The sequence below is a fragment of the Dermacentor andersoni genome, chromosome 10 (assembly GCF_023375885.2).
Source record: "Dermacentor andersoni chromosome 10, qqDerAnde1_hic_scaffold, whole genome shotgun sequence".
NCBI classification, from domain to species: Eukaryota; Metazoa; Arthropoda; class Arachnida; order Ixodida; family Ixodidae; genus Dermacentor; species Dermacentor andersoni.
In genome coordinates, this window is record NC_092823.1 from 111,982,914 (window position 1) to 112,126,234 (window position 143,321).

General features: G+C 45.5%; 7 protein-coding genes and 2 long non-coding RNA genes across 11 annotated transcripts; 8 read left to right on the plus strand and 1 right to left on the minus strand.

Annotated features, from left to right (window-relative positions):
- Positions 1-5,627: 5,627 nt before the first annotated feature.
- On the plus strand, positions 5,628-13,317 carry LOC126543637 (uncharacterized). The gene is made up of 3 exons (XM_055077811.2): positions 5,628-5,788; positions 9,034-10,157; positions 13,157-13,317. The coding sequence occupies exons 1-2, from the start codon at positions 5,704-5,706 to the stop codon at positions 10,122-10,124; spliced, it is 1,176 nt and encodes a 391-aa protein (XP_054933786.1). The 5' UTR covers positions 5,628-5,703; the 3' UTR covers positions 10,125-10,157; positions 13,157-13,317.
- Positions 13,318-20,832: 7,515 nt separating this feature from the next.
- On the plus strand, positions 20,833-47,008 carry LOC126544692 (uncharacterized). 2 transcript variants are annotated; one of them, XM_055077812.2, is made up of 13 exons: positions 20,833-20,988; positions 22,756-22,863; positions 26,472-26,588; positions 28,484-28,639; positions 29,443-29,523; positions 30,188-30,271; positions 30,503-30,622; positions 32,904-33,194; positions 34,399-34,494; positions 37,686-37,796; positions 38,348-38,491; positions 43,896-44,217; positions 46,453-47,008. In XM_055077812.2, exons 1-13 carry the CDS (start codon positions 20,898-20,900, stop codon positions 46,916-46,918), a joined length of 2,187 nt encoding a protein of 728 aa, XP_054933787.1. In that variant the 5' UTR covers positions 20,833-20,897; the 3' UTR covers positions 46,919-47,008. The 2 variants fall into 2 exon arrangements, with proteins under 2 accessions (XP_054933787.1, XP_050048102.2); XM_050192145.3 differs by having other exon boundaries at positions 20,834-20,988; positions 22,756-22,911.
- A 6,615-nt stretch (positions 47,009-53,623) lies between these two features.
- Positions 53,624-63,413, plus strand: LOC140213590 (zonadhesin-like). The gene is made up of 3 exons (XM_072284826.1): positions 53,624-54,144; positions 57,030-57,345; positions 61,854-63,413. The coding sequence occupies exons 1-3, from the start codon at positions 54,048-54,050 to the stop codon at positions 63,100-63,102; spliced, it is 1,662 nt and encodes a 553-aa protein (XP_072140927.1). The 5' UTR covers positions 53,624-54,047; the 3' UTR covers positions 63,103-63,413.
- Positions 63,414-71,386: 7,973 nt separating this feature from the next.
- On the plus strand, positions 71,387-86,916 carry LOC126544701 (zonadhesin-like). Its single transcript, XM_050192148.3, has 3 exons — positions 71,387-71,588; positions 79,153-79,465; positions 82,549-86,916. Exons 1-3 carry the CDS (start codon positions 71,495-71,497, stop codon positions 86,729-86,731), a joined length of 4,590 nt encoding a protein of 1,529 aa, XP_050048105.3. The 5' UTR covers positions 71,387-71,494; the 3' UTR covers positions 86,732-86,916.
- A 6,926-nt stretch (positions 86,917-93,842) lies between these two features.
- Positions 93,843-97,960, plus strand: LOC126544717 (serine protease inhibitor swm-1-like). The gene is made up of 3 exons (XM_050192177.3): positions 93,843-94,012; positions 95,728-96,043; positions 97,696-97,960. The coding sequence occupies exons 1-3, from the start codon at positions 93,949-93,951 to the stop codon at positions 97,937-97,939; spliced, it is 624 nt and encodes a 207-aa protein (XP_050048134.1). The 5' UTR covers positions 93,843-93,948; the 3' UTR covers positions 97,940-97,960.
- Positions 97,961-104,846: 6,886 nt separating this feature from the next.
- LOC126544718 (serine protease inhibitor swm-1-like) lies at positions 104,847-112,630 on the plus strand. Its single transcript, XM_050192178.3, has 3 exons — positions 104,847-105,017; positions 109,901-110,216; positions 112,262-112,630. The coding sequence occupies exons 1-3, from the start codon at positions 104,954-104,956 to the stop codon at positions 112,500-112,502; spliced, it is 621 nt and encodes a 206-aa protein (XP_050048135.1). The 5' UTR covers positions 104,847-104,953; the 3' UTR covers positions 112,503-112,630.
- Positions 112,631-116,989: 4,359 nt separating this feature from the next.
- LOC129387947 (uncharacterized) lies at positions 116,990-133,612 on the minus strand. The gene is made up of 2 exons (XR_008615092.1): positions 131,433-133,612; positions 116,990-117,849 (listed from the first exon to the last, which is right to left on the minus strand). It is a non-coding gene; the product is annotated as an uncharacterized lncRNA (long non-coding RNA).
- On the plus strand, positions 123,113-128,714 carry LOC126544716 (mucin-5B-like). The gene is made up of 3 exons (XM_050192176.3): positions 123,113-123,286; positions 125,689-126,004; positions 127,735-128,714. Exons 1-3 carry the CDS (start codon positions 123,214-123,216, stop codon positions 127,973-127,975), a joined length of 630 nt encoding a protein of 209 aa, XP_050048133.1. The 5' UTR covers positions 123,113-123,213; the 3' UTR covers positions 127,976-128,714.
- A 1,752-nt stretch (positions 133,613-135,364) lies between the features above and the next one.
- On the plus strand, positions 135,365-141,128 carry LOC140213726 (uncharacterized). 2 transcript variants are annotated; one of them, XR_011890634.1, is made up of 3 exons: positions 135,365-135,552; positions 138,658-138,973; positions 140,864-141,128. It is a non-coding gene; the product is annotated as an uncharacterized lncRNA (long non-coding RNA). The 2 variants fall into 2 exon arrangements; XR_011890633.1 differs by having other exon boundaries at positions 135,376-135,552; positions 138,661-138,973.
- Positions 141,129-143,321: the final 2,193 nt, after the last annotated feature.

The following is a 143,321-nucleotide window of genomic DNA, read 5'->3' on the forward strand; positions in this document are numbered from 1 at the left end:
TTTCCCGTCAATGGGATGGCATTTTGATGAAAATTGTTATGTGCACGAGGTCCAAGTGGCATGCTTAAGGGTAACAGCTTTCAAAGGGACATGAAAATAGTGCATTATGGACAAAATACAAGAAGAAAGTAAACAATAAAGCCAATATAAATACACAGTTTTAGAAGTAGCGCACCCAATGTTAATGCACGCTCACCGCCTTCTCAAGGAGTGATTCACAAGACATAAAAGGAATGTTTTTGTGCTGTCTATCGACAGTATCGCTTATTCTGCGTTCTTATTACACTAAATCGCTTAAGTTAGCCGTTTCCAAAACTTCCTAGCAGTATACCGCTGTTACTCACCACACCTGCGCATTCCAGTGCGGAAAAAAATCGTAATATTTTTAAGCAATGAAGACTGCTAGTTCACTGAAGGAACGCCAGCGCATCGTTTCAGTGAAACGAGGTGAGGAAAAACATGCGGAACACTCAAAACTTTGACTTGAGATCAAATCGGCAGCATATGAAAGACGTCATGGCCGGAGTGAAAGTCAACCAGCGCGTGCCTCAAGGACGCACACCCGAACACGAAATGCTTAGCGGTGAAAAGGAAATGTTTCCATGCAACCAGTACTAATCACGGCTCCATAAAAGAAACCAACCCTTGTTTCTCAGGAAGAAAGCTTTGCAGTCGTAGAAGAGCTCGTCCTGCAAGGTCAGGTAATCGAACACGGGAGCAATGCATTTCCAGAAAGGCCACATTACGTGTTTGGGTGCTATGTTTGAGTAAACGACAATATTTCTGGCAAATAATTTTCGCTTACGCGGAGCTTATACGGCAACGTTCTGTGGTGCATAGTGGGTGGCGCAATATACGAAGTTGTGGAAGGCAATGTAATGCGAAATATCGCTCCACAGACACAATCACCAAATATAGGATGAAAACACTGGTCATTTTGAAGACAAGTACTTAGAAGGAAATTACAAACACGTCCACAAGAGGACGTTCGCACAATTGATTTAGAGAGAGAGAAGTGGTTGTTGTAGGGAAAGGAGAAAAGGCTGGCCCTATCTTCTGCAGCACTTGCGGGAGCACGGCTCAGTGCCAGCAGGGGCTCGGATATGGGAGTGAAGGAGATAGAAGGAGGGAGAAAGGTAGAGAGTCACCATGGCAGCAGCGGAACAGCCCGGCCTGGAAGGCCCAGTGGCTTCGACCGGAGGAGTGGACTGGTGATTGACCATAGGAGGTGGCCCAGCAAAAGCGAAGTTTAGGCGGATCAGGAGGCCCAAGGTGGTGCATAGCCGTTAGGCGATTCGTATTTGAAGAAATTTCCTAGAGTCTCGCCGAGAGCCCCGACGAGTCGAGGTACTCGATGACACTTAGGAAGGCTGGTAGCTGATTACCACTGGGGAAGAGGATGTCTTCCTGTCGTGAACATGGGAGCCCCAGGCGGGAGAACTCCTGCAGAAGTCGGCCCCGGTGCTGCAGGTGAGCAGGGCAGGCCAACAGAAGGTGCTCCAGAGTCTCTGGGTCACCGCAGGAGGCACAGGCTGGCGAGGTGGCTTTCTCAAGCCGGTGCCGGCGGGCTGCCGTCCAGTAGCAGCCAACCCGCAGTCGGAGAAGCAACGAGGTATCCCTTCGTGAGAGGCCGTGCTGTGGAAGAGGCCGTGGAGACCGTCCCAGGGATACCCGTTTATCCGGATGGCAGGCGATGATGTGCCGGCGCAGCCTGTGTCTTGTGAAATCCGCGGCCGTTACAGCAGGGCTGAGGGGGACGCTTGGGTGGTGGGCGCTTTTTGCGAGAGTGTCTGCCTCTTCATTGCCCGGGATCCCTACGTGCGCCGGTAGCCAGTGCAGGGATAGTGAGCATCCTGCATCCTGAAGGGCCGCCAGTCTTGAGGAGAGCAGTGCAACCCCAAGGCTAGCCTTGTCAGGGCTCTGAATTTAGACATTCAAATTATCGTATACATGTTTTCGCCGTTTCGCAAATTCCCCCTGCCGCAAAATCAATGAACCATTCTCCCTCTACATAATCACGATAACACTTGAAGGCCGAAAATAATATCACCCGCAATGAACATGAAATGTGTTCAAAAAGTTTTCATCAATCACAATACTCATAGACAAGTTCTTGCTGCGCTCTGGAAAGTACTGGTTGAGGCGTATTTCCAGAAGAGTAGAATGGAAAAATGTACCCTGCTTGGTACATTCATATTGTACAAAATATGCAATAAGAATAGATACATACATCTGTAATAGCGCAGTGTGGGAACACAGATATTTAAGGTGTATATAAATTTATGTATATAGTGTAAACAACCAGTCAGGTCAGAAAGAGATGAGCAATATCACGTTGTAGCCGCTTTGTTACTTCTATAGTGGATGCGTAAAACAACAATTAGTGTAAACATGAAGGTTCACTTGTAAGCTCCCACAAAACCGTCCGCGCTTTAATGATTTTCCTGCGGACCTTAGAACATGCTGATGAACACTCAAGTGCACATACTGTGAGCGTAAACTTTCTCTTCTTTTTTCTTCAACCTTTTCCCTAGCAAAGTTTAGCCTTCCTTCTGGTTATATTCCTTCTGGTTATATTCTCTGACTTGCTTGGTTTCGCTCTCTCTCTATCTCTCGTTGACTGACTATCGATTTACTAAACTCTGGAAATCGAAAAGCTGCGCCTCTTTTGCAAGGCATCACGCATCAAATTGATAACTTGTAGACCTTTACTTGTAAGCTAGCTGTTGGGTGCGTACATGGTATCTTGTGGTTTTAGGGAATATCTTGTCAAGACTGTGAGACACGAACCAATTCCTTCATGATACCGGTCTGACAAGTCGGTTTCTCTGTCGGAGACTTTAGGCGGCTCGAGCCACAACTTGGCGGAACATGAATGTGCTTCAATACTGTGTAGTCCTAAAGTAGCGTGAACTTGGTATCATAGTTCTAAGTTTATATTTAAAAGAAAGCAGGTGCATTGAGGAAACGCAAACATAGGTATCATATTTGCCTTTCAGTACCGTTTACAAGAAGAAAAAAGAAATGCTCGCGAAATAAGTTTGATGGTTGGCTTCCAAGTATCATGTAGGATGTTTTTTTCTAGCGGTACCAATGTTCTAAAGCTTTTCTGTAGCAGATGATCCAGTTCTAATCCTTGAGCTACATTGCTTGATGAGGTGGTCATTGCTTCTTGGAGAAATCAAAACCTTTAATTGAATTGTCAGCACAATTACACTCAGTATTTTCTAAAAGTCTTACTTTTTGGCCCATATTTCAAACTACGAATTGTAGCTAGGGAGTATGCAGGGCATATCGACATGGAATGAATTCTGAGGATCGCACCAATTTCGAGATATGCGTCGTTAAAGTTGCGGTAAAAACGAAGTGTTGTTCGATTACCTTAAGAAAACGCTGTTTAAAACACTGAAGTCCAACAGTATCTGAAACGTCAACGCATTTCGTCGGACCTTTTGATATCTCGAAAGTGGTGTAGTTTTGTGAATTTGTTCCAAGTGGATGCACCTTGCGAAACCACCGGCTACAACTCGCAAACTTAATAATATACTGTAAAGTAAAAAATAAAAGGTGAAAAACTGCAGCTAAAGGGGGCAGCAAAACAAGAAAGCCAGGCATATGGGGTAGAGCCGTGTATGTGACCACGCTTGTGTAAATAGAAAAGCTGTCACGCACGGTCTTGCAAATAAGAACTTTGAGAAATTGTAGTCTACTTGTACAGCAGCGGTTATGGTAAAAAAAGTGGACACAAACCACATAATTTTAAGAGTTTTTAAAGAGAACAAAAAAAAACATGTTTTTGTTAAATGCAGTTATATTTCCGTGTTTTCCGTCGTTCCAGAAAGCATGTAGTGAATTCGTAAATGAGCTGAAACACCAAGACAGCGCAAACGCCAGGCTACGGGTAAATATTAGATAGATGACTCTTTATAATTACAACGTCGATAATTCGGAACTATGCCCATCAAACACAAGTGGTGCGGCCAGTAAGCGACACAAAATTCATCGACTGGTAGTAGCGTCGTCTTGAGATTCACGAAGGTCATGTGGTTTCCCGTGCGCACAGTTTAGGGTAGCCGAACAGGTGCCGCCAAATTAACCTCCCCGGCTAACCAAGAAACAGGCGGTGGCCTGCCGCATCCTGCAGACAAACATGTATCCTAACCGGGTGGCCTACAGCAGATTATATCCAGGGTAATGAAATCATAAATGTAAATTATGTAAGCGTAGGGATACATATTACGAGCATGCCACATATTCTATGGGCATGCTGGAAGGTGGCTCCTTGTGAGGGCCGTAAAATTTGAAACCGGCAGCAGAGGGGGACCTTTCCACTCAGCTCAGGCCAGCGAGACCAGGTCTGGGCCGTCCAGCTAGTCGAGGCAGCCGCTGAGACCCAGGGGATCTCAGCCATCTGCTAGGTGGAGGGAAACTGCGTCTGCCTCCGTGATTCCTGGCATCACTACAATTTGACTCTCGCTCTCTCTATCCACCTAAGATCAGGTATATTGAAAACTTGCAGTCTTTTACTTGTAAGTTCTTGCTGTAAACATGGCCTAAAGTTTTTCAGTAATAAACAAAACGTCAGCCTAGACTATAAGTGGTGCTATACTTTTCGCCCAAATAAAACAATCCTCAATAAACGAGAACACAGCTACATCTCCATTAAAAGCCTACCTCATTCAAAATGTGCTAACTACTGGAATGAACATAACTGAGCTTACATATTATTTTCTGTAGTTAAAAATTTTTTACGGGTGGATATTTGACAGGCACTGAAACAATTTTTGGACTTCTTTTTAACCGGCGCAAGAACTCTTATGCCAGCGATTCTAGTGACTTTTTCATGTAGCCCCATATAAATTTGGATAAACTGCAAGAAACTGCAAAAAATGCAAGAAAAAAGAAACAAAGGCGCTGGCCTTCATCACCTGAAATTTCTTGTATTTTCTAAAGTCGCATCGCGTCCGACATCGCCCCCCCCCCTCCCCCCCCCGAACTTAAGCCCGTTTGGCTTAATGAAAACACCACAAGGTTTTCGGCAACATCACAATATTTTCCTGCAATCTGCCGTCAAGACGTTTTATTCGATAAGCAAATGGGGGCTCTTTCACAAAACGGTGCACAGAAGGAGCTGGTAAAGCCTTTGTCTTCATATTGATGCTGACGGCAACAATGGAGCACCTGCTGAACTGCTCATAACAATAGAATTGAAACGAGGCTTTGAAAAAACAATAAAGAGATTGATCACTATGCAGGTTTTGTACGTGTCAACATCGAACCCACGCTTCGGCAAGCGGACGCTGTTCTGCCAACAAGGCTGCACAGATAAAGAAAATATTCGTTTTGTGGCAACTGCAGCTCTCCACTGGAGGGTCCGATGACATTGCTACAGTTGTTAGTGTAGATTGTTACCATTTCCCCCGAGGATTCTTCATACTAACGACGAGGAAAAATAGCGTGACGTTGGCGCATACTCAGGTACCGTTGCTGACGTCCTCCGAATTCTCATCCATTATATTCTCCCTCACAACGACAATAGCCCGACACACTGCCTTCGTCCGACCCTGACTTGCTTTAGCCCATTGTTGAGGAGTCCGTCATCGCGATTTTGTGGCATTCGCGTGACAGGCTCGATGTAGACCTTGGAACGACTAGTGGTTCTCATTCGTCTTTGAGAAACAGCAGGACCGTGCTGATCATGGAATGAAGGCGCCAGGCAGGAGGATGAGGAGAACTGTTGATTTGAAGGTTCTCCTGGTGCTAGCGGCTCTGGCCGAGTTGAGTCATGGTAAGCTCAGCCCTGAACATGCTACCCGTGCCTGCCTATAGGAATTAGCATCTTGTAGCAGATAGGCATTGCGCTCAACCATGAGGTTCTCAAGTTGCGTGTGCATGGGGTCCGAGAAAGTGTGTACCACAAAGTGCAAGTTCAGTGGGGTCCTTAATGTTCAAGGTCAAAATTCTCGTGCACCATCAGATTAATATATAACACAAAACTCAAACCACTATGCTTAAAGCATCAAATGGAGTTTGGAGTGACAAATGAGTTACTATAGTTTATCAAGCAAAACACAAATTATTGATTTTTTATGTCAATGTAGTATTTGTGATGTAAATTTATCAGTTAATTTTTGTAGGTATTGCGTTACAAATAAATTTTACGCCCACTGCGGCAAGGCAGTGCCTATGGCGTTGAGCTGCTCAGCACCAGGTTGCGGGATTGAATCCCAGTAATGGCAACCGCATTTCATACGGGCTGAAATGCAATAACACTCGCGTGCATAGATATAGGCTCACTTTAAAGAAACACAGGTGGCCAAAGTTATTTAGGAGTGCCTCACTACGGCATGCCTCAAAATTATGTACCGCTTCTTGCACGTGAAACTACCCAATTTCTATAATAACCGTTCCAAATAATTTTACAAGCACTGAAAAGTAAATTTACCACATAGAAGATATACGTTGAGAAATATTAGGCATACTCTGAAAACAAGAACATAAAATAGCGGTTAATTCGTTAGTTGCTAAGTCCTACCTTCATTATTTCAGTTACGCCGTGCGTCATGATATAAATGAGCGGACGTTGCACGTCTTCATATAAGCACTTTAATGAACCATAAACATAAGACTGGAAACGTGGAGGTTCCGACGCAGCACGTGCCCAGTGCCTTAATCTACACCGGAAGTACTATACAAATTCATTGACGAATTTCGATTTCTTCGATGAATTATTTTTTGAAGCCCATGACACCGGAGTCTGATATGTTCTGTTTTATCAATGCTGCTCAATCGCGTGCTGCACAATTAATCCTGCCTAAAACGGTATGCTCCATGCGAAAAAAAAAACGTGTTAAAATGGGAAATCCCGCTTGTTTTCTTCCTCATCAGCCTATCGTTATGGCCGCTGCATTGCAAACTCCTCTCCTAGTGATCTCCAGTCCCCCGTGTCTAGAGCTATCTGGCTTTAAGTTGTGTATCTAAGTTTCCTACGTTCTTTGCATCAGCTAATTGTCAGCCGTCCTAGACTGCGATTCCGCTTTCCTAGGTACCCTTTCTCTAACTCAAATAGCCCACGGGCCCTACGCCTTACACCGGCTGCCCAGCACATTTCTCCGTTTAATGCCAACTGGCATATAGGCTACCACCGTTTGTTCTCTGATTCACGTCGTATTTTTCCCTCATGAAGACTGCACCTAACATTTTTCGTTTAATCAATTGTTTCGCGGTCTTTAGCTTCTCAGGTTTCTTTGTTAACCTCCAAGATTCTTCCCAATACGTTAGTACCGGGTAGAATGCAATGAGTGTACACTTTCCTTTTGAAAGGTTGCGGTAGGCTGCCACCCGTAATTTGGTAATAGCCGCCGTGTGCGCTCCAACCTATTTTTATTCTTCTGCAAATATCCTTCTCATGATCAGTGTCCCGTGTTAGTGATTGAGCCAGATAAACGTACTATTGCACCGACTATGCAGGCGCACTGTCAATGGAAAATTTAGGTCTTTCACGGCCATTATAAATCACGTTTCCATTCAGAACAATAACCTTCAACCCTATTCGATCCCTCCCTTGGCTAAATTCATCAATAATTTGTTGCAATCCGTCCTCATCGTTGCTGAATAGGTTAACATCACCTGGAAATCATTGCTTGCGAGTATATTTGCCGTTGATTATGACTCGTACTTCTTACCGGCCGAGTAGTTAGAATGCTTCTTCTAAGCATGCAGTTCTCTCTCTCTCCCCTGATCATGCTGTGAATAGCATTAGAGGAATTGTGTCTCTTGTCCTGAGGGATTTCCCGCTTTTCATACAGAAGCCCATATAAGCATGCGCGACCCCTATATTGCTGGGTTTTGTAACATGTGCTTTCATTTTATTAGCAACATTACGTCAGGCATGACCCGATAGACATCAGGAGCGGCGAAGAAAAGTGTTGTTGTTCGTCAAGTTGGTTGACATTTGGAAGAACCATCGTAACCACATTAGCAGATGAACACAAAGTGCTGTACCATCTTCTATATTGTTTTGCCTAATTTGCGCGGCCATGCTTCATCTCGTTGCGCTAATTTTATTACAACCCAACCCCATCTACTCCGTGGCTCGAGTGAACAAAGGGACCGGATAATTTTGGCCTGTATGTGGTTGGAGATGGCGGATACTCTGATTTAAGGATATATTCTACAAATTCGGAGGTTTTATATGCAGAGACGAGAACACTGGTGTTGCAGCATCGCGTTCAGACATTGAAATTAGTGCGGAGCAACGTATTAAGGAAAAGCTGCCGCAGCTTTAGAATATCATATTCCTAGAAGCACTTTTCAACAATTTTGGCAGCACGTAACTCCTTACTGCAGCAGCCGGCAGAGAAGTCGCTCATAAATTGTCTTACACCGAAGCACGAATTCAGTCCCCAGCTATTCTAAACATTCTCCCTTTAAATTTATAAAGTGGTAATCTTGTTTCGGCCACGGAGGCTATTTAAAAAAAAAACACTGCAGAGATGTGTCTTATATTTTCTGACGAGGTGACCATTTCATCTATATCATGCCATTATGTTCTGAATGATTTCCACTGTAAATGCCATTTTCAATTCATGACAAAAAAGTAAAAAAAAAAAGATGATACGCAAGGAGCCCTTTCTGTGAGTATCAAATTACCATGTATATAAAAAAGGCATTCTTTAGAAAAATGCCCGTTTGGTTCTACAAGCATACTGGACAAAAAAAGAACATTGGGAAATTTCACACGTGGTTCGCAAGGTGTAAACATTCAGCTGTTGTGGGGTGATTTGCAGAACAAAAAGAAATGCATGAGAATCGAATGACGGCTCAGGGACCTATACTCGGCATTGATGCACATGGTCACATTAGTACGAGAGGTTGTTGCAATGCACGATTGTTTCAGCCACTGGACAATCGAGTCTTTCCCCACCAGAGCAACAAGCTAAGGGCGAGGCCATGATCGTTGATGCTAGCTCTTAATTAAACAGGTAATTGTATAGCAGAGTGTCGTCCCTCTCGCTTATTCCAATTTTGCAGGGGCACAGAGCACCAGCAGCTACGGGACGCCGGATGGATCCCTCACCATGGCACGGTTGCGTCGATCTGTGTCTGAGCAGCCAGCTGTCCTCCACAACCGAGTAAAAAGAGAGGCGAGAAAAATTAGAGGCGAAAATGGACCTTGGGGATTTCATAAACTTTACATAGGAGACGAAGAAGGTGACGAAGAAGAGGATGAAGAAGAAGCCCCAGTGAAGAAACAGGCGACTACGACGACGACCACTACTACAACAACTGCTAAGCCTACTCGTCGCCGTGGGCGTGACAGCGATGAGGAAGAAGAGGAGGAACGACCGAGGAAGCGTTCGAAGAAGCGTTCGAAGAAGCGCGAACCCACCAGTAGTGAAGAAAGCACTGAACGCCGCAGTAGTAGACGCCGGGGATCACGGCGCCGTGATGAATCAGAAGAGGATTCATCGGAACGAAGAAGACGCAGGAAGAAGAAACAGCAGAAAGAGAGCGAGGAAGAGAGCTCCAACAAACGTGGCTCTCAAGCGGGTCGTCCTAACGGAGGTGCGCCGGCGGGAAAAACTTTTAATCCCAAGAGCACACCCGGAATGAGCGTGACCGGCTTTCATCCTTTGAATATCGGCGCCGAGGAGGGTGAAGAGGACGAAGAGGAAGAAGAGGCTCCGAAAAAACGCGGCAGCGGAGGCGGTGGCCGTAAGAGAGAGGATGAGGGCTCTGAAGAGGGTGGCCGGCGAAAACGTCCCGCTCGCAGAAGAAACGAGTCGGAGGAAGAAGAAAGCGGAGAAAAGAGAAGACGCCGCAAGAAAGGCGGCAGGGGTTCCTCAGAGGAAGAACAGGAAGGCGCTAAAAGGAAAAAGACTCGTGGCGGAGGCGGTGGTGCCGGGGGAGCAGGTGGTGGTGGAGGCAAAGGTGGAGGCGGCGGAAGCGGCGGCGGAGGTGGTGGCGGAGGTGGAGGTAGAGCAGTCCCCAAGGGTGGGGGTGGTGGTGGCCCCCCTGCAGGCGCAGGTGGTATCAAAGGTTATGGCAGAGGTTTTGGTCGTGCCACGGCTTCCGCAGAGAACGATGACAAGGAAGATGAGGACGGCGACATGGGCTTCTAAGCTAGAACAGCACAGAAACACAATGGAAAGGAGGTGACGTCTGCGGTCATCTAATTTGTCCTGGCCTTGTTTATTGCCAAGTTTTTCATTCAAGTGATGCTAAGTGAACACAAAATTAGGAATGTCATAAACGCCTCTAAAATCCCACCATGTAATTCGTCAGAACGTGATTTACGTATGGTTCATTTGGCCGCATGAAAGATAGTAATTAGGTGGATACAATATAGAGATAAAGATATTATGGACTAGAATCACGCATTCAGGTAAATGCCATGGGCCACCAAATCAAGATTACAGTGTTAGACTTAGATGAATAAGGCAGCAACGCAAAGAAAAAAAAACGAGTTATAACACTTGTAAGAATCATGCCTGCAAATACATCCGCGCAAAATACGTGGTGATATAGTAAGAAACAAAGTGCAGCACGATAGGCACGAAGAAACACAGATAAATATGTGCATTTGAGGAGAAAGACTTAGAGCACATTTATATAAATATAGCGATAATGGTAACCTTATAGATAGTTCATAAAGCACATAGCAGTGAATGGCGCAGTTTCGAAACCATAATAATTACACACGTGTGACAATATATTGCTCTCAGATGAATAAATGAGGGCTGTGAGTGCGAGCACATAGCTTTATTCACTGGCTATGGTGTTAGGCTGCTGAGCACGAGGTCGCGGGATCGAATCCCAGCCACGGCGGCCGCATTTCGTTGGGGGTGAAATGCCAAAACACCCGTGTACTTTGGTTTAGGTGCACGCTAAAGAACCCCAGGTGGTCGAAATTTCCGGAGTCCTCCACTACGGCGTGCCTCATAATCAGAAAGTGGTTTTGGCACGTAAAACCCCATAATTTAAAATTTCAGCTTTATTCATTTGTAAAAAAAAAGAAACGTGCAGTATGAATGACTCCAAACGATACAAAAATAATGTACTTTTGAAATGACTTCTGGATGGGCAAAATGCAGCATTCATGGAGCAAGCGGGGAACTCTAAAAGAGCGTGAGCTGCATGTCATAATTTGACTATCCTGCCTCTAGTTGTGCTTTTGGTTCTGTATAAGTGAGGGAAAATAAGTTGGCATTTTTTATAGGAGCACAGGGATCGTGTGGGCGCGATGTCGCGGTGGCACGTATTGCACGATGATTTCTTCGATTCAAATTCTGAATATTATAGTTTGCTGGTTTACACCTGTAAACGTTTGAAGGTTTGTTGCCTGTACTATCTCTTGTTTATTTCAAACGAAATTTAATGAGAAACTGCTACTTAGCTTTACTTCTGTGCCAAGATCTGGAGTGGTGAAGGACGATGAAATTATGGGCGTGGCGCATTTGTGTGAATCGGCTCATTAAAAATTCTTAACATGGTTCTTTTCTTCAAAGCTTTGGGCACTGCAGCGCTTGTTCCACAACTTTTATTCGTCGAATAACCAAATTAAGCCTAACAAATCGAACATTTTCGAATGATCCTAAATACTCGGGTCTAGGTGCAAATATCAGTTGCCAATATTACTGTTGCGGAAGCACTATTAGCTTGATTGATTTGATGTCAATGCTTTTTTTTCTCGCTATTGCTATAACGTGCAAATTATGGTGATTTATTCAACAATACAACGCGTTTTAATAGGCAGCACATAGCATCGTTTCGATTATTTCGTGCGTTTTTCAAGCAGCCTTGGCAAAATTCGCTTTAACGTGATCTGGACTGCTCACACAAATATCTGTTTATTAATAATAGAACATCAAAAATGTTAATATGCGTGCTAGTTACACGGGCAGTGTAATGTACCAGTTAACTGAATTAGAATGCTGAATCTAGAATCTAGTTGCACGTCCTCATGCCACTATAACTTGCTGTGGAACTCGGTTCTCTGGGAAAGTCTAAATTTAATTTTTTTGAAAATTTTTATTCGTTTTGCCCTCAAAGGCCCACGGTGATTCCAGACGGGAGTGATGAAACAGACAGCCTAACAGTGAAAGACTGCTAATAAAGCAAACAACATAACATACGATAACTGATATTCGTACTTGTTTGGTAGTGTATAATAATAGTATAGCTATTACACGACAAAAAAATTAATTTTGTCTTCAGTTTAATAAAATAACAAAGGCTGCAAGTCTTTATTAGGTATAACTGTTGCGCCAGTTCATGGCACAGACGTTAGTCGGATGAAGCAGAAGGTGGGCGTGAAGGTTATGTAAACGTCATTTAAGGTATAATAACACAGTTTCTTTTATACAGTAAGACAAACCGTAAAAGACGCAAGGTTAGGTTTCGCGATAGCAAATTTGCTTTGATGTCAGACACGGCACATTGAAACTCAACAAATTAGACAAACCCATGATCCCTTTTAAAAATATGGCAAGGTAACCTCTAGTAAACTTTAAAACATATGCATTACTGGTAAAATAGAAAAATGTATTTGTTCTAGCTATGACCTTAGCTAATGATCCAGAACTTTGTTGCATGATGTAGAAGACCAGTGATGCATACTCAAACGTTTTGTATGCAATAAGGTAGGTTTCTTCATTTAGCAAGATAAGCCTTAATTATGAAGGGAACTGACAAATTGGCGTATATGCCAGATATGTCCATAGAACATGGTAAACATAGTCTCAATGCATCACAATAAAATGACAGACTAGGTGTTAGTAAACAGGCATTTATACCTAAGACAAAAATGTGATTGCTTCTTGTAAGTTCCCACAGAAGCATTCTACCTAATTTTATTGCATTTTCTTCTGACTAACCTCCCTCAAACATTTTCGTCAAGAATTACATGCTACCTTCACCCCATAATGCTTCGCAGCTTGCTCCCTCTTTTTCCAGTGTAGGGTAGCAAACCGGATGCTCTTTTCGTTGACCTCCCTGCCTTTCCTATCGGTGCTTCTTTCTCTCTCTCTCTCCCTCTTTTTCCCTCATTGTATTGTTCTCGAATGCCCTGGTTTAAAATTTTACAGCAGACCTGAATTGAAAAAGGACCACAGATAAACTTCCTTATTCTCTCTTTTTTCCTATCTTATTACAGAGGAAGAGCAACATTACTACAAGCTATGGTGTTCCACCTATTCACAAGCTTCCCACACCACTTGATCGATCCCTCGAGTTACGCAGTTAACAATAAGATTTGGTTAAGCTCTTACGGACGTATGCAATGCCTTATGTCAATAAAGAGCGAAATCCATCGAATACCCTGAGTGGATTCTCTTTCAGATAGTGCGTCGCATTGTGCACCACGCACGGAGCTTATCGGTGCATACAAACGAACGACAATCATGGTCCAATAAGCCTACTTCAGGAGGAACGATCCATGCGATCGTCACAACCAAAGCCTTGATCAACATAAAGCTGGACCAGTAGCCGGACTTAGATATTTCTCGCTGTCGTATTTACTACGACAACCTTTAGCATTGGCGGTGATTTTTGGCCACTTTTTTATTTGCATTATTCCTTCGCATGCTAGTTTCATTATTATATATATTATTACTGAATCATTAAAGAACCAGTTATCATCCATGCTGTTCGTGACGCTACTGCACAAGATGATGTTTCCTGGATTTAGGATAACGGCTTTGAACTGGGCCTTGAGTGGTTTGGGGTTGATGGGAATCGAGTGCGATTAAGAGATGCGGCCTTAAAATTCATTACAAATTCTCGCATCTTTAAGGTGCCTTTGAGACTTATGCCTTAGTCAATCGAACAGCAATCCGTCCCTTATGATCACGCCCTTCGGTATGACGTCACGTCATTAGCAGACCGCCAAAGTTGCATACGTAGACAATATCGTCAGCTACAACGTCAAAATTACGACAGGGCAGGCTTGAGCAGTGAGAAAGGTCCACCGCAGTGTCGTGAGCCTTGTGACGATGTCCTTAGGTGTCGTTCACAGGGTTTTGCCCCAGCCTTACAGACCTTACCTCGGAACAAAGAACTATAAGGGGAATATAATCAGCACTGTCGCGTTTCAGAACGACGGGCATCCATGAATGACATATTTTCTAGAGATTTTGACAAAGTTCACGCAAACTAAGTCATGGAGCTAGGTAATCTTTGTGCTAATATTGTCGCGCCCCTACTGAACTTTCCATTTTATTATTAAGATCGTTGGACCAATGGTAGGCATGACACGCCAGCATTGCTCCTCTGGGCGTGATTACCACGATATTTATCAATTACCGAACTTCTATTGAAGCACGAACGCTCACCACACAACGGTGTTTCAGCGAAACTTGTGATTACATTCGTTCGGTGACCTACTTTTTTAGTAGGGAAAGTTTAAGAGAAATTCTATTCTACTGAAAAGGTGAAGTGCTGTTCGTTTTTTCTACCGGACGAACCTGTCGAGAAAATAAATTTTTGATAAAGCATCTGGGGACACTCGCATTGTCTCACACAAACACTCGTTCAAATGCAGAGGCACACCACCTGCATTGCAAGCCGTTCCACGAGTACTTGCTTATGCGCGTGAATAAAAATAATCTTTGAAAACTGCAACGGACAACTGCGCTGACATACATGACATGAAAGCAATGACAGAAGATCCATCACTTTTATTTTTATTCATTGCATTAGGGAATAATATGTAGTCACGTGTGTACATTTCTTGCATAATCAATTTCACCATATGGAATCCGAAAATTTTTTTGAATGACAAGACAACCCTACTGAACAACAAACACGTACTCGCCGTAACACGTATACCCAATTACATCGTAATACATATGAAAAAAAAAAGGTTTTGATGCAGGAATCTATGTTTCTTATCGGATTATTGTATATATGGGTTAGGGAGTGTATGGTTTTTTTATAGGGAAGTGCTGTTGCAAAAAGCACTGCACATCTGAATAGTCTTTTAGGCGGGACACGAGAGTTACAAAATCTGTTTAGGAACGAGGAAAGTTTCTTTTCGGAGGTCAGCCTGTAGACAGAGTAACACGTGACCTTCTCTCAGTCTTCTTATCGCAAAACATCAGGGTTCTATGCAGAGATCTCAGTTACCCTAGACGTACCCTCCTTAACTCTTTACGGCTCTGCACCGCGAAGCTTTAATTTTTTGTAACGGCAACAAGTATGTTTGTATCTGATCAAGTGCTTGCAACCTCTTTTCTTGTCCTAGGCTTAATGTTCTTGCGGCATAGAAGAGAGACGGCGGAGGAGATTAAAAAAAATATAATGTTTTATTCATCACCACAACCTACGTGCAAGTGATTCAGGCGTACTACATTAATTAGTGCAATATGCCACATGTACTGGAGTAATGCTTGCGAGTTGTTACGCGGAAAGTCGATGCGAAATATGGAGAGGAGGGTGAGGATTACTTGGGTCATATTTTTGGCAGAGCATTCTAGGTGGTAAATAGACAAATGAAAATGCAGTGGCTGCAAATAAGGGTTATTAGGCATATGGTTTACACAAGCAGCAAATGCAAAAGTCATTTATTTACAGGCACTAGCTCAAAAGCCTTCTAGGTCCTATGATTATCCAGTATATACCGTTGCGCCTAACTATGAGCAAATACCACTCCGACCACACCAAATTCCCTAGTCGCACCCAACATTAAGCGGAAAGTTTAGCTCGGGTCCAACTCTGATGCCGCCTATTCAGATGCATGTAAAAGGCCGAGACGCATTTTTGTACGATAACCACTTGGCAGATTTTAATAAAATTTGTTGCATTTTAAAGATAAAGTTAAAATTCTAGTGACTATTCAAAGCAGAATTTCTATATAAGGCATAAATTTTTAATGTTAAGTGAAACATTGTTTTGTTTGTGAAAAATGGAAGCACGAAGTTCAGAATCTGGTAGCTCCGCGCCAAGAATATATATCGTAGTTCATCAATCTGCATCGGTTACAGCATCCAATGCGGATAAATTTTATATCCCAATTTATATCTGATGTGAACATGTTCGACTATATACAAGGGATTTCCAAAAGTAATACTCACATATTACAGGCGTAAGTGAGAACCATCTATAATAGTCAATTTTATCTGGTTTCGATCTACTGATAAATGCGATTGACAGAATTTTGATGTGTTTTTATTGTTGAATTTTAATGTTGTTAAGTTCACATTCTTGCTTCTTCTATAAATATTGGATTTTCAATAACTTTATTATGCAATTGGTGGTCTAAATAAAAATATTCGCTAACAGTCACCAGATATTACCTTTTTCATTTAAGTGCAGTAAATTTGGCACTAAAGCGTCACGTAAATCAGAGAACTCCCCACGATCTTATGGAGGACACAAACTTGTACACTGTCAAGTCTAATCCGCCTGCACCATTACAAAGGACGACCAGAGACTCACCCTGAGGGCCCCCAGTGGAAAGGCTACCCGGACCGACACCACATACTATAGGTATGTCATACCCCACCCCTACTCTCCCACCTTTCTCTAGCCTCAATTTCCCCGTGTTCTGGACAAGCTCATCCTCACAAGGCATAGCACGAACAGCGGTACCTGGAGGAGGACGTCCAGAAGTGCCTGGAAATGTTCACCAGCGGAGGCCTGGACTGTCGCCCTAACCTAACGACTCCTCTTTATATCAATAAAGTTTTCCTTCATTCATAACCCTATCTGTCACTGAACGCGACTCTGGTTCAACCTATTCAGCAATTGTCAACAGTGACGACGCTATAGAGACATCATTAAGTCGCGCAAAAACATGTCCGTATCACCAATGTAGCCAGCTTTCAGCTCGAAAAGAGTCACGTAGCTTCCACATCGCCCCGTGGCGAAGAGGCGTGTAGAAAAATCAATGTATGCCTTAGTTACCCACATGCAACCCACGAACTTTCGTGAAATGGCAGAAGCCTCTACCTTTGAGTTTCTTCTTGAATTGAATCGAGGCTGAGTGTGCTGACAGTGTGCATGACTTTCAACAGGTGGCCCCCGAGTCCTATCCACTGTCATGCTCATCGGTAAGAACAAGCGAACGACAGTCAACGAAGCAATTTTGGAGGTTGCGATAATTGCTGGAGGATAAAGCATTCCAAAATTTTTATGGTCAATGTAGTAGGCGTGAGCATTATGCGAGTAGTTAAGGTAAATCATTATGTTGCAAAGAAACAAGAAAATCTGGCTCGCAATAATACTAAGGCTTGCAAAACTTTTGGGTGTTTTTGCTCTAAGGGATTTGGCAGCAAGACGAATGATCAACAGGCACATTACGAACTGTCGTCTCTGCAGACGCGCCTTGCCATATGTAATTTTTCAAGTACGCAAAAACATTTGACTCAAATAAAATTTCAGGCTATATATCATCCGTACACCTAATTCTTCTGTGCGAGAGTATTATACGGTATTATTGCTCTGCTTAGGGAGCTACTACGTGAATTACTTGTGCCTAAAATGAACTTATTACACGCTCAGAAATAAATTAAATAAAAAATGTGGCTAATTGGAACACCTAATGAGGGCCATACTTATATTTATATGGAGGGGGATTCCTTCTTTCGTGCATAACTTTCGTTCATAACTTGTACATATTCGTTTTTCAGATTTCACCACACGCACAGTCGTCTATACCGAAACTAGTGATGAATTTCTCTGCGTTGATTGCGCTCTCTGAGTTCACGGGTCATCTTGGCAATTTTTTCCCGCTGTTCAGTGCTTTCAATATTGAAGTATGAGCGATTGTCATAAAGGACCTGGCAACTTCTATGCAAAATTTCTTTTTCACATTTGATTTAAGCAATACAGCAGCACAATCTTTGCGAACAAGTTTATTCAGCAAATGCTAATACAGAACATTTTGTTAAGTTTTTAATCACTTCATTCAGGTATATGTATTTGCAGAGAACCTCTCAAGACAGCTCGTTTTGTCTGACCCTTATAGAGCTCACGTGTTCCGATATCTTCTTCGTCAAAGTGACTATCAGTTATGGACCCGCCGTAGCTGCTTAGTGGCTATGGCGTTGGGCCGCTAAGCAAGAAGTCGCGGGATCGAATCCCGGCCACGGCGGCCGCATTTCGATGCGCGCGAAATGCGAAAACACCTGTGTGTTTCATTTAGGTGCACGTGAAAGGAACCGAGGTGGTCCAAATTTTCGGAGTCTCCCACTACGGCGTGCCCCATAATCAGATCGCGGTTATGGCACGTAAAACCCCATAATATATCTACAACCAGCTATTCAGGTTAGCCTTCAGTGGCGCTAGCCTACACACAATGACCAGCCCTGCATGTGACGTAGGTGATATTGCGCTGGGTGCACTTGCAAGACTGGGACTAAGTGAGGGAAACAAACGTACATGCGAGAGGGTTTTAGCAGCTGAATTTTATTTGAAATTCCATGTGATCATAAATACATCGTCTTACAGCCACATGGCGGACATTTTATGGCCGAGTTTCAAAAGAAAATAATTTTTTTCATCAGCACTGATGGTGTACTGACACACTTGGAAGCTTCGCTGATTATAGCAAACTGCTTCTATAATTTCTCGAGAACTTCTGTTCCTGTTAATTGGAGCTGGCTATGATGCAGTCTAAAGAAAAGCAGGTAGAAACCTTCATCATTGCAATGTGTACTTTGCACTTTCAACTGATTACAATACCTACGATTGCTCCACGTTTCTCTATTTTTCACAGTGCTCCGTAATCAGCCCCCACAAACATAAACGAACGCGAGAAACTATAGAGGCAAGAGCCATATTCAGTGAAGGTTCCAAGTGCACTTTCACATTCGCTATATCCTTCCGAGCCTCTACCAAAAAATGTTTGCCACCAAATAAGTTTTTTTTCTAATTTTCATTTCTGTGGATTTTTTAGTGAATTTGCACAAACACTAGAATTATGTTAAAGGTAACGAATATCAGCGCTCAACAACCCAATGCATTTATGGGATATTTTGGCTGCACCGAAACATCAAAAAAGATTTCAAATAACTAGAAAGCACCCATCGCAAGTAAAATAAGATGTACTCATACTTTATGCAAATTAATGGAGTGATTCAAATGGAAACTAGTGCAGCCGTAACAACTAAGCAGAATGTCACACTTAAGTAAAATAAAAAGCCCTAAGGAAACAATTATTAGATCGTTGCGTGTAAAAGCGCATTGCCTCGTGAAGCAACAATGCAAGCGATTATTGGAAGGTTTTACTTGAGTACTTCTCACAAGGAGCAGAAAGGATAGATCGCATGGCTCTGATATACAGTCGACTGTAGTTCATCCGACCCTTGCGGTATCGTTAGGCTTGGTCGAATTATTCAAAAAGACGAATTAACGAACGGCGCCAAAATGAACTAATTAAAATAAAATTTAATTCTGCTTGATGATGTGTGTCATCGTCAAACGAACACAACCATAAAGTATGAGAATACTCATAGACCTACATGTCGTCGTCAGACCTTGACACACAGACCGGAGGACTTTCGTTGGCGCTGACAAAATCCTCAAAGGAGACATCGCCCAAAGCACAGCGAATGTTGTCATCATCAATGTAGGACAGGCTCCGTCGTCACCACCACACCTTGGGGGGAGACGTAGCGACATTTGCTAAATTTCGTTTTCAAGGTTTCAGTAGACGGTGCACGCATGCAGAGGATGCCGGCGGACTTCGTATTCCGGCTAAATGAGTTAGCTTTCCACGCCAATGTGTGGTTCCTCGCCGGGACGTTCTATCGTGTTCAGATTAAGAGATGAGTTCCGTTAACCGAGATCAAACTACAGCAGTACAATAAGGTCACCTTTGATTTTTGTACATATTATTACCAGCGGGAATTCTATGCGTGCCATTTTATTCTTTAAGCAATTGCTACGTTTTCATATTTTTATGCAATGGTGAATTCCAGGGGAAATGTACGTGGCACTCGTAGGCTAAAATTATTTGTAAGAGAAAATTTCAGCCAATCCTGATGCTGGGCCCATTATTAGTGAAGGCAACTGGCCAGTGGCAAAGATCACTTATGAAAAAAAGTTTTTGGAATAGGGCCCCAGTTTTAAATAATTTTATTGCGTGAGAAGCGTTCTCAATACAAAACATAAACTACGGTTCTAATTAGACAACATACGCCAAAACCAGTGTGGCTAATACTAAGTGAAAATAACTTTCAAATATCCACGCTGACAACTGATGCAGTTTTGATTGACATTATGAAATCGTGTACCATAGGTGTGCGCCTATTCCCCACAGATAGCGAAGATACGTTGGCGAGGTAATTGTTTCGCAGGTGGTTTTCATCGACCTGCCGGAAGTATAGAACTGTGATTTTCAGAAAAATGTGACATAGATTGCTCAGTTAGTCGAAACATGCAACTATCAAAGTGGTAATGGGATAGCTATAAATACAAGTTCCTTTGAAGGAACTGTCACCAAAACACGCAGACTCTCACTATCGAAGAAAGAGCTGATTTTAAGATTGTCGGCGGCTTTTTGTTAGTCAAATTTCCTGTGAGATACACATAAAGACAGCGCAACGTCGGCCCAACGTACACAACGCATAGGTTACTCTTATACAGCTGGTGCTCAACAGCCATTCGAATCTGAAAGTTTCGCCACCAAAAAACAGGCACTGCGCCTTGCGTATTGAGCAGAATCATCAAAGATGCAGGTATGTGTTTTCTTAGTCGGAAGGAGTCCATTTCTTTGCTGCGGCTCGTTTTGATGATGACAATAGGGAGCGAAGACATGGTTGACCTTGGCTGGCTCTAGACATTGTGAAGGGAGTGCTCAGGCCTGCCCTTCATGCGTCAACACACAGCGTTCTGCACAAAGGAGTTCCTGCCAGGCCTGCTACAGAGGATCCGCTGCCGTTGCATGAGGCTTCATGATGCAACTAGCCCTGGACGAAATGATAAAATCCTCAGCTCTGTTCGCTTTTGTGTTTTTGACGATATCTTTGACAAGACATTGTTATGGTAAGTGCCGCATGTTCGTGCGAATTCGGTTTCACGCCTACAGCTAAAGTACCAACGTGTCGCGGCGGGCTGCATATATTCAGAAACCACTGCGCAAGGCAGAATCCTCGAAATCAATTTTTTTTTGTTCGCGCGCATGTTTATATTTAGGTTTTTGCCCAAAGCCAGTATTCTGATGAAGGTGTACATGTAATGCGCTTAAGAAATCGGTTTTCTCTCCAGAAATATTCAGCAACCATTGAGAAATGCTACATGAGGGTATCAAGGTAAGTTATAATGAACGCGGTTCATGATTTTATTAAATTTGATGGGAAATCTGCAACAAATACCAATTAGAGAGGTCGTCTAAATTAAGCACGCTGTAAAACTGGGTCTATATTTATTTTGGTTATTTAGCCACACCCGCTGATGGAGAAAATCATCCAATTTCACCAAGGTCAACTGTTCTTCTTGCGACTTGGCAACAAAGCATAAGATAATGCTTTTTTGCTGAAATTTTATGAGGGTGCATTGAAATTTCTGCCAGGAAGATAGGACCTATTATTGAAAGGTAATTTTTATATCTTAAGTAAAAAAAGAAAGTCAATTGTACGTGCTAGTTCTACGAAACTCGTTATTCAAAACAATTGCTATGTAGGCAATTATTAACAAGTCCTCTGATCGTACCGCGAGAAGTACAGCAATTTGAGTAACTCATAAGTAATATAAAGTCCTTAAGACCCAAAGTGACGGATTGATGCGAAATGACGCCTTTCTTTTTTCAACGACTCTTAGCAGCTTCAGATTTTCAATGATCAATTCAGACATATGTTATCTCAAAGCTTACATGGTGTGTGTTGCGAGAAACGGGACTTCTCTCTTCATTGCTATCATGCCAACGAGCTGCACTGTTTCTCACGTAGAAAGACAGCTGAATGTTTCAGAACCTCATATTAGCTATAGGTGTGAATTCGTTACGCTATTGTTGTTCCAAGCGCTGCCACGCGAAGTCAAGCACACACGCAGCAGCTAAGCCTAACTGTGGGCTAGGGGAGCAGCGGCTTACAAACCACGAATTTCGATCAATTTACAAAAAACAAAAAAAAAACAATATAGCTGCCAATGAGTGCGCTTCTGCTTGGTCCTTGTGATGTCGAAGAGCTAGTGATAAAATGCTAAGAATATTTATTAGAATTTCTTGGGCACAACATGTAGTGTATAAATTTTACGTGACATGGCTGTGGGCTCGTATGTGGATGACAAAGTGGCACCGCGTTTGCCGGCACAGGAGGAGTGGAAAAGAATCTTTCACGATGGCGTCTGAATCAAGCTTATTATACCTTTACAAGCTATGGACAACCGACACACTAACACACACACATACATACAGAAAAAATAAGGCCCACAAGCAAAAGTGTACTGCACTGCGCCACGCTTTACAAGCCATCAGTAATCAAAATTAGGCTACCCAAAGTGTTTTATCAAAGCTCAAAGATTTCACTACAAGTGCGAACGCTGCGGTAGGTTAAAGGTTGTGGGTATTGAAGCTAACTTAAAGCTCTTAATGTTCGCGAAGCCTGGTTTTCTCAATATGTTTGGGGGTTTCAAACCAAATGATCTATGTGCGATTCAATACAGCAACACATCTATTTGAGCACTGAAACAACTCAGAATCGAAATACCTAAACAAATACAACCAAAAAGTTACATATGTACGTGCAGAAACATACGATCACACGATATATCTGCTCCTCAATTTGGTTTGTTTACTTCTTTCCTTCGGCGCAGTTGCGAGCGGAGAAATAGAGATTCTTGGCTTCGGTGTTAGACCTGTGAACGAACCGATGGGTGGACCAGGACCCATGTCTGGTGTCATGAATGAACCCATGACCAGAGGTAGGGAATTTTCTGAGTTGAACGGTGAAAGCTCCTCTGGGGATTCTGGTAAGTAACATTTAAAAAAAATTATTCGCACGTGGGACTCTTAAGTTTTAAGTAGTTTATGCAAATTGTTTCAGCCCGCTGGAACCAAATCGTTTAGCACCTAGTGATAGAGAGACGTGATAGCCTAAACAAGATGGTGATAGGTTTTCTCTCATGTGACTTTAACGCTAATTTGCATAGTACAAGAAATTGCTATAATCGTTAGCATTCTTGTAAATCTTGAATTCTTTATAATTCTTTTAAGGAAAAATACTATTCCTACAATGCTAGACATTTACCTCTGTTCATACGGTTAGTCTTGAAATGCATGAGACTGCCGTGGGTACTTCATTCCGCTTCCTGATTCAACAACGCCTGCGAATTAAAAAAAAAAGAAAGATGGTATGCGCTGCCCTTTTATGCAGGTACGGTTTACCGAGTGTGCACTAAAGTAGTTATAGTGAAGTTTCATTTCGTGAACGCGGTTTACGCGCAAGCGTATGGACGCCTCGAACATGCACAGCGGACAGCATGGCGCCAAAGCTGAAACGGAAATGGCGCCAAAGTGGTCGCGGACGCTACATTGATCTCGACTGTGCGGTGCCTGGCGTGCCACAGAGTAAGCGCAAGTGCTACAGATGCAAAGAAAAGACCCCGCGAAAATGCATAGCGAGCACCGCGGCGTCGAAGCACAAACGGAAAGGGCGCGAATGCGGCGACGCTATTCTCCCCCTCCTGGTGCATTCCTCCTCCGGCGTTCCCTTCCCTGGCGGCTTCAAACATAATCTCGCCGATTTCACAGATGGGCCACCTACCCTCACCCGTAAAAAACGTACAGCAGAAGCCATCCGAGATTATTTTTCGAGTGAATGCTAAGTATTTCTCCTCTGCGCATGGCGCAAAGCCCGAACGAACTCACGTCCTCGCGGGGAAACGCTCACTCGAGGACCGCCACATTAGCGTGGGCCGCGACACCCTAAGATTTACGACTGGAACCACAGGCGGTGACAGATACTACGTACCGTAGAAAATTCGTTTTCGACAAAGTGCTCTTTTGCGCATTTACGTCCCGCATGTGGTTGTCCTCCAATCGGTGGCGCTTGGTCTCGGTGGTCTGTTCAGCTGCCGTTCGCTTGGCGTAGGGCTGTTCGTCAAACTCGCCTCGCTGCTGCTGCTCGCGCACATGGTCACGTGTATCTCACCAGCTCGTCGCTCTGCCTCCTTCCTCGCCGCTTCGGTACGCATCGTATAACTCTGTAGTCTCTGCAGAGCCTTCGCGCTCTTATGTTGATCTTCTTCTGATCTTCCGCTTCATACTTTTGAGGGACCATTGTTGTATCTGCAAGTACTGGCCTACGCGCAACATAGCGCTGCTAGCGCAGCCGAGCCACGTCTATTTTTGGCGAGCCCACCCACACCGGCGAGGGGAGAAGGATGCGCCAAGCGGGTAGACGTGTGCGAGCGGGCGCGTGGGAGAGCGCGCGCATCGGCGACACACTCGGTGACCTTGGACGGCCTAGAGTTTGACCTTGGCTCCAACTAGGCAAAAAAGAAAATGCTTCGCATTTAATGAAACAAGGAAAGCCGCAGGGAGTAAAAAAGCGCTGTTTTTTCTCTCTCTACTAGACGTATATTTGCTTTAGTTCTTGAGCTCAGTAAATTCCGCCCAAACGCGCCTTCACCATCTAAAGAAAGCTTCTAAGCTCTTATGCAGGCTGCCGCAGTACGGATATATTTAGGATATGCATGCTGCCAAATGGGTGATAGCTTAGGAACAAAATGATTCTCCTTTCAGTTGTCACGCTGATGTGTATTTAATTTCATAAATATTAGAAAGTTTTCTTAAGAGATAGTTTGATAGCCCGCAGCGGCTAACAGCCACGTAGGTGTTGCATTTGCGCCAGTGCAACCCCTATACCAAGAGTCGCGATTCACGCAACTATCCGCACTGATAGGCTATCTCGCAATATCTTGTAAGGGTACGAACGCAGTACCGCTGTGGCGCCTCACCGCCTGTCGCTTGGCGCTCTGTGGTTGCCGTTTGCGACAGCTTTTCCCGCAAAGGCGCCTGGTTATTGTGCCGCCAGGCGAATAAGCCCGAGTCCAACTTTCAGCGCTGACGCTCAAACAGAGCACCAATGAGCGCATTGCTCAGGCGTCGTCATTGCAGCACACTCGAAGAGAGTCGGGGAGTGAGGGTGCTTTGATGTTCTCTTCACCCGCTGCTTTTTTTGGCCGGAGAGGATATTGAGGGAGCCGAGCCACCCCGGGGAGAGCAGTTGATGACAAAAGAGCTCGGACAGCACGTGCGCGAGTGGACTCTACTCCTGCCACGTGCCACGGCAAAATCTAGAATAAAGAGTTTTAGCGTGTGCAGTATTCCGGTAAACGCATGCGAACTGGGCGTTTTACCGGATGAGCGGAGGTGCACTCGTCAACTACCTAGGCGCACGGGGCAGCCACCTGGCGGCGCAGAGATCAACCAGACAAACAGAGGTGACATTGCAGTAACGAAGTGTTTATTACTTTGCTGCTGGTGCAAATTTTCCGCAGCAACATTATTACGCGGCTGTCGAAAATTTACACTCGCGGCAAAGTAGAATGTACTTGATTACAGCAATATTAGCGATGTGTTTGTCTGGTTGAGGTATGTGCCACCAGGTGGCTGCACCAAGCAGGCCCATTCACGTTTGCCCCTCCGCCCATCCGGTAAAATCGCCAGTTTCTTTGCGTTTAACGGAATACTGGACACGAGAAATATCTCTAATGTTGTAGCCAGCGCGACGCAGCTGGCCGCTTGACGGTGCTGACGCGTGTCAAACCAATGTGGCAAGCTTACCGCTAGTGTGTTACACGCTTAAAAGAGTGTACTAAGATTCTGCCCCCGCACTTGCCCTAAACCGAACTTTCAAATAAACAACTGAGTGCACCGCTAAAATTCCTTTGCTGCACAGCGATGCCAATTACAAAACAGTTCGTATCATTCACTTTTCCTTGATATTTGGGTTACGAATATAACTTTATTATGTCCGCGCCGGGTCCTCGACGACAGAAAGTCTCAAAGCGGAAGAGCCAGGATACGTGTGCGTAATGTTTGCACAGTTTGCCAAAAGCCTGTTTTGCAACGTAGCCAGAATGCATGCTGCACAATAATTACGCAACGTGTGTCGGGAAAAAAATCGGTTGCAATCCTACAATTTAAGTTACATAAAGATGTGTCAATTTGGGAATTGCAAAAGCCTTCATAGCCGAAAAAACGCAATGGGGCTGGAAGGGCCACTATCTAAAATGAGAATCTTCCCGCTACGTCCCGTAGACCATATTGTTGTTCTGTTCACAGGTTACGCTGTGCGCGAAACGGTAACACAGTACAAGCGCTACTTTTTGCCAAGCTGATTTCACAACATGATGCTCCTGATGACGTCCGTGTATAGTTCATACATGCTCATAAGTAATGGTCGGGCGTCAGTTTTTTTTAAGCACTTGGTTCTACCTGCTCGATGTCTCTAAGCTTTTATGAAACACACATGTTTTACTGAACTTCTTTTCTTCTACTGAACTATTTTCGCCTTTGCTTCCAGAATTTCGAATGTCCAGCAGTGGCGGTGGTGATACCAGAATTATGGGATTCCGAAGAGTGGGCCCACTCCTCAACGGTGGTGGTCCTCCAGGCAACATGGGAAGCGGCAACGTTGGAGGTTTGAAATCACTACAGGCTTAATTTCAAAGTTCTAAATTCTAATGTCTAAGTTCGTGGAAGCACGTCCCGATTCAAATAACAATCAATGTTTTTGCAATGCGCAGTTCACTAAAGCTAGAAAAATTTGCGCCATTCAACAAAGTTGAAAGTAGACGTCTCAAGTGGTGTATCAGCGTCTTATAACACAATGACCACGATTTTTTTGCAACAGCGACACTCAAGGCTTAATCTAGGCTTTGGGGCAACGTGACTACCTGCCGGGTAATCAGAACTGGGACAACAAGAACAATGACTACTTTCAACGCGGAGACGCGCTAGAACTGCGTTGAATTCGGTTTTATCGAGACACGGAGTCCGTTTGCATGCAGAAAGATGGAGAACTGAAGCGGACGCAGTCAGTAGGCCTGGTGGTGGAACCCCGGGCAGCATTCTGCTTTCCGCTGCTGGCGCGAGCGTCTCGCTAACGCATCTTCCTTGTGCTCTAGCGTTCTTGCGTAAAAGCTGTGTTTGTGGACCGCTACGAGAACGAAGGAACAGGAAATGTCAAGCTAACGTTATCTGTGGGCGCCAACTGAAACCGATGGTTTCCCATCGGCCTCATTTTTTTAGCAGTGATGGTGCAGTGCCTGGAAAGCCACCAGCGGCACTCTTCGTCTAGTTGCAGTGTTGTGTTTCTTTGTTTCTTTGTAGTGTGCACAAAGTGAATTTTGCCCCAAGTAATCTTTGGTACGTCTCATGCATTTCAGTACTATTTAGTTGAGGTTTTTACGAGACTATCAAATTGGGGCTCCACCGAAACTGATGCGCAGACACCGGGGAAGGCCTCATCAGATTGCCAAGCTGTGGGCGACTGAGAGAGTATCAGGTATTACTCGAAGTGATCAGTAGGAAACATGTTGTGAGACACCCGGTGTCTGGTGGACTTCTGCACAGCAGCAGCTGCCTGGCGAGCTGAGTGGCGCGAACTTGTGGAACCCGCCGTGTTTCTTGCGACGATGGCTTGTGCAAAAGAAGGTTTGATCGCATCAAAGCAAGGAAAATGGCAGAATATCTTTTGAAGGCCTTCGCAGTTTTCATGCGCGTATTTCAATTGAACAAACTTAAAAAATGAATGAAGCACGTTACTAATGAAGTAGTGATGGGAAGCGCGTTCTCGCACAACTGAATATCAAAACCGTGCTCTGACAAATTTCGTGGCAAAATATAGCTTTAGAGATGTAACTTAAGACGGCGCTTTATCTTGTGTTTATATTAAGGGTTTTTTGTTAGTTGGCTAAGGGCGTCACTTTAGGATCACGTTTATATACGGCTTCCAGCGCTGCTGCTCTGGTTTGTAAAATCTATGCATACAAGAGGAAATTCGTGACGAGAAAGTAGCGCTACAGTACTTAAGAACTGCTACAGCAAAGCGTTTTGTGGCATCAGGAAGATGCATATCTATAGGATGTTCATACAAGATCAACTTCCAACTGCAAGCGAGTACATTGGCGCACATTTTTATTGTTTTCTTTATGTCACACAGCTGTTGCAAAATATATATGGATTAGCACGTTACTATATTGCGAGAGTACTATGTGACCTTTCTGTTTAAGACATACCAAGACAGAGAGAAAGCGCAACACAAAATGAGAGGGCAACGACGTTCAGCAAGCCACAACCAGGTCTTAACCACCAGGATTTTAGGTCAATAAACGCCTCTCGTGGATGGAACTATGTATTCTTTTCAACCATTAAAATTGTAGAAAGTGCAGTGTACTCCAATTGGTGAATACGCGATAGAAAATTTGTATGCACAGGTTAGAGCTACCAGGCACAGAATAAGGGGCACATCAGTGGATATTGCCTTCTCCCTGCTATTGAACGAACATGTTGCTGCTGCGTATGGTATTGCAGGCAGGTTGACCTCCAACAATCTCAACGATGGTGGAGGCGGAGGCGAAGGCGGAGGCGAAGGCGGAGGCGGAAATGATGGAGATCGAAATGCGTTACCTAGCCTCGGCCTAGGCCCGGGTGGTTCTCCGTTGGGCTTGGGCAACGTCAACTTTGAAGGTTGGTAGCTGTTACTATATGGATTAGGATGCTGCTATAATCGTTTCGATCAAGGAGCAGCATGCAAAAATGACTACACGGCCAGTGATGCATGAAATTAGGAAATTTGCAGCCGGAGAATAGAGCAGGCTGACTTCATTAGGTATATTTGCATGCAATACAATAAAAGAGTTCGAAGACAGACGCAAAAGTCAGGGAAGAGGTTCGCACTATCAGCTGCTGCATTTGAGGAAGCAATACAAACATAGTTGAATGTCTGCACATGTACGAAAACACGCCCTTTTGATGACCCTCCAGGGGTCATCAAAAATAGAAAAGGAAGCTCATCTGCTTTTGGATCAGTACTAAGGACTTTGTCAATTTGCCTTACAGGCAAGTTATTTTTCCTTAAGTTGACAGATTGCGATTGCGTCAGTGGCACATCTGTCAGTATGAAGAACGGCGAAAGGTGCTTGCTGAAAGGTTAAATTGAAAAGGTACTTTGACAAGGACCATCTGAATTTCTTTTTAATCACCCCTCATTTTGTGTATTTTTGCACTTGTGCCACACTGAGCTGTCGCTTTAATTTTATCTCAAGTGGCTCACGAGTTGGTAGACACTTGTGGTATTGGTGCCCGTGTTACTTTTTGCCCTCTTTTATTGGTTCGATACAGCAAACAAGCTCCCCCAGTATCCAGTTTCTTCGAGTGATATTTGTACATTGGTGGACAAGTTCTCTGTCGTGTTATGGAGCAAAGACGGTGGTCCCACTGTGATCCTCTACGAGGCTTCATGATCTACAGCAAAGTCAATGCTTGTGCAGGTGGGGGTGACGGAGGTGGTTTCAGTGGCCTTGGCCTAGGCTCGGGTGGTTCATTTGGATCTGGTGGTCGCGGTTTTGAAGGTTGGTGTCGATCTCATTCATGTATTAGGAGCTTGCTACATTTTATTTTCACATATATGACAACATAGAAATTGCAGTGCGTAAGCGGGTACGAATATAAATTTAGAAAATTTGAAGCATCAGCCCACTCAGCGTGACTGAGTGGGCTGATGTAAAATACAGATCATTCTACATGTCTTAGAGAGGCCTTTGAAGTGCAATGGAGTGATTATGCTGCTGTTGCTTATGATTCGACTCTCGCTACGTCCAACAGCCTGTACAGCACAGCTGGTGTAGGCGGAGACCAGGCCGGCTTGTCGCCTAGCCTTGGCATAGGCTCTAACGTCTGAGCATTGGGATCAGGTGGGGTTGGTTTTGAAGGTTGGTGGCTGCCGTACGCATAAACTAGGGCGTTGCTATGACATACGTTTATTGAGTAACATCGTGACAAATGAAATGTGCGCCAATGAGTGAATATGTGAAGGAAATTTGCAATCACAAGCAGCCAGATGACATATGAGAGGGATAACTCTCCATCTGTAGCTCATAAATATTTTTGTGGAAGAACAAAATTTTGCCGCTTTAAAGCATGAAGGAAGCCTCTTGACGTCCAACAAGATCAATTAACAACAACATAGTCATAATTACAACATAATCAACACGATCACTGATGCCTCTTGTGCAGGTGGAAACGGTGGAGGTCCATCATCTAATCTCGGTGCGGGCTTTGGTGGCTCATCCTTCGGGTCAGGCGGAGGTAATTTTGAAGGTTGGTAGCTATAATACTTATGAAACAGGACGTTGCCATGAGTTGTCTTCGATCACGTAAAAGCATAGATATAGGGCGTGCCTGTAGGTGCAAAAATAGATTACGAAATTTGCAGTAAATTTTCACCAAATTCATATCTCAAACAACGCAAAATATGCTTAATTGTAGATCTCTGGGAGAGGTCTTAATCCTGTCGTCTACATAAACATTTCACTTGCGCTGATTTTGTAGGCTCCCTGGAGTCTAGCAACATCAACCGTGAACCAGGTAGAGGCGGTGGAGGTGCGTCGCCGAACTTTGGCGCAGGCTTTGGTGGCTCATCGTTCGGCTCAAGCGGCGGAAACTTTGAAGGTTGGTAGCGGTCCAATTTATGGATTATCGAATTGTTCTCAGCGATCAGTAGGTTAAAAGCGCTGATGCTTTTGAAACGCGGTAATGCATGAGTGCAACCTCCTGCCACCTTATGCAGCGGCAAATTTTGGTGAGAAGCTCGCTGTGACATGAGCGGGCCAAGTGAGGTGCACTTTCTTTATCCGAGTAAGTTGCACATCTCACTCCTTATTCGAATCAACCAGATTTAATCAGGCATAGGGCGACGCGTGAGTCCTGGTTTGAGGGAACCCACGTAATTCGACTCAATGTCAGTGGGGCGCCGAATGAGAGCAGATGTGTCGAAGCGGGCATAAGTAGACGAGACGCCGATAATTCGGAGCTAATCTTGCCCAACTTGTGTACGTAAAAGTGGGGTAAGTTGCAACAGGAGCCAATAAACCTGATTGATTCAACGTGAACAAGAGGTTGGTACCCGTTTGATCAAATTTTACAGACGCAAGGTGCTCGCTTCTAGTCTGGACATGTTGGCTATGCATTGAATTCGTTCGAATACCATTATACAGCAGCTAAGTATCATTGAAACGGTATAAAGCATTTAAAAAAACATGGCAGAGTGGGCCCTCTATAGCGCTGCCCTCTAAACTCACGCGCATGAACACAGAAGCATCTATATGCTGCACCTGAAAGAAGCCAATGGTTTCACACTATTAGATGTACATTTACCGATACATGTCTAGCGGCTACAATTACTGTGCGCTGCTCATTCTGAATCACTGTAAGCTGTGATACAACGAATACAAGTGAAGTGAGCACCCTCAGTGAGTCGGAACGTTCTACTCTGTCCACCCCAGTGAGTCTGAGCCCCTGATTGCGTGAGCCTGAACCACTGATTTTGTGAATTTGAGTGAAATCAAAATAGTAGGGTTTAGTCATCGCGCGAGCTAAATGAGAATGCATGTGTTCAATTTTCGTGAGACTGTTTTTGAGTGAGAACGGCGGCACCTCATTTTTGGCGCGTCTGAGTAAGCAAGGCTGTGCATGTTTTTGTCAGTCCGGGTAAGCCTTAAGTTCAATATACATGTTCTGATTGAGCATGAGCGAGTCTTATTTATTTTGCTGACCTTGGCTTGTTTTGACTATATCCGTTGCATTGACGCTACCATAATTGTTTTTATTTACGCACACAAACATTAAGCCTAATTTAAAGAAGCCCTCTTAGAGCAAATTTCAAACATATAGTGAAAGGCTTCATACACTCAGACACCTTCTTACACTTACTTTTGTGGCTACTATTACAACTATAACTGGCATAGTCTTCCTTTGTGCTGTTTTCAAAATGACGAATGCAAACTTGCCAGTCAGTTCCTGCTTCATTATCTTATCAAAGTGTTTACTATGGTGAGCACTTCATTGCAGTTATCTCGATGTCTTGATCAAGACCGTATGTTACGCTCGAAAGGCATATTACGTTGGAGTGAGACACGAAGCTAATAAATTCTAATAATTTCTGCATTTATCGCACAATCGTTGTTCATATTGATACATTACGACTGGTTATATTAAGCAAGTAGGACGCACAAAACAACAATTCGTATCATGTTTAATAAGTATCTGCTGGTTATGGCGTGAATAGATGCGTCGAAGACTAAGCTCGTTAAATGATAATAGTTTAATGAAAAAAGTTAAATGGCAATAAAAAGACTTAGCTCTGAAACACTCACTTGAAAGCGTGAATTCTAGGCATTTTATAATTATCAGTAGCCCAGCTCCAATAAGATCTCCTGCGAAACGTCTTTCGTGACACAGGTGATGCCAGAAATGCCTTTCAACATTTTGTTTTTCAACTACTATAATTTACAGGCGGCTATCTCATAAAAATTACGGACTACAGATTATACGACTGTTGCGAACATACATAGGTGCTGCTAGAAGTGCTCGCGAAGTATACCGGCATGAGTGACACAAACCTACGAATGTGAGAAGTGTTCCCATTGTTGCTAGGGTTCCCATATGTGTGACCGACTATATGCCATGTGAAATTATTTTGTCGTCGTCAAATATGGTGCCACATTGCACGAAACGATTGCGGCGCAAACTTGATAGGCATTTTAACGTTCGTCACATCATTGAAACATGACAATTGTTGTTGCAACAATGTCGGGGTGCTGCAGCGTGATAGCGAGGAAGAAGTGAGATGGGCACATCTGCTGCTTATTCTCATTTTTTTTCTGAAATTGAGCCAAAAGATTTTACATTTAGGTGTCAAACCCATCTATCTACACTCAAAATAACTTTACAGGATATGGCGGATTATCAAGGGGCCCACAAGGAGGTCCAGGGGGTGACGTCGAAGGGGAAGGGCCACCTTCGAATGCACAACCCTCGGGTGGATTCAGCAGAGCTGGTGGCAACTTTGGCGGTGGCGGTTTTGGCGGTGGTGGAGGTGGCTTCAGCGGAACCACTTCAGATCGCGATTATGGTGGTTATGGCGGTGCCACCATGCCGTCGCGGGCACCACCATCGCAAAGAACGCGAGAACCACAGCCAGAAACGTCAAGAGGCAGCAGCGAAGAAAACTCGGAAGAGGCAGGTGAGAATTCTGTTGAGAAAGTGACTGCAAACTTCACGTTACATACTTCAGTGTGTTATAGAATCCGCAATGGGTGTATGCCAATATTATCGCAGGGAAGCATTAAGCTTCATTATCGGCAGAAACCTGCGGCCGTTCAATTTGAAAAATGGCAGGAAAGGGAACTAATCGTCATCAGTGCCAATCAACACCTATTTGATGTTGATCTGGGTGACACTCAAAGCGCATCTGTTTTTAAAAGTAAGAGAGAAGTGAAGAGCAAACAAAATTGCTTATGCTGAAATGCTAACTCATGATAATGTTCATGATCTTGATGAGAAGATTCAACTATCTGATTAGATTGACAGATGATTCTTTCAGCATCAGTTAGCGAAGTAGTAGAATGCAGTTTGGAATACAGAAAAATGTGTACACATGAGCATGTGCATTCGCTGTAATCATGCACTAATATTTTTTAGATTGTTGGCATGCGAATGCTGGTAACTTAATGTCAAATTCCTTTTATCCTGCTGCGTACTTTCCAGGTACGCTCGGCTAACTTGCATAAGACAAAGTGCGAACGTAGCAGTAGACCAGCCAGCCCTAGATTGTGCATAGAAAATATTGCATACAGTCGCCCCTTTTCAAGACCACTTCATAGTGTTCATCATGCGTGCAGTGACATGGCTAAGATTAAGCTCCGGAAATTCAGGCTTCGCTTTTATTTTGATCTTTAGACGAGAATAGCCTCGAGAGGTCTCAGTAATAATTGATGGTAACTATGAAATATTCACTGACATTCAGACGCGCATTTTAGAATAATAAGTAGAATAGTGTTTCCTAGTAAAATTTGTGTACTTCACACCATATAGCTGTCACCACTATACAGCCTCCACTCCTTCTGGTGGCGTAAAAGAAAAAAATGAACAAAAGACAGCTTTTGTTGAGGTGTTGTGGCCGATGATCTAACTGACATCTTTTGAGTCGGCTGTAAACAGTGTGATGAAGGACATCAGTGAGCCACGACGATTGAAAGGCCTGTCAGCTTGACGTTCTGCGATGTTATTTAGAATGATTGTTAATTCTGCAGTAGAACGCTTCAAAGTATTATCCACGTGTCCACCGCCATCAGACTTGAACACCGCTCAAGAATATGTGCATAGTTTATCGAGCTCTTGTTCACGGCCATTTTATGTATTAGATAACTAGCACTTGCTCATAACAGGTCAGGGCGGACGAGGTGGAGGAGGTGGAGGAGATAGTGGAGGTGCCTCGACATCCCGGAGGAGAACCTCGCTCACGGACTTGATCGACATGAACGGTAAGCAAACTTGTCTGTGCCTGACGTTTCTCAAATGATCGACTCGTACCTTTGCTCTTATAATACCTACGTCGTTTTGTGAAGTCAATTTCAGTGACATCTTTCACATCTGGGTTACGCATTAGGATCTCGGTGAAATGAAGTTGGCTGGCCTCTCCCAAGCTAACCCACACTCACTCTCGCTATTCAGAATTTGCTGAGGCTCGAACCTGACTTGAAATTTGCGGATACCGACGTAGGAATTACTTCATTAACCTGTGTGTATTTGTGTGGCAAGAATAGTAACCTCATTCAGCTCGCTACTACCAAAACTCACTGGATGCCTTTACTACAATTCTATGTCGACGAATGCATAGCTGCTTTCCATATGCGCTCTAAGAAGTTTACAACCTTCAAGCATGTGTTGTCCTCGAACGATAATCATCATCGGTCTTGCTGGCGTTTCCTTTCCGGAAATATCTACGCTTGCTACTTTCCTGTCAAGAATTATACATCACCCTGACAACGCGCATGGCGGTTGTTACCTCGAAGTTACGGGCGCGCACGGCTAAAGAAAGGAGAGGCACGAACAATTGATGAAGATTATTGTTTGAGGACAAGATAAGGCGTCAAGAAAGCAAACGTGATTACAGTGTGCGTGAAAGAGCGACAACTCCAATGCGCTCTTTTGCTTAGCCTGAAAGCCGTTCATACGTTTCAAGACAGGTTTTTGCATCCCGCCTGTTCAGCTTTCATTTTTTCTGGCTGCGGAGTACCAATTCCAGAGTTTGAATGATTCCGGAATCATTCCACACTTTGAAACCTGCCGAATGGAATGGGAGTGTAATGGTGGTGCCAGTCGAGCCACTGGAATGGAACCACGTGATTACAGTGTGCGTGAAAGAGCGACAACTCCAATGCGCTCTTTTGCTTAGCCTGAAAGCCGTTCATACGTTTCAAGACAGGTTTTTGCATCCCGCCTGTTCAGCTTTCATTTTTTCTGGCTGCGGAGTACCAATTCCAGAGTTTGAATGATTCCGGAATCATTCCACACTTTGAAACCTGCCGAATGGAATGGGAGTGTAATGGTGGTGCCAGTCGAGCCACTGGAATGGGCGTGCAATGAGACTCAGAAATAACGGAGTGAAGATGGAATTAAATGTGCACATAGGGCCGGAGGGCTAAACATTTAGCGCGAAGGCAGGGGCTTCCTTCTTGGTTTGAGCAGCAGAAACAAAAAGACCTATTACGAAGGCCAGGAAGACGGAGACGGAGCCTGCCTTCGCAATGAGTGCTTTTTTTTCATGCTGCTCCTCTGAATAATGGAATATCAACTAGCCCGAAAAAGCATTTTTCAGTAGGTCCTCTTTGCTCACCTAATACTTGTTTGGGGTGCCTGAGATCTGCTATTCACGTGTATAATTCCTTAATAAAAGCGACGATTTGGTTACATCGAAATGCCATAGCGAGTCGGAAAAGGTATCAAAATGTAGGTATCAATAAGACAAAATCCAACATGTAGTCTCACAATTGCTAAAATTAAAGGCCGATGCATAATTAACACCCCATATAGTCTAAAATAACCGGATTATACATTGATTTGGCTATATCTGGGATCATCCCACCTTACCTGTTGGTCAAAAAATAAACATAAAGGCACGTCAACCGAAGTCGGCACGAAGGAATAGAATGTCGACGTATGTACAGTCGACCACAAAAATTTACGGAACACGGGATCTCACAAAAAGGTGAATATTCTCGCAGGGTTACAACGCAGCATGGAATTCGCTTTTCCAGCCTCTACTAGTACTTGCGAACAATGTTGCGACATACGCTTTTACTGGCTACAGTTACACGCTGTTAGGATATTCAACGTTTACTGAGAGTCCGTCGTCCGTAAACCTTGGTGGTCGACTGCACATTTGCGTGAAAAAAAGCGAATGACATAACTTGACAAGAATGAAAGAAGTAGAGGGTGTTGAAGAAGCGTAAGGTCGGGCAATAAAATGATGAAAATATTGTCAAATACATTGCAAATCTGGAGCATTAAAATGTTTGGAACGCCCCCTCTCTCCTCACCCCCTCCTCCGATTTCAGTACTCATAGATACATATAAAATGTAGGTCGACCTTATCTTCTTTAGCATCGACTTCGGTCGATACGCATTTGTTCGGTACGCGTAACTACATAACCGCTACGTTTGTTAATAACCCTACACTCCGGTATCTTCGACTATTTATCTACAGGAAAGACAGCCTATGCCGCGGTAATAGAAATAAAGCAGTATTCTGCAGACGCTACACTTCCGAAGACCACGAACTTTTTTTTTCATTTCGAGGCAGAGGCAAATTTATTGACAGGAACTTTTAGTGGACAAGAATGATTTGAATTAGCAAGGTCTTGCTGGGTTCATGATACATGTACGGAGGTAAAAAGAATGTTAGGAAATAGTTGATGGTGATTTGGAGCACGCCATGTCTTTTTTTTTTCGCATACAATTTAGTATTGAGAACGCGTGAGAACAGGTGGCCACGAAGGCTTCCGTGAAAAACATGACGCCAATTAGAATATGTCTCTAATTATGGAACAAAATATATCTTATCGCAACATCTAATTATGCATTTCGCTTTTCAAAGTAGTGCATACGCGAAAAAAAGTAGCACGTCTCCTTGTTTGTAACGTTGCTAAATATTCAAAAATATGCTTCTGCAGTGAGGCCGGGGAGCGCAAGCATCAACAAATACAGAGATCGCGTTTCATTCACTGTAATTGCAGGATTGGATTGGACCAGCTGAGCCACTTGAAGAGTGGGAATCGTCCAACTTTCACCGTTGTGAGTTAAAAGCAATGAAACTAACCGTTATTTACAAGCTCCGGAGTAGAGTTGGAATGTAACGGTAGACCCACTCCGCAACTCTGTTGCCCACAGATGTGCAGTGTGCAGGCGGCTATGTTAAATGGTAATGCCTGCCACGCAGTGAGTTGTCGTGTTTCTGTTGTTGTTGTTGTTGTTGTTTTTCCCTTGGGCCACCATAGGTGCAATCGCAACACCAGGTAAATATACATACCGATGGCCCGAAATTGACACTAGTTTATTGTCATGACAGGATACTACTCATAATTGGCAGCCCGAATATTTTCAGATAAACTAGACTCCCTTGTGTGCTTTGATTTTATCATTTTCTCACACCCGCCATAACCTATCATCGCAGCCCTACGTGGTCTTCTTGGAGGTGGTCGCGGCACAGCCGGCATGGCGGGAACCGGATTGAGCCTGTTACAAGGAACCAGAACCGGCAGACGCGTTGGACGCTTCGGAAGACGTGAGTCGCATACGCTAGTCAGCAGAGTGAAGGAAGACTAATTCCACTAACGTAACAAGTTAAGCAAGCAAATTGGGCAGAAACAACCTTCAATGATCTTCAAAGTAAGGGATTAGCCTGGCGCTTCTTAAAAACCTTAAATTGTTTTTCACGCTATGCCTGCAGCATATATTGCAACTGGTTGCATAGAGGTGCTTCGCAGTAACCTCGACAAGAAGCAGCGAATGTTCTCGAACGTAACGTTCATGTAGATAGTCCTCGCATACAGTCCAATTTATGTCAAATTTAACATTACTTAAGAAAAATAAAATTGGTGATGCATCCCGCAGCAGTACGCTTTCCAAGATTCCAAAGATTCGGGAAAATGGGGTGAAACAATATTTTCAGCACTCAAAATAATTGTTGCATTAACGGGATGTGATATGATCTTGCCTAACCGGCCACCTCTGGCGCGGGGCGCAACAGGATCCAAGCGTGTGATCATCATTCATTGTGGTTTGTGGCATGCCGATAAATATTGCTTCTTCAATATGTATTCTGTTCTTTCATAGGCCTGACAATACGTCTAGCTCGAAATAGGGACTCCTTGGAAAGAAGACTAGGGCGCCGCAGTGAGAGAAAACGGCGGTCTGTTCCGGTCAATTTGAAGTTGCCTGCAACCGTGCTTTCCAAAAGTATCATGGATGATGTTCCAGGTATGTAGGCACATGTAGGCCTTCTGCGGCAGTATTTCTATTGTATTTGCGATCACGGCTTCAGTAGGTGCGAAAGTGTCTGCGCCAAATTTTTACCGTAAAACTCAGGTTAGTTTAGGCGTTCGTCGTTTTCAGAAAGTCAAATCTACTGATCAATGCCCGGTGGTGTTTGCAGGCCGTGGCACATTCACAAATTCTGGCTTGATGCTTATCTCGGATGCCGTTAGTTGAAGTCGCCACAGCCTCCTTTTCAGTCCGTTTAGGCAATCACGTTGCAAAATAGTAGCAACTTGTAAATAATTTGAAATAGATCGTTCTCGTGACATTTCTTGACACGTGCTTTGTATGAACGCTGTGATGTTTGCAACAATTGAAGCTACACAGAGCCTAGGACAAGGAGAATGTGTTTCTTAGTTTATTACATACTTTAGTTACATGTATTGGGGGATATAGTTTATTGTGGTGGTCTCTCAAACTTTTTCTCCATTTCGTTTTTCTTTTTCTTTTTTTGTGTTTTCACATTTTACACTAACTGCATTGGGGTTCTGTTCTGGCTTGTGAGCCCCCGTTCCTTGTGTGATATTTTACGACAAATCCGAGAACATGAATAACAAGACTTTCTAAGAGCCCTTTGGTGCGTTGGCAACGTCTTAAAAAGTATGGAACAGCTTTATGGGTATCTTTGAGGTAATTAAGTGAAATGAAATAGAATAGAAATCACCTATAAGGGCATTTGTAATGTCGACATCGTGATAATACCTACTGAACAGCCTAATAATACCAACTTTGGATTCGTTTACAGTCTCTGAAATATGATAAATATCAATCTTTGGGTATGCATTGTCCGCGCAGGCCCGATTGGATTAGGCTACAATACTATAAAAAAGAAAAACGAAGAGCGATAGGCATGGTTGGCATCGGTTGAGAGTTTATTAAGGGTCAACGAGCGTGGTTACTTACTTGTGCAGAAAATACTGGATGTAAACACCATGCAGATGATAAAAGCTACCGGTAATGTCAAAGCACGGAACACGGTGTAGTATTCGCGACTGATAAGGTAATGATCTAGCCATTCAATTAACAACCCACCAAATAACGTGCAATCGGCGTCAAAAGCTTGCGGGCCACGACATTTGTGAAGACGTGAAATACACGATCGATTGCTAACCATAGCGCGAAAAACAGTGCAACCTTATGCACTTTTGCTATAGGCTGTATTTCTTTTACAGCTGCATCATTTTTTTTTATTACGTGGTTGTTAGCACAATTCCAACTACCGAGCTAAATTACTTGACGAGGCGGCCACAACTCTCAGAGAAATCAGAATGCTTAAATAAATATATAGCATAATTACACTACTTACCTTTTCAGATGATCATATTACGGCATATTTTTCATTCTACAACTTGTAGCTGGTGAGTATGCAAGGCATAGTGACTTGAAACATATTCAGAAGATGGCATTGATTCCGAGACTCCCTCCGTCAAACTTGTGGACCATATAAATGTTTATTCCACTTCATATTGTAACAAAACGTTGCCTTAATCATTTAAGCGCGAAAGTAACTGGAATGGCAATGCATAATGTCCGACACCTTGAAAATACTATAACGAAAGTGATGGAGTCTGCAGAATACTTTCCAAGTTCATAAGCCTCGTGAACATACTGCCTACAATTTGTCAGTAGAAATATGTGCCCCTACCAGTTAAATATTAAAAACATCTATACAGTTATGCGTAATTAGGTCAAACGGCGCAATTCTGATAATTACTCAAATAGGAAGTTTGATTTCTCGTAGAAGTAATGGCCACCTCATCGCGTAATTTAGCTGAAGGGTTAGAATTGTGATATATTCCATTGGACTTTCTTTTTAAATTTGGTGTCGGTAAAAGAAGCACCTAGTATACTAGATCGTGAGTCCGAGTACCAGGCTATGTGTCCAGACTACCGCAATAAGCTTTTGAGGCCGGCTGTACTTTACAAAGGCGATGACGTAGATGCAGTGTATAGAAACATTCCTTCTGAACACTAATTAGTGTGTCACTCAATGTTCTCTATGACTGCACGACTTGTCCATGGTTTTGTTTTAGCAGTCCTAAAATCTTTTTTTTTTACTTTTGCTCCGTGACATCTGGACATGCATTGTTGCTGCTTTAATGATATGTTAGATACATTTGAAATTGCTTTATATTTTTAGCAAATGTTCTGCCTTTCTTGTTATTTCCACCTGTGATTTCGGGATTGCAAGCCCTAACAATGGCCAAACTTTTCGTACTTTACATTTATTGAAGGATAAGAAATCACAGAGAACTGAAGAAAGAAAAGCAGGGAGCGTTACAAGTGCCAGGTCCGGTTGGCTACCAAGGGTGTCTACCAAGTTGACATTTCCCATTTCCCTGAGTTTTCCAGGTTTTGCCTGAGCAACTTTGCAAGTTTGCCTGAAGAAGCTAGAACTTTGTTTTATGTCAAGACAGGCTAACGGCATGTTGCCCGATGCTGTCACTCTCTAGTAAGCATGTTGAAAAAAAAATGACTTAATCTAAGTTGAATAGCAAGGAGTAATATCTATTTTATTTAAAAAGAAAACAGAAGGATGGTATTAGTAAAATGCAGAGCGAAAAAAATGGTAAAACCCATCCCAAATTCAGTCAAACATATTCAGATACGCATGAAAAGGAGATCCATAGATAAGTAAATATTTTTGAATATGAGCTATTTCTATCAACTGATAGCAAGCCCATCGGTAGGAGGCCTGAACTTTGTCACAACTAAGATTCTCTCTCAGCAGCTCGGAAGTCAACCTCAACTGTCCTGACATACTCTCAGCCTGTACACAACAATCTCAGTGTTGGGTTTCACTGCTTTAAAGAGTTTATGTTGGTTTGCATAAGGGACACCTGAATCTCAGCGTCAGCCAATACTGTTTTTTGAGCTCAAGCTCCTTGAAAGAGGCGGCGGCACGCTTCCTTTCCCGGTAATTCCTCAGTGCGTGGATCCTTTCTGTTCTCATCTTCTTTCTGCCACGCGTTCACCCCATGGATCATTTGAAGCATCCTCTAGGTCAGTTGTAAAGTCAACGTCCGATTTTTCGGATTCCCTGGGGGCCGAAAAACATCCGAAAAATCGGGCAGTCCACAAAAATAAATGCATGTCTTTAACTGCCCTTAAGGACTAAAATTGCCCCAGGCACGTCGGATAAAGCTCTTAAGGCCTGCCAGCACACCTATTAGGCATATCGGTGCTTGTACTTTGACCGGGGACGGGGGTGCACGCGTGTATAATTAAGGAATACATAGTGTGTCCCGTGAGAATTGCCCCTTTCCACGCTTGTTATGCTTCACTGCGTAACACTGCTGTATAGAGGCTAAGCTAACTTTTGGAGACTGGCATTACGCAACGCGTTGTGCTCTGCGAGCTTCGAAGCCAATCACGAGGGTTACAAATGCGGAGTCAGTGCCAATGCTGACAGAGGCGAATTCTTTCAATGAAAAACACAGCACCGCCCGGCAAGAAGCTTAATAGCGAACGTAGAAGCAGCTAGGCCTAACGTTTCCGTGGTGGTGGCTACGGCTGCCAGCGGATCTGCGTGCGAGAGTGCTGGTTCGGGGCGGCGAGATAATCAACATGGCGGCGGAGGTGGCTTTGATTAATGCCATTTCAGACCTGCAGCCCGGCCATATACATTGACTATGTGGAATACTGTGGTAGTGCCGCAAAACCATGCGAATTATCGGGCATGTCCGAAAAATCGGGCGTCTGGAAAATCGGTCGTTAAGTACTCTGGCGATACCTCGTGCCGATGACATGGCGTCAATGACGATTCGTTGCGATTCCTCTGTTACTGGAGCCAGCATTAACACGGATTTTGTTCCCTTTCAATAAAGTTACAGCTAATTTTCCCTGATAGAAGCCCAAATTCCCTGAGTTCTTCCTGAGTATTTCCAGACTATTCAAATTTCCCTGAGAATTCCCGGTTTTCCCGGTTAGTAGACACCTTTTTACGCTATGTTCAGGGACGGGGGAAAGAAAGATAAGAAAGAGAACACAGGGTCGTACACGTCGAGACAAGCGTACACTGGCACAGTCACTGTCAGTCGTGGACTTAAGCTTGCCTTGCCAAGGTCCCAACAACATTTTCTTCACAAACTGGTCAGGCGCGGAAACGCATAACTGACGTTAAAACGAAGGTCACCAAACAAGCAAACACGAAAACAAAAAGATAAGAAAAAGAAAAACACCCATGAAGCCACGGGGCGTCCAAGTTTTCATGCGCATTTTTTTAACAGCAATTACGTCTCACAGCAGGTAACAACAAGGCTAACAAGTTCTTCGGGTCTGGCGCTGCTGAGCATGGTGTCACGAGTTTGATCCCCGCTGCGATGCAGCCGCATTTCGATGGGCGTGGTATGAAAACAGGCCAGTGAATCAAGCTTGCCATGGACGTTAAAGATTCCGAGGTGGTCAAAAGTAAAACCGAACATTCAACTAGGGCGTGCTTCATAACCCATTGTACAGTTACGGAACACTACGCCCCATAATTCAATTTTTGGATAATTATCTGTCGCTTAGGCGGCTGAGCCTATGAGATGGAAAATCTAGCTGAGAAGCGAACGAAGAGCAGCGGCATAGAATGGGGCCTATAGCTTTATCAGCGCAAACCGTTGAGGCCACTCCGATGCTTTGGTGAGCGGTTGTTGGGGGAGAACCACGCAGCAAGTTCAACTTACGATTTCGTGGTCGCCTGCAGACGGGGATATATTGCAGGAAAACGAAGAACCCTTTACTCAGATTAATATGCAACTGAATTAAGTTTACGTTGTGTGAGCTAATTCCTTACCATATAATAGTGTCTATCATTACCCTTAGATTACCTCCCACGGCTTCAAAGCCTAGTTACTAAAGCGAAGCTGCATTTGCGTACTTTACCGGGTTTGGAGTCGCTGCCTGGCTGCTTGGTCAGCCACTATGTCGTCGGATATATTTCTGAATATAAATGCAAAGGTTATAAGAAAGCACCCGCGGATTGGCTTGTATAACCCTTCTATGCTAGAGAAATATGCCCACCGCTGGTCTGCGTAAGCAATGATGTGAGCCAGCAAACATCTGTAAAGAATACCCACCTCTTGATGAAATGATGAAATATAATTCGCCGCTTCATTAAGTCACTTCATTTTCTTTGTTTATCCACTGAGTATGTGGTACTGGCTGTGCGCCCGTCCTTCGACAATCCTCCAGAATGAACATGTCTCACCGATTCCTGCATCAATTTCCTCAAAGCAAACCGAATCAGTCTTCGTATAGCACCAGATAGGCCTTATTGCTCACCAAAGCTTATGTTCACATTTATTCGGAGGTGTGGTTCGGATCCGCATAATTTCTTCTTTTTGGCATTTTTCTCCAACAGATCACTTGAAGACGGTGCACTGCGGTCATCACGAAGTGCCCAACCGTGGACACGACAGGGACCGCTTCTGTCATCCGGAGGCCACTTGGAGGACAGTACTTCGCATGCGCCCAGATTGTGTCTGCGCGCCAGGATACGTACGCAACTCATGGGGCGACTGCATAAGCTACGACCAGTGCTACCACTGCATCGACAAGCACCACCTCAACATGGACTACAACTTGTGCGAATCGCAGTGCCCTCTCGTGTGCAACAAGCCCATAAACACGAACTGCCCGGACACGTGCTACCAGGAGTGCGCCTGCAGACCGGGCTACATTAGGTACGCTCGTTGATATGCACGCTTTGATCTTTTTCGCAGCGATAATGCCGCCGTATACGCTAATCGACCGCGTCCACCCTAACACTTAGGCTTCTGCGTATTTCTGCGTCCTTATCAACGCACCTACTTATATTATTTTGTCTGACAATACCCTCAGTATTTACGCAGCTTAAAAAGTAGTGATAGAACGAAAAATATATCACGGGTAGCGTTACGAGACATGAAAACTGCGGTGAGGATTCCAGAGAGAACGGGTAGCTCACGTTCTTGTTGTAGAAATGGAGCTGGGCAGGGCCATGCAATCAATAGGACAGAACACTGTTGGTCTAATAGAATAACACAGTGAGTGTCATGAAAAAGCAAATTTACTTCATGACGCCATAGAGGTGATGTGATCCAATTGGAAATTTCGCTGGCCTAGTATGGGGGCGGCTGCCGCATTACAGAAGTATTTGGAGACCGCTCAGATCGTATATATATATATATATATATATACACGATGGCACTTTGCTCTTCTTTGTATGTTTATATCGACTGCAGCACAAAAGCCTATGCCAGCATTCGCTAAATACTGTAAAGCGGCCGCTGTCCCCATACCGTATATGTAGATTGCTCTTCCAAACCCTCGCTGAGTAGCTGCAACCCTCTAAAGAATCACCTTATTTAAATATGGCGTTTCCACTCATGATTAAGAGTTTGTATCTAGAAAAAGAGCGTGGGTACCTTTTCGCAGAACATTTGTCAATGACGTTAATGTTTCTGAATACATTACAGACTCTAAGGTCTGTCAACGTGGCCACTACATCTGAAATCTGCTCGTTGTTTTGCAATATCGAAAACGAAGAACACTTCGCAGAACGACAATGTTGTCTAATTCATTGTTCCTTACTTAACATTTGTTACGAAGGTATTCTTTCCCACCAATACAGAGAAAAAAAGAAAACGGCCGTACCAAAGCCCCACCATGTTACGGCGCGGATGCATTCCGGCGTAACGTGCTCCTCAGGAGTAGTGCGCCGGCGACAAGTGGACACCCTGCACATTAGCGCCACAACGCAGCCAGCGTGACCAACGGTGCCTTGGCGCCGGTGGCGCGGGATTAGAACACCTCATATGTCACTCGATAGACAAAAGTGCATTGCGGGCTAGCTGGGCCTGCCGGAAGCAGGAGAGCCGGGTAACATTGCAAAACACGGACAACAGTTCGGGGGGCGGGGGGGGGGGGGGGGGGGTGAGCATGCGTTCCACTCGCACGTTGTTTGCGCCCGCGCCTGACTTAAACGCGCTCGACCGCCACACACCTCCTTGAATGCGCGTCAGTGACAGCCGATCGCCGCGCGGCTGTGGGCCATGCAATCGACGCACCGAATTACACAGAGGATGAATTCGGCGGCCGCTGCGTGGGACACCGGAAACGTCGGAAGATATTTGCGCCGCAATCGCTATCAGTGTATAGTATAAAAGACGCGAGGCAAGTTTTAATATGGCCTTGAATATTTTAACGTTAATTAGGACACGCATTCTTATATTTTATGTGTAAATGGTAGGTCAATAATAATTATACCACGAGAACTTCGATGTTCTCAACATGTATATCTAGGCCTAAATTCGGCGCCAGTCGTAGTGACACTTACGTGAGCAAAAAGCAAGTAACTGCAAGGCCAGCTGTCACGTTATAGCATGCATAACATGAAACCTGGCTCGAAAACTGAGTTTGGAATGACCCCATAAAGTGTAATAACCTCGATGCTATCTGCATATCAAACGAAAAATCACCAAAACGTTTAAGCCTGCTTGGTTGACTGCTACCATTGCTCTACCCCGTAATGGTCAAACACAGTTCCACGTCAAACAAGATTTAGAACAACATGCTCACCATTATTTCTGGCCATGGAAAGTAGACTTGTCAAAAAACAATGCAATGATGTTTTAGTTAGAGCATCAGAAGTACGGTAATGATTATTTAGTAATTGTTTTACTGAACAATGTAGTATTGAAAGTTCAATCCAGCGTATCAAAAGCGCAATTAGAGGGTATGCGTTAAGTTTTTCGGGCTTAAATCTGAAATTTCAGGTATGAAACTAAGCCCACTATTTAAAATACTTCAGGCCTTGTAGCCGACGTATACGGCTCTTGCTATCTACAAAATCGGAAAAAAGGGCATCCCTTTCGAGTGGCTGTGACTCAAGTGTACGGTTGACACTTTTCTTCGTGTTTTCGTGTCAATGCTCGCAGGGTGCATCCCAACGGCGGCCCTTGCGTCAGCATCAAGAAATGCCTGCCGGGGTGTTCCGGACACAACCAGCACTTCACTCTCTGCGTCTCACCATGTGCCGCGACCTGCGCGAACCCGTTACCAACGCAGTGTCCCAAGTTCTGCGCCGGCGAAGGATGCGTCTGCAAGCCCGGCTACGTCATCTTGCAGCACGAACCACTCGTGTGCGTTCGGCCGGAAGAATGCCCAGGATTCCGAAACAGGTGCCACGGAGAGAACCAAGTGTACACCCCATGCAGGCCCCGTTGTCCGGAGACTTGTTGGGACAGACAGCCTCGGGTGTGCACGGCCGGTTGTGCTGGCACCGGTTGCGCCTGCAAGCCGGGATTTGTTATCCAGAATGCCAGTCCGCTTGTCTGCGTCCACCGCGCACAGTGCACCGCGTTTAACCACACTTCCCATTTGGTGCACACCAAGACGCCGTAAGCGTGACTTCCTGCTGTGGTGCGATGGCGATTTCACAAAGGCCTAGGTTTCGTTGCAATGAAAAGACGCAAGTAAACGAATTTCTTCGGCCTACTGTGTTCGAAGCCTCAATACCTGTCCTATTTTGGAGCAATAGGTTGAAGCCCGTCAACCCTCCGAGCAGGTTTCCGTTGACAATGCAAATATCCAAAAATATTTGCGAAATGCTTTTGTGTATGAATGAGGAAATCGCGTATGCTGAAGGCTCATGCGTCCGGAAGAATAAAGGTCTATATAAACTGCCGAATGTCACGCGATCCCATTTTAAGCAGCTTCTTTGATGGATTCTTCTTCTGTCGTCACGTTTAGTGCAACTTTGGCGTGAAACACCTACCAAAAAAAGGATCTGCCCCTGCCAAACTAGGGGTTCTTGAAAATGCTACTAAAAAGCTTTCTAAGAATAAACCATACACTTTTAGGAACGAATATGTCGCACTTCCACAAGTATACCATGTTTACCTTGTACGATTAATTGCTTGCCAAAACACGTGTTCATATGTTCGAAAGTGCACTCAAAATATACTAGCTTTTATTGTCTTTCGAATTGTGACATGGTCAGCCGCCACACTACTGCACGATACCACCAAGCCCAATTCGTAATTTCTGAGTTTCAATGTTAAACGCTGAAACGGTGCGGTAATGGAAGCAAACGAAACCACAATAAGAGAGAAAGGTCGTTTAAATATGTAGTTGAATTCGCTCAGCATGCTCATAAAATACGCGGGTGCAAGTAAAACGGTTCATAGTTTCGCCACCGCTGGGAGGTGGTACTCACCAGCAACGAGCTGGCCGACCAGCTTTAGGCTATCCGGAAAGCCGAACGTGCCACCCACACCCAAGGACTTCGAGCCGTCAGCTGAGGCACCACAACAGCCATCATCATCGACGGAGGGTGGCATGGGACAGGGGCCAATCCTCTTTTCCCCCGTCCCAACCTGAAGGAAAAGTGCCGGACCCGCTTTCAATAGTCTTTCCCATAAGTAGACTTTTTTATCTTAGTGCCATTGAGATCAGATCCAGATGGCAACACACATCCTATCACATCTCTGTGTTTGGTAGTCCACTCGACTACACTGTGCTATTCGCTCAGATATCAACATTTCACTGGCTCAGCAAGTGTCGACTTTCCGATTGAAGAAGACGTGCGCATTACCTTGAGTGTGCGGGCATAGACGAAATCGTATGGGCGTGGCAAGCGGTGTCCTTGCGATGCAAGTCGGCGAGACACATTTGCCTTCTCAAGTACAAAAAAACGCAATTATCGCAAAATGCTTTCATGGTGCCACATATTCAGACACCTACCTCAATGAATATGGCGCTCAGCGGCCAGGGCACTATAACACACAACTATTCCACTCTATTCTATTCCATTTATGTTATTAGCACTCCGTGATTGGTTGAAAATTTTTGGCCTACGCCCACTTTGTCTGACACCCACGACGCTCAAAGTATCGTGGCGTTAAAATGTTTTCTGGCCACCCACACTTTGCCTGTTCTTCACATGACGTCATGAAATCGCCAAAACCTCTTAACGTTGAAGGGAGGTGTTTGCACTAAAGACACACTATTATGCAAAACTAAACTGCATTTTTTTAATAGCCGGAGACTGTCCCCGCTCCAAAAAGAATAAGTGACGGTTACCCGCTATCTCCGGTGCTGGAAGACTCCAGGGAAAATGTTTTTTTTTTTTTTTGCTTATATGAAAAGTATTGCTTCCCAGTACAACATTGTTAATCGTTTTCGGCACGCAGACAAAATCGCTCTGCCAGCTCTTCTTCAGTGAAAATTCGTCTTGGCGGTATTTCTAATGCCCCACTGAACGCCGCCCCGATCGTTGACGAGCCACCGCAAGCTATGCAAGGGGAAGTGGCCCAATCGGAGACCTTCGCACAACACCCTTCTCCCGGTTATCTGCTATCAGCACGCTAGGTCTCACAACTTAAAACGCTCTCCCCCTCTGCAGACTCCTGCCCTCTGGTCAGCCAAATGGATAATGAAAACCTGTCCCGTAGGCAATGCTATTTGCATGTCAACCAAACAATAGTCGTCTTCTTTAAACGAAGGAGATCATTTGATTCGGCTGTTCAAGCAACGTTGGAGGTCACCGCCTGTGCTTGCGTAAGCGGTTACATATTTTTTCGTCAGGTGAGTGGAACAAAATCAGAATTAAATAGACTTACCTTATAAGGCCCCTGATCCCGTGCTGCACTGTCAGCATTCCATGTGGCCGAAACGGAATCACCCTGGGGTCCTGAGATTTGGGTGCAAGAAAAAGAAATCCACGTGGTCAAAACTAACTTAGGTTTCTAATCGTTTCTAATCGTTTCCTAGAGGCATATAAAATTTCGTGTTGAGCTCTTTCCATTGGCAAAACCACTAAACTGTCCATCTGACATTTTAATGTTTGGAGGATTTAAGAACAGTGCTCACACAAAGAGTTTAACAGGAACATGAGGAATTGAAGTTACCAGAAGTGATCGGAAACACAAGCCTAAGTCTGGGTTTGAAGCTAAGGTTTCCTTGTTTAACATACTTATGAGCCACAGGTGTTCATAGAAGAATGTTGACGAATGGTGCCTTGCAAGATATGACTATTATGTCCACAGTCGTTTCCTAAGCAGAACGGCAATTCTGCTATATCTATTATTTTATTTATTCTATTTATGTTCTTTCGTACTTTATTTCCAAACCTTTCAAGCTCAATGTGGCATCGAATAGGTTCTTAAAGCCCCTTTTACATATATGACGCCACATTCTAAAAGAACCTGTATTTTCTGCAGCGCAAGCGGAGTGCCACGCGGTCAGAGATCTCTCGAATTCAGCTGTCACGACTTCCCATGTTAAAAAAAAAAAAACACCAGTAGAGTCAATATGGCTAGCTTGAAGAATAACTGGCTAATCTGGTGCGCGAATCTCAGTTCTGTGTTGAGAATGGTTGATTTTCTCTCGACATGTCTGAGGAGGCACCACGCACTGGTCAACTGCGATTTTGTGAGGAATGTATAATGAATAATATATGCCTGCATTCAAGCATTCCTCCCAGCTTCAGTAAAGCAATTATGTGCGTGCTTTTGATGAACCATCAGCCACGGAATGTTTAGAACTTGACGCTACATATTTAGTGACAAAAACACATTGTTGTGTCTGCGGAAACACTGTGACCTATAATATACCATTATTTACAACTTACCCTGAAGCTTCGCAATGTTTACGGCAACGACAGAACAAGCAGCCTAGCAATTATGAAACTTTTGATCCCTCGCAAGTAAAATGGGAGGGACTCTTAAATTTGCCGTGGAATCGCCTCTTGCTTATCACCAGGCAAGAGTATCCGAGACCTAAAATTGCCCAAGTGCGCATGCTACGCATCACTCGTCATTCATTGGATCGATATTACTCACAGAACGCTGACCCTTCCCGATCTTCAGCTCTGCAAAGCCCATTCCGTAACTATCAAATAAAGGATAAAGCGAGGAACCCACTCATTTTTGTGGCCTAATTTTCTTGTGGTCCCTAGGGGCCGTTGTCGTCGACTCTGGTGTGATAAATGACAGCGTTGTAGTGTCCTCTAGCTGGTGCGAGCTGCCTGTATTCATACATTTCAGTCATGGGCATGCGTTGGTCACCCATATGTGAACATGCGTTCGACACCTACGTGGACGGGCCAATGAGAAAATTTATCATGAGTCAGCGCTACGAAGACCTTGCATTTTTATAAGCATTAGCATAGGCTGGCCCATTTTGCTTGATTACCATGACAGGGTGATTTATTAGGTCGTCAAAGCACCCGTCGACTAGCGGTTATTACACAATTCCACGTAGTCAGACACAACACCCAGAATAGAGTTTGAAGGTGTTTTTCATCACAATACAGGGCTTAGTTTCTTGGAAATGCCAGAAAACTAGAAATGAAGTGACAGACGTAATGATAGAAACCGGGTAAGACAGTTTTGCAGTAGAAGGAGGTCTCCAAGTCTCGGCTGTGCCACTAATTAAGTAGTTAGGGCATTTGACGTGGCAAAACAACAATCTGATTATGACGCACGCGGTAGTGGGGGACTCCATAATAATTTGGACCTCCTGGGGACTTTGAACGTGCACCTGAATCCAAGTACACGGGTGGCGCTAACCAGAAAAAACGAGCTCAAGTATTTCCTGGTGTGAGCCTTAGAGGAGACAAAATAACGAAGAATTGTACAATAGAGCAACAGCCTTAAAAAGTTCACCGACAATTACGATACATCCTAATGGGAAATATGAGCGCAGCTCTATAGGCGTTTGTACTTCGCCATATATTGGCTGGCGTAGACAATGTCTCGTGCGTCACGTTGCAAACGGAACGAAGTGTGACGTGACTGCCTCAATAATCGGGGGATCGCGAGAAGCAGCACATGTCGTCATGAGGTGACGTGTGAGCGTGATTCACAAGTTCCGCCCCAGACAGACATCCGCTCATGGAGCGTTTTGTTCCCATGTATTGTATCGGTGGCGTCATCGTTGAGCAGACGACGCGCGCTACTTTGTCGCCATGTCGTAGCTAGCGTCACCGCAGAGTCTGTCTTGGGAGGCACTACGCTTTTCTTCTCACGTTTTCGCCAAAACTCCTCCTCCGCTTTCCTCCTCACACTCTCTTAGCTATCGCTATCTTTCATCCTCGGCTGCGCTACACATTCGCTCTTTCATGCTTTTCTGTGCTTTTTCGTTCGGCTACGAGGGACGCCGATGTTCGCCGTAGGAACGGGCGCCCAAGGGCTGCGCCCTAAAATATACCAAATCAACAAACCCGGTTTATGTGGCCATTGCAAGTACGACATAGAAAGTAAGTTTCTCTATCGTTTCTTACAACAGTAAGCTCAACCAGCTGGTGCCCTTGCATTACTTAAAACAGCAATCAGAACAAGAAACATGGAGAGAAGACACAAGTATGCCAAGGCGTAGGAAGTGCAGATCTCTAAACCTTGCAAAGGCAAAAAAAATTGTTAGCGCAATCTGTGGGTGGGGGCACGACAAACTATACTCTTGCACCCTTTAACGAAGCAACCGCCTGGTGGCGAGGCATGTCAATGCGCATGTACGTCAGTTAGTAGTAGTGAGCGTGCCGTTGTGCCCAGTCCCAGCCATCATGCTGTCGGAAGAGCAATCAGCGCAGAATATTACGCAAGAACACCAGCATCTGTTTCAGCTGTTGTCACGTGCAACCATTCGCCACATGCTTCATCGGCTGAAACAGACACCTTTCTCCAAGTGAACAATCGCGGGTTGCAGGTGACAAAGTCTGAAACCGACACCGCTCTTCTAGAGTAATATTTTGCATTCATCGCGATCCGGACAGTCGACTGGTGAGAAGTCAGCGCAATGTCACGCACACTTACACGAAAGGACGCGCCTGCCCAGTGCCATGTCTCGGCACCAGGCGCTTGCTTCGTTAGATGGCTAAAGAATGCTGTCATGCACGCGCTCGCAGATCGTAGAATCTTTCGTGTCCGCGTGCACTCACGTCTTCATCTAGTAAGGATTTAGCTTGAGGCACGCAAATTTTAATTTACAGGGGATAATCGAAGGATGACCTAAGCACGTACCGACAGAATCATTGATTTAAAATGGCAAAAAGGGGTCACCTATTTTTTTCCACTATCTGAATACAGCCTAGACTACATATGGTAAAAAAAAGCTGAATTTTTATATTGATAGGGTTCACTTGCTGCACCCGTCCACAGCCGCGCAGAAAGACGGACCAGAGTCCTGAATTCGAACAAGAGGGTTTACTAGGGCAACTAGAGTGCCGCGCCGCCGGTCTGACAACAACCGCTGAGGGGTGCAGGCCTCGCCTTTTTTACGCGGATGTATGTCTCCGTGCGCATGCAACCATGACGCGCGCCGTAGAGGAAACTACAGGATAATTTTGGTCACCTGGGCTATCTTAATGTGCACCGAAAGGAAGTCACAAGAGCGTTCCCGCATTTCACCCCGATCGAAATGCGGCCGCTGTTGCCTGGGTTTGACCATTCACCCTCAGACTTAGCAGCACAACGTCAAAGGAACCATGTCACCACGGCGGGCAGCATATGTCGAAGGGATGGAGATTCCTTCGCCAAAATAGGCATGCATAGTTTCTCTTTTGTTTTGTTTTTCTCGTGTTTGCTTTCTTCTTTTCCAAGAACAGGAAAATTCCGTAGACATCAATTTCCGGTCTCCTCATAGTCAAGTAATTTCTCTGAATCATGATATATTGACAATGCTGAAAGGCGTGAAAGTTCGCCATTTAGACGTCTAACGATACGCCCACATTCTTTATTGTGCGCGCGACAACGTTTTATACTGATGTTTTCTTTCCCAGTTCTCGAACTCACGGCTTACAAACCATGGTAGGACTGTCTTCACCGAAACGATGGCATTGCTGCGACTTGCAGCGACTGTGCGCCAACAAAGAAATGACTGACAGCTACATCAGTTCCTAGGCCACCCCAGGGGCACTTGAAAGACTCCGGACAGGCGCTCAAGACAAAATAGGTATTTCGCAATGGATTTCTTTCTTTCTCCATAACTTGCAGGACAAATATATGGTTCAAACAACGTCTGCCCTTGAAACACATGCCGAGCAGAGCCTTGTCACTTGAAGATTCACTAGGCGCAAGCGCGAAAGAAAACAGGAGTTTCAACCTTCTTTTTTTCTTTATTGCTGTTGCTGTGTAGCCATTTTAGGCCAACGTAGAGATGTTTCACGTACCACATAGACGCATAAGGGCGCATTGAGGAGAAGAAAGCAGGCGGTACATGACGGTTCATGCAGACGTACTAGACGTTCACAGCTGCATCCAGACGGTGTCTATTGTTCGTCTCTCTTCGCTGTTCTTCCTACAGAGTCACATGGGTCAACCGCATGAATGGTCCGATTCTTCCAAACCGGCCTTCTACGCGTGAGTGACTCGTGGGTATTGTCCGATTAGCTTGTGCAGTATCCACGTCAAGCCTAACCGAACGCGGCTTCGTGCAAAAGAGGAGAAAGATGTCTTGTTGAACGACAATAGCATGAACGGATTCAACGTTCTGTGCTTGATATTACCAATGACTGCCTGTCCCTTTTTTTGAAATGAAGCTTGTGGCACAGCGAACGTTTTTTAGAGCGTCAAACAGAGCGGCACTAATTTTGTTTGTCGGCGTTGTCACTTCAAATGCAAAACTTACAGGTAGGTGAAGTAATCAAGGTGTTGATATATTGTTTTTTTTTTGAGCCTTTAGGAATTACGAATTTAAACAAATGAAAATAAAACCATGCGGTTAAATTACAGACCTAATGAGGCAAAGCGCTGAGCAGGACCTGTGGGCTAATTGCCCTGGTTGCCCGCTTCAAGAACGTTTCTCTGCGCAGTTTTAGGGCACGTCGAGTAATCGAGACAGTGGAGCGTTTTACCGCGCCCTCTGTCAGTGTCCCTCCAAGTGAGCAGAACTGCTTTGAGACGGTTAACCTCTCAGACACTATTACAGTACATCGCGTGCAGCCCGCAAGCTTCTGGGTAGTCACTCTCGCCGTGATGTATCAAGTGTAGTACGTTCTCCTTCTTCAGGTGCACCTCAAGCTGGTAGAATCTGCAGCGATGCTTCTTATGCGCACGTTGCTGCAAAAAAAAAAAAACTTGGCAAAATTAAGCATATCGGGAAGCGCCGGCTGTGTTTACTGAAGAGTGGGGCCGCGCTTCGTTGCAATAGGGGAATAGTGAGTTTTGACATGACGAAAGTGCGTGCCCTACAGCGTGAAAGGTTTCTTCACTGAATCTTCTTGGTGGGGATATTCGTTATTTCAAGAACAATGGTCTCATTAAGGTGGCAGCGCTCAACGAGCGAAAAACGTGAAAGGAAATGTGCAGCTCAAGCTTGAACGTTTCTCTGCAAACTAAGTTAGCGCAATGCGAAAAGACAGAACAAGAAGCCCTTTTCGGCAGGCTAATTAGTTCATGCTGAAGTGTACTGCGCGAAAGGTAGACCGCAAGTGGGAAAAAAATCTAGAAACAAGAAAGGAAAGAGGAAAACAAAAGTTTCCTGCTCTTTCATTTCATGTGTCTCCTCTTTCCGCATCTTGCGGTGTACATTTCGCGCAGTGCATTATGTAATTTAGATAGAATGAATAGCTACAGAGACTACCAGCACCGGCCCTGACTTTCACCTGCTCGGAATTCAGTGCCGGTATTCGTGTTTTTCCGTTTGTACATGTCATGTCCATTCGCGTGGCACCAACTCAGTTTTTGAGAACAGTTTAACAATTATCTCATGAACGAACCATGTGAGAGGAAACGATCTCGAAACGTCTTCGTCATCACATAAACCACCTTGCTCAAAAGCGCTCACATCTTGTTTATTTGTTGAAGCAATGAGCAGATTTCAACAAAAAAAAAATATTCTATTTTCGGTGAAGGATTCCTTGGGATTCCTTGGGGTGGCCTAAAGGCCAGAAACAGAAATCATTACCTTTTGACCTGCGTCCCGGGCGGCGCATTAGGTGCGCATTAGGTGCTCAAAACGTGCGCACTTTTGTGCATCTGCGCATAAAACAGCAGTTTCTTAATAAAGTAACCGGAACGCCAACGCATTTCTTCGCACACTTTAAAAATTAATATCAGGGAACTGATGTTGTCCAGAGAATTCGCTTTAATTGGACACACCGTCGGAATTCAGTGGCTATAATTTGCAGATAGAAATATGTGGCATAAAGTAATTGATTAAAAGGGCTAATTGGCGTAATTACGATAATTATTGAACTGGACATTTTGATTTCTCGTAGGAGTAATGGCCGCCTGATGGAGTAATTTAGCCCAAGGGTTAGAACTGTGCTATCTGACAGAGGCTACTTTTAAGAAAATTTTGTGCAGCTAAAAAAAAACATCCCGTATATTTTGACCTGCCACACACATAATCACATGCACACGCAAACAAACAACAATGGTAGCATTGTTTGTGTGTGCGTGCGGGTATGCTTATGTCCACTTTCTTTTCGCTCCCGTCGAAATACTGCATCACCGGCAAGCAATCACATTGAAATGTGACACGCCACTGCTGCTTAGTGGCTTTAGCTTGCGCTGCTAAGCAAAAGATCGCAGGATCAAATGCCAGACGCGGCGGCGGCATATGTATGGGCTGAAATGCAAGAACGCTACTCGTGCACCCAAGCATTGGGTGCAAGCTAAAGAGCCACAAATGGTCGAAATTAATGAGAAGTCCCTCACTAGAGCGTGCCTCAAAACAAGATTATGGTTATCGCATGTAAAACCCCCGAATTTAATTTAACATTGAAATGCCGCAGTAAGCAGCGCGGAAAAACTTCATGGCCAGTGCCGATGATAGGTGAGCGTCAAGGCGTCCTGAAACGCTTCTCTAACTATAGAATGGCCTCACTATTTAACGATGGCGTCTCACCAATCTCATGCTGCATTTTTTTTAATTCATCAACTATAAGTGGACTTATCACACGGATAGCCGGTTTTCTCTCTCTGATTTGCCTCTTCTACCGAGCTGCGACCTACACAGCGGAGAAGCCAAGAGCGCGAAGCCCCGGCCAAAAAACGTTGACTGTCGCGGCGGCGGAAGGGCTCACCCCGTGGCAGCCGCGGTAGACTAGGATGCGCAGCACGCCGCTGCCATTTCGATAGCATGCGCAGCCGACACAGCTACGCGTAGTGTTAATAAGGAAATGATTTTTGTCCTACTGAAATTACAAACATATATAATTCTAATTTATTAAACTGAAAATTGGCAATTATGTCTTTCAGACAATGCTCTCGTTATCACGAAATCAGGCAATAGCGTTGGCGGAGAAGTTGCTTTTTGATGAAGCTGCATGGCTGCATTACGGAAGCAATAACAAGTGATTTTTCACTCTTTTCCACACAATACTGCTGTCCTTGCTGCATATAGTGCCGTAATATTTGAGCCACACTTTCATAGCCACCTGTATATACGATAGTTCGGCAACATTTTCTTAAAATATTCGAAAAGTGCTGCAGGGCTCCTTCAAGGAATATTCTTTAGGCACTTCAAAGCAAAGTACGCACATTCCCTGTTTCGACACACTTTCTTTCAGGTCACCATTCCGCGTGTGGCACTCTAGAGGTCCCTGCCCCGAACGGTATACCTCGCGTGGATCAATTTTGCAAGCCATGGCTGGCCAGCCTTCCAGAGGTATACAAACAACGCTTCTGCTTGTGCAAGATGGGCTACGTACGCAACGCTTGGGGACAATGCATCAGGATAGAAGAGTGCTATGACTGCCTTTTCGCCGCCAACATGGATTTCAACCATTGTTCCTCGGCATGTCCCCACATCTGCGGCTGGTTAGCACCTGTGGCCTGTACCCAGCAGTGCCTAAAAGGTTGCGCATGCGCACCAGGATTTCTCAGGTGAGCCTGCCCGTCTTGAGGGCCGCTATTACGTAAAGCTATTCCAGACTTTCCTATTCTAATTCTGCAATTAGCCCTCCGCTATAGCACAACATATTTTCGGGCCATCACCTATTCATCTGGCTGTCAAGCGACGTATATGCGATGATATGTATATACTGATTATGCATGATTTGACCAAACGAAAGAAAAAAATACCATTTTTTCATCTGGCGCCTTCGCTATTAGCTCTCTCCTATTGGTCAAACGTTTTCGGCATGCACCCTCTTCGCGTATCTGTCACTCGACGTCATGAAACCGCGAAAGCTCAGCGTGTCAAAGTGACGCGTACGCGTTAACGACGCATTATTATACCGAACGTAACTGACTTATTTTTTGAATAGCCTGGCACTGGCCCCTTCCGAAAGGAATAGAAAATGGCTGCCTGCCCACCACTCTGGCACTGGCAACTCGAAGCTGCCTGGAAACAGATTTATTTGCACACACTAAACATATTAGCCTGGAAGTATACAGTTATCGAACGTTTTCGGCACATGAACGACATCTCTGTTCCAAATATTCTTTGCTGAGGATGCGTTTGAGGGGCACTTTTAACGTTCCGTTGCACGCGATGACGATTTTAGACCAGCCACCGCCATTTAAGTAAGGCGAAGCGGACCAGTCTTACACCCCGCCTCAACCCTCCTCATCCGGTTATCTGCTTTCACCATGCTGGCTCGGGCCCATCGAAACCGTCTGCACTTGAGAGCGCCCCTCGCCTTGTGTCAGCCAATTAGACAAGAAAAACTGCTAAATGTAAGCAATGCTGTTCGCGTTGTAAGCAAAAGAAATTGACCCTTGTTTTTTTTCAAATAGCGCTGGGGGCTAGCGCCCGGTCCTTGCATCTGTGTTTACATAAGTGAGACATCAGGAGCTTGGAATAAAACAGAATGAAATAGTTTTACGTTATAGAGCCCAGAACAGACTCATTGTGCTGAAGCTTTCCGCAGTAACAACAGCGCGAGAAGTGAGCTTAACGAGCGGTGAAAGCGAAGGGGCAGGCAAGACATGTGCAATCACCGCGACACTTCCGGCTGATTACCTCGAGGCAAGAGTGTCCTGGATAATAATGCGTCGAAGCTAGCGTGATTCGCATGACTGGGCATGTTTGCCACCGAGATCAGTAGCGTAAGCGTTCACAAACTTAGGCTCTGCGAACCTGTGCACATAGCTCTCAGACAGGCAATGTAGCGTGGGTCATCGCCCCTCGAAACAGGAAAGCACTTCGATTTGACTGCACTTTCTGAAACGGATCTCTAGAGTAGCCTCTTCATTTATTACAGCGAAGCTGTTTATGGCCACGATGGCATTTACATTTCATGTTTCTGCGTCATCAATAAAAACATTCACTCGCCATCCCGGCTCTGCGAAAGTGGCTGTCCAACGAAGCTCTGGCAACACTATCACTTGCTAAGGTAGATACACAATGCTTAATTTATGGTTGAGAAGCTTCGTTTGACCTTGTTTTGTTCTGGGTGATTTCAATAGACAATTTCAATGAATGTATGCACCGTTCGCTTCACTTTGGTGAGCGCTTGTAGCCTCTGCCTTACGTGGGTATCAGCCATTGCATCTTTTGCTTGCTTACGAGGGTATCAGCCATTGCTTATGGGGGTCTCAGCCATTGCTGATGATGATGCTTGCTTTCAGCTTGTTCTTTATTGAAATGTGCGTTGTTATGTACGTTGTGTGCGGGGTTTTGTTGAATGTATCCTCTATTCGCTTCGCTAGTGCTTGTAACCTCTGCATTACGAGGGGGAGGAACCATTGCATTTTTGCTTGCTTAGGGGATATGGGCCATTGCTGCTGATGATGATTTCTGCTCACGGCTGGACACAAAAAATTCCAACAACCGAGAGGCTAACAGCATCCCTGAAGAAGGTGTGCGTGGGCGAATCCCGGAAATTGTGCAATACCGGGCAGACCCGCGGCGGAAGTGAAGCAGGCTTGAAACACTCCGCCAATAATAATAATAATAATATTAATAATAATAATAATTGAAATAAATAAACTAAGATGCAGTGCTTGATGACGATGGAATCGTTCGTGAACAGCCCATAGGCTCACGAGCAGAAGGCGTTGCCATATATGCAAAGGGCAAAATGTATGTAAAACAATGCAACCCTTGACTCGCAAGAGGACAATGCCACCTACTGTGGCGATGTCTGTCCGTACAAACAAAAGACGGAATTTTCATACCCACTGTTTACATATCTTCAGACACGCCAAAGTGCGATATCGAGAAGTTGAGGGCCACGGTGTTTGCGTGGTTCAGCCGTGATGACTGCACCCAGTGATCATCGTTGGAGACTTCGATGGGTACATTTCAAAACCAGACAAGAAATCGTTGACTCAGTTTGTGCTACAAGAGCTCGGTTTGAAGTGCCGTACCAATCAAATTCACTCAACTGCCCAATAACGGTAGAGTACAGATTTAACTTTGGCAAGAATCTGTCTAATGTTGTAACCCAACCAATCAATGTATATCATGGTAATCACAATTATCTCGTCGCTAGCATCACAATATGATGAAAACCAATAACTGTACCCTTGTATAACCATGTGTGATATGCTACAGCCTCGCTGATCATCCACTTTCAGAGGGTGGAATGGCTCCTGAATTTTTAAAATTTTTTGCTTACCAAGGTAATTAAGAGTCAGCTTCTCCAACTTGTCACTTGAGCTCAGCCCAGAATGCCTTCTACCAATGCGTAGTGCCGCGATATGTTCGAAGCTTTATTTTAAGATCATCAGTGAACGGGCCCTGGCCCGCGGTTTCAAGTCCGAGCCTGGCCTGAGGTAATCAGTCCGGGGACCGGCCTGGGCCCCTCAAAGATTTATTTAACCGGACCAGCTCGCGTTTCAGGCAGGCACGACCCCGTGCATTGTGCCAGTGGGCCTCCGCACTGTTCACGTTCGCCTTCGTCACGCCAAGAGAAAAATCTTTTATCTGAGCTTGGCATAAAACAAGATAAACATTTTCACATTCCTGCGTGTGCTTTAGAATGGATGGGTCTTCCTCTTTTTTTTTTCTGTTTTACATACCCGTCCTGGTTACTTAGTGGCTATAGTGTTTCGGCTGCTACGCACGAGGTCGCGGGATTGAATTTCGGCCATGGCGGCCACATTTAATGGGGTCGAAATGCGAAGACAACCGTGTAGTTATATGTACGTGCAAGTTAAAGGACCCCAGGTAGTCCAAATTTCCGGAGTAGCCCTTTACTGCGTGCCTTACAATTAGATCGTCGTTTTGGCAAGTAAAACCCCTTAATTTCATGATTTTTCCCGGTTTTATGAGACTTCTACCTTTTGGATTCCACAGAACATGTTTGCTTATCACTGTCCCACTATTTTACTTATTCCTGCAGAAAACCTTCCCCCGCTGTCCAATGCGTTAAGCATGGTTAGTGGGCAACTTGGCCTGAAATGCATGCCATCCGATAGCTAACGGAAATTTCAGAACTAGTGTGCTACATCATGTGGGTCTTAATTGGAACATCATTAGGATGTCTTAGGAAGCGTGTCAAGGCACGTGACATTTTAGAACTTTTGACTTTTATTCAACAGGGGGAATTGTCCTGCACGCTTAACAAAAGTTTCAAATAATCATAACCATTGTAGGCACTTACAAACAGCCCTGTCTCATGACGTGTTATTTTAGCAGCTGCTCGCACCGTGTGGCGTTTCTGATATGTTATTGATTTTTCTACCTCTCTCGCTGTCTCTCTCTCCCAGCCCCTTACACTGTTGAAAGAGGCTGAAATGAAAAAAAAAATATCTTCCTACGTGATGCACTTTCATGACTCCACGAATCCTATATGTACCCTGGAGTGTTGAGGCATGTGAGACGCGTTTAAAGTCAGTGACAATTACTCAAGAGCAGCTGAAGAATTATAAGGTCACTAATTTCGTGAAAATAATACTACCCTGGACAAGCAACGCAACCCAGTTGCCGTACCCACAATCGTTTTATGATAATAGGATTTCGCAATACTATCAAAATTATTTTGTCGTCTCCAATGTAACACGTGCCCAATTATCACCGCGCCTAAAGCAACGCAAATGAGATTCTCAGGGCAGGTGATAGTTTCGCCATGAGCTTTCCGTGTAAATTATGTTTTCTCATTGTTTATCACTGTGTGGACTATCGTTCGAAGGCGCAATGTAGAAAAAGCATCCACTTGAGTGCAGTTACCAGTAGAAGTGCACTACATTTTCTGAGAATCACATACGCACACACACAAACACTATTAAGCCATTTTGATAACCTTGGCAACTTTGCTAACACTGAAAAATATAGAAACACTACGATAACAATATTCACTAAGTAAATTTTCTTATACTTCTGCAACACTTTGCTTTGTTCATACTGAATACTGCATCATAGTGACACACAGAATCTATAGTTGAACATTCTCTTTCCCAATGACTTATTTTAATTCGCTATTTTCGTGTACCAATTTTTTCAGGGCTTTCCCTAAGGGACCGTGCGTAGACGCGGCTCTGTGTCCACGTAGATGTCCTGGAGTTCATCAGATTTTCACAACATGCTCTCCGCTATGTCCACGGACTTGCCGTAATCCTCACCCAAGATGGTGTCCGCCAGTCTGCGGCGGTCCACGCTGCATCTGCGAGCCCGGCTACGTCGCGTTAACGATGCATCCGCTCACCTGCATCCATCAAGATGAGTGCCACGATCGCTACCTAACATGCCCGCGGCCCCACCAAGAGTACACGTTTTGCAAGTCCCAATGTCCTGTCACGTGTACTGACGACGGGCCACGTTCCTGCGCTAGCCAATGCGCAGGACGAGGCTGCGTCTGCAGGGAAGGCTACGTTCAATTAGAGGCGGATCCTCTGGTATGCGTTCGACCCCAGGAATGCCCGCCCAAGTCAATGTGCACCGGTCGAGGCCAGATCTACACGACCTGCATGTCCCGCTGCCCTGACACTTGCTCAGACACAATGCCTCGACACTGCACTTCTGACTGCGCAGGGCAAGGATGCGTTTGTGACAAAGGGTTCGTCCAGTTACAAGCGGAGCCGCTCATATGTGTTCGCAGGAAGGAATGTCCCGCAAAGCCAGAGGAGTGTCCGGGTGCAAACCAGGTTTTCACCCGCTGCAAACCCCGCTGCCCGGCCACTTGCTCCATCAGCGGACCTCAACCGTGCGCTGCCGACTGCGCGGGTCAAGGATGTGTGTGCAAGGATGGTTACGTGCAGCTGCAAGATACGCCGCTGATCTGCGTTCGACGGGAAAATTGCCCGGTCATGCCGAAGGTGTGCCCGGCTCCCAACCAGCAGTACACGTCTTGTAAATCCCGCTGCCCTGTCACTTGCGCAAACAAGGCCCTTAGCACGTGCACACACGAATGTGCAGGACAAGGCTGTGTCTGTAAGCCTGGGTACGTGCAGCTACGGGATGAACCGCTGATTTGCGTGCCGCCTGATAAGTGTCCTGCCTTGCCGGAGCGTTGCAAAGGCCCTAACCAGGAGTACTCGGAATGCGTGAGTTTGTGCCCGCCGACTTGCTGGGAGAGGAATCCTCGCCCGTGCGCGGCCGTATGCGCGGGCCAGGGTTGCGTTTGCAAGGCGGGGTACTTTATTTTGAAGGAGAATCCTTTGATATGCGTCGATCCGCAACAGTGCTATTACGAGGGAAATAGGAGCCTGCCGCAGCCTTCACCGTTTGGGATGGTCACTTCAGCTTCAAGTTAATGCTGACGCCATCACGCAGCGCGGTGATTAAAGGGAAACCATGTCAAGACTGGTGGCAAAAAAACATAGGTTGCATGAAGATGTTTCCGAAGCACAAACATTTCAGCTGTTGATAATCATTCAGTGGTGCACTTGTTGCTTTAGGTGCGGTTTTCACAGTTTCATACTTTGCTTGCAGAACCCTAACAAGCCTTCGGAAATAAATCGAAAACGCTTGCAGGGTGACACGTGTGTCCTTTTTGAAAATCTAGCTTTACAATCGCAACAAGAGAACACGTGAAATCAGCTTACAATTAATTAAACCGCGCGAATTTCTTTTAACGTAGCACGTCTGACTGTGCTTGAGGTAAGGGATATAATATTGCAATTTAATTTACGATCGACGTGGTTTTCATATAATTTCTATGCAAAAAGTGAGTGGCATCTTTTATGAAATTTGTGAGCGTATCACTTGCGTTCGTTTTGAGTTTGGGCTCATTTGTCCTGGTCTATTCTTAGGTTACGTGAGAGGATCTTCTGTGAACCTTTACACAATGCTTATGCGCAGAATGTTCCCTTTTGTGTGTGTTACGTTAACATAATCGGGAAACCCATGGACTAGATCTTCAATGGATGGAAAGCATTCAAGTGCGTGCGGTGTATAAATGCATTGAAGTTCACTTGTAGGTAAGTTGTATAGACGAAAAAAAAACAAGTTTTTGACGAAGTAGAGAGTGGTACTCTTGACTGGACCTTACGATTTGCACTTATTCTGTCACAACTGGTGCTGTTCGATACTTCAACGTGTACAGAAGTGTGGGCCTAATATACTAAAAAGTTACACGCTCCTCGTGAGGTTAATCGACGTCATACCATCATGACTATTGCTGCAAGGACCAGTCATGGACAGCGCTTAGATGGATAGATGGATGCATGGATGAATGGATGCAAAACTTTAATGAAGGTCCTGAGGTACGCGACTCAGCGCGCTGCGGGCCGCTCCCACGTTGGGACAGTCAGGCCATGCCCGACCGTCGCATCGTGGGCCCTCTGGACAGACCATAGTTGCGCCCCGGCATCGGGGCTCTTGATAGCGGAGAGCCACTTGTCCTCATTGATTTGTTCTGTGCCTCGTAACGAGGGGCAACGCCAGAGCATATGGTCTAGGCTAGCGATGTCATTGCAGTGCCTGCAAGAACCAGTGGCATAGGTGTCGGGAAAAAGCTTGTGGAATAAAGCTGGGCTGGGATACGAGCCTGTTTGCAATAATCTGAGGGTCAATGCCTGCGCTCTATTTAACTTCTTGTGTGGAAGGGGAAAGTCTCTCCTGCCGAGAAAAAGTGCTGCGCAATTTCATTGTATGTGGTCGGTTGATCTCTGTTCTCCACCACTGCGGGCCGGCGTTGGAGTTCTCCATGGTCGCGGAAAGCGAGACCTCGCGCCTTGGAGTGGGCCAGCTCGTTGAGGTTTACGGGGCCTCCCATGATGGATGTTATGTGAGCGGGGAGCCACGTGAGGGTGTGGGTGGCGATGCTTTTGCCGTCGAGGATGCGACGGGCTTCCTTACACACAGCGCCAACGCTGAAGGCGCCAATGGCTGCCCTCCTGGACGACAAAGATGCCCATATCTTCAGAGTTTAGATAAGATAATTTTTGTATAGTCGGTACACTAAAAATAAACCTGGCATAGTTGAATAGTTGAAGTGAAATATGCGTGTGTGTATGTAAATTATATATATGTTCTGTTTGTTAAATTTGTCTTCCATCATGCAAAAGTCTGTCTCACGTAAGATCAGCTTCCAGAGCGCTATTTTATATCCTTGCCAAAGCGCTTAAACGCTAGCTTCCTGCACAGGCCTTGGGAGATTAGTAAAGTGCTTTCTGCATTACCACCATGGCTGTAGTGATACGAACGCCTCGTAGGTAAAACATTGCAAGACTCGAAATATCTGCGAATTATAAATTCCGTACTAATTTTCATTGTGCTGACTGATAAAGTCAGCATGCTGCTTGCCTAATGTAAAGCGCCCAGAGCTTGACAAACCGTACAAGATTGACAATCACGCTGTTGTCTGCAAATCTTTATTCTGACATACCTTCTCTCATTCGTACTGTACGCCCAGGCTGCGACAATGTCAGTTTCACTGTGCTACCATTCTTTTGCCTAGTCTCACAGCTATATTGAAATCCACGTTCTAAGTTCCAACGAATATTTTGAGAAAGGCTGGCTCCGACTCCCCTTTTTCAGACATATAAGAAACGTATAGTCATCGAATAACAGTTCTACATATGTCGTAGAGAAAGCAACATTTGACACACTGTCGAAGCTGAGTTTGAATGTAGGGCCTCTGCCTTATTTCAAAAGCCACGAATTGATAAATTAAGCATTCTCAAAAACGAACTCTGCATCTTGTTAATAATGCAAGAAAATTATTCTGCAACTTCTGCAAGCCACATTGGTTACGTTCCGTAAAGCGGTTAAATTATGGGCAGAATCCAGAAGAATAAAAGGTATACGAACAAAGGCAAGCTGCTTTCACAGACTGGCTATGTGCCCATGTTCATCCACCTTATATCCCACAGTGTGTATTTATCTGTCGGCCCCCATCTTGATTTTGGTATAATTTACAGCGGTGTATATTACGTAAATTTTCTACGCTTTGGATGATCCGAAATATTCAGCTTAGAAATTGCGAGGTGTCCTATGCTTTCCCTAGATTCACAGTCTGTGTGCTTCCCATGATTGTAACAAGCGGAACCCCAGCACTTGGCTCCATATAGTTTTCACGCTCATTGCATATCGAAGGCGTCCATTTGGGCAGATTTCACGTGATAAGATGATATTGATACAGACATTTACTGGTCAGTTGCGTGCTTCACAACTATACCTTGTAATTGATTCATTCAGTGGAAAGGATGTTCAGCACCCTCCGCGATGGCGCTGAATGACGTCGGCTTACATTTCCAGGGTTGTGTATAGCGCAAATAGACCATTACGCAAGAAATCTTCCTGAAGGATGGCCGCCACAGTTTCTCAATGGTAAACCACGCACCATATGCGTGATGCGAATTCGGCTCCCACATACGACAAGGGGAGTTTTCCACTTTCATTTCATTCTTGCTTATTATTCTTAGATTTTAATTATGGAGCAGAAATACACCCCCTATGGCCGCCGGATTCGTTGTCTGTTGGCGTGATGCGGTTGTAAATAAAGAAAAAGTAAGGCCCCGAGTAAGTCATTTTCTTCTCATTGTTTTTCCGTTGCCGAAAAAAAAGGAGCAACATTCAAGCTTCTGTTGTTTGAAGTTATTTTCGCTCCGACAGCCTTCATAGCCAAAACCTATAGCCTATATAAACCGCATCTACTTCTCTGCGCACAGAGTTGAACTCTATCATTTAAATTCACTGAAACCTTTTAAAAATTAGTTATCCTGATGCAAAGCAAAGCCATTTCTGCCCTTCCACGTATAAAATGGGAAGCTTCCACTTAAGACGGCAAAAAAAAGCAGCACTATCGTAACTCAGTGCAAGCAATTCGCATGACTTTTTACCAGTAATGGGACGAAGCATTATGATGATTAATGAAGGTAGCATCGTTAAAACAACAGCGTGCTTGGTTTGAAGTTTGGGACACATGAAGGCCACGTCTATTGCCACTTATACATGAGTTGCCGTTACCAAAGACGTAGTTATTTTTCAACTTTGAGAGATAGCGTACTGGAAACTTCTCGTTCCACAATTGAGAAACATAACTTGAAAGCCATCTGCGACGGGTACAGAGTCCGCCGCGGGCTGTGTTTTCGCGGCTTAGTTCGCGTTGATGCCAGACACAGCACGTAGGCCAATTCGCTCGCTGCAGCTGCCGCGCTTCCTCACTCCAGCCTTTTGACAGGGAGTTACCGCGGTCATCGAGTTAGATGTGTTCATGTTTAATTGTGCACGCGGACAGTATGCTTGATATAGCTGTCCACTAATTTGCTATCGCAATTGATGCTTCACCTTTCGGGCGAAACTGCGACTTGCTTTTTGTCACGGTCTCCTTCTTGGTGTGTCTTAAATTCTTCTTTCGCTTTCATTAATATTGGACGCTCATGGCTGTAATGAAAAAATGTGTGAAATCTGGACGTTTTATATACACATTTTCGGCTGCACCAAGAGCTCTAGAACTACGCCAACAACGTATAACCACACAGCCTATGTGAGAAAGACGGATGATGTACCCTACGCTAGCTACTATATGCTAGTTACTCTAAAGAAATAAGAGAATCCCTTATTATTATTTTTTAGTGGAGCGTGACTACGTGTGCGTACTTTAAGGATTACTGACCACGACGCTGCTAAAGCCAATCACATAATTAAAAAAAATCTATACTGTGTGACTATGCTTTTTTTCTAGCACTTCGTTGCTGTACTTCCTGAGGGAATACCAACTGAAATATTTCTTTAGCAGCTGCCGTGTCCAGGCACCTTCTTTAGTGAATAAAATGCCGATAAAAAGTTAAGGAAATTGTACTGATTTAAAAATAACCACTTCCCCTTCATTGTTTCTGTGACCTTAATGACTGTAGTTTGGCCCAGGAGGAGTGACGTCATAGAGAATGCAATGTCACGCGCAGTAAGCCGAGCTCTGTTTTGCGCCAGATTGATGGGAGCCTACGTTTGCAAGTAAGCGCGAACAATGTTCTTTTGAACAGTAGATAAAGAATACTGCATTTAGTCAATCTTATCCGAGTTTTTGCTGTTAAATTTAACAAAGCACTTAGAGATTTACGCAAAAGGCGGTGGCGTGCGTCAAAGCGACTAGTGGACTAAGCCCATGACGACTATCATTGCGCGAAATGCTTGGCGTCAATGAATAGCGATCTTGGCGAAGTTGCTCACTACACAAAGGATATAGGCAGATGGATTAGGAAAACAGCAGCCTGCAAATAATCCGACAAGTTTGACAGTAGTTCCCGTTCATCAATCTTCTTCAAAAGTACATTTTTTATCCTCCATCTGGATCCAGGCAACCAAGCCTGTTCAAAATAGTTCGTCGGCATATTGTTATACTTGGTCGTCATGGTGCTAGATATTTGCGATTCGTGCAAACCGTCGTGCGTTCAAGGTCTCTTTTATTTTTACATTGCAAGACTTGCTTGCTGAGAAGTGAAGCCCTTCAATAAAATACAGCGCACTCTCGCTCAAAGAATCCCTCGTTGTGGGTGCCCTGCTCACAAGGAAACAACTTGAAGAAGGCTACAAGCTTTTAATCCATACAACATACGCACCACTAGGGTTCTCGCGAAAGTCTGCTAAGGTGTTGCTATTGAAGTACTAGAGTACTGACCCGGTGAAGCAATAAACCGAGTGAGCCGCTGCTCGCATTGCTACAATACGTGTAACCAGGATTAGAAGTACGCCACTCAGTGTTAATCGTGAAGGAAGCCATTGTGAAAAGGCGGTGGCTTCGTCTTGGAATCATGACTAATACTCTTTAGTCGCAGTTGGTTAATGTGAAGCGTAATGCTATATTCGAGGCGCGAAATGGTCAGTCAATTACAGGAAATGAATACTTGGCTATACTTCAACAAAATTTCTTCGCAGCGACTGGAGAACTGCCCTTCCCGCCATAAACCACTTGAGGCCACTTCTATCTTCTTGCAGAATGAAGCACATGAGATTGACTTGGTGCAGAATATTACCGACTACAGATTGTTTTTCTGAATGCAGTGACCAGGCAAAACGCTTGATTCACCAAGCTGCTTTAAAGCAGCGATTGCCCTCTAGATTAAATCCGAAAGAACGGCAAATTGGGTATTTTAAATAGATAGTCTGCAGACTACTAAGCGCCCTCGTTACGGGCATCTTTACATTAACGCAATGTCCTAAAGCATGACTGATATATCTCTATACACCGATGCAATGCAGGCATTAGCAGAAACACCATAGTGAAGGACTCCACAATAATTTTGACAAGCTTGGGAATATTGTGCTCAAGAAACTCATGAGCATGTTCTTATTGTTTTCGCTAGTATGTGGCCGGTGTGGCTGGTTATTGAATCCTAGACGTTGTGCTCGGCAGTTGGTCAAAGCCACACAATAGGGACTGCGGTTGACAATCCAAGGGCATCGCTGAGAGCTGATGAAAATGCCCCCCCACCCCCCCCAAAGAAAAAAAAAACAAGCTCAGCCGGCAGCCAACGTTGTGACAAGCCCTGCTGTCGAAACGTTCGATCCAGGTTGAGGCGAGACTCTTTCGGCCACTGTTGATGTAAGACTGGCACAATTTGGAGATAGCTGCGACAAGGATTTGTCCTACAGTGTACATTAATATAGCGAAAAACATGAGTTCTATTCTCTTCTGTACTACATTCTTTTTTATCCTCTTTTAGCGATTATGTGGGGAGTGTGCTCTCTCGCAGGAGTATTGTCTGACAAGCACTTGGAATCACAACGCAGATACCATAGAGACGTAAGTGCTCTATGTTGGCGCGGTGCACAATAATATGGCAACGAACGCCTAAGATTTCAAGACATATCATAAGAAGCCTGCGTGAACACTGTTTTCGTAGACCCTCGTTATTACATAACGAGGGTCTTCTCGAATCTGGCAACATTGATGCCTTCCGGATTACATAACGAGGGTCTTGAATCCAACAACATTGGTGCCTTCAGGTAGTATGTGTGGGTTTATTGAACAGTTGCTTTCACCCCCCCCAAAAAAGATCACGTTCTCGTGATGCCTGCGGCAGAAAGGACGTTCCACGTCCGCCGCCAAGGTCTGTGAGTGGTGGCGCTGGCTAACACTACGAGGGTTCTGCTAGGACACATAAATACCCAAGAAAGTGGATGAGGAAACGACGCCGCGGTAGCTCCATTGGTAGAGCATGGCACGCGAAATGCGAAGGTTGTGGGATCGTTCCCCACCTGCGGCAAGTTGCTTTTTCATACACTTTCATTGCCATTAATTTATTGTTTCATTATTTCATCCATTAGGCACAAGTAATTTCGCCTATGTTGTCCTTGGTGTCAGTGTTTGTTATCTTCTTATGATATGACTAATAAAAATCCGGCCCCTCGGTTAACGCCCTTTCTTCTAAGCAATAAAGGGAGGTTCACTCGGACAACGGCAGCTCAATGGAGCCGCTTTTATTTATTTATTTATTTATTTATTTATTTATTTACTTATTTATTATAGCTCAAATACGCCAGTGCAGGGGCGTTAAATGAGAGGTGGGCATTCGTACAGGCTTTGTTCAATGTGCACTTTGAACAGAGTGGGGCTGGAGTGGTGCACGACGTTGGGCGGAAGGTCATTCCAGTCCTTGGCTTTTCGAACAAAAAAAAAATGAGCGAAGATGTGCAGTTGTGTGGCATGCGCAGGATAAACGGTGTTTTGGTGGTTAGTACGGGAAGATGTGCGATGTACGGGCATGACAACAGATGCGTCAGACAAAGAATGGAAGAATTTGTGAAAAAGGATTAGTCGAGCGACTTTGCGTCGCAATTTTAGGTTTACAAGATGGGCTTTGTTCTTATGTTTGTGACACTTCGAGGTCTGCTCACGTTTGACTGTGTGCTAGGTAACATGCTTGGTAATTGAATTAGTAAGCGAACATTTACTTCTATTTATACGACCGAGTAAACTACGAACTTTACTTTGTGTAGTGGTCTAAGACTTTGCTGTTGCTATCAGTGCTTTGGGTCGAAACTGCGACTTTGTTTGAACCATCCTTTCTTACGGAATGCTTGGCAACCCTATCGGCAACCTCATTGTTGTAGTACTGTCCAGTGCTTCTGGGATGAGGTATGTACGTGGTTGTGACACGAACTCGCTAGACGTGAACTGAAGCTTAAGTCAACACTGTGTTTTTGTAGAGCTTTCAATACGACTCCTAGTGATCTTTAGGTTCGCAACAGACCCAGCTTCATGTCGTAGGAATGTCTTTTTTCCCCTAGCTGCCCGTGGTCTACATTTTGGTCTCTGCAAAGCCTTCCGCTGAACACACGTCATGAAGAACGTCAGCGCTGAAAACAACTGCGCTGGAGAAATCATTTCGGCGCTTAAACTACTGGATCGTATTTTTCGCCCAAGCGTTCAGAATAGCACAATAGATGAGGATGAACACGTTGCACACAGCTGTACGCCGCGGAAGTCATTGTTAGCGCTTTGCTACCTTTTGTTCATACATCTCTACAAGGTTCTGGTCATGGTTGAATCGATTCTGTGCAGACGGCCTTCGGCCCATGACGCGCTCGCCACCATTGTCTTTAGCACTTTCCTTGACATCAATCTGCGGTGAGACGGGAGAACGTCTTATCCAGGACAGGTTACATGGAACTTGCAGTTTGCCACGAGTACACCAGACGCAGACGGACTGAAATTCATTTAACCAAGGGCCGCGTCCTGGAATTTTTGACACAGTGAAGATGCAGCTTGCTGCATTTACAGCCACATGCATAGTGGCATTATTTATTTATGTTGACCAGGCCACAACTACATGCACTAGGCCATGCACGACATGTGAGTAGCGTACTTGCATGGGTGTTTTTGTTGTTGTCTTGCCATAGCAATTATAGGGCGTTTAAATACTTGGATGAAATTGTGCAAAAGCTGGACATTATTACATTTCATGGTACTTTACTGAAAGCCTACATGCGCTTAGAACGGCAGAAAGCTGAGCTAGTTGGTAAGGATTCATTATGCAAAATAGAGGTGAGGCTTAGAAGTTATCTCTCACGTAGACCGGCACATGTACCCGACTGACACGTGGTGCTACCATTCCCGAGCTTGCGCAGATGAGTCTTGCGTCTTCTTTCTTTTTTCGCCTCAGTGCTCCCTTCAGTTGATAGTCTGCGTTCGTGTTGTCCACTTCTCTACTCTTGTGTCCTGTCTGCGCACCTCACCTCTTTTTTGCATAATGCCTACATGCGTCCTCGTGTCCAGAAGATAGTTTGGATTATTTGTTAATACTGAACATAAAATTACCACACGCTTCAAATTAGCTTCCATCTGATTGTTCCAGAAGTGTGCGATGGGGATATTTTAGCCTATTTCACTGCCACCTTGGCTGTTGCTGCGAGTTGTGGGGCCGAGCGTACGTAACATACCTTACTCCGTTATTCCGATTACAAACACGCGCTGTTGGTGCGATTACTTTCCCCTCGGAACGTCATGCCTCTCACCCTCTATTTCAGAGGCTGCGTATACTGCCGTTTACTGACATGCGGGGCCAAAAGATTTTCTGCTTAGGGAGTAAAATAATAAACACAAGCACGCCTCTGCCGCGTGCCATTTTCACGTTTCCGTCGTTAAACACACGGCATGCACGCAACGGTAATCTTAATCTCCCTTTATGTTCGAATGTGTACGGCGAAAGATTAGTTCAATTCTCTGGTGTAAAGGTGTGGAATAATTTGCCTCTTGAAATAGAACGCGCAAGAAATATTGACGTAAATGCCACTTCTTATCTTACCAAGCACGTTCTTGAGATTTCTATATTTAAAAGAAGATGTGTATGCTAATTAGTTCTTTCTTGTTTGTTCATTTTTAGCGCAGTTCTGTGATTATATATAGTATTTACCGCTTATGTATGATACTTTCGCTATATTGTTCGTATAAGACTGCTAATTATTCCAACACATTATTTGTATTGGACCCATTACTAGCCGCACAAGGCTATGGTACCAACTATATTTGTACGCATTTTTCAGATTATTGTGTAACAAAATTCCCTTTTGAGTTGATCTGATTTGAAAAGATACTTGAGCATTAAAAAATAAATGAGCATTACATGATTGACTCAGTAAGCGCAAGCTTCTAAACATCAACAAATTATTTGTGCACATTTATGCTGACACATTTTGTATGCTAATAACACGGAGAATATTGTGGGCAAGAGAGAGAAAAACAGTTTTTTGACAATAATGGTTTATATGTTGTTGACAGAGAAATCGACTCACAAATGCTGGTTGGCGAATTAAAATCTCGTTGAAGCATCACACGACCAAAACTTGTGCAGTGAAGTAAAGCACCAGGTGTGAGTGACATATTGCCATGCGTATTTGTGCGATAAAATAAGCAATAAGAAAAATTCCTTAAAGGTCTGCCGTGAGTAAGCAGAAAATGAATTTTATGATTTTCGAGTTCTTCACCCATCAAATAATGTAACAGAAATACAGTTCGCGGGTAGAAAGGGAAGTTTTCTTCTAGACCATTTGCACAGCATGCACATGAGTTGAACTTGTCCTCTCGAAGTGCTGCGATCAATACAGTCATTAAGGAATTTGTCAAGATACCCCTTTTCTCCTGTGATATTAAAACCTGCGCCGTGCGTGGAGTGAGAGTCGAGCTTTGTGCACAGAGACCCATCCTACTCCTAAATAAATGAAAGAGAAATACACTTTCCATGAGAATTTCAGTGATACTTGGCATGGAGATGCTTTGTTTTTATTGCGCTAGCATTCGTAGGGTGCTTCACGGGTTTTCTGGGGGATATCTATCTATCTATCTATCTATCTATCTATCTATCTATCTATCTATCTATCTATCTATCTATCTATCTATCTATCTATCTATCTATCTATCTATCTATCTATCTATCTATCTATCTATCTATCTATCTATCTATCTATCTATCTATCTATCTATCTATCTATCTATCTATCTATCTATCTATCTATCTATCTATCTATCTATCTATCTATCTATCTGTCTGTCTAGATATCGATCTATCATCAGTCTGAGTGTATGTCATCTGTCTGTCTGTCTAACCGTTTTCCCACCAACCTGAGTCGCTATCGCAAATAGCATGTTCTAAATAACATAATTACAGTTCTTGAGCGGATTGAGAGAAGTGGATATCAGTGAGACGAGAAATCGCAAGATATATTCAAATAATTTAAAAAATTCACGAATTAATATCGAAACGTAATATTTACTGCAAATATTGCAATTTACGATTTGCAATCGGTGAGATAGTAAGGCGTATCCACTTAAAATGAATTTCCAGAATGACACCAGTTCGAAGATTTACGCCATTAGACTTACAGTAAAGATGCATTGTTGTTTGACTTTTTTAACAAAACAGTCTTTTATGAATTGAAGCACGAATGCTCCTGCAACACCCATGTATTTTGGCCTACAATTTGGGAAATAATATCTCGGAACTCCTTTCCTCCTGTAAATTAATTTCAAATGAATGCGCCTTGCACGATCGCTGGCTACCATCCGTAAATTGCAATATCTGCCTTGATGTAAATAGTTAAGACCTTAATTAGTGCATTTTTGTTAAATCCTTGTATATGTCTTTCGATTTCTCTTGCTCCTTATGTCCGCGTGATTGAATAATTCAGTTCAAGGACAACAATTGTGATACCTGCCACAGGCAATTTTATAAATTCCGATAAAGAAAAATATGATGACCCCGCATTGATTCAATGCTAAGGGCATTACGTGAGACGGGTTCTGCCGAATTTTGTAGACATCGGGTAAAACAGAAATGAAGGCATTTGAAGTCGCTAATCATTTTGCACTCTATTTGATTTTTTAAGTGGTTCATACGAAAACTCCAAGCTGCGAAGGTGTACACAGATTCAGATGAGGCGAACGTTGCGTACGCCAGCGACCAGCTGTGCCATATGTCCTCCTGACCACTGCACACGTGTTCGCACACATGCGGTAAATATTAGTTATTACTATTTTGTAAGAAGTTCTCGCATAATGTCCAATACGTCGCACACTGACACGATGAAGCAGCGTTTAGAACGCGCTTACAGAGACAGATAGACAAACACGGGCAAATAATTAGGCTACTTGAAGTGATGAAGGAGTTTCCCAGAAGCACGAAGCGTAGCATTCATCAACGATGGAGTTTTGCTTGGGTGACGCCAACGTAGGGCAGTATTGGCAACGCAACCGACAACGCCAGCTCTTACGACCTAATGCGTTCAGACCACGTGGCCTTGACCACAGTGCCACGGCGGTGGTCTAGCCTAAATCTGACACATTCTAGCCAGCCGTCCGTAAAAAAAAATTAAATTATGGGGTTTAACGTGCCAAAACCACTTTCTGATTATGAGGCGCGCCATAGGGGGGGACTCCAGAAATTTCGACCTCCTGGGGATCTTTAACGTGCACCTAAATCTAAGTACACGGGTGTTTTCGCATTTCGCCCCCATCGAAATGCGGCCGCCGTAGCCGGGATTCGATCCCGCGACCTCGTGCTCAGCAGCCCAACACCTTAGCCACTGAGCAACCACGGCGGGTCCAGCCGTCGGTATAGTAAAGGTCGCGTTGCAGCATTACAACATGACAGACACTACAATTTGGAGAACTTCGTAAGGTTGTTTCAGAAAACACCGCGCTAGTTTTCCATTTTCACAGCCCTCCTCAATGTTTCCTGCGGTAGTATACTGGTCTCTTTCTGTTTAGGCTACTGACTCAAATGCCTGAGAGTCTGATCTCAGAAATGGCTGGCAACATCTGTATCTGGACGAACGTTTTGAAGCGCCGGAATATCGTGCCGGCGCTTCATTGCGAAGGCCGCCGAGCTAAACCTTCGCAATGCGAAGGTTGTGGCTTCGGTTCCCACCTGCGGCAAGTTGTTTTTTCATCCACTTTCATTTCCATTAGTTTATTTATTTTCTTTAATAGTTTCTTTATTTCATTTATTAAGAACAATTAATGTCCCCTATGTTGTCCTTGGTGTCAGTGTTTGTTGGCTTCTTGTGATATGACTAATAAAAATCGGGCCCCTCGGATAACCCTCTTCCTTCTCGTCCAGTACATTTTAGTAATTGCTCATTCACTGTAGTGGGGTGATTGGTCACTGCAGTCAATTCTATTTTTGAACGAAGTAACTGAAGCTGCGATTGATTACTTTATTTCTTCAATTTGTACGATTCGGAGTGTGGCAAAATGGGCGACAAGTACATTAAGGCTATCTAATAAAATTTTGATGCTCAACGAATGAACAAACACTCCCAGCCCAATCTCTCTTCTAACCAGATCTATCATCAGCCGCGTCTCTTTGTTCAAGGTATCTTATGGGACCCCAATCCCGTTTTTCTTTCCTTGATGAGCAGAACGAGAAAAAGCGGGAGCCAACGTTTCAACAAGTGCACTTCTCTTTTTCAAGGTGACATGTGCTTTCCTCGGCACAGTATATATAATCAGGGTTCTCCTAAACGGAAGAGGGTATAAAGGTGAGCGAGTGAGACGACGACTGAAGGTGTGTTAGCGGCGAGAGTGTAAAATTGAAAATGGAGGGGTGCTATTCGCACACCTGGTGACACAGCCATGTGAATAGCGCTGGGCGATTGGCTCAAAACACCGCCACAGCTGAGCTCGACAATACGGCAGAATTTGATAATTTCTTGAATAGCACTCCAGCAGAAACGGACGCTCTGGCCGGATGTGTTGCTTGCAAAGAGCGAGCGAGATAAAGCCAGATTGTCGCGCTGTTAGGTCACTGCTGTGCCGCATGTCTCACTAGTATGGACTTTGCGACATCTCTGCAACGGTTTGCATACTCGATGAGTGCCGGACTTATACATATACATATAAGTGTGTTTTATAAATGTAGCCATGCCCCAAGAAGTAGCGAACAATGACGCCAAGGACAATTCACGAATGTTCCTATGTCCTTGGTGTCATTGTTGTTGATGACATAAAAATCGGGCCCCTCAGTTTCCTTTCTTCTCGATAGGTATATATATGCATATAGACATATATATATATATATATATATATATATATATATATATATATATATATGCCTGTGTGTGTGTGTGTTTACCGGCCTGTATATATCTTATATCGAAGCACAAGCCATAATTTGGAGAGGGCTGGGGTAAAGACATCAAACAGAATACAAAACATAAAATAGCATTAAAACGTGAATTGCACCCTTAAAGCAACTAGAAAAGAAATCCCACATCTTTAATTGTAGGTGCATGCATGTATTCCAACATCGTAATAGAATATGAGCCATTAGTTAGGTGCACTTTGCACAAAAAAATGAAAAAGGAAAAGGGAAATTATACCACCTGTTCATGCTCACCAAAACACTCTTAAGAGGAAGCTCTACCTCAGGCCGACCTCCGACGCGGACTATACAAATACATGTAAAACGCAAAAAAAGTTTTTCTGAGAAACGCTGGACCAATTTTAATGAAATTTGCTGCATTTCAGAGCGAAAGTTAAATTCTACTGAGCGTTTGAAGCGAAATTTTGAATAAGGAACTTTGTTACAAAAATTTTCGAAAATATCAAAGTTCTAAAAAATATAGAAGCACGAAGCGTACTAAGAGCTCTGCATCAAGAAGAGATATCTCGGTTCTATAAAAGGCATCCATCAGATCGTTGAAAACGGGCAAATTCGATATGTCATTTTACATTTTATGTGAATTTGTTGCGTTGTGTATAAAGGGTTCTGCAAAAGCTGTATTTCCATACTGCTACAATGAGATTCATGTGTAATAAAACAATTTTGTCTGCTTTAGATGTACTGAGATGCAATCCACAGAATTGTGGCATCCTTTTCATTGCCGAGTTACATAGTTGTAAACCTGGTAGCTTCGTATGCTGAAAATTTTCGATTTCTGCAAACTTTTAATAAGAATTTCACGACCTAAATAAAAAATTCGAAAGTAACAGTTACAAGATAAGTTTTCCTTTTTAATACAACAAACCTCGCCAAATTTGGTGGAATAGTTACCGAGAAAAACTAATTTTCTTTTTACATGTATTTAGACAGGAGCATCCGAGCTAAAGCTTCCTCTTAAAGTGCCCCTCACCAGGTCTGGCCATTTTGAGCTGACAAGCGCAGAGCATACAATGCGCGCCAACGATCGTGTTTGCAAAGAATTACATCGCTACGCGCCGCGAAAAGGCCTGAAATTTCAATCGGAACGCTGTTTCTCTCTTAACTAGCGGCGAATCCGCCCGGAGAGCGACGGTGACGTAATCGGGCTCCTGCGCCTACGTAATCGTGTCCGCAGTGTGACGTAGCTCGTGGTGACACGTGACTTCGAGAATTATTCAAGAAAACATCCGTTATTCGTGCGATCTGTTGCTTGAATTTGTGTGATCTGTTGCTTGAATCGACGAATTGAGGTTTAGACAAATAACAAAACACACAAACGGAATGTCTGCGTGTTTTTTTGTTTTACTTTGCACCGAAGAAAGAGCGTTGTACTTCCGTTTCGTCTGCTTGTTCCCACAGTCGTGCAGTCGCGTGCGCAGGTATCGAAACTATAGCATTTTCTATCGCGTTCCAGCGCGTGATCATGCTCTGCGATCCGCTTGTTCTGTCTTAGTATTCGTGTGGCACTGAATTACACCGCTAGTCACGTGTCCTTGTGAACAGCGCGCAAAATCGTGCGCGGCGTGAAACGATAACAGCGGACAGACCAGCGGAAGTGCGCATCGCCGAAAAAGAAAATCGAGGAGAAAAAAGTGAAGGCGGGACCCGTGACGTATGTGTCACGCGATCCTCGAGGCCCGGCATGGGAGAACGCAGGGAAGGAATTTCGCTTGTGAAGGTTAGACGGGGCGAATGGAGAGGGAGTCTCGCTATGCAGTGGAGCCCGCCTGCTGAAATCATGGGTTCGCGGCAACTAAATATTTCTATCTCGGCTATTATTGAACCGACTTGAAATTTTGTTACCAAAATTTTGTTACCAAAATTTCAAGTCGGCTCATTAATAGCCGAGATAGAAATATTTAGGTGCCGCGAACCCATGATTTCAGCAGGCGGGCTCCACTGCATAGCGAGACTCCCTCTCCACTCGCCTTGTCAAGCTTTCACTAACGAAATTCCTTCCCTGAGCCGAGTTGAAATTTTGTTACGTGTCCTCCCTAGAGGACACGTAACAACCTCCAGCGTATAAGAAAATTTGGTATGGGGCCCGGTGAGGGGCCCTTAAAAGAAAAAAAGATCACGGGGGCTCACTAATCTCAGAGGCAGGCTGTTGCATGAGATACAAGTCCGGAAAAGAAATGACTGCGAGCACGTCACAATGTTACAGCAGTACACACTGACTTTATTTACGTCGTCACCGAACTACAGCTGCTTTCTTCCCAGGCACAACCACGTGCGGTCCTTTGGAGGTACCCACCCCAGCAGGAACGCGGGCTCAGGACCACTTTTGCAAGCCATCGGTAACATGCCAGAACGAAGTAAACAGGCTGCGCGTTTGTGTGTGCAAACCAGGTTACGTTCGCAACGCTTGGGGCCACTGCATAAGGAAGGAAGACTGCTGCAGCTGCCGCCGGGCAGCCAACATGGACTTCAATCCTTGTTCGTCGTCCTGCCCGAAGACCTGCGGTGTGCCTGAGAACAAGGACTGCAGCCGACTCTGCGTTAGGGGCTGCGCCTGTGCCCCGGGATATTGGAGGTCGGTGACCCCGCATTGCGTGTGTATTGCAGTCAGTGCAGTTAGCTTATACTGATTGCACTAAATGATCCCTACACTTCATTTCCTACACAGTAGGCGTCGCTGTGAGGGCTAGATTGACCTCTCTCTCACTGCTCGGATTGGCGATCTAGGAGTAATGCGCCGCCTACAACAGAAAGAGATAGGTTCCTTTAACCTAACTCTATGTAAGTCTCAGTTACGCGTTTTTGTGTCGCAATATATGACGCAGTGATTACTTGGAAGGTGCCGCCAATGTTAAGATATTTACTGGCGAACGTCCGTAGCGACACGTTTTTGAGACATACCACCACGGCTCTCCGCTTTCCCAAGCGATCAAACTATGTTACGTCAATTACTGGAAACCACGAAAAACGGCACAGATGATACGTCATTTGACGTAGCCAGGCCTCAACGAGTTGTAGCTTTAATATATAAAGCAGTTATTCCGTAGAAAGCGCCCGATATATAAAGCAAACTACATTGCGAAACGTGCGGGTGAAGACATCCATGACTGCCTCCTGTAAAGAAACAAAATATCGGGCAGTACATACATGCCACTAATTGTCAAAGGGTGCTATGGCATGCTCATATCATGATAGGTGTATATTTCCGTACAGACACAATCACCTCAGATCCCACGCGAAAGCTGTAATCTGTGTGAAGCGAAGTTATTGTGATGCGTTTATATAAACGCCATTTACATTCGCCGTTGCCTTGTCAGATACACTTATGGATTTATATACAAAATTTATACGTGGTCCCCGTAGAAGTACAAGCAAATTGGTTTACAGAAACCACATAAGCTGAACTTTCGAGTAAGCGCACATTTTTTCTGTGCCATATAAATATGAGCTGATATGTAAAATCTGAACCACTAATGTCGGCTCCTGGGAATCTGGAAAATCCATCGACCTCTGGGTGCAATACCACGTTATGTTCAGCGCTTTCCTGAATGTACTTGAATTTCTACGGCTTAACCATCCGGTATGTGCCACGGGTGCATTCCTGATCATTTCTTTTCTTTCCAGAACTGGTATGCGCCACTGGACATTTGCCTTAAATATATTTACATACACGTGTCCATGTGATGCAAGGCACATTGAAGTTGCGACTTCTCCGGTGCATAGACATTACGTTTCCATTGGAATACGCGCACCGGAAGATGAACGTAAATACAAATGTACATATTGACGGTAGTTATACAACATTTATTTAACCGCTTCGCTAAAGGCTAAACCCAATGCGCGCGATTTTGTGCGCGACAGTGACGAGCGACGGCTTCGAGCGATGGATCGGGCCGTCGCATGAACAGATCGCTCGGTCTTGTCGCGCGATCGCTCGGTTCTGCAAATCTAGAATTCGTCACTCGTCGCCCGGAAGTACTATGATCGACCAGCCAATAGCGCGAAGCCGGAACTGGATGTACATAACTCAAGTACTTCAATTGTCACACGGAACGAGCAAACGATTGAAATTTTATGCGCGCAAGGATAAGAACCTACTGTAAGACTTTCAAAAATATTTTATGCTACTTTTTACAGTAAAGCCCATCAACTTAAGTTATTAAGCGCGCGTTACGCTAGTTCCGGCGCCTATATTGCTGCCCTCATACCGGTAACACTAGGGAGACTTCGCTCGAAGTCATCGCTCACATGGGGTACGACTTGTAGGCGACGAGCGAACGCGACAGCCATCTCTATCGCGTCGCTTGTCGCTGTCACGTGCAAGATCGCTTGCATGGGGTTTATACTTAAAGCTTGGCCGCGCATAGGCTCCAGCATACGTCAGGATCTGTTAAATATTTCCTGGTATATGAATGCAAGCAGCGCTTGAAAAATTCCCCGTGTAGAATCGTAATTAGTGTGCCTTAATGTCCATCCAGGGTTTATTTTCCGCCCTAGTTCTTGGGTTTTACGCAGAGTTCGGAAATATTAAATGGATGTGCGATTGAAATCAGCAAGATACGGCTGGAAGACCTGTGGAGCAACATCTAAAAGATGCAATAAATGCAACCTGGCTTTGTATAACTTAGCTATGAGTAGGCGATAGAACTGTTCAATGGTGAGCATACAGGGGAAATGTAGCAGGAGCAGATAGCGGCATTTGCAGCGAAGTTACAGAAAGGGGGTGCTTATATTATTGTCATCTTGATAGCCATCATAGAGGATCCAGGAAAAACTTCGACTAAAGTCGTGTCTAGGAATAATGTCACGGAATGATTCAAGGAAGCTGCATATCGCAATGTTATCAAGCGATTAGTTTTCTGACATGTTGCGAACCTCTAAGGCAAGAGAGGTATTCGGAATTTGTTGCCCAAGAACGTGAGTAAGTTAGCGGGGCGAGGAAATGCGTTCTCGCTTTCTAACGCTGTAGAAACGTATTAAAGCAACACATATTGTCCGCTTTTATTGCAAAAGGGAATGTCCTGCTTGAAATAGTGCAATTAGGAAGCAGCAGCTTTAGTACCAAGCCTTTCTTTTGTCCTCTCGTAGCTACACCTCGGAAACGGGAAGCACTTGGTGATTACTTTTGTGAGCAGCTTGCCACAGCAGCTTGTTTGTTGCATAAAAATGTCCCCAATTGGTAGAAAGTGCCTTCTAGGTTGAATATTTCCGAAGCCGCTGCAGCCTATCGAACGAAAGCGTCGTACAGCCATCTTGAAGCTATGTGAAATCTCGTAATAGGCAAACTACTTCTCATTAGACAGGTGACGACCGCAAACACAATCCAAACGGTGCGCAGTATGTTTGGTCGGCCGCCTGTGGTTCATTCATCATACACTTTGATTAATTTACTATGGAGAACTAACTAGCGCCATTTTTGTTTTATACAAATCTCTGTTTATATGTTTGAATTAAATATTACCTTCAGCATCACACTAAACGAATGAACTTCGAATGTAACTGGCGCGAACCTCTCCCCTTTTTACTCCAATTTGCAGGTTTTTTTTTTGCCGATACCCTAATTACAAACTAGACTGTTCGTCACGGCTTGCAGGCCACACGCCTGTCTTGATCATTCTGGTGGAATTTAAAAACGTGATGCTTCTAACTATTTTCCAGGGCCTATCCGCATGGACCGTGCGTCGCCCCCAACCAGTGCCCCAGCGGTGCTCCACTCCCAAGTCCAATCACTTGCCCCGGTCCCCACCAAGTGTACACAGCCTGTTCGTCACCGTGTCCCATTACTTGTGCTAACCTCAACAACCCGCCTACGAGCTGTCCAGCGGCCTGCGGAAACCAGCACTGCGTTTGCGCACCTGGATATGTTGCTCTACAGCTCAACCCACTCACATGCGTTCGTATAGACGAGTGTCCCGGCCGTGAACGGCGATGTCCTGGCCGCAACCAGAAGTACACAACTTGTAAGTCCCGCTGCCCCGCTACTTGTGCTATCAACCGTACCCGCATCTGCCTTGCAGAATGCGCCGGCGAAGGGTGCGTCTGCAGGCAAGGTTTTGTCATCTTGCAAGAGAATCCCCTCATTTGTGTGCGCCGAAAGGACTGCCCAGCCATGGGCACTCCAAACAAGTGCCCCGGTCCTGGAGAGGTATTTACGACTTGCAAATCTCGTTGCCCACCCACCTGCTGGGACAGTGAACCTAGAAACTGCACTGCTGACTGTGCCGGCGAAGGGTGCGTGTGTCGGGAAGGTTTCGTGCAGTTGCAAGATAGACCCTTGGTCTGCGTTCGGCGCGACAAATGCCCAGCTCCGCCAGTGACATGTTCCGGCGCACATCAGGTGTACACCCCTTGTAAGTCGCGCTGCCCTGCCACGTGCTTGAACGGTGGACGTAGTGTATGTAGCAATGAATGCGCAGGCCAAGGATGCGCGTGCAGGAAAGGTTATTTCCAGCTACAAGCGGAACCACTTGTGTGCGTCACAGAGGAAGTGTGCGCCATCATGTCCCAGAAACAGTGTTCAGAAGAGAACCAGGTGTTCACGTCTTGCAAATCGGCTTGCCCTGCTACTTGCGCTGACCATGGCGTTCCTCGCGTCTGCGGCAATCATTGCGCTGGCCAAGGATGTGTCTGCAAGGAAGGATTCGTTATGTTACAAGAGGTGCCTCTCAAATGCGTCCGCCGCGATCAGTGCACGGTCGTGCCACAACAGTGTGCAGATGAAAACCAGGAGTTCACGACTTGCAAATCGCGGTGTCCTGAAACGTGCAATGAACCTGGCCCCCGCTCGTGCACCAGGGATTGCGCAGGGGAAGGGTGTGTCTGCAAGCGAGGGTTTGTCCAGCTACACGAGCACCCGCTTATATGCGTCCGCCGCGACAAGTGCCCAGCGAGGCCAGAGCAGTGCGCAGGCGCCAACCAGGTATACACGTCTTGCAAATCTAGCTGCCCTGAAACTTGCACAGAAGTTGGTCCCCGTGTGTGTACAGCCAACTGTGTTGGCCAGGGATGCGTCTGCAAGGAAGGTTATGTTGAGCTACAAGCCAACCCACTTATTTGCGTTCTCCGCGAACAATGCCCGTCCAAGCCACAGCAATGTGTGGGTGCTAACCAGGTGTACACACCTTGCAAATCGCGCTGCCCTCGAACGTGCTCAGATAGTGGACCACGTGTGTGTACCCGTGACTGCGCAGGCGAAGGATGCGTCTGCAAGGAAGGGTATATTCAACTACAGGAGAATCCGCTTATTTGCGTTCGCTCGGAACAGTGCCCGGCCAGACCAAAGCAGTGCACAGGGGCTAACCAGGTGTACACGACGTGCAAGTCACGCTGTCCCGCCACATGTACGGACAGTGGTCCTCGTGCATGCGGTGACGGCTGCGCAGGCCAAGGGTGCGTCTGCAAAAAAGGTTATTTCCAGCTACAAGCCAAACCGCTTATATGCGTCAGTCACGAAATTTGCGATGCAATGGCAGAGCAGTGGTGTCCCGGTGAGAACCAGGTATACACTTCATGCAAATCGAGCTGCCCTGCCACGTGTTCTGGTGAGGAAAGTGGCTTATGCCCTAACAAATGTGCAGGTAAAGGATGTGTGTGCAAAAAGGGTTTCGTGCAATTACAAGCAGAGCCGCTGGTCTGCGTCCGGCGGGACAATTGCCCTGCAAACCCAAAGTACTGTGCAGGAGCAAACCAGGTGTACTCGCCTTGCAAGTCACAGTGTCCCGCTACTTGCTCAGATTATGGTCCTCGCGAGTGCGACCGTGAATGCGCGGGGAAAGGATGCGTCTGCAAAGAAGGATTCGTCGAACTGCAACAGAGACCACTGATTTGCGTGCGCCGCGACCAATGCCCCGCCAGACCTGAACGTTGTCCAGGTCCAAACCAAGTGTTCACCTTATGCAAATCTAAATGCCCTGAAAATTGTTCAGACAAGGGTCCTCGCGTCTGCAGTGCTGACTGTGCTGGCCAAGGATGCGTTTGCCGGCAAGGCTACGTGCAGTTAAAAGCTGAGCCATTGGTCTGTGTGCGGCGAGCCGAGTGCCCGGAGAAGCCAAAGCAGTGTAAACGCGCCAACCAAGAGTACACGTCGTGTAGACCGGGCTGCCCGGCCACTTGCTCAGGTAAAGGTCCGAACACTTGCAGTACTGAGTGCGATGGTGAAGGATGCGCTTGCAAGAAAGGCTTCTTGCAGCTACAAAGGAGGCCCCTTATATGCGTGACGGAAGAAATATGTGCCGTCATGGCGCAGCAGTGGTGTCCTGGTGAACATCAGGTGTACACGCCTTGCAAATCGCTCTGTCCTGAGACTTGTTCGGACGATGATACTCCCGAGTGCGCTGATGAGTGCGGAGGCCAAGGGTGTGTCTGCGAAGAAGGTTACGTCCAGTTACAAGCGCAACCGCTCATCTGCGTCCGCAGGAAAGAATGCCCGGCCCGGCAAAAGAAGTGCAAGCGAGCCAATCAGGTGTACACGACTTGCCGATCCCGGTGTCCTCCCACATGTTCCGATAAAGTACCGCAGGCTTGTGGGGCTGACTGCGCAGGCGACGGATGCGTTTGCAAACCAGGCTATTTCCGGCTGCAAAAGAAACCGCTTCTGTGCGTTACTGAAGAAACTTGCGACAGCTCCTACCAGGTGTGCAATGGTACGAACCAGATGTTCTCGCTTTGCAAATCCCTCTGTCCTGAAACGTGCTCAGACGACGGTCCTCGCTATTGCAGCAGTAAATGTGGGGGCCATGGATGTGTGTGCAAGGACGGATACGTCCAATTGAAGGCGGAGCCACTAACTTGCGTTCGCCGTGAGCAATGCCCGTTTAAGCCAAAGGTCTGCCCGGTTTCCAACCAGGTGTACACCACCTGTAAATCGCGCTGCCCGGCCACTTGCACGAACAAGGAACCTGGTGCGTGCACGTACGAGTGTGCCGGAGAAGGATGTGTCTGTAAGAGAGGTTATGTCATGCTGCGAGAGACACCCCTTCACTGTGTCCGCGCCACTGAATGTCCGGCCACGCCCGAACGTTGCCCTGGTGTTAACCAAGTCTACTCAAATTGCAAGTCTCCATGCCCTCTTACTTGCTGGGATTCCAAAGCTCGCGCCTGTCCAGCAACATGCGCCGGCGTAGGCTGCGAATGCAAGAAGGGAACGGTAATGTTGCGGGAGAAACCACTCACGTGCGTCAAGCCGCGACAATGCTTTGACATTGCCAACGCCGCTAATCCGGAGCTGATTGCAACAATGTCAGAGGCGATTACAAATTCGAGCGTGGGACCAGGTGGGCTACTTTTTCCAGAGGGCCACGAGAGGCCCACACAACCAAACTTGCCAACTACGACTGCAAGTGTGGGTCCGGGCGGCATGGCGTTTCCAGGAGAGCCAGCCGAGCAGGCGCCTCCACCGGCCTTGCCTCCTCTGCCTACGTTACCAACGCCACGCCCGAGTGAAGTGCCTGGTGCTCCAGAAGGTCCGACAGTTCCCGCTACGCCTACTCTGCCAAGCCGGCCTTCACATCCCGAAGGTCCTGCGATGCTACCAAGTATTCCACCAAGTGCACCTGTAAGACCAGAAGCACCCGCAGTTCAGTCTCAACCAACTGTCCCAACATCAAGCATGCAACCAAGCGTCCCGGCGTATGCAACACCAATGGCGCCGGCTCAACCAGGATACACTTCGGTGGGCGGGTTCCCAGTCATAAGACCAAGTGGTATGCCAGGTGCACCAGTATATCCAGGAGCCACCATGATTCCCGGTCATGCAGGCTTCCCAGTAGTTGCGACGCCAATGGTACCGGGTGCCACAGATGAAGAACCCGCTGTGAAGGCTTTGAGCAAACCTCACTACTAAATGTTGAACAGCTCGTTGCTCAACATCTTTCGGAAGAAATTTCGCCCGCGCTGTGTTTGTAACGTTGTCATGGCTAAGAGTGGACATCATATTTGCACGCAATTATTAGGCGGTCAATATTAAAGCAAGTTATGAATTTCGGAGTAGTATTTGTCAATTTATTAAATAAAAAATTTCTGCCATTACGCAAAGTGTTTGTAAACAAAATGTCTGCCATGACGACTGGTTTTCTTAACCTTATCTTATGCGTATAACGTCAGAAGTTTGCACTCCTTTTCACGAAGCTTTCACAACACACATTTTGGTGCTCCAACAATGAAGGTACTATGTTCCTCAGTTTTCTTTTTCAGGATTTAGTAAACATGAGTGTATGCTACAAGGCACAATTGGCAGCATATGTGTTCACTCACTTAGGGATGCGACCCTCTTACAGTCGCTCTCCAAAGCGCCAATAACGACACGGTGCTTATTTAAACAATGCATCGGTGCACCCGATGGGCATAGCGAATAGGCTGGATTATAACTAGCGGTAAGTATGCATTTGCAATCATTTAAGTGGATTATTGAACGCTTATTGAATAAGCCGTTCCAACTGTCGTGAGCATGGATATAGTGGTATATTTAATTAAATTTAGGAAAAAATGAATTCAACGAGATTATAAAGACGGTAGGGAAATCTAGCTTTAATGTCCATTATGCTTCCAGTACGGCTATACTTATAGAGGACAAAACATCCTGGCAGTACCCATGAGACGGTGACTACCGACGTGATGCGATTACAATCAAGCAATGTATCGAAACACCGTGTTGGTGAAGACACTCTTATATATGACCTGTAGTGATCATTTTGAAGTTTCCATTGCCTAGGCTGTATGCGACACATTGTCTACGTAACTGATCCACTTTGCCGACACTAGCTGGCCAGGGCCGCCGGTGATTATGACGCGATAACGACGGCAGCATGAAGGCGACCCAATGACGATGGTGGAATTAAGTAGCAATGTGTCTGTGGAACGCTAAGGCAGTATGAAACTTCGGAAGTTATTACCGCGAAGGAATGATGACAATGTGATTTTTTCAATTGATGACTATGGTATAACGAGGGAAGCGTGATGACTACTGCACGAAGACGACTGTATGATGACGGTGGCGTGACGACGACGACGACCGGAGGAGTCGGATGACAAAGCTGGATTGACGACGATGGAACAACTATGACGGTTTCGCGATGAAGATATGACAACATATGCAGCATTATGAATGTATAACGACAACGCAATGACGACAATGACATGACAACAGCGGCGTTATGACGACTGCATGACAATAGTATGATTATGCCGGCGTGATGGCGACGGTCTAGCCCAACTTGGTAGACAACTTCCGTGCCTCAGCTGGCGAGACAGACAGACAGACGGACGGACGGACGGACGGACGGACGGACGGACGGACGGACGGACGGACGGACGGACGGACGGACGGACGGACGGACGGACGGACCCGAATGCTTAAAGTACGCAAATAACGCTAATCGCTTTGCTAGTAACGAAATTATTGAGTGCAAATACAAGGGCAAGGTTAATAACATGCTCTGGGTCGCATACTAAAGCTGTGTTTTCAAGCTTTGTTTGCATCTGATTCGCAAAGTAGTAGTTTTAATCAGGGGAGAACGGCGGAAAAGTTGTGGTGTCATTAACATTGAGGATTTTTATACGTATTTTAACTTGAGAAATTCAAATATTTCAATAACTTCCTTCCGCCACATGGAGGGCCTGGGTATGTGTGGCCCGAAAATCTTCTCGGAACGACGTCCGACGCCGAACGCCGACGTCGGATTTTCGGCGATACGGGGCCCTTTGCGGTATCGCGTTGAAACTAAATTTTGTGACGAGGTATATTGGAGTCGTCGAGCGACAGCCTGAAATACAGTGGCAGCAATGACAGCTTAGCAGGACTGGCGAACTGGCCACGCAACACGCGATGGAACTTTGTAGTGCTGTTCCTCTTCCTTACGAAGTGCTGGAAATGATTGGGTGCACAAAAGAGTAAATTCTATGGTATTGTGTGCCGAAACCACTGCACGAAGGTTGGTGGGCAGTACTGGTGTGTGTGTGTGGGGGGGGGGGGGGGGATGTTCCGAAATAATTTTGACCAACTGCGGTTCGGTAATGTGCACCCAATTCAATGAAACTTAGTGTTTATGGATTTGGCCTTCGCCGGAATGCTGCCGCGGCATCTATGATCGCATCCGCGACGTCGAAATGAGCAGCGCAGTGCCTTAGCCAGTGTGCTAGCATGGCGAGGAGCGTTGAAATACTGCTTTACCTGCTCTAACGTCATTTATATGATGAAATGTTTCTTCTTCCATAAACCATAGACAGAGCAAGAAAGCCAATGCCCTTAGAATATTAGATAAAAAGGAACATCGCATGAACTCATCCAAGAAAATTGTGGAAGCAGTTACTGAGAGCGTTTTAACCTACCAGGTCAGAATTTCGAAGTGCAACACCATATGCTACAGTAATGCCCGCTTCAGTTTGTGCAGATATGTAATATATAATCATACGTTAAACAAAAGTTTAGCTCATTCCAACCAATAGGTCTATTTTGTTTCAAATGGAGCTGTTGAATACACTTGTTATGCCCTTGGCAAAAATGCAGCACTGCCCTTTATATAGTGTAGTCTTGCTCATGGTTAGGCTAGAGCTGATCGTATGACCCATCCCAATTTCTTTTGTTGAGGTTTTCTTTTTTATGTAAACAACTATTTATGTAACGCCTTGGTCCCTAAGTTATTAGAAATGAACACACATTTCAGAGAAATGTTTTTGCAACATGCACAATATATTCAGAGCTAAGGCAAAAACTGGTAGCGTCGATCCTGCTTGCTATGAGAGCCAAGTTTATTGCACTTTATGAAAAGGGGTGACATCACGGTTGCATTTCATTCACCACAGATCGCCCGGGCTGTTTTGTTCGATGGTCTGCGTGTTCAAGCTCCCTTTCGATCACAGTCGGTATCAAATTTGTCGTCCGCAATTGGCGTGAATCCGTAGTTTGCGTTAATGAGCAAATCGCGATCAAGAAATTCGATCCCGTTCAGAAGCACACCCTGTGATGCCCGTATAAGGCGTGAAACGGCACCGTTCACGACACTTCTGTACTACAATTTAGTGAGGATACAACAAAAAGACGGACTGCAGTCTGCACTTCTATTAACTCTATAGGGATAATAGAAAAGACTGCTGCATGGGCCATGTGGTGACAGTACCATTTACACAGCACTAAATTGAAAAATTATACCTGGCAGCATTACGTGCCACAATCACGTATTCACTGGGAAGGACACCGCAGCGGGGAACTACCCGAATGATTTTGACTATCTGGGATTGATTAACGGCATCATAAATATGACTACGAAATCGTTTTTCCATTTTGCCCTCGTCGGTTGCAGCATCCGCAGCCGCTCTTGAAACTGCGACTTCGAGCTCCACAGGCCAACGTCATGGGCACTAAGCTGCCGTGGTCGGTAGGGACGAGCACGAGAATACAGGAAGGAAGGGGGCGCTCCCTGTTTTAAGTCTTATTATTGTAGTTCAATTCAGGTGCTTTTTCACCCTGACTAGCTTGCTCCGTTTGCAATCGTGATTAGGCCAGGTCGCTCACCATCTTCGGAATCGGCACGCATTTTTTAGATTGCACTATGTTCGGGAAAGCCTTGCAGTTTTAGTCTGCGCAAGTGTCGAGACCGGCCCACATTTTGACGTATGACGACTGGGTTAATACTGTCTGCAATTTTACGTGCCACCAATTACGATATCATTACAGGGCACGCTGTTGCGCGGGTAAAGCGTATGTGGCGTAAAAGTTACAGTATCGGGCTTTTGGGCTAGAGGTCCTCAATTGAACTCCGGTCGTCGGACAATTTCATTTATCTATTCATTACGAAAACTCGCAGTTTCGCCCTAAGAGCGAACCATTCACAACGAGAGCAAGCTTCAGCTTTGTGCATGGACAACTTGGACGCTATTCAAAGCGTACAAAAGTGCCACGTTTTGGCGCGACACAGCCGGTGACTACTGCTTACAGAAGTAGCAGCGCCCTGTCAGCTACGAAACATCTAACAATGGCTGGCATGATGGTGAACGCCAGCACTGCTGATACACGAACGGTGACGCGTGTTCGGCACATTGACGCCCGTGTAGCACTCAATTCCAAATCGTTACAACAGGAAGAATACAATCCATTTGCCATCGGGGCGCGCTAGGTCGACGTTAAAGTCGACAATTAGTAGGTGCAGTATTGCGTTTTGTTATACCTGGGGCAGCTCGTGCCATGCTGGGTGGTAGTGGTCTATGTCATTCCACTTTCGTGTGGCAAAAAGTACTTTGGGCAGACGGGACGCTGCCTTATCATTCGCCTTAGGGAGCACCAAGGTGCGATCAGGAGTGCTACAGGCTCGAATCTGGCCGCGCATTGTAGAAATCGCTTATGCAAACCTTTCCTTGAACAAACCGAAATATTTTATAAGGATATGAATCAAATCAACCGTGAGATTGCGGAAGCCTCCTTCATGCATGTGAACTCAGGCGCATGCGCCAGCCAGACTTCTATTGCTCTGCAGGATAAAGAAACTGAGTTTTTGAATGGCATGACAGGCTAACACCCTTTCACCCTTGTAAGCGTCACTTTACACGTGTTTACATTTTTTTTACATTTTAGTCACTTGTTTGAAAAGATAAACCAATTGTTCGGCTGCACTCGTATCGTGCACTCCCTTTTGCCTTTCGTCCGGGTTGCGCTGCCCACCCCTATAGGAACATGTCCGCTTTCCCTTGCTTAGCTTGCGGTGGCTGGTGGAAAATCGCTGCGGCATGCAACGGAAGCTAAAGAGTGACACTAAAACGGATCCTCAGGAAAGAATAGTTGGTAGAACAAGGTCGTAAACGTGCCGAAAGTGTTCGAAAACGTTACGCAGCTACGCAAGAAGTTTTATTATACGCAAATAAACTCATGCTCTCCCGCAGGTGTGAGTAGCCAGTGCCAGAGCGATCGGCGGCAGTCTTCTTTTATTCCTTTCAGAACTGTGCAGTCTGCGGCTAATCAGAAAAAAAAAATCAGTTTTGTTCGGCATATTAATTCATCTGTAACGCGTACACGTCGCAATTTTCGCGGTTTTGTGACGTCGCGTGACAGGCAGATGAAGTGGATGCAGCCCTAAATCTTTTGACCAATAACGAAGGTCTAATAGCGAAAAGGCGTCGAATCAAATGTAGCTATTTTTCTTTTGTTCAATCGAATGACGCATAATCAGTGTGTAACCGCACATCAAATGGGGAGCTGTCGCGGTTTTCGTGACGTCGCGTGACAGACAGGCTTTTGACCACTCACGGAGGGCTGCTTGCGGAATAGGAATAGAAACCTTTGGAACAGCTTTACGTTACAGCACCCAGCTTTACGTTATAGCTCCTGCACTTGCAAAAGATGCGCCATATCTAGGGGCGCAGTAGTGGGGCTCAGCTCGGTATTCAATGCTGGCATTGTTTTAGAAGGGGAGTTCGGTACTTTGTCAATGAACAGGTTGAAACCTGCAATAGCGCGTTGACGACGCTGTTTACGACATTTACCTTGTGTCTGCTAAAGCACAGCTTCGTCAAATGTTTTCAGAACAGCAGTGGTAGTGAATCACTAACTGCCCCACCATACACGCTGTGAGCACTTAGTATATTTTCCATCCGAGGGAATATCATAAGAAGCCAACAAACCCTGACACCAAGGACAACATAGGGGAAATTACTTGTGCCTAATAAATGAAATAAAGAAACGAGAAATTAATGGAAATGAAAGTTCATGAAAAAACAACTTGCCTCAGGTGGGGCCCGAACCCACAACCTTCGCATTTCGCGTGTCTGCTCTACCAATTGAGGTACCGCGGCGCCGCTTCCCCATACACTTTCTTGGGTAGTTATGTTTCCTAGTAGAAGCCTGGGAGTGTTAGCCAGCGCCACCACTCACGGACCTGGGCGGTGGACGTGGAACGACCTTTCTGCCGCAGGCGTCATGAGAACGTGATCTTTTTGGGTGAACGCGACTGGTCAATAAACCCACACATGCTACCTGAAGGCACCAATGTTGCCGGATTCGAGACCCTCATTATTAAATAAACGAGAAGGAAGGGGATTAACCGAGGGGCTGAATTCTTTTATTTTTTTTGTTAGTCATATCATAAGATGCCAACAAACACTGACACCAAGGACAACATAGAGGAAATTACTTGTGCTTAATAAATTAAATGAAGAAGCGATAAATTAATGGAAATGAAAGTGAATGAAAAAACAACTTGCCGCATGGGGGGACCAAACCAATAAGGACGGCAGAAAGGATGTTCCACGTCCGCCGCCAAGGTCCGTGAGTGGTGGCGCTGGCTAACACTCCCAGGATTCTACTAGGAAACATAAATACCCAAGAAAGTGGATGGGGAAGCGGCGCCGCGGTAGCTAAATTGGTAGAGCATGGCACGCGAAATGCGAAGGTTGCGAGTTCGGTTCCCACCTACGGCAAGTTTTTTCAGCCACTTTCGTTTCCATTAATTTATCGCTTCTTTCATTTATTAAGCACAAGTAATTTCCCGTATGTTGTCCTTGGTGTCAATGTTTGTTGGCTTCTAATGATATGACGAATCAAAAATCGGGCACCTCGGTTAAACCCTTTTTTCACGTCCATCCAACGGATGTTTCATACAGTTATAGATTTTATTGCGGTCTAATCTGTCCTGGTACCAAACTCCTGCGCTGCAATAAGTGCTAAGCATGCTTTAGTGACAACGCTCAAATGAGCTCCAACCACCAATTTATTCTTATGCCTGCACTAAAGGAAAAACAAGAAGCTGGAACAGTAATTCTTGAGGTCCTTCGTATTGCTCTAGTGCTGTATCCGTATGGCCGTGCTCCTTCTGTAGATGATTCATTTTTGAGATTCGTTCAGAAAGAAACAAAATTCTAGGCTCCATTGTTTAAGATAGTGCGCCATTGTAGTGAACTAGGAGAAATAAGCTGAAATGTGCCCGTGCTGCTATTTAAAGTCTTACTATCTAACTCAAGCTTTAAATTTGTTAGTTATACTGGTCTTTCGACCATATAAAATGTCCCGTTTCACAGCAGTGCTTCAGTAAGGGCCACGTAGCACACCTGTCCCGTAGCGTTAAAACTGTAGTAAGTATGCAGAAGACAGGACTGAGACTTCTAGTTATAGTCGTCGTTTCCCTTGGCTTGGAACTTGCAAGTAAGTAAAATGTGCAGCGTACGTATTTACCGTCACTACAGTGGAGTTATACAGCCTTATGACATTATGCGGCGTGGACCACAACGCCATGCTACTAAGCTCATGTTTTCTAAAACAAAGCACTGTTGAAAAAAAGATACGTATGTATACGGAGTGTGTATATGAAAGGAAAAGTTCTCATTCACACGAACAGAGCACGTAGGAAACCCAACGAATTTATCACAAAGAACACTTCTCAGTTGAGCAAAATTCGTCGTGTAGCTTCGCGCTCCATTCGGGTGTACGGCAATTCTATCTCTCTCTCTCTCTCTCTATATATATATATATATATATATATATATATATATATATATATATACAGAGAGAGAGAAAGGCGAAGGCCTAAAAATGGTTCATGAAGTGGGAGACGCTTTGAGATGTTAATCGTGCGTTTCATATTTTGGACCAGCGATCGTCCTTGCCGTGTCAAGCACGTGCGTAATACTGTCAGAAATGTGGAATTGTTATCGTAAAAATATCAGCCAAGGACGAAGCACTTCACCGCGGCCGTTCCTTAACTATTTTCCTTAAGGTGTTGATTACCGCGAAGAATAGCAGGCGCAAGAAGCATAAATTTACCTGCAAGCTGACAACAGTATTTTCGTTAAGAAAGCAAATAACGCATAACAACACCAGAAACATCACGCCTCATAGTTGGTATATGGCGCAGAGGTTATGTTAAAATTTCACTTGGGTAACGTTAAGACGCGCCCATGATAGACGTTTTAACAAAACAATTTACGGTATGAATGAATAAACTTGATATTGGGCGCTTATATTAAGGCTTCTGCAGACATGAACGTACCCTAACCCGGTGGTCAGGAATAAAATTAATCGGGCCTGCGGGGTTTCAGTCTATTGTAGTAAGCGTGGGGGTTTAATCGATTTAGAATACATGATTTGGCGCTGCTTCGCGTTGGCCGGTGATGTTTCTCAAGGTGGACAGTGGTGACAGCGGAGGCTGCACAGTGAAGTGCTGGAGGACCAACTCAGGACTGTCCAGAGGGCCCGTGTGACGGCAGAGGGGCTCGGCCTCTGTCCCGACGTGGGAGCGGCCCACATTAGTCCCGGACTGATCCCTCAGGACCTAAATAAAGTTGTTCATACCATACCCTACAAACTGCCAAGGAATAAAAATGCGAATGTAATGTATCGCGAACGAACTAATTGATTCGGTGTTTTGGCCTAATATGCATTCCTTCCACGAATTTCGCCTGCACGTAAGTAAAAACATGCGTCGCGGCGAATCATCAGTACCAGTTTGTTGTAAACATTGCAAAGTGCGAAGATTTATAATAAAGCCACTTTAGGAGTAGGCTCAAGCAAACGTCGAAGAGAGTTATATCGCTGCAGCTTATAAAGGAGGTCTTAATAGTTTCGGGCTCATCGTGCAGGACAGAATTATCGGGAGACACAAGAATACATGTTGAACGTGGCCCAGTCCTCATTTTCAAAGTATACGTACGCAATGTATGAAATAATGTCCGCGTAGATTGAGACAAAAGCATCATTTGCACAGGAAGCATTGGTACGAAATAAAAGGTGTCCAAAGAATCGGTGACAAAATGTCATAGGTGCTCTGGATGCCTTGTACTTTAGCCCTCGTGCACTGCAAATGATCGGGCTCATAGAAACGCTCACAGTTATGGATGCGATTTCCATTCGTTTCTTTGTAGATGGCCAAAATAAGTGCAGCTATTTGGAGGTGCCAGTGAGAGGCTACGCTCCTCAGAGGGACCGTTTCTGCAAACCTTGGCTCACGCTACACGCTAAGCTGTACGAGCGGCGCTGGTGCCTATGCAAACCGGGTTACATACGCAACGCCTGGGAAGAATGCATCGAAGAAAGGCAATGCGGCAGCTGCTGGTACAGGGACAACATGGACTTCAACCAGTGCTCGTCCGCCTGCCCTGTGGTCTGCGGAAAACGTGTCCCCACGGTCTGCACGGATCAATGCGTCATTGGGTGCACCTGCCCCCCTGGATTCGTGCTGTGAGTACTTCCTTCAGGTTTCGGTACGTGGCAGTCATTGCAGCTTTCATAAACGCAAAGAGGCGCAGGAATAAACAAAAAAAGACACAGGGACGTCTCGTGACTTTTACTCGTGACTGATATCGCGTACTGCCGCGAACGAAAATCGAAACTGGGAAACTCTTCACATTTTTGTGTTGCTTTGCTTTCCTAAGTGTCCTCTGCTTTACAAGCACGATTCGCCTACACAAAGTTTCCGAGGACCTCTTCTGGTAAAATCGCGCCTGTACATCTTAAGAAAGCGTCGTTAGAAATAACTTTCAGCGAATAGCAGTATCACGAGTGGTAGTATAGTGTTCATCCCTGTTCAATTGTGCCACATTTTTTATCGAAAACTTCCTTTATAATTTTCTTCGGCTTGAAGGAAGTGATTTCTTGTTCGGGAGAGAGCGGCCTCATTCTTTACAGGAAAAGCTGCAGCATTGCGATTGAATATATGCAGCGTGTGTTCATGGTACCTTATCAAAAGGCGAGAGGAGGGCTAAGGTGAGGTTAGAGAGTATCCATACTTCACACTGGTTTCTGTGGATGGCGTACTCTCAAGAAATCAGCTAATGCGTGCTTTGCATTTGACAAGAAATCCGCGTGATCTCTTTAAAAAGTACACGCGTTCTTTTCTGTGTATTAAACCAGGTGAACCCTATTCATGGCCGTATGCATTGAGTCAGTTGCACTGACTCTCTTAATTACAGCCTCACAGCCTATAGGTACAGTGAATTTTACATTTATGCCAACAGTTTTAGAAGAAGATACTTGCATGCCGCTCTTTGTCCACATCGGGCCCTTGCGCCCCAGAACACTACCTCCTCATCATCCAAAGACGGTTTCGTGATGGCTCACCCAAAAGGAGTCACCTTTATATGCAAATCACGCCCAAGAGGAGCAAGTTGCTTCAGAGATATGAACCTGTCTGATCGCCCGTCTGTAGGCAGATTACTACAGTTAACCACGAAATAGCAAATGCCAGGGATTTATTCAAACGCGAGGTGAAAGAAATGCAATCTTGCAGCGAAGAAAGAGCGATATTGAAGAATCAGTATGCACAATATCTTGTACAGTTCTTATAATGAACAGGCAGGTCATTAATATTTTTTTTGGGGGGGTGGGGAGGGGCAGGTGCTTGAGTCTCGTAATACATACAAAAGAATCGCAACGGCGTAGAAAAGTACATATTAAAAGTGAGCGCTTATACCTTCTGTATGTGTTCTCAGTAGATGATGCCAATAAATTAGTCGTCGCTAGAAGCATCATGCGATCTTCACTGCGAGGATAAACGGTGCGTTGATCTCCGGATTTTATTTGCTAGCAAATGAAACTTCTAGAGCACTCACACGTGATGAACCTCACCTTGCTCATCACAACCACCATCACTTGATATTAAATCATTAATCCCGACTGCGACAGCCTCGTTACTCTCTTCTCATCTCGCCTGCTCTCATCCCTGCTACCATCCCCTACGGACCCATCGAACATTCCTGAGTGTAAATGTGGGACCCGGATCGGGTCCACAAGCCCGTGTGTCATGGACCAACATTACTCTCTTCTATCCATATGTGTCTGTGACAAACTTTGACGAATCTGAATAAAATAATCGGCATTACTACTGCTTCCAGAGACCCCTTGCGGCAGAAGACCTGCGTTCCAGTTAGAGGGTGTCTTCCCCGCTGTCCACGCAATTCTCGCTTCCAGATATGCGCATCAACTTGCGCACCGACGTGCCTTGACCCTCGACCAAGTGGCTGCGAAATTCGATGCCATGAAGGTGAATGCGTTTGCTTGCCCGGATTCTACAAGACCTTTAGCGACGGAAAAGAAATGTGCGTACGCTGGAACCAGTGTACAGCGAGAGCAGAATAAACGCACATTTGTGGAACCTGATGCCCATATGCTCTCGTCCGTTCTATTACAGCGACATTTTATTTTTATTTTTACAATAAATTCGCCTTAATTCCTAATGAAACAACTTCGGATCAAGCTACATGTTTCTACGCACCTGTAAAACACCCATAGCGCTAACTCTTAGAGTATCTCTTGGAGAAACTTTCCGTCATTAGGCCACTTCCTTCATTAAGGGAAGTGCTAACAACAGAGCCTGGGCAGCAGTTTCAACCACAGGCAACAGAGAAATGCCAGACATCGGTAAGAGAGAGGTGGCTTCACGAAAAAGTTGGTTGGTTTGCCCATACACAATGGTATCTCGTGTTTTCTTTTTTTGTTAGTGTGACACAGCAATCTGCAATCTCTCTTTTTTTTCTAGCTACTGGTATTTCTTTCGAAAGCTCTATTTCATTACTTTTCCAATCTTTCGCTGCAGGTCAGTTGCTGCTCCAGCACAAAAACAAGATTCCTTGCCGGCGACGCAGTCCTAGGAGAAATAGCGTTTCTTTTTTCTATAAAACATTTCCTTGCGTTCAGACGCTTCACTCACAGCGTCTCATACTGGCTTTGTTAAAACGCAAGAGCTCTTCCCCTAACGGGCAAATGACTTCGTACCTTGCAAAGAATTACAGCCATCAGCCTGCAAAAGGAAACATTTGACGGCATTTCAGGTTTCTATCGAGAACGCAGTATTCTTACTTATAGAGAGCTTAACCTGCTGACTAATGTCGACAGTAGATAGTACAGATTAGTGGAAATTGCATCTCGTATAATGTAACATGAATGCTTCCCTGTTTTTTTTTGTTTTCACAATAACATTAATTAAAATGAATGTTAATACCTTTATTTGGTATCGGGGCGATGGGGCAGGAGAGAGAAAGAAAGTCGCAGTTTCGCCCGAAAGCCAAAGCATCGATTGCGATAGCAAATTAGTAGACAGCTACACGAAGAAAGAATAGTAGCTGAACGTTCGTTTGCTAAATGAATTAACAAGCACCGTGTAGCGCGCACAAACAAACCTGAACACATCCCACTCGATGCGCGTGGACACTCGTTGTCGAAACGCTTACGTAGAGAAATACATTCAACAAAAGCAGACAATCCCACAGAGCCCAGCGGCCGAATTGACTGCAGCGCACCAAGTGGATGGGATTAAACCTGCCCTGAAACACCCCTCGGGCTTGGTGAAATAACATATTCCGAGGGAAGCATACGCTTCAACGAACTTCTCAGCCATGTTTTGCTGTCGTACGCGCTGCGTGGAGCTGGCAAGCGGATCGCGCAGTCAACTTTCTCTCAAACGCCCTCTTTTCGAAACTCACCATCTTTACGAGACGTTCATTTGAGGAATCGCCAGCCTTTACTGCGCCGGCGAAACTAAGAGCTTCGCTCCTTGAATATATGACATGGCCTAGGCACTACGGAGGAGGTTTCTTCGCGTATGCTGCATGCGTTTGTCCCCTAGACATGCTGGCATTGCGAAGTGCGGTCGAGTTTGTTCACGCTCCGCAGCTGGCTGCTCGCGCGGTGAGGCAATGGGCACGGACGCCCCATTTTGTGATCGCTGTGTCTGAAGGGGCAAGGTTCTAACTGGTGTTCTATCAGTAGAACGGCACGCGTAGGGACAAACGCCTACAACACGCATTAAGAAACCTCCTCCGTAGTGCCTAGGCAGAGTCGCATATCCAAGCAGCAAAAGCGCCCAGATTTTCTCTCGCGCCCGTTCTTACTCGCGCCAGCGCACAAACGGCTTGCGATCCCTCAAATAATCGTCTCGTCACAATCTTCTGGACGCTTTACTTCGTCATACCCTTAGGTTGCTATTGGCTGATAGCTGACATCGAGCTGCGGTCCGCTACGTGGCATAGATACCGCGGCAGCCGCGGGGTGCCGCCACGAGTTCACTCGTTAAGCGCACTACGGCTCGCCGAGGACATCATCGTTTGGCTTATCTGTAGCGCGCCGTAAGCACCAAAGGCGGTAATCGTGGCGTCTACGTTAACATCCAAACTGAATTTGTACTGCGCTCCACGGTGACATTTATAAGGCAACTGGGCACACCCCACTGCGCCGTAGCCTTAGCAATGCAAGACACTGAAGAAGGACTGGAAGCACAGCTGAGGCCGTATTTGATTGCCCATAACTCCACTTCTGCTGAACGCATTTAAGTACTTTTCGCGGCAAAGTATTTTTGAAATGGCCTATTTTCACTGCAGTTGACTTTCTCCACTTCGATGAAAAGTAGTTCACGGTCCCTTTAACACTTGAACCACACTAGCGTTTCCGATTTTGCGAGCACCCGTTTTGAACGCTAGCTGCCCCGCGTTACGCCGGCTGCGCTGATCGTCGGTGTAATTTTTACTACTTTCATTTACTTTTTTGCTTCTGCTGCTCAACCGCGCGCGGTCTTCGTGTGGAATCGTTCTATTTAGTAAAATGACTGCGAACGATCTTTACAAGCTTGCATCAACTCTGTGCCACATGCAATTTTATAAAGTAGACGCAAGACATGCTTATAGCAAATGCGTATTTTGCGCTATATAAATGCTCGTTCCGGACCTTTTGTTCATTCATCCAACGTTGTGGCACCCGGAAAGCAGCAGTAGTTGCTGTACGAAGCTTCACCGGACGGCATCACCTGAACAAAGTAAATTACAAGCACGGGTCATTTTGGTATTTAGACCTTATAGGTATACTGCGTGTAGAGACGAAACATGCGAAAGTGGTGCATGGGCGACAATAAAAGCATTAAGAATTCGCTGTTAAATGCATGACATAGAATATACACGACTCATCTCAAGCAATGCCATAAAATATGAAGAAAAGATCTATTTTCCAAGCATTCCCCCACTCCCGGGCATTATTTTTCGCAGTTCAAGAGCACAAATACAGGGGCAACTTTTCGGAAACTTGGCCTCAGCCGACGCGATGGTACGCTACATAAACAGAGCTGGCCACAACACATGAGGCTATCCGCCAGGCAACGCTAGACGCCCCCAGAGTGCCTTGTACTCGCACTAAAGACAAATTCGGGGGCGCAAAGACTGTGTTCAGTCGTTCAGAAGACACAATGTTTCAGTTCTTGGTTTTTGAGCCACTCTTATCTTCTGCGCGTTCTGCTAGAGCAAGCAACACGCTCATCTGTTATCGTTATCGGAAATCACCCGTGGCGTTTTCGACAAGTGCGAGTACTGAATGAAGGTATACTTTGAAGGGCCACAGAAACCGTCACGAACTTGTCTTACTAAGATTCCGTACAAGCCAAACACAGCCTCTCACTACGGCCAAGCTGCTTTTTGCTAAACTCGTCACAACGCCAGGCGCAGCGACTCCGCCTCAAAAGTACCCCGAGAAATAATGAAATTAGTTAAAATAATGTTGGGGGTCAGAGAAAGCGCCACAACTTGTCCCAGTAAGATTCAGTACGCGCGGAAGTACCTGCGGCACACTGCCGAGCTTTTTAACGCTAACTGCGTCACAATTCTGGGTTCCGTGCTGTAAAAGCCTAAATTGCTTGAAAAGCCCTAGTCTCAGACTGCGAGACAAACTTTCTCACCTTGACTACTAGTGCCGTGGTGGCACGTTGAAGTGCAGAAGGAACGCAAGAATACGCCGATAGTCTACAAACATTCTACGTCCAAAACAGATGGGTCGCCCAACCGGAGAACTTCACATGCGCAGCAGGCTTCGCTCGCCTCGGTGGCTTGTCTGGCGCACGACGCATGCATCTGGCGCGTCTGGCGTGGGGTCAGCTTATTGCTACGTAACGCAAAAAAAAAAAAAAAGATGTATCGCAAAGTAAAAGTTCATTTACACGCAAAACTTTAGTTTTGCGGGAATTGCGGGAAAGAATAAAGAAACATTTCATTGAAGTTCATTTCACATCGTTTCTGACGCTCGCGTCATCTAACGGATGGCGCGACCACTAGGAGTGACGTGTTTCCTGTTACCCAGTTTTAGCGGAGTGACCCCTCTTTGAATTTCTTTCTCTGGAGCGAGCAAGCGCGGAAGCAGCAGTGATAGACGTGCCGTTCGTGCGGTCTATCGCGTCAACGCAAGAGCGGCGAGAACACAGCGCGCACGAAGGTATGAGCCGCCTGCAGATCCCTTTCAAGATACGGCGCGCCATCGTGCAAAGTGCGCGCTTTTTGGCGGAGTCGAAGCCTCTCCCTGCCGTGCTGCTTGCCCGCTTTCCTCCATGTATGGCGCACGAGATTGAGCTGCGATTATTACTTGCCAATGCACCCAGTCGCGAAATGCGCAGTTGCTGCCGGAGCACAACGGCGCAACCACTCCTTTACTCCGCCTCAAGGGGTTTCGCGTGATGGAAGACTGCGCGTCTCCAGTCCGCTTCACTCCTTTGCGCGCGCCAGATAGAGCCGTGATCATCGGCTTTCCTCGCGTGCTTTAACTCCAACATACATAATACGACGCGCGGCGATGGCGTTGTCGCCCTCCGGCTTTATGCGGAACATCACGGCGACGGCGGCGGCAGAAATTCGCTTGGAGTGTCCATAAATTGTTATCGCAAGAAAAGTTGCGCTATAGAGGAAGGAGAGGAAGATTTAAACTACAAGAATTTTGTTGAGAAGTGAATTTATCACGAGGATAGCATTTACTGTTGTCGCAGTAGAACAAGCCTTTCAATATAGATAGTCTATCAGCCTTACTGAAGAATTGCTATCAGTACGGCGAGATATATTTTGATGAATCCTAAAGACAAAGCAGGGGCTGTAAAATATGCCGCAGTGGACAACGGAATAATCTTACCGCCAAAGGGTCTTAACCGGCCCTTAATTGCAATGCGCGACCATGCTAGCCATTCGTTCTCATCAAATTGTTTGCGATGAAGTAGACAGTTGAACAGTTGATCTGGTGCTCAAATGTCTCCCTTGCTTAGATAGCGCTAAAATTTTTCTGATACAACAGCCGAAGATCTTTATATATCTTTTACAGCAAAGCTGCATATGGCTAGCCGATTCATTCATTCGTCTGCCACTTGTGCACCGAAAAATACTTCTCCGGCGCAACCTCAATGTGTGAGGGGAAAAAAAGGAGAGAAATACGCGTACGTGCGATTGGCTGCGCCAGTAGTGACGTCGTTGCTCTCCATCGCAGCCGAGCGCTCGAGCAGCAGTTTCTCTCCCGCTCCGAAATGGGTAGGCTACGCGTCATACGTATTCCTGAGGAGCAGGCAGCTTTCGATCAGCAACGCCGCGAACAGAACCGGGAACGGGCTCTTTTACGCCGTGTCGGTGCTGCAGTCCGGGCGCAAGAACAGGCTAGTGCAGCTGATCGAAAGCAACAATTGCGTACCGAGGATCCGGATGCCTACCAAGCCGTCGCTTAGTGAACTGTCCAAATTAGCCCACTGATAAACACCGGGGCCGCACGCTTCAGCTTCGCTAGTTAACCAGCTATACAGATTGCTTGGGCGGTGATTTTTTATTCAGTACATGCTGAAAACAAGAGGAGGGCCCAAGCAGGACAGGCACATTTTATTAAACATAAGTTTGCTCAACTAAGGCCCATGTAAAGCCCACACTCCCACTTTGGCTTTCAAGAATGTCGAGAAAATAAATGTCACTAAGGGCCACGCGCATACTAGCGTGTTGGTTCATCTACGAAAGCAGTTACAAAAGTAGTAGTAGTCCACGTCCGTAAAACCACTCCGCTTCTGTTAATATCGTCATATACAGCCGCTACTCATTGCATTTGTTTGAATGGCAGTGGCCCGTAGCGCAGCTGGAGGGTTCAGTAAGTAGCCTAAGCCAGCTTCGTGCAAGGGCCGCTTCCCATCAAATTTGAAGAAAACAACTGCAGGTCTTCACCAAATGAATGCGATAATACGATGATCGATGCAATGAATGATCCGACAAAAAAGTACAAATATCAATAGAATAGATTAAAATCAATACAATAATTGTTTTGCTTATGATAGTCTACGTTCTGGCAGTGTAGCAGTGGTGCTCTACGAATGGCAGTAAACAGTTATTTCTATATAAAGAAACAAAAACATGCCTTTGAGTCGAAAGTTACCTGTCCTTCCAGGAATATCTTGCCGCACGGTTACAATTCCCGCTTTAAATGAAGACAACACACTCTTTTTCTGTTTAACTGGGACTCCGTGTGATAAACGTATTCTGTTCACGTTTGCGGTTGTTTGTCACCTACGCCGTGAATTTCTGACGGACCTGTAGGTACTACAGGACTGGGCAGAATGAAAACTTATCCCGTAGAAATTGCACATGCGGTCTACATAAACAGTACAGTATGTACCCGAGCGTAACACAATCGCACGCACACACACATACGCAAACACACCACCAAACAAACAAACAAACGATCGCACGCATGCTTTGCGGGAAACGAACTAGTGGTGCTCGTCATTAAAAATTCGTATGTCCGCTGTCTTAACAATGTCTTCACTGCCCTATTTTAAAATCATCTTAGGCAGTTACACAACCTATCCTTCAAACCTTACCCTGACAAATAAAGTTCAGACAGAGACAGAGAGAGAGAGAGAGAGAGAGAGAGAGAGAGAGACACACACACACACACACACACCCACACAGCAATTTGACTAAGCGTCAGCTCTCTTTAAAGAACTGCGCTAATTCTCAACAATTAGTTATAGCGGCCTGTTGCAGATCGTCACAGCTCTAACGTTGCTCTTCTTCAGTGCGCATGAAATTTCCCAGTGTTATTTTGGCGGGAAGAACAATAAGCCGCACCGACCAACCAAGCGTGATCGAACAGAATCGTTGTGGACCCGCCTGCGCTCGCAGGCCTATACCGGCATTGTCTGACGAATAATGTGTGCATCCCGCGAAAAGCGACCTTGCGGCGTGCGCAAATGGAAGCACTGACGTGCTAGAGAGACCACTCTTTGTTCATGCGACGCAAATGTAGACTGCAGCTTCGCACAACTTGCGGCAGCAAATCGAGGCTGCTTATCCTCGACCTCGTGGCTTCCAGGAATATATTCCTAAAATGTACAGGGAAGTGTTCGCGCTCCTGCTCGTGGGCATTGCCATTGTAGGCGTGCAGTCACAGGGTAAGATTAGTATCTGTACCGTTTTTTATTTACCTGAACATAGCTTGCCATATAGATGATGCGATAGCTGGCTGGCGTTTGCGATCTATAGTCCTGAAGAAACTGCACTATAGGAGGGAACAAAGCAATTACAACAATGTAATAAATGTAGTTTGCTGCGTAGATTTATAGCGGATGAATTAGAGCGCCCGGACAAAGAAGTAACACAAAACTAAGGTATAGTCAACTCTGGCTGCGATATGAATAAAGAGGAGCAGAAAACTTTATTTAAAAAGAAGGGAGAGGAGGGGGATGAGGCGTGGAGTATTAGGGGTGGGGCCCTTTGTCCAGGGCCCTACTTGTCTTAGCAGCCCACCGGACATGATCCAGAAGTGCTAGCTGCGCCACCGGGTCCAACCTGGCGTGTTGTGCCTCCCACTACTGCGTGTTATAATTTATCTTATTTCCTCGGAGGTACGCTCAATTTTGCGGTTTTTCAATGCACACCTGCTAGATGCGGCATAATGTCGGTCCATCGCCTCACCATGGACAAGCCTCGACACACAAAAAACATACAAACGGATGTACGTCGCATCTTTCTGCCAGCACACCCCAAAGTTAACAGGCCGCAGGTGCTAACACTACGCTTATTGGCGACGCACATGTTCCCAAACCTTGGCAAATTACACGTTCTCTATCCGGACGCGTACACCTAAGCGACATGTGCCCCTCACGCGGAGGCACGGCGACACTCGCACACGTTATCTGGAGTGTAGAAACGCTTTTCGCGAATCTGCTTCGGAACAGTGGGAACGTCCCTCAGAAGCTCACTACTCGCCGACCAGCAGTGGGACGTCCAGCAGGCCCGCGAAGCGGCCACCAGGTACTCCCTATTGGTCTCTAAGCGCTAAGCGCGTCCGGCGGGACCAGAATGAAACGTTCCAGTCCAGTACAGTGAGAGAAACTGCGAGAAAGAACGAACCAATACAGTGCAGGCTTAAAACGCGCACACAAAAGATTAATTCTTTGATTGCTAAGAAGTTACAAGGAGTGCTCGCACATTTCTCATCAAATCTGGTTCAGTTGGTTCTTAGTTGGTGAGTCACCCTAGCCTTCATGCTGCATTCGTGTTCCGCTAATTGTCCGCGCTCGACTTTCCAGTAGACCTATATACCCGGAATTCAACGCTGAATTAACAGTAATTTCAACGAAAGCACTGTGCTAGCTACACAAAAATGTGCATCCACAGGTGGTTTATGTGCTCAGGCGGACACAATTTTCGCGACCAATTAGTTATCAAACACGGTTTAAAACGCCAAGGTGATCATATTTGAAGCCAACTTTCATTTTCTTTGACTCTTCTTGAGCGCTTGCGCTCCGAGAGATTGTTGCTCAAATTGCACACTCGCTGTGTTATTTTCGCATTCAGGGGCGTGAATCACAGCAGAAAGTCAAGGCCCCATTGTGACGTGGCTTGCCGCATCTGACGTAGCGTTTTCAAGCTGGGCGAAGCTCCTAACGCCTGCGCTCCGCAAACAAGCAACGATTGGCTTTTCCCTTTCCCTCACGTCCGGTACAGCGTAGTCGCCAAGCTTGCCGTTGCGTTTAACTCCACGCCCCTGAATGCGAAATTGGTTAGACTGAGTGTGAAATTTGATAACTCGGAGCAGAAGCGCCCTATGAGATTCAAATAAAATGAATTTGTGTACAAGTACCATTGCCCTAATGTGTCACCATATTGACATGTACCATAATGTTGATCTTAAACAGGGTAATTAAAACGTTTTGATAGTTATGTTTTGTGACTCTAATCTTTCGCGAAAGCTGCGTTCACCAAAGCGCCCTAACCACCTCTGCAAGCTCATCTTTCGTAGTCTGGACTGCGTTTTTATTGAAATAAGTGTTTCAGTTCCAAAACTCGGTAATTTCGCGTAGGATAATCGGAAACTATATCATAGAGCAACACAATCCTCTTTTACCTGCATTTTGCTTCCGTCTAAGACATGCAGTCTGCCAGTTATGCAAGACTAGGTGAACCAATTTTCGCTTTCAGGACAGGACCACCACTCGACTTACCGCAAGTCAGCAAAATGACAAATTTAGCAGAGTTGTGGAATGGTTTTTAATGTGCATTAGCGCGCCTTAAGGACGCATTAGCGAACATTAGCGGGTGGAAGTCCAGCATCCGTCCATGTCTAACGCCTTTTCCCTGTATGCACATCCTTTTCTTTCCGCTCACATCGACCGCTCCTTGAATCATGAGTTTTCTAACCAGGGGGTACTTAAAGCTTTTAGATATGTTGACTTTTTAAGTGTTGTATCCAAACAAAGTACCCTGACCTGCACTGATTCAGTGAGCAGTATTTTAACACTTTTTAGACATTATAGAAAGGGTTTGGCTTTCACGCATGAACGGTTCGTTGCACTTTTTAGATCTGAAATTGCAGTTCATCTTGCCTCATATCTGCTGGCATATTGCACCACGAGTGCAGAAAGAGCTTTTAAGTTATGATTCTGCGCATTCCAAGATAGTTAAAAGAGCGATTGCATGTTCGGGTCTGGTATCTGCTCTTACAAAACCATGCCCGGATGCAATGCAAGACAGCTTGCAGAATCAAATTAGCAGTCTGCTTTAAGCTGGCTTCTCCTGCGAGGTGATGATAGCATTGGCCGAGAACAATCTTAAGAAGGTAAAAAAAGAAAAAAAACTTTGCAGCAGCACGGAGTGTTTGCTCAGAAAGAAACCCAAGGTTGTGCCACATATGGACAAAGTTGCCTACAACATTAAAAAAGTGCCAAAAAAGGCACCGCGTCTCTGTCGTTTTTTTTCTGCCCCAAATAAGCTCGCTGGGTTACGCCCAATGATAAGAGGAGAAGGAGGCACATGAAGTGGTTGCGGGATAAAGCATGCCGAAACTTTCGTGAACTGTGCTATGGGCGTGATATGTCAAATCCAGCTAAAATGTGGAATAGTATATGTGGGCCAAACAGGGCGCTGCGAGAAGGAAAGGGCAGGGTAACACGCATGGTCAATTAGGAAAAGAGAAGGAGCACACTGGCCCGCCCATTTGATTGCATGTAAAGGATGCAGACCACTGTTCAACAAAGCTATAATTCTAGGCAGAAGCAAGAATAACCTAGCCGTGGGCTCTTAGAAGCTTTTCAGATCAAGGAAAAGGGCGACGACTGCGTAAGTGACACTTCTGTTACCTTAGATCAAGCTGAACACAACTTCTTGCGCAGTTTGTGTTGACATCAGGATGGATTGATCAGCCCTCTCCTCCTCAATCCCCGCTTCCTTTTTTTCTCGCGTGTGAACATTGCCTATACACGCAGATTCGACACAAATAAACCCAGTTGATAGCTTGCGCTCTTTACCTCTACCTAGTTTTTTTCATGTGTTTGTTAGTTCTTAGGCACAACTCTTCCTAAAACACAGCGTCATTTTCAAATTCATGACTTTATAACCTTTTATAAATGCATGAAATTAAGGTACGAATTGTGTAATTAAGAAAAACGTACTGGGACGTGCCATAACGCTCTAAATATTTCACGATGTTTCTTTTTCTACAAGCTACATTAAGTTTCGCTATCCAGAAAATGAATGCCTCGTGACGTGATGGTATATCCCGCTGCGTTTTCTTTGATTGCTGCGGCTGACACGCAAGAGTGCAGCTAGTAAAGACACGGGCCTTCCTTAATATTTTTTTGCTAAATTTATTATGCCTAACGTATCTGTTAGACGCGAGAGATTTTTTGTCGGTGTCACAACGTCACTATAATTTTGATGACGCTAGACTTTAGCACTGAATTGCGTGAAATTTATGTTGAAATGCGATTGGCATTTAATTTTGATGCAAAAGTTTAGCCCCAAATTTAATACCAAATATGGGATATGCAAAACTCCGTAAGTGGGCTTTCCAAAGCCGCTACTTGCCCTAACATTGCCGCATTCCAGATAATACCACTATTAAACTTAGAAATCAGTTTCTCTTAAAAAAAAAACAGTCGTTCAACGTAGAATTATCTCAGTGGATTGTTTTAGTCGAAATGGCACACGTATAATGCGTCACTACATTTCAGCCTGTATTGGGAGGCAGCGGTGAAAAAAAATTTGAACCAGTGGTGTTTTTTTTTTGGCCATGACGGTAAAGCTTGAAGAGAAATGAAACCACACATGTAAAATAATGAGCCACACCTAAGCTTGACGTTATGTTCTGCCATTTTTTTTTTTTGCAAATCCCTCTTTGCTCTGCTACCTTTCACGACATCCACAGGGCTCTGTGGCTAAAATTTTTAAATGTTTCGTATATCTATCTGTTCTGTTCAAGCTTTCAAGATTTTAACTATGGCCCCATAGCTGAAATTTCTTCAACGTTCGTAATCAGTGCACACGAATTCACTACTAGTTCATGTGTGATGCGTAGCATGGAACATTACAGCCTTTTCATTTTTCTCGCCTGCAGTCAATTTTGCTGCTTCTGTGTTTAGACACATTCGTAAGACAGCATATTAGCTCCTGCGGGCGCAAGTATGATTATGCCTCTTGGGCCTGAACACTTCGTGAAGCACATAATGTTTAATTCCCTTTAGTTGTCACAAAACGTTTACTAACTTCTCAATTATTGAACTCCAGGGGCCGTTGTTTAAGTTCCATAGTTCGCGTTTTATTCTTAAACGACGCAAAGCCAATTTGAAACGCGCTTAAAGCGAACACATCGGCTAAAGCAGAATAAAGAGAAGGATACGAATAAATGATAATAGTAACAAGCTAAGCTGTTTCGGTTTATTTTCCAGCGCATTCTCTCGTGAGCATATTCATTTCTAATATCTCCAATGGAAATGTCGAATCAAACGCTTTAAAGAGAGACGCGAATATAACACCGTACTCATTTCCTTTCCAGGCCGCAAACGCAAGTGCAGACAAAACGAAGAATTCGTGAAGGGATACTGGCCCCGGCACGACGTGTTTTGCAAGCCCTGGCTCGCGCTGCCCACAGAGTTGAACAAAATACACTGGTGTGTCTGCAAAAAAGGTTACGTTCGCAATGCTTGGGGAAGCTGCGTCAATCTGAGCGACTGCTTGAGCTGCTCCGGCCAACTTCACCAGGACTTCGACCTCTGCGTTTCGGCGTGCCCCATCGTCTGCGGCAAACCGGTGCCGAAGGAGTGCGAGTTGAAATGCACCGCGGGATGTGCCTGTGCCCCGGGTTACGTTCGGTGAGTATGGCGCACATTTATATCATTACAGAAAAAGAATGGTCGCCGATATCGCCATCGGATCTCATCTCCACTGCAGGAATCTCCACTGTCCCCTAGTGATCTCCAATCATACCATTGTACCGCGTCAGCTGATGCCGTCCTAAACCCGGCAATTTTATAATTTCGTCCCACCACCTTGTGATCTGTCCTCCTCTGCTGCGCCGCTCATACTGCAACTGTTGAGACCCCACCGGTCATCTGCTCTGCTGGTCGTACGACCTGACCAACTCAATATATTCCTGTGTTTATATAAACCGAAACAAGAGGCATCCCCGTGTGTTCTCTAATCTGCATCGCTGTTTTCCAATTTCTTAAGGTTGCGTACCATCTTCCGCACTGAACGGCAGTTCGTAGCCTATTCTCAAGTTTCTTTCCTGACCTGCGTGTTTCTGCCCCGCTTGTTAGGATGCAATTATTGTACGCTTCTCCGATGTAAGAGTAAAAGGTTACAAGTAGATCTATTGTCATCCTCAACAAGTTGTTTTGAACCCGATAGAGGGGCCGCATCACTGCAAAAGATGAATAAGTTTCCAACATGTGCGCGTTTTCTCGATAATTTTACCACTTAATAATGTCCTCTGCCACCTTTTATACTCCTTCTCTTGGAACATTTAAATTAAAAGAACTGAGATGCCGTTATAACTGATATGCATGACCTGACATGCCCAATTCCTGTGTGTCATCAGTTAAAATAAAAAATCTAAATGTTTCCACCGCCCGCTCAGTAAGAGGATATGTTTGCTTCAGCTACACCTACTTGAAAGGATAAAAGCAACAACAAAATTAACAGGGCAGGCCATGAACGTAAGAGCAGATAAGAGATGGTCTGGTGGAGTGCTAGAATGAATATCACAAGAGCAGAGAATACCGAAGAGAGCCGAGAATACAGAAGGGTTACGATCGTAGGCAATTTTTATGAATCGAACAAACTCAGCTGACGTAATACCGGGCAACTAAAGGTCCTTGAGCAAACTCTCTCTTTGTGGACATAGATTTGGTTGACAACAATTAGAATGATGCCGGTGACATTTATGGAAAAAAAGTCGCAGTCTCGCCTAAAAGGCAACGCATTCATAGCGATAGCAAGGCATAAGAGAACTGTGCTATGCAAATTAGCCGTGTGGAAGACATTCGCAGACCCCTAATGTTTGCCGTAATTCTCCAAGTAATTGCAGTCTCAATAAAAGGAAATTGTAGCTGTCTCTGAGCCTTAGTCATGTCAGGAATGTTCTTTATTTTATCAGGTGACTTCTATTGTGACCCTGTATTATTTATTTATTTCTTTAGCTATTGCTTTAAATATTCTCACAACATCCTTGGCAACACACACAGATTAGTGGTTATGCACGTACTTAAATGGTACCTCTACAATAAATGCACCTATGAAATTTAAGTACGAAGGAGTATTTGGCGAATATTATGAAGAAACTGGTACGTAGACATCGAGGAGGTGATTAATGCGGGAAAAATGTTAGACAGAAGACGACGGTCACATTTTAAGTTCTCAATAAGGAAGTATGTTTTCGATTGGCGCGGAGGGGCGGTGTATTTTGCAAGTGTTCACATAGCAGTGGACTGTCCACTTCGGAAGACTACTGAAGTGCTGATTGGCAGGGTTGGGGCGCCAGCGAGCTGGAGAAAGGCGACTCGAGCCGGTCTCCCTCATTACTGGTACCGCAGCCTCCAGTCAGCGGCAGTCTAAATGAGCAGTCCATTATTTCGACACTTACAGGATGCCCCCTGGAATGGGCAGTCGGGAAATTTCGCTTCCGTTTGCTAAGTGCAGAAGATAAAAGAAAACCTCTAACAGCTGTGACACTAAGTTATCGGAATGGACGCAGAAATTCGAGAGCAGTGACTCTGCAGAGAGTAGAACGAGATGAGTGGTTGTCAGTAGAGTCGATGAAAAAGGAAGGCTGCAATGAATGACGACACCAGAGACATGATTGCCCCAGCTTGGAGATAACATGTGTTACACAAATTTTCCTTTTTTCTCTTCTCAGTCACCCTTCCCACACCAACGTATGCGTGCCAGCCATCCAGTGTCCACCGCAGTGCCCGCGCTTCTCGACTTTCGAGACGTGCTCGCCGGTCTGCGAGCAAACGTGCGATCGACCTAAACCACGCGAGTGCCGCACCAAGTGCCACAACGGCAAATGCGTCTGCTGGCCCAGCTTCGTCAAGGCGTTGTGGAAAGGCGAGGAGTACTGCGTGCCTCCGTTGCAATGTCCAGTCGAAGAATGAAGGCGCGCTTAACACACGCGCACTGCAAAACGTCCACGCCAGATATGCCGGTTCTGTCTTGTTTGTGCAAAGAGGACGGCTCGTGGAACAGCTGTACCATTTGTGGCTCAATAAAGAAAATCAACGAATTCCTTCAATCCTTTTCCCGGCACTGCAACATTTACTCCGACAGCAGCAGCCCTTCGCAGCAGGCGCTTCGAACTTCTTAACTCCATTGCGTTGCACCTCCACGCTCGAAACCTGCGTCCTGTTGTGGCTTCTGAAATAGTAGCTCAGATACCACCATTCTGCCAATTGCTGTGTCATGTAAAGTCAAGCACAAATCTGGAAGCGTGAAGCTGCGACATGGAGCAATCGTTAGGGCGTACAGCTGCCGGCTACACATATTGGCAGGTATATAAATTCGAATCTCAGTGGTGATGGCAATGTGTTGTTTACCTTGGTGAAGCCAGTGTAGCTTAAATAATACAAATACTAAGAACCACAAGACAGGATACCATGCGCGTTGTGCACACAAGTGAGCTATTAAAGTTTCATAAAAGACTAGGAGAAACAGCAGAATAAAATGCGCAATCGCACAGGTTGATTACTGCAAAGAATAGGTTGGAAGGCGACTTTAAAGGCTGCGCTACCTTCGGGATCCGCCGACACTTTTAGACTGCGCTGGTTTCGAGAACAGCCCACGAGAAAGGCTAAAAACCCAGATGCCCAACATGCCCAAGTGAGGTAACTCGGTAAGACAGTCACGAGATACTTTTAGCGTGCCCGGTAAATAACTTGTCAATTTATAAACCCATACATGCTACCTGAATGCATCAAAGCTGCCGAATTCGAGACCCTCGTCATGTAATGCTGGCAGTTGCTTTCACCAAAAACCTTCACGCACTATGTGACGCCTGCGGCAGAGAGGATGTTGCAGATTCGCCGCGAAGGCCGTGAGTGGTGTCGCTGGCAAACACTTTCCAGGGCTAGTTCTTGTAGATGAACATAAATACCCCGAGAAAGTGGATGGGAATACGGCGCCGCGGTAGCTCAGTAGCGTGGCGTCGCTTATCACTACTGAGCGACGTCACGCTATTGAACTACCGCGGAGCCACTTTCCCGTCTGTACCTACAAGGGTACATTTCATCCACTTAAAGCTATACCTAAAACATGCTTATGATGGACTCGATATACGACCGGACTGGTACGCCATTTTGATGAGGTGCCTATCTTTACCACACTTCTAAATTGGAACCAACATTTTCACCCACAGTATGAACGCTGCCTTTTCTCTGTGTGACTTTCATTGCGCCCTCCATTCTCTGACTATGCACAACTGGTGAATGTTGGGTTGAATAGTACTGTAATAAATACCATGAAAAAAGAAAAAATGAAAGCCGCGGTAGCTGAATTGGTAAGCGCATCACACGCGTATAGCGAAGACGTGTGTTCGTATCCTACCTGCGACCCGTTGTTTTTTCATCCCATTTATTTTCCACGAACAATTTTTGTTAACTTCTATGAACAACAGCAGATAATTTCCCCTATGCTGTGCTCGGTGTCATTGTTTGTTGGCTTCTTATAAAGAGACTCTAGACGCTTTGCAGCAGCCGGTTTGTGCAACTGAAATCAGGTGGCGCCACTGGCACACCGCGAATTTTGGACATCCCTGGACTTAGGCAGCTAAAACGAAAGTATCATTGCTCCGTCGCCAAGGCGTAGCCGGCAGCCTCCGACAAGCGCCGTTTGCTAAACGCTGTGTGCTGTCTGGTGACGTCGAACAATATTCTGCACAGTGTGGAGTCTTAGAGGAAAAACTTGTGCTGGGGTCGGATGCAAGAGCTCTGATGGAGATATTTAGCAGTGGAATACGTCGGTGTGCGAAATACGCGCGCCGCTGCTGCATTAGGACTGCTCATGTCCAAGGCCGTTTCGGTGAGGGCTTTCCATCTCCGTCGACAACCTTGACCATGTCTTCGTAGACAACTGAAACGGGCGAGAAAATCTTGTATGTACTTTGTAATGAAAAAAAGAAACAGTTACTGAAATTCGATTTTTATTTACTCCTCGAGACATCTGCGGATGTTTGAAAAAACTGAAATAAGATAGATGCTGTCTCGTATGTTAAACTGATCATTTAGATTTTTAACTTACAAGTGCAGACGGCCATTATTTAATAAATATTGATAAGATTGAGAGGTGGTGTTGCCATCTTATGAAGAGCTAGAAAGGTTAAAACGGCAGCTCTCATTTATCAAATGCTTAAGTTACAGCCAAAGTAATGCATCTGTCACATGGGCACTTTCGATCATGATCAAGCCTCGATCACGATAGAAGATGGTCGCTACTACACAGTCCAAGAATGAGGATCGTGTTGTTTGGGACCTGTCGCTTAATGTACAACGAAGTCCGAAGAAAATAATAAACGGGCCTAATAGGCAGTAAAGACAGCTTTACAAAACCTTTCACACAAGAACAATTCATTATTTTAGGTAAAAGAGCTGCTACGTGCGCCAATTCCGATCATCTGCAACTCTCACAACTGCACGTGTACACTACTACATACAACTCTACGCTGCATGCGGAGACTTGCGAAATTATACGCAAATAACAATGTCTATTTTTTTGCACTGTTGGTGAAAACGTCCCTTTTAGAGAATTATTTCTTCCTTTTTCTTTCTTTCTCGTTGTACCTCGTTTTCTAGTACACCATAGCTAGAACCTGCTTACTTAAGTATGCAATCCAATTGGGCAGTTCGACCATGAGGCGCAGAGAGCCTCGATCGCGATTGAAAGCACCTGTGTGACAGGGGTTTTACAATGAAACAACTGTGTGGGAGCATCCAGCTAGTCCGGCAAAGCTCTAAACTCAACTACGCGAATCTACTGCGGTCCCGCTGCACTAGTGAATTCCGCAGAGGTCGTTGCACCAATAACGAGGCAAACGCTTACCTTGACATACGTGGGAAGCTGAAATACCATCGAGCGAGACGTCAACAGACAAGCGGAAGCCATTTTTCACTCAGCGCTCAAACCTACACATTCGAGACCATCAACTAAAGCGCCAGAGGCTGGGCAAACACTTCGAACAGATCATTTAATTACGCCATAGTAGGCACAAGAAGAGAACTGTAATTGACAAGGGAACTGACGTGAACGGCGCAGAATAACACCTTCATGAGACTGAATCGCTCGGCTCGAAGGAGGGACACGCATATTCGATGATCGAGTGTCAGAGCGCTCAAGTGCGAACACATACAATATGACAAACAATGGTTCACTTACATGTTCGTAGAACCATGGGCCAGAACTGTCTCGTCGATCCAGCCGCTGTCTATCGGTGGACCCGAAACAACGGCGCCTGCCGCACCGTCGCCCATACCAACAGCTGTGCGGCCGCTCGCTTGTCATTATTGGTCCAATGCCGATAATGCCGGCGCGATCACGTGTTAAAACATGGTTGCACCCGTGCGCCGCTGCTAAAAACCGTCTATAGCTATCGATTGTCTCCAGAAACCGCTTTTCGCTTCTAATAGACACATAAAAGTAATGCTGACGCAAATGCAGATTTTTATGCTGTTTTTTTTTCTTAGACCTGTGACAAGGGTACAGCTGCGGAGACGTCGTGCGGCGACGATGGGATACGACAATGCAACGCGACGATGGGGCGTTTGTGCTGGGAGTAATGGAAAAGGCCGGATGATAAATGCAGCAAACGAAGTTTATAGCTTTTCCCCGCTGTGACAGTAGTACATAAACCACACTGGACTTAGTTTGCCATACAGATCATTAGCCGAGAGAGGCAATTCGTACACGAAGAATAACAGTACATGAAAGTCGAACTAATGACGCAAAGCAAGAATAAAATTATTTAGTGCCGACGCTGATTACTGACACTGACCTGGAAGATGAGGAAGTTGAGAACTTTGCTGACCGTGGTTAGTGCTGTTAGATGCTACTGTCATCGCAAATGGATCACAGAAAATACAATAGCACGAAGTTGGCTTAACCTCTGTCATGCATCCCAAGAGGCGAATGCTCTAACCATTAGGCCCCAACCGCATGCATACCTCTCCTGTGCCAACACCAGGAAGGTCTATTAACGAATGGTCAGGTACTTCACGAGCTCATTCTTGCAAAACCACATCCGTGCACCGCCTTCCACTTGGCCACACACGCTGGAATGTCCTTTCTTCTTTCGATAAACACCAACATCGCCCTTCTTCCGCGTGACGTCACTTCGTCGATGTCTCATGGTAAGTGTTCGCACGAAATGTCAGCATTTAAGCAAATCTCGACATTTGCTTAGCCTATAAAGTATGGGAGCGTGGCATGGTGAGCCGCATCAAAGCCATCGGTGGAAGAAGTCGGCCAACGCGCCAGAGGTGGCGCGAGCCGCGGCTGGATGCTCTTGGGCGCGGCTTACAAAAACATTCAGACCTGTGTGGTTCCCAGGAATTAGTACGGGATAACAAAACGCATAGAATATGACACAATGCAGACAAATTCGGATTCAGTTTTATTGCTTTTGATTAAAATGCTCACGAAAGCTTTGCGCCACATAAATTTAATCTGGTCTACTTGTTTTTGCTTTATTTTATTATGGTGATATTATTACACTATATGCTAGATATTTTCTGCGCTGTTTTGTACTTCTCAGTTAGCATTTTTTATGATTACCATGCTCACAAATAATGTGATTTGACATGTTTTCCTGTACATAATTGTTACGTATCCGGGAATTTTCTGATTTTGTGCAGCATTTTGTGACGCCATGTCATTCATTTCTTTTTCGTGTTTGCTTTCCTGCTGCTGAATAACTGCTAACTAAATAGCCTAGAAAATGACAGGCCTGCGCGGCGCACGCAACACAGTCACAACGTAAGCTGAAGGAGCGGTTCCATAGGCCCTCCATTTTCGGAACCACGCACTACAGGGACCTCGCGGAGAAGTCTGTTCTCGTCGTTTTCACGAGAGTGGTCTGAACTGTCCGCCTGGCGTCAACGGAGAGGAGCGGCTTGTCCTGCTCTCTGCACAGCGGTCTGCTGAGCCCGATGTTGCCGGGTTGAAGCCGCCGCGTAGCTTTACAATTCGCTCCTTCAGCAGCAGTTCGTACCTTGCGGTGAGGAGCCATAACGTGTACCGAATAGTAAATACAGGCACGCAGAATGCGTGGCGCACATTTGGTATCCCTTGGCACGGTGTTTTGCTGTTGATTGTAATAATGAGGATGATAATAATGATGGTTTGTTGGCATCCCCTTGGTCACCTAGCCTGCTTGAGTGGCCAGGTCCAGCTACATGCAGCATGCCACTGCTATATGCAACTGCGACGTGTCGAGACACCTGGCGGAATATACGGCAACTGCAATGCAAAGTTTGTACGTGTCAGCGCTATGCTGCATGCATGTAACATTGCGTATCAAATCGCACAATACAGTTCTAATAATGATGATGATGATTTAATGGCATTCCCTTCAATACGGGACGGTGGCGAACAGTCACCTAGCCTGCTTTAGTTAATCAGGTATGCCATACATGTTTTTTATCACGCCAATATTTATATATCTCAATAATAGTCCATTTCTTCTTAAAGACTTCGCTATCTGCCTTGTACCGCTATCTATGCAACTACTACATGGCGTGCCACATGACGTAATAATGTAAAACTGCAATGCAAAGGGCGCAATGTCACATCGCAAGGCAAGTGCCATGAGAGGATGCTAATGATGATGATGATCCTTTCTTGCCATCCCATTTGAAATGCGGTGGTGACATAGGCACCTAGGAAACTTCATTTATTCAGACACACAACATGTTTTTTTTTTTTTTCTGGCATTCTTGTACACATCCCCTTAAACTTCCTTTTCTTTCTCAAACCTTCTTTCACTGCCTTGTAGCGCTACTTGTGCATCTGGTACATGGCGTTCCACCTGGTGTACTAATATGCAACTACAATGTAAAATGTGGACGTATCGACGCTACAAGGCGCACATGTGGCGTCGCGTGCCTCCTCGCGCCCTAAGAAATGTTTAAGGGCCGATTTACGCTCGAGCCGCCCATCGCCGCAAGCCGCACCGCGCGCTTGCGGTCGCGTGCAAAATTGCACGTATCCAGCACTTGTGCAAAAATTACCATTTACACTGTGTGCACAGTGTATACCTTACACATTGTAAACCGAAATTTGTGCACAAGTGTTTGATACGTGAAATCTTTCGCGCGACCGCACGCGTGCGGTGCGGCTTGCGGCGATGGGCGGCTCGAGCGTAAATCGGCCCTAAAGGGCATTTTCCGCTTCGTGCTAGCAAGCGCTGGCATGGCTCAGTGGTACAGAAGCTGGCGGCCGCGCAGAATGACGGCAATGATGGCCCGGCTTCGGTCCCGGTGGGATCTAGGTATTTTTTTTTTTTCATTCCCGGTGATAGCTGCTACAGACACCGGACACCGGCGATAGAGTGGTGGCACCCGTAGCAGCTTACGCTGTAATAGCACTGCATGTGCTCGGGCTCGTCTTCACCTGGCCTCTCCCGAGGGCAGGACTCCGGCAAGGTAAGCAATTGTTGACTCGGTCCCAGGCCGGATTCTGACCTAGGATCTTTGCACTGTGGTCGAGCTATGGCCTGATTCGGGTCCACAATTGGCCCGGGCATGCTATTTGCACCTCGAGAATACTGATGGCTATGAAAGCTACAACCCTAGGAAATTTTGTCAGTGGTGCCCCTCGCTTTTTGAAAAAGCCGGCGCAGATGTGTCATGACAAAGCAGCAGCCCGCTGCACCGATTTATGCAAGTTAGCAGCACTATTCGATCACTCGGAAAATCATACCATTGTCCATCCCTGCCCACTATACGCCCCGCTATTTAGTGCGATTAGCATTCTTTGTCCACTTTAGGTCCTTTCCATCCATCCGTCCATCCATCCATCCATCCATCATCTTGTATACGAACTTAGGTAACTAGGTATGTTCTCGTGATCCCATTGTGGTTGTGCACCCAGCGGCTTTATCCTATTCTCGACATACCGTTGCCGTCACGGCATTGCCACCATACAGTCGTCGTCATGCCATCGCCGTCATGCCATCGCCGTCATACAGTCGTCCTCATCCCATTGCATTATGACCGTCGTCGTCACGCTGTCGCACTATCGCCATCATTTCGAAAACGTCACTTCATGGTCGTCACGCCGGCGTCGTCCTACCGCCTTCGTCATTTCGTTGTAATCGTGCTCTGATCATGTATTCGGGGTTACGCCACCGTTGTCATGCCGTCATCGTCCTACATTGTGTGTCATAGCATCATCGTGACACCGTCCTGATCATTCCATCGTTAACATTTTGCCTTTATTATCTATTTCTGGTCATAAAATCGTCTCGCCGTCATCCGTCATACAGTCGTCGTCATCCGCCATCAAGACTGTTCACTCGTCGTCATCCTATTCTATTAATGCCATTTTCAACTAGCCTTCCCTTTATACCATCGTAGTCGTTTCAAAACCGCCATTGCATTGTCGTCATGCTGACATCACCGTACCTCCTTCCGCGTTCCGTCGAACTTATTCCTTCCTTATTCCACTGCTGTCACTGCATTGTCACCATAGAGCTTCATCATGCCATCATGCTCATGGCGAGCGAATGCCACGCAGAGTCAGCCTATCATGGAGACAATGTACAGCGCATGGAGCTGTAGCAATCGAAATCTCAGGATAATAAATAAATAATAAATTAAGGAGTCTTTGGTTATACGATGGAATGCTACGTTACTTGAATGCTATTCACATTACCTTCGATAATCATCGCCTAGGAGAGCTCTGGCAAGACACTTTTGTCCTTGGGATACTGGAGAATTTTGGTCAGCGTTGCTCCCAGATTATTAGGACCTAAGATTTCGAGAAGTGATCTTGCTCAGGCAATACACTGACGACTCAACTTTCGAGTGGAGCTGGGGCGTTGAATTTGAGTGGTCCTGAATGTCACTAAGGAGGAGGGCATTATCAGGGTCGGGAGTGGGCGCTGGAGGACCGATTTCAGGAGTGGCAATGCGTCACAGAGTCGGATGACAATGACGATAAATTAGACGAATATTTAATTCTCAACGGCGTTGAAGTGATGGGATGCGGTTTGCAGGGTGGAAGAGTCACAGCAAAAAAAAAAAAAAATTCTCGAGACGGTCTTTAGTTGTCTCAAACATTCATTTTGTATCAGCCAGAAGAGGATTCAATGAAGGAGAAAGAAACTTTTGTAAACTCTTTACATTTTCCAAGAGGAGAAATCTTCCCAAGGTGTGGAGTTGTCAACAAGACTTGATGCCGCACAAAAATATATAAATTTTGATTTTGGCCAAAAGTGCTTGATGCACCACTTCGCATTGCCTTGTGATTGATCATTTGAAAGACAGAACAAAAACAAACAACTTTTAAACGTTTTCTTAGAATAATTAAATAAATAGGTGGGAAGAAAATTACGGACTATTCCTCCTGAAATAAGTTGCATGTTAGTGCATAGTTCCACTCGCTATCGGTTTCTATTTATTTCTTAATAATTTTTTTAAACGAGTTGAATATTCCGCCGGAGCTTGTCAAATCATCAGTTAAAGTATATAAAGTTTCATTTTCAAGTGGTCAAGGTCCTGAGGTAACCAATGAATACCTGCATGGATGACGCGATGTTTCAAAACGTTGGTGAATGGGACGTGGAGCATAAAACTGAAGACATATTCAATTCGCTCAGTGTATTTTTGTGTTGAATCCTATTTTCACACGTTAAGAGGTTAATCCCCCTTGTAACTGCCTTTTACTTGTTTTTTGTTGCAATACGCAGGTTCTGAGAATTTACATGATCAAACAAGCATCCTATCGCAATTTCATGGCAAAGAAATAGGTGGTGTGTGCTGATCATGTAGTAGGTATAAGGCTCTACATCCTGCAGCGAATATAAAGTAGACTGCAATATTCACGCCATTAAATTGAAACATAACAAAGCAACAAACTTACAGGCTCGGTTTGAGAATATGATGGCACATGAGCGTTATACAACCGTGTAGCCAACTTATATTTAATGGAGTTAAAATAGCAGCTGCTGAGAGAATTTCACGGTATCCGGATTGCCATTAGAGCAGCATATTTAGGTTGACAATCGGACCAAGATGGTTGGCTCGAATTTGATCCTTGTAAATTGCAATGGTTGTTTGAGACTCAAAATTAAGGTGGAATGGCTAGCACTATGTACGGGAGTATACACCTACGCCTTCACTTATATTGCTGTATAACTATTTCCAAGGTGCAGTCTGAGCGTTCATCTCACACAACGCATGTACTGAACGGAGGATGTAAATTGTTTTGCGTTTTATCTTTTGTGTTTCAGGAGCAACTTTAGTGGAATAACTAACGCAGTGAAACCTGCCTGCCCAAATAAGATTCAACTTTTCCTTTTCTCTCCTCCACCAAAAGTAGGCAGGCGTTGTGCCCCTGCATGTGCGATTGCCAGCCTGCTCCCTGTTTGCCTCTGTCGATTGTAATGTGTAATTTTATATGGAATAATCCAATATTATTCTGTTTCCGGCTACTATATCCCCAGAATAACCGAGAATTTCAGCAAGATTTGTTTATGCTAAAGGTCTAATGGGTCGAACCGAAGAAGGCAGTGCCGGGTACGAGCCAGGTTTGAAATCACCGGGCCAGGTTCAGGTGGGCCAGCACATGGCACTTTTGTGTTCGGGCCGGGCTCGGGTCCCGAAAGGCCGCCCATGCAGTGCTCTTTTATAGATGCCAAGACGTCGTCAAGTCACAGCCTTACTCTTAAGCGCTGTTTGGTTTAGAGGGAAGCAAGTACATATTTCAATATGTAACTTGCAGGCTAGCACGTTTCTAGGCGAATGCACATGACGCACCGCCACCCAGAGGATTAGTCTTATGTTGTTTCTCAAGCGGCTGCTATCACTGGCAGAATATCTTTTAGGCTGCGTATTCGCTATGACACGTGCCTGGTGTTATACAACATTGTTTACAGACAGGAAACTGCTAGATGTCCGTTGCAGATGACAAGAACGCTTTTGCATAAAGCCAATATAAAGTGAGGCTAGGCCTCATTGTCTCCTGGCTTTATGTTATGGTGACGATATGGATGATTATTTGTTGTTTTTTGGCGCAAATGTTAGGTGTGGCCTAAGAAAAAAATTGAATTCGATGCCCAATAAGCGACGTGTGGGGCGTCGTGCCGTCGTCGGCATTGCTACCGTCGTGTCGTCGCTGGCGTCATCGCGCCCCTGTCCTCCTTGTCGTGCTCTGTAGTTGCCGTCGTACTAGTCGCTCTCTTCGCTACAGTTGCTGCTGCTTTCGTTCACGCCTCTGTTTGATTCTCTGAAAATTTTCCACGGAGCGATTACGACAACAATGTCCGATACACTGTTCTCTCCTGTGACGTCAACCTTCTTTTTCTGTTTGCTCCTTCTGAATAGTGTAGCAGGTGTTACTGATTTAAAAAAACAAAAACTGGGATCACGAAGGGAACGCTGTACCTGTGTATGCTTGTTTGTCCCTCCATTGTACTCGCGATATCTGTCAGACACGACAATGCAACGCATTCTGGCCAACGGTTATCACGCTCTCAAGAGGTGTCCAAGGAAAAGTTATTGTTCTTTGTTCGAAGATTTCAAGCGTGCGTAGAGACTTTTCTCCGTATTTAGCGGGGAACTCAAACTCACGTGATTCTCGACTTTGCGGCATCGATAAACCATGTGCAAGTTGTATTGCAAGCAGCCCATGCTCCTAATAATGATTCTTGCCACCGTCGACGCACAGTACGTGGGTGAGCATACTATGTTTTACGAAGAAATTTTTTTTATTTCTACGCAGTGTAGGCGATACTTCTCATATTGATTATATTTGTGCTTATAGGTAAATTCGAGGGATAGGAGTGAGCTTCGTTTTTCTGGGGCGATACCAGCGATCATGGGCAGGGAGTGCTCGACTAAGGGCCATAGATATGACCCAGTAGTCAAATATTAAATTCTTATTACCGGATGGTGAATGTACAATGTACTTAGTTTTGAGGTATCTTGTACCAGTGCACACTTTTCACCAAATATATTTTTCTAGGAGCCAGTCGTCTGGCTGTATACATGTGTAAGACGAAACTTACTATATTTTTCAAAGCCCAAGCTTCTTCGGGTCCTTTACATTCACATACCAGCCAGAAATAATGAGGACCTGCAGATTTGTGCACCAAGTATCCATCAATCATTCCATCCGTGTTCCATTCGTCCATCAGCTGATCCAGATATCCTCCATTTACCAGTTATTTTATCGTTCATTCATTCGCCTATCATAAGAAGCCAACGAACACTGACACCAAGGACAACATAGGGGAAATTACTTGTGATTAATAAATGAAATAAAGAAACGATAAATTAGTAGAAATTAAAGTGGATGAAAAAACAACTTGCCGCAGGTGGGAACCGAACCCACAACTTTCGCATTTCGCGTGCGATGCTCTGCCAATTGAGCTACCGCGGTGCTGTTTCCCCATCCACTTTCTTGGGTATTTATATGTCCTCGTAGAACCCTGGGAGTATTAGCCAGCGCCACCACTCACATACCTTGGCGGCGGACGTGGAACGTCCTTTCTGCCGCAGGCATCACGAGAACGTGATCTTTTTGGGTGAAGGCAACTGGTCAATACACCCACACATGCTACCTGAAGGCGTCAATGTCGCCGGATTCGAGACCCTCGTTATGTAATAAGCGAGTAGGGTTCGCAAACTTCGTGTGTTGTGGGTTCGCCACCTTCGCGAAATGCGTAGGTTGTGGGTCCGGTTCCCACCTGCGGCAAGTTGTTTTTTCATCTATTTTATTTTCCATTAATTTATCGTTTCTTTATTTCATTTATTAAGCACAAGTAATTTCCCCTATGTTGTCCGTGGTGTCAGTGTTTGTTGGCTTCTTATGATATGATCAATAAAAATCGGGACCCCCTGTTAATCCCCTCTCTTCTCGTTTATTACATAACGAGGGTCTCCAATGCAGCAACAGTGATGCCTCCAGGTAGTATGTGTGGGTTTATTGACCAGTTGCCTTCACCAAAAAAGGTCACGTTCTGGTGACGCCTGCGGCAGAAAGGACGTTCCACGTCCGCCGCCGAGGTATGTGAGTGGTGGCGCTGGCTAACACTCCCAGGGTTCTACTAGGACACATAAATACCCAAGAAAGTGGATGGGGAAACATCACTGCTGTAGCTCATTTGGTAGAGCATCGCACGCGAAATGCGAAGGTTGTGTGTTCGGTTCCCACCTGCGGCAAGTTGTTTTTTCACCCACTTTAATTTGCATTAATTTATCGTTTCTTTATTTCATTTATTAAGCACAAGTAGCTTACCCTGTGTTGTCCTTGGTGTCAGTGTTTGTTGGCTTCTCATGATATGACTAATAAAAATCGGGACCCTCTTCTCGTTTATTCATTTGCCTAGCCATTTATGATTCACTGATCTATCTATCCATTCGCTTACCATTTGTCCATAAGGTGATTCCCACACTATCCACGCACTCATGTGCACTCATACCTTGTTTACAGAATGATGCGCGTGTTGTACAGTTAGCCCGTGAATAAACCGGGAAAGAAAGCGTCTCAAGTAAAGAGACCAGGAGGAGACGAACAAAACGAGATATTCCAAGGTCTGTGCCTGATGCACTCGATAAAAGTCAAATATAGCTGTTGTTTTGACCTGCTTTTGCCATTTTTCCAAGGGTGTTTGGAGAAGGCAAGATGTTAAATTAAACAAAGAATTAGTATACATGCTTGTTTATCTTTTTGATTTCCCGCGTGCAATCACTCACGAAGGAAACTTCGTAGAAGCACCCGTTGCTCAGGAGCACGTATATGCATAGAAAGCAGCATTTCAGGGCAGTCAGCCAATATCCGTCAGCGTAAAAAAGAACATTTATTTGAGTTTGTCCAAGAAGGCAAGAAAGCCGCTTAAGGTAATGAAACCTTCACTACGCAAATCTAATAAAAACAACTGTTAAGTACGACGTTCCGAAAAGAATGCGCCTAGTGAATGCGTTAATTTACGGCACTCACTTAAACACATCAATAAAGGAACTTCTCTGCTTAAGATCTTCAAAGTTACGTCGTTAATTGGGAAAATACAACGCAGCAGATTATTTTTGAGCATCGTCGTGTTTCTACTTTAGAAAATGGCCGGTTCTGTTCCAGAGTACCGCTTTCAATGCAATTCCGACGAAGTACTTCTAAGGAGCTACGTGCCTCAGCTCGACCGCTTCTGCAAGCCTTGGCTCGCGCTGGCGACTGAGCTTTACAAGCATCGCTGGTGCCTCTGCAAAGACGGTTACGTCCGTAACGCCTGGGGCGACTGCATCTCCCACCGCGAGTGCAGCAGCTGTGCGAGCGAGCGTCACTCGGACTTCAACGGCTGCTCATCGGCATGTCCGCTGGTCTGTGGAAAACCCGAACCGCAGATCTGTACGAGGCAGTGCGTGGTTGGCTGCGCCTGCGCACCGGGATACGTACTGTGAGTAATTTTGCTTAGTGTTCATCACGAATGATGACCCCGGGATCGATCCTGCACTGAAGGACGCATTGCAGGGAGAAACCTTCCTGTGAACATGCACGAAGCATGACGTTATCCCTTTCAGTACCGACAGATTGCGGCGGCCTGGACCCATTGTTGCTCTGCCATCGATTACCATATCTCTCTCCACAAGCAGACAAATGGTCTTTTGTTCGCCCTAAAAAGGTTTGCACCCATAAGGGCGTATCTTGTCTCTAAACAAAAATGAACATCTGTCTTGTTTGCGTTTACTTCTTTAAAGCTCTGCTATCAAGAATGCTGTGTCACCCTGATAACGCTCGTGCCGTTCGTGAAGTGGAATTACCAGGCGAGTATAGCGTTAAGGAAAGGAAAGGCATGCAAGAAAGATGACGGCCATTGTTCGGCGTCAAGGTAATCCCCAAATTGCGCAAGTTTTTTCAAGCGTTGGCTGTGGCTAATAGAAATCGTTTTGAAGTGTACTGCCGTTCGTATCCGGGGGACCGCGACGCTGACTTGAATGTATTATTTGTGACTGCTCTCACCATAGTACACACAGACAGTGACTCGTAGCAACGCTACTTGCGTTCATGACATATTTCGGAACGGACCCTTTGCAAAGGTTTCCTCATCGGTTGACCAAATGCAGAGGGTGACGTTGGTATCCTCGCGCTTGCAATAGCAAGTGGGGCCCTGGAAGAGGGTCTCCACCCGCAGTAACCAAGCACAATCATAATTTCCGTAAAGTTGTTTCTATCTCTCTCTCTCTTTCAAGCGCATGAACCTGTATTGTTGTGCGCTTATGTGTGGTCAGTACTTGAAGTTTTAGAGAGTTTTACCTTGTCTGGTATTGCAGTGAACGCAGATGGACTGGGGGTATAACCGGATGGGCGTAGACGCAAACGCAAGTGGCCGGAGCGTTGCAGCCATACGGGGGCGCAGAGCTCCATCCCCCAAACACAGTGCTAAAATGGCAATAACCAAATGTATTCTTTTTTCGCTGCTGTTGTAAATTTTTGCAGTGGCATTACTGTGTCACAATTTGCTGCTACCAAAATAGACAAGCGGTAAAGTAAAATACTCTAGGTTGAAGTGATACTAGCTCTGTATTTGTCTGGCTCGGCTCTGAGCCACGAGGTGACACCGCTTGTCAAGCCGCTAACGTACACGTCTCCCGCCCTTTCGGTGGAAGGACCAGTTCGCCTGCGTTTACCGGCATATCGGACAAAATAAAACTATGTATTGACTATCTATTGTTTTTCTACGATACCCTCCCCAAATACCCTATTGTAGAAAAACAATGCAATGTTTCGGTACAGAGGAAACAACTGAATTTCTTCTTTATTCGCCCTTTATCTCCCAATTTTTTTGCGCAATTTCGTTTACACTGTTACGGGGAAATATATTTAGATTATAAATCAAGTAATTGGTAGTAAAAAAGGTGTCTTGCTTACCCTAGTTATTGTTTGCAGAAAAATTTTAATCTTCCATGCAAATAATGTAATTTCCGACGTGCACCACTACGCCCAGCCCAATGTCATTGGATACATTTAACCTCGCCAGACATAAATAGACGTGAAATTTTCTGTTCTCACATAGGCTTAAACTTGCAACCAAGATGCACTGACTTAGCGATGATCCTCACTTCCGACTTGATTTCCCGCAGCAAGGCGAACGCAACGTCCCACCTAAGGCACTGCCTTCCCTTTCAGTGACCCCTGGGGCAAAAGACCGTGCGTCCCCGTAGCCGGATGCCCACCAGAGTGCCCGCGGTACTCCAGCTTCCAGTTGTGCACGTCCAACTGTGCGCCCACGTGTAATGGACCTCGACAGGACATCTGTGCGATGACTTGCGACAACGGCGAATGCGTATGCTGGCCCGGATTCTACAAAGTGTTCCGGAAGGGCGAGAAGCACTGTGTTCCGCCAAACCAGTGTCCCAGGACGCAATAAACACTGTTCACAAAAAGACGACAGCGAGGTTTAGCGGTGTATGCAAACGGACGCACCCACGCAAATAGCTCGTCGAAGAATAGACCTCTCCCTGTTTGCAAACGGCGTGACGTCACTGGAGGCATCTTCCCATCTTCCGCGTCTCCCAAGTGGGCGCTGGTTCGCAAAAAAACGTTCAGCCCACCGGTTCCTCCTGCCTAAATTCCGGTGCGGGCGGAAGGCAAAAACAGTCGTTACTGTGCTTTAGGTGGACTGTGAAAAATTCCAAGTGTTCAAAATTATAGAAGAGATGACTGTTGGGCTAGTTGATCGTCCATATTTGAAGTAGTAGCTTAGCTCGAATAAAACCACGGACACAGGAAAGACGGACGACGACAAGCGCTTGTCCTTGTGCGTCTTGTGTCCGTGGTTTTATTCGCGCTAAGCTACTACTTCAAATATGTTCAAAATTAATCGTGAGCTTTCGCTTAGAGCGTTCTTCATAAGGCACTCTGCTGAATGGGAATGTTAAACACCATATTTTAATTCTTTTACCTCATAGTCATCGGGATGCGAGCGCACGAAGCCTATATCGATCGTACTGAATTCGTTGGGCGTTAACTTCGCTGTGCCTGCGGCCTCCCTTTGCTCGTTTTAATTTTAGAAGACCCCAGTTTCACGTCTTTTTGTGCATCATCACAGCATAAGTTTTGTGTCCTAAAGACTAGTATAAGAACAAAAAATAAAACAAGAAAATTCACTGGTTTAGCTAAAACCTATGATACCTGCTATAAAATGTGACAAGGTTAGTGGGTTGACTTTTGTGCAATCTCTGAGGCGAAGTGTACACACGCAGCTTCGGCAATGCAAGAAACATGCTTAAAACGTATGTATTCTCTCTCGAAAAATATTGCGTGTTGCCCGAGCGCGTGGCGAAACGACCCTCCTCCCCTACTCGCGGCGAACCCCTGGTGTCGAGACCGACGGCTGCGCGCATGTGCGTCCCTCCGAGACTGCAAGCGTGCAGGTTTCCGCGCTTCCTCCATGCGCGCCGGTGATATTCGACTGCAGCCGCGAGGTGCCCCCCTTGCTATTTGCGCTGTGGCATCTTCGAAGGGCCAAACTTCGTTTATACAACGGAAATCATGAGTTCATTTTCGTCTTGCCTGTCGCCTTGTACAGAGCGTGTTTTCTGCCACGCTCTCCTGCGGGAGAACGCTCCCGTTCATAAAAAGAAAGAAGCAACGAAGGTTGGCCACGAAAAGGTGCAGCGCAGAAAAAAAAAAAAAATTACATGTTGCGTTCGCCACCGGGCCCTTTGCGTTAGCGCCCGTGACTCGACAAAAAGCGGCCGCAGCGGCGCGCGCAAGCTGACGCTTCTAAACACGCTTCACTTAGTTTTGCCCGTCGAAGCCGCCACAGCGAATATCGCAAGAGCCTCGCGCCGACGCGCACGGAAGAAGCGCGGAAACATGAACCCTTGCAGTCTCGTTGGGACACGCATGCGCGCAGCCGTCGGTCTCGACACCAGGGGTTCGCCGCGAGAGGGAGAGGAGGGTCGTTTCGCCACGCGCTCGGGCAACCGGCAATATTTTGTGGACGAGTCTACGTACATACGTTCCTTCTGGCAGGGCGTATGCTGTTCCGGGAATGGTAAAAATATAAATGTCAGGAGCTCATTTACAGTCATGCCTTTAGACCGACAGATTATTCTGAAAAAAAAATTTTTTTCTTCACACAGCGCCGACGGCACTTCGATAAACGCGCTCACTGATCATCTCGTCTCGTTCATTCCCACCTGTGCAAAAATGACTGGTCCTGAAGTTCTGCCGATGCCTGGTCACCAATACTGCCACTATTATACGTCAGCGCGTCTACATTTTCGCAAACATTACGCATTGCTAATCGCGCATTACACCACACCTACATCCACACAGCAGTGTGCTCCGCTTCCCTATACGCAAAGGTGAGCCCGTACTGCTGCCATTTATTGCCGCACAGTTTATCACCGCAAAACAAAGGTGGTGCATTTCCGAAGAAAAGCTCATGTCGCTGTCCGCCATAAACGACCATGTTACAAGTTCTGCAATTAGAAAAAACCAGCGTCCAGTTTTACATCACGCCGTATACCATACACCGATGTTCACTGGCACACAATACTGCTGAAAATAGACATAGGTACAAACATTTAGGAAAATCGACATCTGAGAGAAGAAAAACCTGGTTTACCTTTCGTTTTGTCTTCTCTTGGCTTACTTCACGGCTCCTTATTTAAAAAGAACAGAAGTATCCCCCGGAGAAGCCAAAGCGGTAAGATGACGGCAAGGTGCGTTCTGACGAGAGTGGAATTCCGCAAAATTAAGCAAAAAAAAGCGCGTCCACGTGCCGCACACACGCACCATGTACAGCGCGACTGCACCTCGCCGAAAGTTGGCGGAGGCGGTGTTGTGTCAAACAGGGTCACTGGACGTGTGCCGGTGACGTCGCGCTAGGACGTTGCGAGACCAGTGTGACGTACTCCAGGAGAGGTCTACTTGACCACGTTAGCACGCGTAATTCTTACGAATTAACATACGAAACAAGACCACACGTAGATAGAGAGAGATGAAAAGAAAAATCGTCGCCCGTTCCATGCAATACGTGAAAATGGTCTAACAGCGAAGCTGTTTTGGTCACACCGAGTGCTACACCATGCAAATCAAACTTCGCAAAGTCTATATTGTGAGCCTTTTGTTTCACCATTCTTTCACGTGATTTTCGCTGTTGCGGGCTTCGCGTGGAGAACATGCTTTAGGAGTGCTGCCGTTTAAACTCGGCATCTCTGGCACGCAGCTCGGAGTCGGCCCTAACAGGACGAGCCCGTTCACGAGCCAACTCTCGCTGACGCTCGCGATAGGCAGCTTCTTCCTCAAGAGCACGCACTACTCGTGGTCTTCCCATAGTTGTAGCTGGGATGGAATGTGCGAAAACACTAATCCAAAGCTCCGTACGTTGGGCCCAAGGCAAGGGAAACGGGTCACTCCAACCCCTTTCCCCCTTTTAGCGAAGTCCAACAACAACGGTCCGCATAAACTTCTTCGCTCTAAAAATTTGTTTACTTGCCGGTTCTATGTCTGATCCAAGGTGAATTTTGCATCTTAGGTAGCTGGCCCAATATCGCCGCAAGACAGTGATCATTTTGTAGAAGACAACGCGACCGTAATTCCTGCAATTAACTTTCTCGTGCATGCTGCTTCAGTGAGGCGACTAAGATTGGGGCAAAACACACAAGAACGAAGCAGTGAAATAGCGCTTTTAGCAGTGCGAGACTTACTTTCGCCACAATACACTTCTCGCTTATCAAATGTAGCCTTTCTTACATGTGACAGTACTAAAAGCGCCCGATTGAAGGTGCGGCAAGGAAGCGGCCAACAAAATAGACATATATGTACAAACATTTAGGAAAATCCACATCTGAGAGAAGAAAAACCTAGTTTACCTTTCGATTTGTCTTTTCTTGGCTTACTTCACGGCTCCTTATTTAAAGGAACAGAAGAATCCCCTGAAGAAGCCGAAGCGGTAAGATGACGGCAAGGTGCGGCTTTTGGCTTGGCCATCCGACATGAACACTTCGGCGACATCCAGTGAACGGGGCGTGACTCGCTGACACTCTGCCGCGGTTCTCCGAGATTTACACCGCTGGCCGACGTCTGTCTTTGTGTACCGGATACGCGGTGGCAGCTCCGTCTTCTTGCAGGGTCCTCAGGAGCTGAATGCACACTTTGCCGCCTGTCACAGTGGCTTGAGCGGCAACGCGATGGACATACTGTCCCATAGTAGTGACGGGGGAAGAACACTGCGGAAAAACTCTGAGTTAACGAACTTCCCTATTGGGCGAACCTGCGCCCACAACAGCAGGTTACACTCAAAGCACAACGACAACGTCGAACACAGTCGGCGATCGCACAAATTTGATCTGCGGGCCAAGCGCGGCAACCTTTCTGCATGGGTCATGGAAGATTCCAGAATAATCTCTGGTGTCCGCGTGCCTTCCAGAAAGTACGACACGATTCGCGTAGCGCGTACGATCAGATTACGCAATGTTCGGTGGCAACGGATAGAACCGCCGATAACACTCGAGAAACTTCCGATACACGCAGGCGCGCCCTGCGCTGAGCGATAACTTTTAACCTCTGTTAGCCGGTGAAAAAGCGGTCACCCGAGAAAGGTAAACTAGCGCGTGTATCTTCATTTAGCGCTCTACTGGCAATGAGCATTGGTGTTAAAATTCAACTGGGAATAATTTATGATCTTCTGTGGGACCGGTATTAACAGTGTGTACAAGGAAAGCGCCCCTGAGTGCGCTGAACAAACTGTGCATAAGGCCTCGTGCACAGTGTATGGAGGCGGGACTGACACCTAAAGCGACGTGCCATCCTGCAGGCGAATTGTGCATAATGCTCTGCACGTGGTGCCTACTGGAAAGGCTGCGTCAGAACGCGAGCGTCGGCTTTATGAAACAAGAAATCGTCAACAGCAATATTTAGCGTGAAGCGAGCGTATTACAATTCGCGCCTCAGCTTGAAAAGTGCCAGCTGATTCCCGCTGCACCTGCTGAACTACTATGCGTGGTTTGGCTAGTACGGGCAAGCTGCGAGTAGCTGGTTTGATGACGCCAATATTGTCGAGCTACGCGTAAATAGCCACTGATTTTTTTTTCTAAGTTATTGAATTTTACGTGCCAAAATCGCGATGTGGCTGCGAGGCACGTCGTAGTGGCGGACTGCGAATGAATTTTGACCACATGCGGTGATTAACCTGCAGCCGTGCACAGTACACGTAAACAAAGCGCTCTCGTGTAGGGTGGTGACCTGCATGCTGGTTATCAGCTTAGTGACTCAAGAAAGGGAACAATGAGTGTATTGAATTTTCTCACAGATGTTTCTAAGGCTTTCTTCGCGATTACAATATTCGAACACCCCAGAAGTCACCTAATCCAAATGAGGGAAAATGCGGGGAAAGCGGGAGATGGAAATTGAAGACGATGAGCAATACGAGAACAAGGTGAAAGCAAAAGCCAACGTTTCGAAAAGTGGACTTTCGCCTTCAATAAGACAAGTTCACTTGCCGAAACGTTGGCTCCGGCTTTCACCTTGTTCTCGTTTTACTCATCGTCCTAAGCCAAATGAGGCAAAGGAGTCTTATCTTTAGTTTGCGAGGCTGAGTTGTATTATCACAAAATTACAATTGAAGATGTCCACAGCGTCGTCAACACAGAGAGCTGCGCAAGACGGCGAGCATCCTCTAAAGCATGCGTCATCAGTGTCCACTTCTTTGCAAGCACGCACATGATTTAGAGCAGACGTCTCAGTCGTAACTTCTCTCTTAGCGCTGGCTCTCGATACCTAATGTGCAATATTATAAAAATTCATGACGTGTTCGAAACATTACTCCTTGCCGGCAACGGGATCAGCTAATGATGAAAGCTGTATGCTTTCTGAAGACGGAAATAGAGAGAAGGCAGGGATGTTAAGCAAGTTCTAACAAAACACATGACAAATACAGTAGGTTCTTCTTTTCCTTCTCTTTGTGCTGTTTAAAACTCCTAAATCCCGTAGATGCTGTCCAAGCTGTCTGCGAAAGAAAAAAAAAACCGAGGACACCTCGGCATTTTTATGAGTTGGGATAAATAAAATATTATACAAATATTATTATTTTTATATATTATATAATAATAAAATATTATGAATAATAGATATTATTATATAATTGTAATATATATTATATATAATATATATATTACTGAATATTATTATATTACTATACCATAACAGTACGCGCTGCCCGAGCCAGCAAGAAGCAGCTTCCTGCGGTGCCAACGCCGCATATCGCCCACGTCCTACGCGACCAGAGACCGATGAAGCAGTAGCGGCCACCAAGGCCGACAGGCGCCAGCAGGAGCTAAGCCCAGTGAGGGTGAGAGAGAGAGAGAAATAGGTAAGAACAGCACGCCAGCTTCCGAGAGCAATGGTGACGTGGCGTCGCGGCGATGCCCTCTCCCCTCTCACAACAGCTGGCACGCTATTAGGCCAGCAGGTGTGCCCCTTCGCCTGCTTTGCTCCATCGAGGCACGCTTGTGACGTGGCATCTCAGGAAGTAAGAATTTATGCGCCGTTTGGCTGCTATAGACTACACACGCCAGCTTTTGCGCTCAATGTGACATTTTACGGTTTCCTATAAATAAACTTATAAACGCACCAAGAAAATTTCAACAACGCAATCAACGTCCCGATCGTAAACATAAATTGGCTGAAAGTTATAAAAACGATTACTTCGTGCACTTTAGGTGTTTGTGAGTTTTTGTGCTAACCTTATTTGCATATATAAGTGCACGCTCCTGACAGCTCTGATCCTGCGCTCTAGCACGTATACGTTATAGCCACAATGATAAAACAACGTCCGGCTTCTGCCGCCTTAGGGCGGTATCTGTAGACCACAACAAAGCAGAGAAGTGCCTTTTATTTGCCGAGTCCTCCGATTTTGCTTTAAAGACGCCGAGTAAAACATTTTGTGTCGGTGCGCTGGGAACATATGCATTTAGTCTTCACCTGTCATCGATGGCGCCACATGGCCGGCTCCAAACAGCTGCGCACGAGGCCTAAAGAATGGTGGAACACGAGTCCAGGCAAATGCCAACAGGGCTTTCAACCCATTGTTGCATTGCTGCCGGATATCGTGACTGTGTGACGGTTTACAGTAGTTGCCACACGCTTCCTACTTCTCCTTTGTCTGTTTTCTGTGTATATTTCCTCGTACATGCTCCACGACACCTTTATGGTATCGTGTCGTGGGTAGGCAAAGGGATTATACTCGAGCTCGCACCTATCTTTCCATCTATATGTATAGATTTGTATATGCTATTGCGTCCGCTGTAAACTACCTAGATAAATACGGAGTAAGATTTACCTCAGGCAGTCACAATTCTGCTCAATTCAAGCCCACAACAAATTGCCACCACGTTCTCGAGCCCCTACCACATGTCGCTATACATCCATATTCAGACCACGAAACCGCCAGTGCGCTTTTTTTTTTCAATTGTTTTACGTAGGTCGGGACCGCGAGAGAACAAGCTGCTTCGAATGCAAAAGAGCGTCGGCCATGGACCACAAGAAGTGATCATTATTCACCTGACATGTTTTCGCTTGCAAGTTTTTCCTTAAGCTAAACTTCTTGCTCATTTTTTATTGCCCACAGCGTGGGGCAGTCAAGAGTGTTCCTCTTGAAACAAAAAAGAAAGACCATGCAGCGCAAAGCGTAATATATTGCGTACAGAAAATTATTCCCTCCTTTTCCAGCAGCGAAGTGCTTACCCAGTTGCTGTACAAGTGCAGACGTTGCACCGCCCAGCCCAAACGAACAAGTGTGCGTCAATGTTTACGAACAATGGCGTATGTAGGGGCAACAGATCGCCACAGGAGTGCGCAAACTGCCTTTTCTTCGCTTCGATCGCGCAGTGCGTTCCAGTTCACTTCTGTGCAGTGGATTCCCTTTTGAAATGAGTGTAAAGGGCATTGTTCTGGCATGTATAAGTGTCTTGGCCGCTACCGAACGTGGTTATGGTAAGCACAGTTTTCGTGCACTTCACAACGTCAACAGTATTCAATTTAAAACACTGAGAAAGTGAGCAGTGCGTTTAATGAGACACATATCTTTGTCATTATCTTACCTAATTTTCGTCTTGGAAGCCTTTTTCCAGAATATTTTGGACACGGATATTCCGTTCAGCATTTGGACTATGAAATGTTCTCAATAAAAAAAATGGTATTTGCAATATTGAACGTGAGAGCCACACATGTAGGTATGCTGAATAAACCAACCTTGCTTCGAGCACTTCCAGCTTCTTTCTTTTGTATGCTATATAATTCGCCGGGTAATGCTATCTTCAATTGCTGAAATACTAAAAACATGCTCGAAAGCACCCGTGTTTCCAGCGTTCGCGACCAAACTTTCTAAGAAGAGTGCATTCTAAAAAAAAGAAACACAGGAAAGTCACGGAATCGAAATGAAAGCAATCCGTCAATGATGAAAGTTCGTCCTTTCAGCTTAACGTGTGCAAAGGCAGATGAACTCAAAGGTATGCACACACTTCGTTCTCTGGTGCAAAGAAATGGCAAAGTATACAAAACGTCTTTCAATAGTAGTCCTTATATGACTAGAGTTATAGCACTTGGTAAGGGCCACATATTAAAACAGTGTGTTTAGAAAAAGTTAATTCCAACAAGAGACGATGCGAACAATGAGTCACAATCACGGCAAAATTCCAACGTAAAACGGGGCACATTTATTGCCTTGCATATTTCAGACGGATCTCTAGGTGCTTGCTCGCTCTGGGCCAGGTCATACGTTCTAACTTCGACGACTAAATTAGTGCCAGGGGTTGTAACTCTGCTCTGCTTAATAAAATAATAAAGATCGAGAAAATGCGCACGTATGTGATGTATAATAAGTATCTATGAAACACATTAAACTCTTAACGGAGTAACGCAAGATATTCAACGAATTCAGTGATTAAAAACATATATTGATTATCTTACTGCTGAGTCACTGTCGTTGTGTTACTGGGCATGCACCCAATCCCCCGGAATGGGTATGTGCCAGTACGACTTAGTGAGTATAAGTGCCTTATAAATGTTTAGATATGTGTCCTACCTTGCACCGCATATCCTATTCACATTTCCTTGCTCGACAGGGCTCAAATGTCGCCTTCGTTTGCAGGTCGCATAGCATGAAAATAAAAACAATTGTACGCCTCTACGCGCAACATTTAGTCGTCTTCATAATTTTCTTTTTCAGAAGTTCAAAATGTGGCAAACAGGTTATCATGACCCACACAAGAGTTAATAAATTTCTCACAAACATTAAATATCAGACAGTTCTAACATATATTGTGTTATCTCTGCAATATCTGGCACATGCCATGACACACACAGTGTCAGTTACAAAGACTGAGTGACACTCAGTTACACAGACAGAGTGAGTCAGTCACACAGGCTTACTGGCTCGCTCACTCACTCACGAACTTATTCACTCTATGCCGAGAAGTTCTAAAATGACAAATTAGCGGAAGTCACTACATTTGTCTAAACTTTTATAGCATGCATAGTGGGCCGTCGTGAGACACCATAGTTGGAACCATGCGCTAAACTGAAAGAAAAGCTCCTTCTATCTCTTCCTCCATGGCACTAACTTTTCTGAAATGAAAACACATGTTTGCGTATGAATTTCGCTCTCATATTCTAAGCCCTCTGGAGGGCGAAAACAAATGTAGGCAGACACTAAGGCCACGATCGCTGGAAGCGGACACGCCTCATTCCGCGCTTGATTCCATATTGATGCAAGTTGTAGAACAATAACCTTTCTTCCACATTGAAACGGCAGCTTTTTCCTGAGAGATACACGGAAAGATTATCGCCTCGCATATAGTTGGGGTGAAGGATTTCAGAAAAGCTCCAATGTGGCCTTTAATCTACTCCAGCCTGGGAGACCTCTTGTGACAAACAAGCACTGTGTAAACGTACATGTTATGTTCTATGTCATGTTCTATGTTACTGTGTTACCCAGTCCAACATGCCCAGGAATTGGCGCAAAGTGAACGGGTCCCTGCGTTTACAGCTTTCTGGCGACAGTTGTGGCTGGACTTTAAGGTACCTACCGACACTGGCGCCTGTTTTAGCACGACTACTTTACCAACTGCTTCTACACTGGCTCAAATTGATATGCTAGGAAGCTGCGTATGGTGCTGAATTACTCTTGCAAAAAGAACACAAGCCAGGCTTCCGGCATATTGCTAGCACTGTGAGGCGGCGCTTGCTCTACGTGGACAGTTTACGATATTAATCCAAGATATTACTTTTGCAATCGACTATTCCCATTTATTGCATTTAATGGCATTCAGTTAAATTTTCTCCGGGTTTCCTGTTTGGACATCTGAGTGACACGTACCAGCTGCGTAGTTGTACAATGTAAACAAAATTCCATCTGACTCCCATACACAGAATTTCCTTTCAACTTCGGGCTTGCTTAGGCTCAGGCTCAAAAAAAGATCACAAAGGTTGGCTCACTCGCAGTTGAGCTCCACCGGATCAGAGCAAACCTGGCTCAAGAAGCTATAAGTCAGACATTGCTGAAATAACTTGGACTGAAAATCAATAAAACAGGACTCCGGTAGGTGCATTCAAAAAGTAAGTCACACATACTTATATTCACCGACCGATAGTCTCAATCCGCTTGTTCATTCACAGGAAGAATTGGTTTTCATGCAAGTGAACTCAGCATCGCGTGATCTCATGGACTGAAAAGCAGCTGAAGTCAGGTAGGGCTCAGGTTTATCGAATTTACTCACATTCACCAAACATTCTGTTCACCGTGACTCACTCAGGCTCTGACTCACGCCAATTTCACCTCACCTCGGCTTACTCCAAGTGAGATTCACAACTACATGAGCTTCCCTCGGCACCATCACACTCACACTTCGCCTCTTCGAGCTGACTTCAACTCTCTTAGGCATACACACTGTCGGAGCCCATCTGGCACACGCACACTCAGACACATCGGTGGCTGTGTGTGATTCTGAGTGAGTCGATTTGCTGAGCAGTTCTTGAACGCATATCGGAAGTACTTTATCATCTCCACGGCGGCGTTTGTTCAGTCCTACTTATTTCTAGCAGGAAACCGAACGTGCGGCGACCTGGAAGTGTACGTCACGGATGGCAGGCTGAGGTACGACACCTTCTGCAAGCCCTGGACGACGCTCAAATGGCACCTGCGTAGACCCCGCTGGTGCCTATGCAAGCACGGATACGTGCGGAACGCCTGGGGACAGTGCATCACCGTACACGATTGCCACCGATGCTTGCATCAGCCGCACACCGACTATAACCTTTGCTCTTCAGCCTGCCCCGCCTACTGTGATAGACCATTGCCTCAGACGTGCACAAAAGGGTGTGTGGCGGGTTGCGCCTGTGCTCCTGGCTTTGTACGGTGAGTATTAGGTCGAAAGTTCTTTGTGAAACTAGATAGGATTGATGCTTCGGCAACCGGACTGTAAAGGGAAGGGAGGAACGATTTCTCCAGCTCAATCACTCGTCTGCTGCGCTGTTACTTGATGCACCTCTCGATGTAACAACAATATAGGTGACTCAAAGAGCAGTAGTGAGTTACAAAACATTACGATGCTTCGCTCGCATGTCATCGCCTTCTGCGTCAAGTCCTGACACATGCAGCTCCTGGTGAACGAAACCGAAACTGAATTGTAGCAATGCTATAATATTTTGAACGCCACGAGGCAGGCCAGTGCTTTTTGTAGTTTTAAGGAATCGTACAATTATTTGGCTTAAATGGACACTAATGGAAAATACTAAGTCGACGTGGCCTGTTTAAATACCACTCCAGAAACCTCGCAAAGCTCCTTTTGCAACAAGAAAAGTCTCAGTTTACAAAAAAAAATTGCGTCTGAAGAGTGGCCTGAGCCCGGGCTGGAAACCTCGCAGGTCCTTTTTCCATTAAGGTTTTTTCCGTCCGTCCGTCCGTCCGAGTGCCGTTTTCGAAATTCAAATCTTCCGCCACTCGACCAGGGGAGCAGAGACGTTGCATACGCCACATGGAGGAAAGAAAGTGAGGAGAGGCCCTACCCCCTCCGCGCGTTAGGAGAAGTGTGGAGGAAATGACGCGTAGGTTCTCCTTCTTTTGCTGTTTTTATTTCTTTGCTGTAGCGGCCACGCCTTTCGGGCCACAATGGCGGCTTTGTTATGGTTCTGTGCGCTCACACGTGATGCTCCGTAGGTTTCGTAACGTGGCAAAGGCGCCGTGCGGGTTTTGTGTTGGTGTCGGTAATGGAATGAGACATCGCGATTGTTTAGTATTGCAGCGGAGCGCGCGCGTCCGAGCAACCCGGTTGCGCTAAGCGCGGCGTGGTTTGGCGAGAAATGTAAACAAGAGAGGAGAGCTGGCCCGACGGGCGGAGCAACGCCATGAGAAACGCCAACTTCCGGCTTCACTTAGCTTCACAAAGAGTGGCGTCAAGGCCTCTCCTGAGTTTCCTTCCTCCATGATACGCCATCACTACCCTTTGCCGCAGTCCGTGAGTAAAACGGCGCCCGACAGATGGCGGAACCGAGACAAGACAGAGCGGTGGGCTCCCCGCTGCAGCTGCTATTTGGTAAAGCGGTGTAGGCGGTTCGGGCATCCCGCGACATCACATGGAAGTTGAATTCTCTGCTACGTGTAGTTCGTGCGAGCTTCGCGAGCGAGGAAAACCAGTGCAGCACTACGCGATAACGAAGCTAGCGAAACGCGAAAGCCGTGGGTGGCACGGAGTCGGAGCCAAAATGAAACCTTTAGACAACCCGCGTCGTGGTCAAGGACAACTTCAATGAATTCTTTCTTCTCAAAAATGAAATAGAACTGGAGCAGTAGCATTTTATTTCGTCGTTTAATACAATGCAATGATGTTTCTTGCAACGACTGATTCAGTACTGGTGACAAAATTTAACTGAGGAGTGCTATCGACATCGGCAAGTATTTGAATGTCCCGCGGGCGTCTCCAATCATGTCCCTGCATTTACCACATTTTCTCGATTCTTAATGCTCTGTTCACGATAATATTGACGCCTTAGAGATTCTCGAGCACTAACTTATCACTGTAGCTGGACTTAATATTTGCCTTTACTGTCGCTTTAAACAAGACGATAACATCTGAAGTAATAGATTAATCCTAAAGCTAGTTTGTTCTCGCACTGTTCCAACCACCTACTGTTTTATTACAAGAATACAGGGTTGCCAATCGGAAATATCTGGCTATCTTATCATTTTCTTTTCAATTTGTTTAGGTCAGCGTCTTTCATGCATTTTTTTTTTTGCTTTTCTCTCCAGGCATCCCTATGTCCCATGGTTGTCATGCGTTCCGGTCACCTCTTGTGCTCCGCGTTGCCCACTTCACTCTACCTTCCACGTGTGTACATCCAGCTGCGCACCACGTTGCAATGCGCCTCGGCCAAGCGAGTGCAAAACTCGGTGTCAGAATGGAGACTGTGTCTGCAACGAGGGATTTGCAATGACGTATTACTGGGGACAACAGGTATGCGTGCCCTGGAACCACTGCCATTCCACAAAACAATAAACAATGTTCCCCAAGCGGCGTGGTGCTTTTTTTTTGTTATTTTCTGTAGGGCAAGCTGAAGAACAGACAAACAAACTTCACCATATTCTACACAATATTGTGATGTGGCATACATAAATATTAGCTTTCGCAAACAACGAACGCACAAAGGCCTGAAACAGACTGGAAGCAGCAAAAAATAAAACCATGGAAAGAACAGGACAACGTAACTTCAGTTTTCTTTTTTTTTAAATGTAGAAAAATTACAAGAGAATGATCTCACGATGGACTACCGACGGTAAGGCCCTTAGCTTTGACGCAACATGCCGAGACAGAGTATTGCTGAGGCCAGGCTTTATTTAAAATATGTTGCGGCTATTCTGAGACGTCCGCTGTTTCGGCTATGTGCGGTATACACTGCCTCCGGCGTCGGCCCACTTTGCTGTGGTACTCGCTTGCTAAGGTCGCCAATGAGCATAACAGCGTGAATACGACTGTACCGGGACGACACAGCGACGACGATAGAATGATAAAAAAGGAACGATGTCGATGGGATCACAATAACCTGTTTCACCTACATGTTTCAAACTATGGCGAATAAAATCGGTGCAGTCGCACGCGTTGCAATGCAATTTCGCAGCGCTTATTTCACAGTAGTGCGATTTCAACAATTCGCCTGGTGCGACATCCTGCTTCCAAGCTTTGTGGCACACGCCGTATAATTTTGAAACTTAATAAAAAAAACGTGCCCGTTACGATATTATTGGCCTGTTTTAACAGGGGGAAATAACATACGTGTTTTGAAATAAAAAAAAAAAACCGCTCCTCGATTACTGTGAAGAGGGGTGCAAGCGAAGCTCATGATCTGCGGCTCTTCGCTGTCGTAATGCCTCGGTTTCGCGCTCCCTCATGGCGAGGGCGGCACCTCGACGAGAAGTCCTTTCTCGAGCGAGCTACCGGCAGCGTTTATGAAACGCCGCCTATTCGTCGGCCGAACGTACGACGCGCGGCTCGCTCCCGCTGCCGTTCCTTCAACGCAGCCTGCTCTTCGGCAGAACGAACCAAACGTGGCCTCCCCACTGACTGCCGAGCCTGAACTGGCGGGAAACGGCGGGCGCGAGGCGAGCGAATACGTGATCGCACCCTTTCTCTCCTCTGGGGGGAGGGGACGCCTGTGATTCGCTCACGCCTTGCGCTGCGTCTCCTTCAGCATGCATAAAAACCTCGCCTCAAAGGTCGCGTATGATGAACCGACAGTGTCTGAATCACACGTGTTAGTACATCTTTCCCCTTCCCTTGCCGGTGCATTAATCTATATAATGGATCTTGGAACATAATGTCTATTAAATCTTAGCTTATCCGCGTACGTGTCACTGTGGCCAAATATCCTATGGAAAAGTGGTGGTTTAGAAATCTAAATGCCACGACCACCTCCGTACAAATTTACTCGTGTTGTAACACCCACTCTCCCTCATCGAGACAACAAAGTTAGGTAAGACAGTGCTCAATCGCATGGCTGTAAGGAATTGTGATATAAATGTGTGAACAGTATACTCGTACTTTGCTGAAAATGTGAGTAAGCTACGCGAAGTGTTTCAGAAATTAGCGCATGACGATGAACTGTTATTGATGGACGCTCTTGCCAAAATGAAAGTTTTGTAATCTCAACCGCAAGCTCAAACAGCAGCTGTGGGAAAGTGAATATTGTCATATGGTGGCAGCAGTGTGTATTGATGTATTTGCCGAACGCCTAGAAACAAAAAAAGAAAGAACCGACAGTGGCTGAATCGGTTAGCGTGGTGGTCTCGCAACCCGGAGGACGGTGGTTCGAATCCGCAGCCCGACAAGCAATTTCTATTTTCGCATGGCTTGCGTTCTTTTCGTACGGCAACACCGATGCCGACACTAATGAGATCAGACAAGCTTCGCTCGAAAACGCTTGGAAGTTTAAATATGTTTTGCAGTTCGCAACAGTGGTTCATGAATTTCAGTATGAGGAGACATGGCGGACGTTCGCAGCTGGTCGTTAATCGCTATGTGTTGTCTTTTGTGCCCTCTATTTTCGTGTCATTCTGCCTGTGCTACAATAATTTAGAAGGTGATCTATCAACAAGCAGACATAGCGACCCTCATCGCAAATTCATAATTCGGCTGCACCGGAGTCTCGTGTCAGCTCAGTGATATCTTCGCGCTGTCAGTCGTCCTTGGCGTCAGCTTCTGAAGAAGCGATGT

Bases quoted from the DNA above. Each gene is read 5' to 3' on its own strand.
- LOC126544716 (XM_050192176.3), top strand. From the start codon at position 123,214: ATGTGCAAGTTGTATTGCAAGCAGCCCATGCTCCTAATAATGATTCTT. The intron at 123,287-125,688 runs GTGAGCATACTA...GTTCTGTTCCAG, and splicing joins CGTCGACGCACAGTACGTGG to AGTACCGCTTTCAATGCAAT. The intron at 126,005-127,734 runs GTGAGTAATTTT...CTTCCCTTTCAG, and splicing joins TGCGCACCGGGATACGTACT to TGACCCCTGGGGCAAAAGAC.
- LOC126543637 (XM_055077811.2), top strand. From the start codon at position 5,704: ATGAAGGCGCCAGGCAGGAGGATGAGGAGAACTGTTGATTTGAAGGTT. The intron at 5,789-9,033 runs GTAAGCTCAGCC...CCAATTTTGCAG, and splicing joins TCTGGCCGAGTTGAGTCATG to GGGCACAGAGCACCAGCAGC.
- LOC126544701 (XM_050192148.3), top strand. From the start codon at position 71,495: ATGCAGCTTGCTGCATTTACAGCCACATGCATAGTGGCATTATTTATT. The intron at 71,589-79,152 runs GTGAGTAGCGTA...CTTTCTTCCCAG, and splicing joins CACTAGGCCATGCACGACAT to GCACAACCACGTGCGGTCCT. The intron at 79,466-82,548 runs GTCGGTGACCCC...ACTATTTTCCAG, and splicing joins TGTGCCCCGGGATATTGGAG to GGCCTATCCGCATGGACCGT.
- LOC126544718 (XM_050192178.3), top strand. From the start codon at position 104,954: ATGTACAGGGAAGTGTTCGCGCTCCTGCTCGTGGGCATTGCCATTGTA. The intron at 105,018-109,900 runs GTAAGATTAGTA...TTTCCTTTCCAG, and splicing joins TGTAGGCGTGCAGTCACAGG to GCCGCAAACGCAAGTGCAGA. The intron at 110,217-112,261 runs GTGAGTATGGCG...TTCTCTTCTCAG, and splicing joins TGTGCCCCGGGTTACGTTCG to TCACCCTTCCCACACCAACG.
- LOC126544692 (XM_050192145.3), top strand. From the start codon at position 20,898: ATGATGCAACTAGCCCTGGACGAAATGATAAAATCCTCAGCTCTGTTC. The intron at 30,272-30,502 runs GTTGGTAGCTAT...CTGATTTTGTAG, and splicing joins AGGCGGAGGTAATTTTGAAG to GCTCCCTGGAGTCTAGCAAC. The intron at 33,195-34,398 runs GTGAGAATTCTG...TGCTCATAACAG, and splicing joins AGAAAACTCGGAAGAGGCAG to GTCAGGGCGGACGAGGTGGA.
- LOC140213590 (XM_072284826.1), top strand. From the start codon at position 54,048: ATGAAGCTTGTGGCACAGCGAACGTTTTTTAGAGCGTCAAACAGAGCG. The intron at 54,145-57,029 runs GTAGGTGAAGTA...ACTTTCTTTCAG, and splicing joins TTCAAATGCAAAACTTACAG to GTCACCATTCCGCGTGTGGC. The intron at 57,346-61,853 runs GTGAGCCTGCCC...CAATTTTTTCAG, and splicing joins TGCGCACCAGGATTTCTCAG to GGCTTTCCCTAAGGGACCGT.
- LOC126544717 (XM_050192177.3), top strand. From the start codon at position 93,949: ATGCAGAAGACAGGACTGAGACTTCTAGTTATAGTCGTCGTTTCCCTT. The intron at 94,013-95,727 runs GTAAGTAAAATG...GTTTCTTTGTAG, and splicing joins CCTTGGCTTGGAACTTGCAA to ATGGCCAAAATAAGTGCAGC. The intron at 96,044-97,695 runs GTGAGTACTTCC...TACTGCTTCCAG, and splicing joins TGCCCCCCTGGATTCGTGCT to AGACCCCTTGCGGCAGAAGA.